Raw genomic sequence first — 144,179 nt, 5'->3', positions numbered from 1 at the left:
CTGATCCAAAAATTGAAATATATCTGGCTCATCACACGTTGAACCATACACAGAAACCAGAGTAAATCTAGCTCCTCTAAACACTACTTCAACAATGACCCACCTTCCCCATGTGTCTACTTTACTCCTGATCACCGTGCAATCTCTCCCCCTACCCAAAATTGCAACCCCACGTGTTTTTGAGGCTTGTTTAGTATATGCCAATACTTCAAAACCCAATTGCTCCAACAGAAAACCCTTACCTCCCTCAACATGAGTCTCCTGTAGACAAATCAAATCTGGATATAATGCCTTACAAAAAGCAGAGATACGTAATCTCTTCTGAAGGTCATTAAGACCACAAACATTCATTGAAATAATTCGACAAGCCATTAAAAAACATCAAAAGTCGAAACCATCTTCCCTTTCCAGCTTCCTTTTTCTTTCTTTATTTCCTTGTTCCACCTTTTGCTTAAGAACTGAGCTTGTCCCCCACTATATCTCTGTGCGTATGATGTGTGCCATTTTCTCCCCCCCCCCGTTCTGTCCCCCCATCCTCCCCTGACCCGCCCCAAGCTACCCCTCCCCCACCCTCCCCTACAGGCAAATAGGTCACTCATTTTATTTATTTATTTATTTATTTATAATTACATTTGTTAAGCGCGCAGCTACCCGGAGGTTTCCCGGCGCTAAGGCAAACTGAACGGTAAAAGGAAGGGGAGAGCGTTAAATCATAAAATTAAGTATTAAACAGCCAAGTTTTAATTCCTTTACGGAATGTCATGAAGCACACTTCAGATCATAAGAGTTGGGGTAAAGAGTTCCATAAGGATGGGGCCAGCAGGGAGAACGAACGTCCTCCCATTTTGGCTCTGTTGAAGCGGGGAATCTTGAACTTGTTCTGCGTGGAGGACCTAAGTGTACGGGGGGGAATATACTGCTGCACTAGAGCAGAGAGATAGTGAGGGGCTCTACCAGTCATGATCTTATGCATGTAGCAAAGAGCTTTGAATTTCACTCAGCTTTCGATTCGCAACCAATGCAATTTCCGCATATGGTGGGTGACCGAGGATCTGGCAGGAAGGTAACAGATAAGGCGAACTGCCATATTCTGTACCACCTGGTACTTCCTGGTTACCTCCTTAGCGGCACCCAAGAGAAGGATGTTCCCATAGTCCAGGCGTGAGATGACAAGAGCCTGGACTACGGTCCTCAGGGTGTCAACAGGCAGCATCCACGTGATTTTTCTCAGCCACCTGATGATGGTGGTACAGGTGGCGGAGACTTTCACAACGTGTTGCTTGAAGGTTAATTGGTTGTCGAAAAGAACTCCAAGATTGTGGGCAGAAACGGAAGGCGTGGGAAGAGGACCCATCTCCGGTGGCCAATGGTGCGGGCCCCAGAGTGAAGAGTCTGGGCCGAACAGAAGCAGTTCTGTTTTGTCCCCGTTTAATTTTAATTTATGCTTCAGCATCCAATCCGATATTTGTTTCAGCCCGGATTGAATAGAGGAGGAAGGGAGATTTTTATTGGTGGAGAGTGAATAGATGACTTGAGTGTCATCAGCGTAGGAATAAATTGTGAGGCCAGCCTGTTCCGCCAGAAAAGCAAGAGGTCTCACATATAGGTTAAAAAAAAGGGGGCTAAGGATAGATCCTTGGGGAACACCGTGAGTGGAGGGGAGAATGGATGAAACAGATGTGGAAGAAAAGACTTGGAACTCATGACCTATGTGTGATCGCCAGGGAAGCAGCAGTCGCCACTCTTCCCCACCTTCATACCAAATATCAGCACAATCAATTTATTTATCAGTCCTTGTGCCCCAACACTTCTGTCATGTAAGCCTTTGCTTTAATCTCAGAGAAAAAAACTTAACCTGGCTTTTGGTTACTATTTTCAGTTTAGCGGGGTATAGCAAATAAGCTTCTGAGCCCAGGGCCTTGATAAGCGGTATCAATTGCCTCAGCCTCCATCTACGCTCTACTGTAGCATGGCAAAAGTCAGGCCTTGCAAAGAACGTGACATTATTAAATGTACATAGTGAATGAAGTGAGCTACCCAGTAAACCTTTGGGGGCTGGGTGAAAAGTAATAGAATGGGTAAAATGGCCTCCAAAGGAGTTTGTTTTAAGGATTAAATTTGATTGTATAGATGAATTCGGTACAGGTAACTTATTTATCCTGGATGAAATTAATTTCAATAAATTAAATCAAACAACATATATCTCAAACTACCAAGACATGACAATACTTCACATTAAGACAATTGTTAACATAAAAACAAGTAGACATGTGTATAAGCAAAAAAGTTGATTTTATCAAAGTTAAATCTTGTAGGGAAAAATACAATAAACCAAAGTGTGCAACACAGGAATACAAGACAAGTGTCAGAAAATTAATCAAACTCTCTGTATAGCCTGTGCAAAGCTTATCCAGAATACAGATGTAGAAATATTTTCTTTCGGATAAAGCAGAAGGTCGTCGTTTCGGTCTCTATGGGCAACTCAGTAAGACCATCATCAGGACAATACAAATTAATATTGTAACTCCCTATTGAAAATAGAATAAAACAGTTTCAATACAGCATAAAAGGACAAAATCCATCAATTGTTATTGCACTATGCACACAAGAGAACAAACAAATGACATTAGACTTATATTAAGATGACAGAGAATCTGATACATCACTGCAATCATGGAGACAAAACAACATTGAGACGAAATTTACAATTGAAACAAAAATTCAGTAGTTCAACAGTTCAACTCGGCATAAATTTAATTCAAAATTGGGAGCTGCAAGGGAGCTATTTGTATTAGATCGATTTTAGCAAATATAGAGTGTATAGTTTTAGCCACTAAGATAAATCTGGACAGGATTATCATCAGACGTTCACTTGATGACAGTGGTCTTGATTTATACACCTTGCAGGGTTAAGCAGCAGCACATACAAAACCTGAGCTCATTTTTACTTCATGGTTTATATAAAAACCTACCCATAGGCGAGAATCACTACAGGTATCTTTAGGCTTTAGACTTTGATGGCTTCAATGGTGGTAATTATTCAATCTGTAAATATTAGAAAGATTCTAACTAATTTAAATCAACTAAGTTGACATATTTAGTTAGTTATACTAACATCAAAAGTACCTTGGTTCAATAACCACCTGTCGAAGTCTTTAACAGGGACTCAGGTAATGCGTGGAGTTTAATCTGTAAGCTATAGGAAGAGAGGCGTGGAAGTTATTAAAATTCTCCTCATTGGTATTAACACAGTAGTCTCGCATAAGCTATCCTCTATAATTATCTTCAAAATAGTGAAAAGGAAGAGAATAAATGCTCTCCTTGTTCCTAGTGTATGTCAAGGCAATCGGGGTGTAATAACGCGATCGCCAAGTAATGAACGATCTGAAAAATGAGAATTAGAGGTGGTTAAGTGATGATCCATCGCCGAAATAACGGAGTATCGATGGGTCAGCAGACTAGTCTGATCAGTATTCAGCATTTACCTGTTGAGTTTCTACGAGTTCAAGTCGCGTGGAATCTCTACCGTCACTCTGTAGGTAAAACGCTACGAGTGAAAGTCTCGTGTATTTATCCTCACTTATGTTTGGAGATCGAAATAGGACTAGTTTTGAAGCGCCATCTTGTAGTGGCTAGGAGTTGATGAATTCTAACTAAGATTGAATACTTAATGTTTTACTAGAGTTTTTCATGAAAACCTAATCTAAATACAGACATAAAGCCTGAACTTCTGTGCTAATAGACCATTTGTTGAAAAGTATATAGCGGTATAGATAAACTCACCGCAACTCATACATAGATTGAGAGGAGCATAGCGGTATAGATAAACTCACCGCAACTTATACATAGATGAATAAAGAACAATGATTTAGTATCAACAGTCATTTACAACAACATGTAATACAATACATGGAGGCATTAATAAGGAAAACACCACATTGGAACTCCATAAACAGTTAACAATTTGGAAATGGTGATCAGTCCAGACAGTGACCATACATTTTCTCGTGTCAGTTGGAATCAACTCATTTTACATTATACAACATAGCAAAAATCATTGTATACTTTACAGCTTAACTGATCTAAATGTTATTTAGAAACAGTTTGTTTTTGGAATACATAATACAATGAAAAAACCGTTGTGAGTAGCATTTATGATCTAGATTGTGTAGACCCAACTGAACTCATTAAGTTAGGCATGCCAAAGCCTGCCATTCTGTCGATGAATTTAATCCTTTATTAACAGTGTCAGTGATACATATCAATTTGCCCTCTCTTAAAGAGAGTACTCTATCCATATTGTTGTGTCTTTTATTTGGTTTGATAACCTCAAGTACCCACCAAGTCATATCTGTCTCTTTATGACCAAAACGCAAATAATGCTCAACAAGTGGCGCATTTTCTTTTTTGCACCTAATGGGTGATTGGTGCTGTAAGATTCTTTTTTTAACCGGTTGGATTGTTTTTCCAATATAGTGCAGTTGGCACGGGCACTGGATGCAGTAAATTACAGTAGTAGTGTTACAATTTGAAAAACTTTTGGCTATGAATTTGACACCGTTGATTTCGCATGACTTAACTGTTATAGTTGTGGAACAGGCTGTACAGTTATTGCATTTAAAATGCCCTATAACAGGTGTAGTTTGTAGCATGTTGGTCAGAGAATTTTTTACAACGGGTTCTTCATAGGCATGAACTAGTCTGTCTCGAATGTTAGTGCCTCTTTTGAAGGCAAACAGTGTTTTTTTTGATAATTCAGGGATAGATGTCAATAGCTTCCAATTTCTGGTGATTATTGTCTTGATGATATTAGAGTGTGTACCAAAGGTTGATACACATACTATATCATTTTTATTTTGGCGCTCACGGGTGTTTAGTAGAGCTTCACAATTGTAATACCAAGCACGCTTCATCGATTTACGAAGAAGCCGTGAAGGGTAACCGCATGCCATGAGTTTCAATTTTAGCTTATTAGCCTCAGAGAAATAATCATTTTTGAAGGTACAATTTCTCCGCAAGCGGAGAAACTGACCAAATGGGAGGCTGTCTTTGAGAGCCTGGGGATGATGACTTTTGTAACTGAGCAGAGTGTTTCTAGCAGTTTTCTTTGTATACAGAGTAGTGTACAGACGGTTATTATTGCCATTTCTGATGGTGATGTCAAGAAAAGGCATTTCTATCGAACTGTGATCTAGGGTGAATTTTAAGTTGGTGTTTCTTGAATTTAACCATTGATGAAACAGTTCTAGTTCCTCAGTGCTGCCATGCCAGATCATAAAAACATTGTCGATGTAACGAATCCACTTACGTATATGATCAACAAATGGATTGGTTACATCGAGGACATGTTGTTCTTCAAAGGAGGAGACATAAATATTGGCTATGTCAGGGGCATAGACTGCACCCATCGCTACCCCCTTTAATTGCTGGAAGTAGCTGTTCTGAAAAAGGAAAACATTTTCACAGAGAGATATTCTAACACATTCCGTGATGAAAAACGTGGGTACCGAATGTGGTCGGGGTCTTGATTCTAGAAGTTTATCTAGGAGATCCAACACTTCGAGTTGGGGGATATTGGTGTATAAGCTTTCTATATCCATAGAAACTAGGATATCACCAATAGGATCAAAAGTTAGGTTCTCTACTGCATTAATCACTGACATAGTGTCCCTGATGTAATTGGGATTGTCTACTGCAAAGGGTCTAATGAAGAAATCGGCATATTGTGCCGGGGGCTTTAGAATCGAATTACACCCTGAAACAATTGGGCGGCCAGGAGGGTCCAACGGATCTTTTTGTACTTTTGGCAGTAAATATATTACTGGGATGGTCGCATTTTTATTAACAAGAAATGCAGCTCCTTTTTCATTCAGCCATCCTCCTTCTAGACCTTGTTTGCTAAGACTTACGATTTCTTTCATTATGCGTGTGGAAGGGTTTCCACTCAATTTTTTATAGTGAGATGAAACTGTCAATTGTTTCTGCATTTCTTTCTCATATTTTGATTTTTCCCAAAGCACAATTCCTCCTCCCTTATCTGCAGGTTTTAGTAGAGCTGTAGGGAGATTCTGCAAATTATGTAAGGCCTGTTGTTGTGGTTTGGTTAGGTTTGCTTTATAGCCTAAGGGTTTTTTAAAAAGATTCTCAATTTCGATCAATGTTGCATTTTCAAACGTTGGAATCTCTTTGCACACCATCGCATTTGTGGGATAGAAAGTAGATGGGTTTCTTAAGCCTGTAATGCCTTTCTTGGGATCACTGATGTTATTGGCAAAATAATTACGTAAACGGATGGTGCGGAAGAAACGATATAGTTCAAGTTTGGTATTAAAAATATTGTTTCTGTATGTTGGTACATAACTTAAACCCTGTGATAGTACAGATATCTCATGCTCTGACAAAAGATGGGTTGATATATTAAAGATGGGAATGGTTTGATCTGTTTCTACCATTCGTAGTATTGGTTCCGGGTTTGACGGAATCCTGGGGTGTACTGGTTGCGGTACCATCCTCGCTTCGGAGGCTGTGGTCTCCGAGGGGGTCTGGTTGATCTTTGGTCCTGAGCTAAAAAACCTTTATTAGACGTGGATGGCTGTTGATCGTACCGGTGGTAGTTGGCATCATAGGATTTTTCACTACCAGATTCAGAACCTGAATCAGAAACAGTGACCCTTTTGGATGGCTGTTGGTTGGCCCCTTGGTTTGTGTAAAAATATTTTCTAAGGTAGGGATACGTACGTTCTTTATTGTATCGCCTGATGTCGTTTTGTAATTTTTCAGTCTTTTTATGGGAGTTAAATTCTTCAAATTCTTTTACTGTTTGTTTAACCTTGTTAAGGAGGGCTTTACTGTTGGTAATGGTGCTATCTACCGTGATCTTATTTTCAAGGGTTTCGATTTCTTTTGTAAGGATCTTAAATTTGTCTGAGGGCTGTTTCGATGCTTAGAACCATCCAGGTTCTTGAGCAGCGATTCGCAGAGAAGCTGAAACCTATTTTGAACTCCTCATCATCGACAAAGATAATCGGAATATTGCGAATCTGTAAACCCGCAGGTATGATGTTGGAATTTAAACAGTCGGTTAAGAACTTAGCGTGAAGCTCAGTTCGTACCAATTTTTTCTTTAGACGTTCCAGTTGATTGATGTCTGACTCATAGGGAAGCTGTGTGACGGGACCTTTGTTGCCAAGTAGTGAAGGGCCAGAGGCAACTTTCAAGATATATTCATCTGAATAGGCTAGAGTTTCTGCCTCAGACATAGGTATTTAAAACAGGGAAGAGAGCAACCACTTAGTTAAGCGGCTCACAACAGACAGACGTCTGTGCAAGAATATAGTGAATGAAGTGAGCTACCCAGTAAACCTTTGGGGGCTGGGTGAAAAGTAATAGAATGGGTAAAATGGCCTCCAAAGGAGTTTGTTTTAAGGATTAAATTTGATTGTATAGATGAATTCGGTACAGGTAACTTAATTATCCTGGATGAAATTAATTTCAATAAATCAAATCAAACATATATCTCAAACTACCAAGACATGACAATACTTCACATTAAGACAATTGTTAACATGAAAACAAGTAGACATGTGTATAAGCAAAAAAGTAGATTTTTATCAAAGTTAAATCTTGTAGGGAAAAATACAATAAACCAAAGTGTGCAACACAGGAATACAAGACAAGTGTCAGAAAATTAATCAAACTCTCTGTATAGCCTGTGCAAAGCTTATCCAGAATACAGATGTAGAAATATTTTCTTTCGGATAAAGCAGAAGGTCGACGTTTCGGTCTCTATGGGCAACTCAGTAAGACCATCATCAGGACAATACAAATTAATATTGTAACTCCCTATTGAAAATAGAATAAAACAGTTTCAATACAGCATAAAAGGACAAAATCCATCAATTGTTATTGCACTATACACACAAGAGAACAAACAAATGACATTAGACTTATATTAAGATGACAGAGAATCTGATACATCACTGCAATCATGGAGACAAAACAACATTGAGACAAAATTTACAATTGAAACAAAAATTCAGTAGTTCAACAGTTCAACTCGACATAAATTTAATTCAAAATTGGGAGCTGCAAGGGAGCTATTTGTATTAGATCGATTTTAGCAAATATAGAGTGTATAGTTTTAGCCACTAAGATAAATCTGGACAGGATTATCATCAGACGTTCACTTGATGACAGTGGTCTTGATTTATACACCTTGCAGGGTTAAGCAGCAGCACATACAAAACCTGAGCTCATTTGTACTTCATGGTTTATATAAAAACATACCCAAAGGCGAGAATCACTACAGGTATCTTTAGGCTTTAGACTTTGATGGCTTCAATGGTGGTAATTATTCAATCTGTAAATATTAGAAAGATTCTAAGTAATTTAATCAACTAAGTTGACATATTTAGTTAGTTATACTAACATCAAAAGTACCTTGGTTCAATAACCACCTGTCGAAGTCTTTAACAGGGATGTGAGACTACTGTGTTAATACCATGGAGGAGAATTTTAATAACTTCCCCGCCTCTCTTCCTATAGCTTACAGATTAAACTCCACGCATTACCTGAGTCCCTGTTAAAGACTTCGACAGGTGGTTATTGAACCAAGGTACTTTTGATGTTAGTATAACTAACTAAATATGTGAACTTGGTTGATTAAATTACTTGGAATCTTTCTAATATTTACAGATTGAATAATTACCACCATTGTAGCCATCAAAGTCTAAAGCCTAAAGATACCTGTAGTGATTCTCGCCTTTGGGTATGTTTTTATATAAACCATGAAGTACAAATGAGCTCAGGTTTTGTATGTGCTGCTGCTTAACCCTGCAAGGTGTATAAATCAAGACCACTGTCATCAAGTGAACGTCTGATGATAATCCTGTCCAGATTTATCTTAGTGGCTAAAACTATACACTCTATATTTGCTAAAATCGATCTAATACAAATAGCTCCCTTGCAGATCCCAATTTTGAATTAAATTTATGCCGAGTTGAACTGTTGAACTACTGAATTGTTGTTTCAATTGTAAATTTTGTCTCAATGTTGTTTTGTCTCCATGATTGCAGTGATGTATCAGATTCTCTGTCATCTTAATATAAGTCTAATGTCATTTGTTTGTTCTCTTGTGTGTATAGTGCAATAACAATTGATGGATTTTGTCCTTTTATGCTGTATTGAAACTGTTTTATTCTATTTTCAATAGGGAGTTACAATATTAATTTGTATTGTCCTGATGATGGTCTTACTGAGTTGCCCATAGAGGCCGAAACGTCGACCTTCTGCTTTATCCGAAAGAAAATATTTCTACATCTGTATTCTGGATAAGCTTTGCACAGGCTATACAGAGAGTTTGATTAATTTTCTGACACTTGTCTTGTATTCCTGTGTTGCACACTTCGGTTTATTGTATTTTTCCCTACAAGATTTAACTTTGATAAAATCTACTTTTTTGCTTATACACATGTCTACTTGTTTTTATGTTAACAATTGTCTTAATGTGAAGTATTGTCATGTCTTGGTAGTTTGAGATATATGTTGTTTGATTTGATTTATTGAAATTAATTTCATCCAGGATAATTAAGTTACCTGTACCGAATTCATCTATACAATCAAATTTAATCCTTAAAACAAACTCCTTTGGAGGCCATTTTACCTATTATTAAATGTACGTCTGGTCTCAGGTTTAGCCTTATCCAGTATCAGCTGTCGCAGAAGAAAATTCCCTACATAGATCAGAATTGCCCTTGGTTTTCCCCCTTGAGCTCCATCCTGACCCCTTTTGTAGAATGGGAAGCGGTGGGCTCTTTGAATTTCATATTCCCATTGCCATGTTGTTAGTTCTGGGAAAGCACCTTTTAATAAATTCACAACAAACATTCTGGGGTCCCCCCCTTCCAGTCCTTCTTCTATTCATAGCAATCTGATTTTATTACGACGCTGCCTATTCTCAAAGTCCTCCAGTTTCCATCTTCAGCCACCTTCTGATGTTCTTCTTTATACATTTTCAGCCCTCTCAAGTCATCCTCTACCTTCCCAGTTCTTTCCTCCACATGGGCCACCCTTTCAACCATCTCATCTTGTCTTTGACTTATTTTCCTAAGTTTGTTCTGTACCTTCCTTGATTCATGCCTTGCCCTCCTACTTTCCTCTCTAGCCTCAGATTGCATTAGCTTCAAAGTATTAAACAATAAATCCAATGTAACCGGGGGTTGTGAAGGCTGCGAAGATCCTTGATCCCCAATCATTGTAGCAGGGCTATCCTGTTCTAGAAAAGAAAAAGTAGTGGTAGAGTAGTCCCAAGCTAGCTTTTTAGTAGGATCAGTAGTACTACTTGCTGAAGAGGGTTTTCTTTTAGATAATCGTTTTTTCTGTGTGATTTTCTGAGCCGGAGAGCTGCTAACTGAGTCTATCCCAGTTGACTCGTCAGAACTAATCTCTCCTGAAAGTAGTGACTGTGACTGAGAGTCTTCTTCAACTGAGTAGAACTTTTCTGCAGACGCCGCTTCACTAGTGATAGGCAAATCAACAGAGTTAGAGGTAGAGGATTCGCCTCTTGATTTAAATCCCCCACTTTCCATATTTAAATCCATATCCTCTGCCCATGTTAGAGAATCAGGCCTCGTATTTTCCATGCCTTCCACTCCATTATTCACCATTTGCACTCGAAACTCTGACTGAATGTCTAGCTCTGTCTCCAATCCTGAAGCCGAAGCAGTAGCTTGTAGTTCAAAACTCCCCTCGTCTGGCAATTGCGCACTTAGGGCTCGGCTATCTATCAAACCCCCATGGTCTTTACTCACTTTTACTTGTTGTCCCGCTCGGTTAGATTCCGACAACCGCTCTGAGCCAGTAGCTGCCTGAGATCTGTTCTCACCCGGAGCGACACCGTGAATTCCTCTGGTCAGCTTTCCTGCAACGTCAGCGGCATCAGCGGCAGCAGGCATTACCTCAGCCGGCTTCCCTGCATCGGGCCTTTCAGGTTGCCTAGCAACCCCCGCACCAGCGCCGGCTCCCGCTCCCTCTCCCGGTACCGCGTTGTAGACGCCATCCTCAGTCCCTGTTTTTCCTCCAACAACCATGACAGCGGGGGCCGGGAGGCCGTCAGTTTTACACCCCGTCTTGCTGCTGCTGCTGCTAGGATTCACAGGTAGGTTTGAAAAACTCTCTGTGACTGAGGGCTGGCGCATCGCGCTTTCTCTTGTTTTTTGTTTGCTAACATTTCCCGACTCCTTCACTAGAGCCGTGTTGTCCGAGCCCGTTTTTTTGGCAGTAGGTTTCTTAACGCTAGTTACGCTCTTCTGGGCGGCAGCAGTTAGTGATGCCTTTGTATCCATCCTGCTTTTATCTTTGGATGTTTGCCCTCTTGTAACATCTGTCTCTGGAAGCTTTCCGCTTTTGACATCTTTGCCGTCTCTGCTGTCCTTAACCTCGTTGACACGCTGCAGCCGAGGCAGCATTCTAAACCAGGATCTTAAAATCAGCCTGGCAGTCTCCGATAATTTCTTCCAGAAAAACCAAACGGCTCGTTTTGCTGAACTATGCTCTCCGAAGGGGAATGTATTCTTTCTGGCGTAAATGTCACTCTGACACGGCACAAAGTATCCGAAGGCAGTGCTCTTCAATCCAGGCTCCACCATTGATCCATCAATTACGGGCGGTAGGGAGAAGTGAAGAGTGAGACTTACTCACTGCATCCCTCAGCGGCCATCTTGCCACCAAAACACCATCTTTCTTTGTGTATCATTAAAGGCAATGGGGCCAACACCATGTTTAAAATAGAGCTCATAATGGGAGTACCAACCGGAGGAATCGGACATGAGTCCTCGAGCCGGGAATCCCTATTACAACTAAAACAACAAAACGTCCTAAATTTGCTAAGACCAGGCATCTCAAAATCACTGGTCCATTTACCAACTTCAAGGGGTTTAAAACAAATTGCACAGCACAAACGTACTCACCCCTTGGCTTCGGCTATTGCAATGGTCGAATAACACAACCAAAAACAAAAACAAAGAAGTGGGCGCCACCCACGAATACTTAACTAAGTGGTCTCTTACGCCAACAGAGGTCCGTCTAACATCTCGCGATACCAGTCATTACCAGAGGGTCCAAGGCAGGGTGGCAGTAAGGGCAGCAGTCATCAGCAGCAGTCGGAAAGGAGTAGCCACGCTGAAAAAGACCTTCGGTCCACTTCGACTTACAGGGGTCGCTTGACGTGGTTCCCGAATCCTCCAGAACTTTCTTGCGAGGCTTCTCACAACCCTCGGGCTGAACCGCTACCACTGAAGCCACCCCACTATGGGCGCCACTTGGAGAACCAGGCCTTATGGGCCTGGCGGCGCAGGGCACGCCTTAAATCCCCGAGTTCCCCAGCCTTGTCGAACAGAGACACGAGACACTCTGTTGGGTGTAGAAAACCAGGTTTATTAGCTGCAGCCAAGCACAGTTGTCCTAGAAGTACATACAGAGTGTATATTCTAAGGAGACTGCCACTTCAATCCTTGGCGCACAATCTCCTATAGTACACATATTTACGACATATACTCCCAACACACACAAAGCAGACCAATAGGAAAAGTTGGAAAACAAGCTATCAGGTGTCTCAAATACGCCTCTTTCTCAAACCCCGTGTGTTATCCCTCCCCAAAAATTAATCAGTGCTAGTACCGACAATCCAATTTGCAGGTGGCAGGACGTATTTGTGTGCCTCAAAGGATAGTTGTGTACCAAGAGAATACAAGGAGAGAATAGCGAAGGCCAGTCGGATAAGATAATGTAAGGAAAGAATAGGAGAAGCCAAATAGTCAGTTGAGACAGGGATCAATCAACCCAGACATGGTTTAACGAACTCGGCCAGACCCGCACATCGGTTTCTCAAACAAGGGCAGGGAGTTACTCTTTAACAGAAGGGACACGTAGCAGCTGAGAAAAGCAAAAACACTCCGTTCGCCGTGCTGCCTGAGTGAGGGCAACACAAAATGGCAACGAGACACAAAATGGTGGCCAAATACGGGATGAAGTCAGAAACCAAAGAACCTCCCTCTTTTTGTATGTCGATTTAGATTCCGTATGCATTTCCTGATTCATGCCCTTATATAGGTACATTTCACATTGCTCTTATATAGGCATAGATATCCAGTCCTTATTTAGGCATAGTCTATGCTACCCAAATACAGGCATGGCTACTTCCATCCGTTCATTTACGTCAGAATGAGTTCTTGGAAAACTAGACTCTTAAGCCGTTAGGGACTTCCCCTTGCTTGGATATTGATTTCTCCAAGAACTCATTTATTATGCATGACCATCTATTCCTTAGGGGTTCATTCATGACGTTCATATGCCCGACTTTATATCAATGCTGGCATTCCTAAACACCTTCAAGGTATTAATATACCTTCACTTGCTATGGTAAAGCATGGTGTGGTTCGGTGCAGTTCGACTACCTACTTGCACAAGGCAGCTCGCCACAGCAAGTACCCAAGGAAGCCACCTCCCTAGCTGATGCACTGACTAGACGATATCATCCTCCTGCTGAGAATTCAGCTCCAGTGCTTCTGACTCCCCTTGCGGGGTGTTGGGAGATCGAGTCCAGGGAAGGAGATACCAACCTCTCTCATTCTAAGGCAGAGGTCTTCAAACTTTTTGATGCTGGGACCCCCTTGTCAAACCTTTTTTGGCGTAAGGACCCCCTTCTGACAAAAGTTTCTAGAAACTGGTACTCCTCATCAACAACTATCGACAACCATAAATGCGCCTGTTAAACCCGGCATCTTTTGGCATGTTTCCCCTGTTTTTTTCCTTTCTGACATCTAATTTTTGACTCTTTTTTTTTCTGGTTTAGTGTCTCTGCGCTCTTATTCACTGCTGTTCAGTGTTAAAGTGCAAGTGCTCCTATTGTAAATTGTATTATGGAATGGTGTTTCCATGATTGGCATGTTTGACTTACTAGTAAGTCCCTAGTAAAGTGCACTGAGGGTGCCAGGGCCTGTATATTAAACTGTGCTGGTGGGCCTGTAGCACCGATTGTGCCAATCATTAAAGGAGCCCTGAAAAGGGTTTCCAGACCTGCTACTGCAGTGTGTGCATGCAGTTTGTAACTGCAATGTTGATCTGACAAGAGCAACCACTTGTCAGGCCCTATTCTTCACTTTTTTTTTACATGTAAGTAACCCCTAAGGTAGGCCCACGGTACCCCTGTGGGCAGGGTGCCATGTATATTAAAGGTAGGACATTTACTGGTGAGTGTGACATGTCCTGGCAGTGAATTACAGTGTTTTCATGTTTCACTATGGAAAGACTATTTATCCCCTAGGATAGAATGGGAGTTTACTTTTAAGATCTTACAAGCATATCTTCCCATTGGGACATGATAGAGAAATGTGTTTAGTATGCCTGAACTCAGAATATAAAAATGAATCTTTTAGTAAAGATGATTTTTATGTTCTGTGTTTGGAAATACCACTTTTAGAAAGTAGGTATTTTGTTGCTTAGCCACCCTGTGTCTCTCTGCTGGGTTTCTGGATTGACTGTCTTGGCTTTGGAGTGACAGGGGCTGGGGATATGCATTTTCATCAGACAGCCACTGGGGGGTCAAGGTGTGTCCAGCCTTTCCTGGATGAGTCAGGGCTGTGCTAAATAGACCTGGGCTGTATTTATAGTAGTAGGAGGATATTTCCTGGCACCTGAATGGGCCTAGTCTGCCTTGGACAATACTGTCACCACCTCCTGCCAGGAAGCTGGGCCAGAGAGGATGGAACTGATTTGGGTTTGGCACAGACATTCTTTGCTCAAAAGCACAAAGAGAAACAGAGTATAAATATTGGGGCCCATACCCCAGAACTCGCTGGAATCAAGGAACCTGCCAAGAGGAAGAGCTGGAAGAACTGCCAAGAGAAGTACTGCCTCTTTGCTGTGTTGTTGCTTTGTTGGGTTGGCCTGCAGTTGCTGCTTCTGCCTTGGGCAGTGAAAGGACTGGACTAAACTTTCTTTACTTGTTGCTGAGTATCTCCAAGGGCTTGAAGTAGAGCCTGCCTCCTGCTCTGAAGTCAAAGGGACTGCAAAGACTTCACCTACCTCTGGGTACCGCCTCTGGAACCGTGGATTCAGTTGCCACAGAGGGGTGAAAGCAACCGACTCCGTCACCGACTCTGAGATTAGCTCTGTCACTGGCTCCGTGTCCTGAAGGCACCGCAGAGGGCACTGCTGCATCTCACACAGCAACCCTGGCTTGGGGACACTGCTCGCAAGTCTTCGACACACCGTCCCGTCCCACACCACAGTCTGGACCGACCAACACCAGCTCCCCGCAACTGGCACTATCACCTGCACCGTGATCTGTCAGCACAGCAAAGAGCACCGTTTTCACTCTGCACCTCAGCTCTGGTCTCGCCGATGTTGCTGGATGACCCTCACTGAGCCGAACAAATCTTTGTCATCACAAAGAGCCAGACTGCTCCCAAGCATCCTTAACACTTACAGATTACCTGATGAGGCACATGTGCCTTTTTCATTCAGGCAGGCAAAGCAGCTGATAATGATATAAATTAGCCTTCCCAGGGTAGGAGGGCTGTCTTTTTGCAGGGACAAGTGAAGCTGGTGAATCTGCGACCCCCTTCCCTGGACTCCACGACCCCCCTGAGGGTCGCGCCCCACAGATTGAAGACCTCTGCCTAATGGTAATGCAAGTTACAAGCTATAGCAAATGGTTTATCAACCTCCTGCACCAAAAGTAGAAGTAACCTACCCTACTATCAAAACGTGTGGGGTTAGAATAGTAATTACACACTTCATTGTGTTCAATGGGAGAAGAGCGAGAGTCAGGGAATCTGCTTACATGTTTTAAGCAATGGTATTTTAATCATGGGTGCTGGTTTTAACAAAACTTTCCAGGGCTTTAAGTGGGATGAAAAAACTGAAGGGGGGGTCTCTCAAAGGGTTGTGGCCAATGTAATTAAGGGTGTAGCTTAAAAACACAAGCTACAAATCTGTGCTTAGCATAGTGTGCCACCCAATTTGTATGTTGCTGTTTCTGTCATTGCATCCAGATGTATAATACAACAAGTAATATCATACCTACAACAAGTTAGGACTATTGGCTTTGTCAATGGTTGTTAGTTACATAAGATAAATAAGCAGCAACTCTCGCTTGTTGTATTTAATATTGAAAAAGCTTCCACTTAAAGCCCTGTTAACACCACAACAATGTTGCTGCTCCTGAGTCTCGAAAAGAGAAGGGAAATCCAGAGAGAACATGACTCTCTTTAAAGGATTTCCCTTCCCCTACAACGCTCACCTGGCATGACGTCATGCCGTAACTTCTCCACTAGTGAGAAGTGAGTAGTGTGAGCAGCGGACATCCATGTGCTCACCTGGCATGACGTCATGCCGTAACTTCTCCGCTAGTGAGAAGTGAGTAGTGTGAGCAGCTCACATCGATATGCTCACCTGGCATGACGTCATGCCGTAACTTCTCCAATAGTGAGAAGTGAGCAGCGCACATCGGTGTGCTTGCTGTCACTGCAGTCTGGGAAAAAAATGAACTGCCTGTGCCAGGGCACAAAACAGAGTTCGATAGAGACCTGTTTCGAGGCCCTGGTGAGAATGGCCCACTTAAAGCCCTGCTTATCTTACCAAAACCAGGACGCAAGGGGTACATTTCTGAAGTAGGTGAAAGAAAACTGAAGAGATGTATTGACTATAGGAGCGTTGTTTCACTGTGCAAAGTAAATGTTACAAGCAATCTGTGACGCGTTATGAAATGCTTTTATCATGAAGGTTTTACCATAAACTTAAATTTGGCCTCTGCACTGTAGTAATATACTTGTGAATACGCATTTATTAGTACAGTTGTTCTAAATAACCTGTTATTGGGCTACATTTATTTCACAACTATGACAGAAACAAATACATTATACATTTTATAGATAAGATTGCCTTTTATATTTAATTGTAATCCAGAATTGAGAAAACTGGATTATAACACCGACAATAATGTGCATGTGTCTAGCAAACTGCTGCTCTTTTCTGTTTAGGCACTGAATTTTTTTGTAGCCCATTGAGAGGTGCATTAAAAGAAAAGGTGTTTGCAGTTGCACGCTGCTGTGAAATAACTTGGCTTGGTGTGGAGTCAATGTATTACAAACTACACCTTACATCAGATATTAATTTTAATCTTCTAGCACCACTGGTAACTGGCACTAATCTAAAAATACCATAGAAATCACATTCAAATCACTAAACTTGAAATGTTTCTTTAAACATCAATGAACATAACGTATATCTAGGTAAACGTGTTTTCAAAAGTAATTCATTTCCTTTTTTATGAAAAATTACAAGGATCAACATACACTCGATATATATAATGCATTTTAAATTACAGCGTGAAAATGATGGGAATACATTTGTATACTCAAAGAGCTCAACGCATCTCCTTCCTTGATTTCTGTAAACTCTCAAATGTATTCCCCCCCATTTTAACGCTGTACAAAAACAGAACATTCAGCTTTTAATTTCAGGAATCCTAAATTTAAAATGTATTATATATATCCAATTTAAAGGGTTTCGGCCTCCCTCCCCCTCCCCAAGCCTCGTGTGTGTCAGCCCGGGCTGAGAGAGCTTCCCGGGGACACACACAACCGCACCAGAGTACTTCACAGGTGCTTAAAAGACCTTCCCGTGTTAATGAGGCTTTGATGTTTTTCACCCCTCGGTGAACTTATTGGTTAAGGCAAGCCACACTCGGACAGATTCTGCGACCCCCTTCCAAGGACTCCAGGACCCCCCTGGGGGTCGCGCCCCACAGATTGAAGACCTCTGTTCTAAGGTATGGAGCTGATTAGAACCTAGAGAAACCTTTGGCAATTCTTGGCAGAACTAAACTATAGCTAAAACAGCACCTACTACTTCCCTCATACTAGACCTAGATTAAGTACACTGGGGTAGGCGTATTTTAGAAGCACCGGTTGAGTATTTTAGCCTGTGTTATTTATGTTTGTATTTTTATATATGTCAAAGCAACGGACAATGCTATTACAGTATTATTTTATATTACTGTTTACGCTGTATGCATTATTTTTCGTATTCTGTCTAACGATTGTAGCAGTTCATATCTCTTGCATGAGAAACAAGACTGTTCATAAACCCTTTTTATTGAAACACCCGTCTCTCTATTCCTATGCAACTCTGTTGTAACGAAGCATGCACGATTGAATGAGTGAAATAGTTATCTATTGTTTCCACGACTCTGAAGATATTGTTCCGGTTCTTGTGGAAATAAAGTTGTCATGTTTATGCGGTTGTCAGAGACTAATCCCTTCTTGTTTATTCGAGAAAGTTTCTAGTGACCTCTGAGTTAGCCGGCACACACAATTAGGTTTAATATACTCAATAGAGACATACTGACCTCGGTCCTATGTCAAATCTATAGTGAATATTATTCCAATGTGCAGAGCCTATTGGGAATATAGGAACTACACTACATGGCACCCAACAGTTTGGTAAGGCACTAATTTATTGCTAAATACTGGAGTAACTCAGTCGTGCTTTTCTCAAGAGACCCCTTTTCCCTTAATACTCCAATAGACGTCTGGAGTAGGTAAGGGATAATAGCCGCCATAGCTGAGTAGGACGGAAAAGCCTATGTATTAGCTTTTTGGTTTGTTCAACGTTGAACGATGATACAGTGTTCCAAAATATTGTGCACCTTATCTTTGTTCCCTTGAAACTTGCTCTGCGAACTTTCAGTCAACAAAATGGCCAAACAAGGATAATTCCGGGGCCAGCAGAGCTACAGGCGACAACGCAGACAGAGCGTTGAACTATACAGCTTTCCAAGAAATCAATGAGAATGCTGTAATAAATCCTCCAAATTCAAGGAAAGCCATCACTATAAAACATGGCCTATCATCAAGAGGTGGTAGGGCAGTTTTTGTGATAGAGGCACATGAATATCACCAGACAGAGGTATTCTATTCATGGATATTCTTCCCAGAAGCAAATCCAGTAACACGTATGTTTCACTTCTACAAAGAAGATGATCCACCAGAGGAATATATTCATTTCAAGGATATTGGAATTCCACTCACTTACCAAGAGCATGAGCTCTGGTTTAACAGTGCCCTAAAACATTTAAATCATATTACCAGGCTCGGTATACTAGGTAGACCAGGAGCAACATGGCCGGTTTTAGCCGGCTAAACACCACATCCGGACATTAACGACATGTCAGACATAAAATTACTAGCTCAACTCAAAGAGTTAATCAAAACCTACAGACAATTGGTCCAATATGTCATGCAGACTCTTACAGTCCAGCCTACCATAGTTATTGCACAACAGACTTCTCACCAGGGGAATACACTAAACATTACACCACAGACTTTACACGCTGTAATGGGAAAATTACCCACAAAACGTGAACAAATTCCATTTTGGATAGCTCAAAAAATTACTCAGATTAAAGCAGTATTTCCTAATACACAGAATTTTAACAATCTGTCTACCAATGGGGATCACACCACATCTGGAGGACTGCACCACTTGGGGTACAGTCTTCGATGCAATCTATACTAAAACACAATGTGTTCCATCTATGGTGGTAATACCTGATGTACTGACACAGATTCAAAATGAGTACGGGTCAGAGCCTGCTTTAAATTTAGGTATGACACTACTGAAAGATTTCAAACAGGTCTCTACAATAACATTATCTAATATTAGAGGAGAAGCAGCATCAGTGGGTTTCCGCCAGAAATTAAGGGAATTTGATGTAACAGAGCAACCACAAGAACTGGCCAGATTATTTGAGAAATCCTATGAAGAATTAGGCAGAGACAGCTTGGATGGGAAACCAGTAAAACCACAACTGTCTGAAAGTCCTGAAAAGGTCTTTATAAAAACACTCCTATTTCCTTCTAAAAGGAAGTGGGAAAATAGCAAACAAACTTCTAAAGAGAAGCATTCTCATTCCAGAGGTAGGTCTCCTCAAAAGGAGCCCTTTGTAAGGAGGTATAACCTCAGGAATAGGGATAATTTGAAAAAACCTGATCGATATCAAGATACTGATACACGTTCCTCTTGTACCTTTCAGACTTCATCACAGAAATCCGAAAGAAGAGGACGGTCAGAAAACAAGGAAGAACAAGTGAAGTCCAAAGACGATCAACATGTTCAGAAAAACAAGAAACCTCAATTTACCAAAAAGAAGGTAGCAGGTCTCAAAATCAGACATGCCGAGGATCTTGAGGACACAACTCAAGAATAGAGAATGGGCTCAGACAATGTTGGACTGCGCAGCAGAAGTCACAATAGCTCGCCAGAACCTAAAGGGTCTTCTGGAGACAGTGGACTTGAATGAAGACATTCAAGTTGAAACTGCAGATACCAGGGTTAGTTCTCCATATAGCCTATATGAAATAACACTCCGGATGGAGGGAGACATACCAAGAAAAGCAAAAGCCCTCTTTTGGGAGCGACTTTCTAAGGGTTATGACATTCTACTAGCTGAACAAGACTGGCCACCAGAATTTGTCAGGGAGTGGCCACATGGCGAAGACATCATTATGCCAGCCTTCTCTAATCATATTCCTATACATTTAAAATATACCTATGCCAGGAAATGGGTAGTCGCCCAAGCTCCTGCATTATACAAAGATAGATATTTCTAACGGTTTCTTTTGTCAAAACATTGCTCCAGAAAGGAGGTATTTGACCGCTTTTTCAATAATGGGGACACAGCGTCACTTCTGTTGTCTCCCTCAAGGATTCAAGAATAGTCCGGAGTTATTCTCAGCAAGGGTAACAGAGTTACTACAAAATTATGATTACGAGGCATTGTCATATGTCGATGACATCTATCTCACAGATGATAACTTGGATAGGCTCTTGAACAGGGTGAACACCATTATACTGGGCTATGCATCTGAAGGGTACAAATACAATTTTAAGAAATCAAGAATTGCCCACCTCAACGTCCTTTTCCTAGGATATGAGTTATCAAGTGAAGGTAAAAGCCTGGCAGCCAACTTTTTAGAAAAATATGCGCTGCTCCAACCTCCAAAAAACGCAGAAAAACATAGTCAATTCTAGGATTCCTGAATTTCAGAAGAACTTACATTTTAAATTACGCAGAAAGGGTAAAATCTCTCTACCAATTAATCAAACCTGATTTTAAAACCGTAAATTGGACACAAAAACACACAGAAATTTCGCGTTCACTCCAAACAGACATGTTAGCAACAAAACATTTGCAAACACGCGTAAACGTACACAACTTAGTGATCCAAATAATTCCGGGTCAGTGCGGATTCACTTACTTGACTTTTAATAAAGGTGAACAAGTACCAATTGCATACAAATCACATTTGTACACACAAGCAGAATTGAAATTCACTTCTACAGAAAATATTCTGACAGCTGTTCAAACTGCTGTAGCAAAAGAAAGAGCCCTCGCACAGGTCAAACGCATTATGGTCGTAACACCTATACCTGCCTTAGTGGCAGTGACAAAAGTGAGCATTCCGAATGCTTAAGTTTTACATCTGAGAAGCATACAATGGGTTTATTCTCTTGCTGCAACTGATGTTCAATACATTTTTGATCCTTATTTGAAAACACAAGCATTTCTACAATACAAACAAGAATGTCCTCTGCCTACTGAAATTCTGCCTCTAGACGAGTATGAATGTATAATTTATACTGACGGATCAGCACAACCTGCTACGCAGGGTAAACAAGCTTACAGTGCTGCATGCGCGATCGTTAAAGGTCGCATGCGCGATGACAAATTCAGACCCACGGCCACAAAAATGCAATCTCTAAGAGATTGTACAGCGAGCTGAACTACAAGCATTCAAAATGGCACTGGAAAATACAGATCGCGAATTCCCCACACTCATAATTTGCGATTCTTTCTATTGTGTCCAATCCTACAATGAATATTTACAGAATTGGCTTCAAAACGGTTTGAAAGATGCAAAATGTGGCACAATCAGCATAAAACGCTTTGGGAACAAGTAGTTCAGTTATGAGAAGGACTACAAAACCCTCACGTTATACACGTGCTGAGTCATCAACGTGATGGCGTTCAAGTTGAAGAAAATTCATTGGCTGATGAACCGCAAAGGCAGCTGTGCAAGAGGCTTCCATAGCTGTAATCACTCGTTCAAAGACGAAAATAGTGAAATAATGCTAGCTGTCAATGCTACAAGCAAAGGCAGCGGGCAGTGTTACCTAATAAATTTCAAATCAAATACTCATATATAATTGATACAAACAGCGTTCTTTTTGCTCGACTCCCTGGAGTGGGGGATAGAGTAATTCCAAACAGGAAATGTAGAGTAGCTTTGATATATGAGGCACATTTGGTAGAGGGTCTGATACATCAAGGGATCTCGGAAATGATATTAACTATAAAAGAGACGTACTGGTGGCCAGGAATGAAGGCTCACAATTATATGTTTGTCATTGACTGCATAGACTGCAATAGAGATCGCAGCACGGAACACCGCCAGATACCTGACTATAGCATAGCCGGCCCAGTACAGACACCATTGTTAGACAGCATTAGACTATCTACATGCAGATGTCCCTGTGGACAAAAGCAATCTCATAAAAACTAAGACTGGGTTCATTTAGATGTGGCCTCAGCGCTCAGCTGACCCTCGAACTGTTATAAAAGATTTGCGTGTCTTTATCGGCACATACACAATCGGCACGCTACATTCTGACCAGGGTGCTGCGTTTAGCTCCCGAGCTTACAAAGAGGCCAAGGCCAATTTAGGCGCAATTTTGCGGTAATCTAGTCCATTCCATCTTGAGTGAAATTTAGTTGTGTAGAAAAAAACGGGACATAAAGCAATCTATAACAGCTAGGGTATTAGGTTCTGTTGACAGGTGGCTCAAACATCAAATAAGTGTCCAACATAGTCTTAATAACTTGTCAAGAAGTTCTCAAGGGGGTATCACTCCATATGTAGTCATTTTTGGGACACAAACATTAGTACCGGACCTTGATTGTCACACATCAGTGGTGGAACATAAACCATTTGATATCAAAGATCGTTTGGCTGTTTAAAGGACTTAAATGAACTAAGAATGAAGCAAAGCAACGTGTTCCTGAAGCCAACACAACTGGGGAAAAAACAACCGTCCCAGCAAGGCCTGTCTGGATCCCAAAGCTTGGTGATCTAGTCAGATAAAAGATCGTGGACAAGGAGGAATTTGGGCCTTCTTACAGACAACTAGTACCTGTCCTAGCAATCCACGGATCAAGAACAGTATTACTGCTGCACCTTGCTGGTAAAAAGGAGAGCAGATTTGTGTCCATCAACCTGATCAAACCACATTATGTGGCCGATACTAAGCAGTAGACCTAGTGGACTCCGCCAGTGTAGCAGACGCACACCTCTAGCTACAATCTAAGAGGTTCAAACTGAGAGACTCATCACCTTTGAGGAATCTGCAGTGCGAAAAGAAGGACTATGCAACAAATCTATGAAACTTGTACCTCTTGAGACCCAAATAACAGTTTGTCCCCAATAATTCCTGTCTACATCGAAGTAGCACCTGTTTTTTCTTTCAAGGGGCCTCGGGGGATCCTGAAGGCCTCTTGCAGTCCCGGCCGGCACCCTGGGACATTGCTGGAGCTATCTCTGAGTGGTGGCGGTCTCCAGGTCCATGGAGGGCTCCACGAGGGATATAGTGCTGCCTCCTTCAACATATTTAAAGCCCCAGGGAGGTGGTAGTCCCGTAGGGATTTTGAACATAACTATAGCCCGAACCACTGAATGAAATAACACTAAGCATGGGCGGAAAATTCGTTCCGCTCGCGGATTTTCGGTAAATTCGCAATCCGCGAGATGCGCGAATTTCCCGCAAAATCCACGAGCGGAACGGATTGGCTCAAAAGTTCAAGCTGACTTTTTGTAACTATTTTAGAATGGCACCGGCAAGCTGCCAGAGCCTCTAAAATAGTTACAATAGTCGGCTTCAACAGGAAGCACTAATTGATAAAGTAAAGCAGGTGCTAGAGTTGAATTTCAAATTCAGTTACACAATCTTTAATCACCCCAAACTTGGGTTGATTAATGACTGTGTAACTTAATTTGACCTTCAACTCAAGCACCTGCTATACTTTATCTATTAGTGCTTCCTGTTGAAGCTGACTTATGGCTGAGAGCAGAAGGGCACAAAGTGGGACAGAGGGCATGAGTTAGGCAGAGGGCAGAAGGGCACAGAAACCAGTGGGTCAGAGGGCAAAAGGACACAAACAAGAGTGGGGCAGAGGGCAGAAAGGCACAAAAACAAGTGGTACAGAGGGCAGAAGGGCATAGAAAACGAGAGGGTGGCAGTGATGAACCAGGCAAACAAAAATCCCGCGAACACGCAAAGCGCCCCGCGAATACGCAAAGTTCCCCGCGAACACCCGCGAACACGCAAAAATAAAAAATCTGCATATTCACGCGAATTTTGCGGATTGCAAATTCGCAAATCCGCAAATTCGCGGACCGCGAATTTGCAAAATTCGCCCATGCTTATATAACACCAAATTTGACCGAAAGCTTGCTCTTGGTCCAGAAAGAGGGCTTTTTTGTTGTTTGGTGGAAATCCATTCAGTAGTTTGAAAGATATTTATAATAATAAATTAATATATTTTTGTATATAAGAGTATGGAGGGATTGATTTGTGGGGAATGCCCGATTTGAGCCTTTAATTGGCCACTACGCAAATTAAGATAGGTCTGACAGGAGCATTAGTTCATGATATTTACAGGTCCTATTCCCCCCTGGCTCCTGGACTTGGATGCATATGGAGGGGTGATAGTTCCAGAGAGGCTATGACAGGGCAAAAAATCATTTTTTTTTAAATGTTGCCATAAATTGTGGAGGATCCACGACTCAGGCGAACAAAACAAGCACGGGCTCCAGGCCTTGTATACATTATAGCCTAGCGTGGGCCAGGTTCCAGGGGCATGCAGGCATTGAACAAATAAAAGATGAGGGCACAAAGGGTTCCCTTCCTAATTCTGATAGAAGCCCTTTGGACCGCCACCTCCCTGGTTCTTTTATTTTACAATGAAGAGTGCTTTGTTTATAATAATGGAGTAGTGCCGCTTGGACCCTCTTTCTGAACTTCCAAATACCCCAGGGTCCGCCAGTTCCTCTGGGCAATGAAAACAACTTGCTGGGGCAGCATGCACTACTCTGACGAGGCCTAAAAAATAAATGATACTGGAAAGTGGGCCACCCTTCGGGCCATATATGACTCTGGGAACTACCACCTCCAGGGGGCCAGCCCATCAGCATAGAAAGAGGGGGGCACACAGCTGATGGAAATACTTTATTACATGCTTCGAGTTTTCACCCTGTGAAACTGATAAAGAGCATTCCGTATGATGAATGTCTTAGAGCTATGCGAAATTGTAGTACCGGACAGGATTTGGAAAATGAGTTAATGTGTCTCAAGTCACGATTTTTGGCAAGAGGGTATGCAGAATCCTGTATTAACAATGCTATTTCCAAAGTTAAAAAGATATCTAGAGAACAGATTCTCTTTGAAAAAACTACCAAGTCAAAATCAAAAGCTCAGCAAGAAATTAACCAGTGTAGATTTATCACAACGTACAACAATTAGCAGGATGAACTGAGGAAAAATATCTACAGGCATTGGCACATTGTGCGTAATGATCCGGTACTAGGTAAAATGATCCAAAGAAGACCTCAGTTTACTTTTAGAAGAGCTTGTTCACTTCACCAGGCACTGGTCAGCAACATGCTGCCAACCAGTCCTGAAAAAAAAACACTTCCTCCTGGCTAGGTAGGAAAGGTGTGCACTTTTGGCAAGAACACCAGCAGTTTTGCCTTGCATTTCTCACAGAAGTCTGAGCAACGAATAAGAGGACAATTTTTGTGTAAAACTGAATATGCGGTCTACGTGCTTCAGTGCCCTTGTGGCCCGACATTTCTGTGGCACGACATTTCCAACAACATCACACACAAAATGCTGAAGGGTTGTCCTATTTTGTAATCAATGCTGTCCCAAGAAATTCAAGGGGGGGAGATCGAGAGAAGAAATTAAGAAAGCTTGAGTTCAGCTACATCCTTAAGCTTTACACGAAAACCCCAGAAGGCCTCAATATGGAAGAAGATTTATACACATATTTATAGGCTTCCTCTCATTATCTATTGGTTTTAATTTAACTTTTCACATAAGCACTATTCTTGTTACAGATGGCGGGCCACAATTTTGAATTTGATCCAGTATATATTCATACTGTATAGGGGTAATGTTATATTGCCCACTTGGGCTGAACACGGGTGTCAATCAGAATCAAATATACGGTGGTAATCTTGCATAGCTGAGGACCCTTGAAGCAGGACCCTGCTTCAAGGGTCAGAGCAGGGTCAGCAAATAGTTGCAAGTAGGCAACAAACTCTCTGGAGGCGCCGCTCAGGAAGCACTTACAAGGTTACAGCTGGTGCCCAAGTTGAAGTTAATTTCTTTGTAACCATTTTGCAAATGGTTCCAAAGAAATTAGCTTCAACTTGAGCACCTGCTGTAACCCTGTATGTGCTTCATGTACTTCAGTTTAGGAAAATCCGGCCCGCTCGCAGATTTTTCTGCAATTTCGGGAGATTCGCGGATCGCGAACTTGCAGAAAATCCGCGAACTGAACAAATTTTTCACCCACACTTAAGAAGGATCTGCTCTGCCGCCGGAGGTCGTTCATTGGATGCGGGGAACAGCAGCAAGTAAGCAGAGTCTGCTGTTAAGGTAGGATGGCCCGGCGTTGTGGAGTGCTTTGTGTGCTTGGGTGAGGAGCTTGAAGGTGATCCTTCTGTCGACGGGGAGCCAGTGTAGGGCTCTCAGGTGGGGGGTGATGTGGCTGCGGCGGGGACGTTGACGATCAGTCGGGCGGAGGCATTTTGTATGTGTTGTAGTCATCGTAGGTGTTTGGCTGGGATTCCTGCGTAGAGTGCGTTGCCGTAGTCCAGTCTGCTGAGGGCCTATGTCACCGTTCTTCTTGTTTCGGTCGGGATCCACTTGTAGATCCTGCGGAGCATGCGGAGGAAGTTGTAGCAGGAGGAGGAGCCGGCGCTGACCTGCTCAGCCATGGAGAGGGAGGAGTCGAGGATGAATCCTAGGTTGCGTGCATGGTCGGTGGGTGTTGGTGCTGTTCCCAGTGTGGTCGGTCACCAGAAGTCGTCCCAGGCTGGGGGGGTGGGTCCGAGGATGAGTACCTCCGTCTTTTCCGAGTTCAACTTCAGACGGCTGCTCCTCATCCAGTCGGCGACGGCCTTCATTCCCTCGTGGAGGTTGGTTTCGGCAGTGTGAAGGTCCTTGGTGAGGGAGAGGATGAGCTGGGTGTCATCGGCATAGGAGATGATGTTGAGGTCGTGCAGGCGGGCCACTTGTGAGAGGGGGCCATGTAGATGTTGAACAGAGTTGGGCTGAGGGATGAGCCCTGTGGGACGCCGCAGATGATGTCGGTGGCTTCAGATTCTGCCGAAGAGGAAGGAAGTGGTCCAGTCAAGGGCCTTCTCTTGGATTCCGGCTTCTAGTAGGCATGTCTTTAGAATGCGATGGCAGACCGTGTCAAAGGTGGCAAACAGGTCCAGGAGGATGAGGGCTGATGTTTCGCCTTTGTCTAGTTGGTGCCTGATGTCATCAGTGGTGGCGATGAGGGCTGTCTCGGTGCTGTGGTTTTGTCTGAATCCGGACTGGGATCGGTCCAAGATGTTGTTGTCTCCCAGGTGGGGAGGACCGATTGATTGATTCATTGATTTTAGCTTTTGTATAGCGCATACTGTCACCCTACGGGCATCCTGGAGCTTCAGACCAAAGAACTATCCACGACCAGAGTATAAACTGGTTGCCGCAGAGGAAAGGGAACGAGAACTAAATCATGGGATACAGCCAGGTTTTTGCCGTTTGATGTTCTTAGCTGGGAACGGGAGCAGGGAGATGGGCCTGAAGTTCTTGAGGTCCGCCTTGGGCTTCTTGAGGAGGGTGCTGATTTTGGCGTGCTTCCAGCTTTCCGGGAATGTCACTGTTTTGAAGGAGATGTTGATGACCTTCCGTAGTTGGGGTGCGATGGCTGCGTCTGCTTTGTTGAATAAGTGGTGTGGGCACAGGTTTAACGGAGATCCTGAGTGGATGGAGTTTATGACATTGTGTGCCTCGTCGTCGTTTAAGTTGGACCAGGAGATAAGGCGGATGGCGCTGATGGTGTTTGCAGGGGGGGTGGAATTACTGCAAACTTGGAAAAATGGTAGAGCCTGGTAAGCAGAAGTGCCTTTTGTATATTTGATGAAAATCCCTTCAGTAATTCTTGAGAAAACCAACTTTTTTCAAATTATATATCTAGGAGCGGGACACCGTGAGTGCACTGTAAGCTTACTGTACTCTGTACCTTCCCGAGTACGAGCTGCATGCTGATTGGTTGCTACTGTCTGTGCACATTCCAAAACAGAAATTGTTGGCAGCCTTCTTGTGCCTCGGTAGACTGAGGCACAGGAAAGCAGAAAAACAAACGTGTAGAACTCAAAAAGGGGGCAGGGTAGAAGCATCCTGACCCCTAGGCCTGCTCAGGGGGTCCCACAAGGCCCCCCAGGCCCAAAAAATATATTTTTTTTTCAAAAGATTGCGGGGGTACGTGCACCGTACGCGTACCGTCCGTGCATGGTGCGCGTACGGTGCGCGTACCCCCGCGATTTTGAGTTCTACACGTTGGTTTTTCTGCTTTCTTGTGCCTTGGTTCTACCGAGGCACAAGATGGCTGCCAACATTTCCTGGTTTGGAGTGTTGACAGACAGTGGCAGCCAGTCAGTCAAAATTTCTTTATTCGATTAATTAAAATCATAAAAGAAGAACGAGCAATACACGGTAACATTTCATCATGACACATAGTAATACATACACAAAAATTTATAAAATTACAAAAATTTTAAAAAAGTTTTTCTTTTAAAAAACCCTAAAAACACATTATACAAGAGTAAAATTATACCATGATCTAAAATTTCATTTAATTATAAAAAGCAATCATTGATCAAGGACACAGTGCCTGGCGTTGAAGCGATGCTTATTTATACGTGCGCCAGCAACCAAAAAACTAGCAACATGAAATGCCACTTTTAAACTGGATAAAAGTTGCAGAAACAACATAGCAGGTTTAACTTGAGTAAAACCCATATTGCACAGTATAGGCAGGAGGAATTTTTTTCTGCACTCTTTGTAATGACCACAGAACAGGATAAAGTGCGTTGTGTCTTGGATAGAAAATTGATCACAATCACAGGGATCGGCATATTCAGGTCTAGACCACTTTTTAAAATTGCCCAGTATAAAAGGAATTAAATCAAGGCGGAATCTTGTTAGGAGGAAACGATGGTAAGGTTTATGTACCAAACAGAGATATGGTTCCATACCTGGGACTGTTGTTATCATACAGTGTTTCCTAACCATATGTTTGTTCAACTCTGTGGCTTCCCTCTCCATGACATAAAGCTCAGTCAAGAGATTTTTGACTGTCTTTATGTCTTCTAGATTTATCAGATGTGGGGAGGAAAAAAGTTCAGGTCGGCCAACTAGAGTTAACTGTGTCTTGACGTATTTTAACCAAGGAATGTTATGAACATTATCCAAGGCTAAGCAATCTTTAAAAATATGATGGTTTAGAGTGAGCTCCTGATTGAGCCACACTTTCAACCAGCCAATAACTGGGGCTGCCTTCAGGGTGTCGGTAATGTAGCCCAGGCCGAGCTCAGTATGTATTATATAAGTAGAAGTTGACTGGGGGACTGAGAGCAGAGTTCTCAAGAATTTATTTTCAACTTTTTGAATTTTATCATGCTCATTATTAGTGTGCCCCCAGATGACAGAGCCGTATTGGGCAACCGATATACATTTAGATTTGTAGACCTTTATAATGCTCTCCATGGGGCGAGCACCCAGCTTTTTAGCAAATCCAAGCAACCCAGCAGCCGCTCTTGCTACTGCGTTGCTTTTGGCCAAAAGCTGAGGGCCCCACTTGCCTTTATCGTCAAAGATCACACCCAGGTAGGGGAAAGATGGAACTCTCCTCACCTCCTTCCCTGAGCAAAAGAAAGTTTTAGACCTTTTTTTCCTGCCTGCGGCTCCTACTATCATTACGTGGGATTTTTCTACATTGGTTTTCATGTCCAATGAGGACATAAAATCCCCAAAAACTGACAGTAATTTGCTTAGTGCCACTCCTGATCGAGCTAAAAGGACGGCGTCATCCGCGTACAGGAGAACAGGAATCTTTATTTCTCCTGCGCGTGGAATATCCATGTGGGACGCTACCAAAACTGCCTCTAGACCATTTATATAGAGTGTAAAGAGAAGGGGTGCAAGGATACATCCCTGCCTAACCCCTCTCCCTGAATCAAAGTGACAGGTACATCTCCCTTCTCTGGTCACTCTGACAGACGCCTTGAGATCTCTATGTAACTCTGCCAAGTAACGTGCATTTCACAGGAAAGCAGCATGCTCATTGGCTGTCAACACTTCTAACCAGGAAATGTTGGCATTCATCTTGTGCTAGGTAGACCGAGACACAAAAGAAGCAGAGCTCACAGCCCACACAGGTCTCACAGCCCACACAGCTCTCACAGCCCACACAGCTCTCACAGCCCACACAGCTCTCACAGCTCTCACAGCCCACACAGCTCTCACAGCCGACACAGCCCACACAGCCCACACAGCTCTGGCAAAGATAATACCAGCAGCGAACAAGCCCTGGCAAAGACAACAATGGCAGCAAACAAACACTGGTAAAGAAAATAACGGCAGCAAAGAAACACTGGCAAAGACAATAACGGCAGCAAAGAAACACAGGCAAAGGCAATACCAGCAGCGAACAAACACCGGCAAAGATAATACAATCAGGGGGGCAGGGGCCCGAAAAACGGCACAATCAGGGGACAGAAGGCCCGACAAACGGCAAAATCAGGGGGCAGAAGGCAAGACAAAACGGCACAATTAGTGGGCAAAAGGCAAGAAATATGGCACAATCAGGGTGCAGAAGGCAAGACATATGGCACAATCAGGGTGCAGAGGGCAAGAAATACGGCACAATCAGGGGGGCAGAAGCCAAGAAATATGGCAAAATCAGGGGGGCAGAAGCCAAGAAATATGGCACAATCAGGGGGCAGAAGCAAGAAATACGGCACAATCAGGGGGGCAGAAGGCAAGAAATACGGCACAATCAGAGAGCATCTTGCTCCGGTCCAAAAATCGGATCCCTAGGGCTGCTCAGGTGGTCCCACAAGAATATTAACATATTTAAACGTTATCCGCTAATAGAATTAGCATTTAAAAAACCTTGTAAATTCACTGAAAAAAAACCATAGGTTTCAGGCCTTATTAAGTTAGGAATTAGCATTTAAAAAACCTTGCAAATTCACTGAAAAAAACATAGGTTTCAGGCCTTATATAGTTACGAATTAGCATATAAAAAACCATTGAAATTGCTTCTATATAGTTAGTTGTACTAACTATATTTCGCGCACCCGCAATACACTGCTGATGATGTCACATATTACATCATTCATGACATGGTCAGTGACATCACTGATGAAATCACTGATGACATCATCCAGTGACTGTGTGTTTCTGTAAAGTTTAAATATGTTTTACAAATTGAAGAATGAGTGGATGTATAAGTGTCTGGATGAAAGATTTAGTAGGTACATGACTGAATGTATGAGTGAGTGATTATCTGTGTCTTACTGAATGCATGGGTTAGTGACTAAACTTTCTGAATGTGTGCATCAGTATGTCTGTTGTTGTGTAAGCTACTGCATGTGTTGATCAGTAGCTATATGTGTTATTGATTGGTTGCCCGAGTATTTGTATGGGAGACTGAGTGTGTGTGTGTGTGGGTAGCTGGCATATATACATGACTATACATAAGAGCCACTTATTGTGCGAGTGGCTGTATGGATCATTGTGTACTTGTATCAGTAATTATATATCAAAGTCAGTATGTGTTAGTATACGGTTGAATAAGTAAGGTGTTGTGTGTATAACTGTATAGTTGAGGAAATAAAAGTGTGATTGATTCTTTGCATGACTGACTAGATGTGTGAGTAACTCCATGAATGAGTGGCAGAGTGTGAGTGTCTGTATAGGTGTTTGAGTGCAGTTGATAGTGTTGTATGGGTGAATGAGTGAATGTGTGTGTAGACCTAGGAATCAGTGAGTGCGTATGTAGTAACTGGTATTGGTGTGTCAATGGTTTCAAGAATGGTAGTCTGTGTTTAACACTGGGTGTATCAAAGGTTATATTAGAGTGTGAAGAGGTGCATCATATTATCACATGAATGATATCATCAGTGATGTGATCAGTGATGTCAATTGAGATGTCAACAGTGATGTCATCAGTGATGTCATTTGAGATGTCATCAGTGATGTCATCAGTGATGTCACTGACCATGTCATGAAATATGTAATATGTGACATGATCAGCAGTGGATTGCGGGTGCGCAAAATATAGTTAGTACAACTAACTATATAGGAGCAATTTCAATGTTTTTTATATGCTAATTCCTAACTATGTAAGGCCTGAAACCTATGTTTTTTTCAGTGAATATATATATATATATATATATATATATATATATATATTACCTACTGGCGGACGCCAGTAGGTAGTTATAGTTAGGAATATTTTGTATAGGGAATTCGCAACATTCTATTGGGAATAACTTTGGCGCCGGTTGAGGAATCTGCCTGAAAATTTCCTCAAATGTGCCTCACGGTGCTCCGCTTCTGTCCTGCAAGTTTGGGGGGGATTCGTCAAGCGGGGGCCGAGATAGAAGGGGGGTCCCAAAACATGTTTTCCCTATGTTAATTTCCATAGGGCGGTTGAACTCACTTTTAGCCCGAACGGCTGAATGGATTTCCACCAAACTTGACAAACTTGTAGGGACTGGTAGCCCTATGTGCCTTTGCTATGTCTCAAGATATGTGCTCCAGTGGATTTTGAGTAATTTAGGTTCCAAAAAATATATATCCATAAGCGCGCCCCGGTATGCGCACCGGGCGCGCTAATCGACTTCGCGCGCGGAAAGCTGATTGGCTCTCGGGTGTCTGTCAACATTCAAAACAGTCCGGAGCGGCCGCCACCTTGTGTCTCGGTAGGATCGAGACACAAGATGTGGCAAAAACAAAGGGGGAAATGAACAAAAGGGGGCAGGGTAGACCCCCCCTGACCCCCTAGGTTTGATGTGGGGGCCATAAAAAGGGCCCGCGAAGCAAACATTTTTTTTCAATTTCCGCAGGGGGAGCGCCCGGTACGCGCACCGTGGAGCGTACCGGGGAGCGTACCATGGTGAAAACCCAGTGAAACAGTAAAATAATAATTTTAAGTGCTTAGAGGTAGTGATGCATTGCTGGAGTGTGTCACAAATGTGATGCAACTCCAGCAATGCATCCTTTCACATGGGGCCAGCCCCATGTGAAAGGGCCTGCGTCAGTCTTACGCCTGCTGTGAGGCAGGCGCAAGATTTTGACTCAACGGTGTCCTAAAAGTGACGCAGTTAAATCTCATAGATTTCACTGTGTCACTTCTACGACCCTTTCTTGCGTCAATACGCCCCCTTTGCAGACATTATACCTGGCGCAGGTATAATGTGAAAGGGTTTGCGTCAGTCTTTTCTTACCCTTCCACAACACCGTTCTTTTACTACATTTTCTTCACTTATCCACATTCCTCATGTTCACTCTCCTTCTCCTCACTCTCGTTCCCCACACTCACCTTCTTTCAGTCTCCTACTTCACTTTCCTTCCCCTCTCGTCCCTTTCTTTGCTTTCTCACTCATTTTCCTTTCCTCTCCTCTCTCACTGCACTCCACTTCAGTTACTCATTTTGAATTTGATAAGAATATAGCTCTTTTTTGAGAACTGGAGTTAGTTCTAAAAAGAACTGTTTTTTTCTTCTTTTTTTATGTTTTTTCAGAACAAAAACAAAAACAGGGAATGTAAAACTGCTCAACAGGAGCAGAAAAAAGGGGAAAAATTAGGGCTGGGGAAGGCTGCTGTGTTCTTGCCTCTTGCGAGCAATGAGCTTGATGCTCTGCTCACCATAGCAAAGCATTTCATTGCATTGCTTGCACTTTATAGTAATGTCACTTAAACAGGTTGAATGTTCGGAATCATCTCCAATTCCCCTGCATGTCCTCTCCCTGATGTTATGGCTCCTCCTGTAGATGTAAAGGCACCATCCCTTGGGGGATTACTTGCCAGGTCTCGGACACTCTCCCAGGCATAGTTCTGGGGGTGCCTGCGTTGGACGTGGCAAATCATTGTCGAATTGCAAAAACTGTACTTCCTTTTTGGGTCTCCTCGGGAAAGCACAGTTTGGCAGATTTTGCATTCTACTTTGGGAGGATTCAACTTTTTTAATCCTTCAGGTATTGAAAAAAATTTCCAAATAAAATGCTCCTTGATCTTGGGCTGAGGAGGCTCTTCCTCAATGAAGCCATCTGAGTCCTCACTACTGCTGGATGGTCTAGCTGCCATTCTTTGCACAAAATGGTAGGACAGAAAAAAACAGGTTTTGCTGTCTCCAAAGTGAGAGAAGAAATGAAGGAAATGGGTGGGGTTTTCATTAGTTGTAAAAAAAACTGATAACAACCAATGAAAAGAGTTATTTTAAGGTCACATGACCAGGGCTTTCATCATTTGGAAACCAAAACTGTCCTGAACCAATAAAAAGTGTAATTTTCAGGTCACATGACCCGACGCTTACGCTACGCGCCCTGGGGCGCACCCAGGGGCGCGTCGCGTAAGCGCGTCAGATGGTTACCCAGCGCGATCGTATGCGCTCGAGTGCTTCCGGGTGCGCTTACGCCATGCGTATCACGCGGACGCGGCTATGCGATACGTCACAATGTTTTCGTTTGCGGCAATAGCGCTAACGGGACGCTCACCGGGACGCGCCCCGGGGCGCGTCGCAAGACTGCGCTTACCAGTGTGCTCACCGGGACAATATAGGATTCATTATAAAAAATATTACGTTTCATACCTATAGAAATTTGCTATTACAAATCCTTTGAAATTCACTGAAAAAAACATAGGTTTGAGGCCCTATATATAGTTAGGAATTAGCATTTAAAAAACCTATTAAATTCACTGAAAAAAACATAGGTTTCACACCAGTTATAGTTAGGAATTAGCATTTAAAAAACCTATTAAATTCACTGAAAAAAACATAGGTTTGACACCAGTTATAGTTAGCTGGAAATTTTACTGACATAAAACCATTGAAATTCCCACGTTACAGTTAGTTGGACTCACTATAACTTGCGTGCCTGCAATGCACTGCTGATGACGTCACATATTACATCACTCATGACATGGTCAGTGACATCACTCATGACATCACTGATGACACCATCCTTGTGAGAGACTGACAGACCTCCTTTCAGTGTAATGTAACCCTTGAAACACATATTCAAAAATAGAAACTAACATTTTCAAAAAATGGAGATACCCATACCAGTTACAACAACCAATTCAGTAATTCCACCATCTATATACACATCCACTCATTCAGCATCAGTTCTATATAGTCACTCATACATATACTCACTCATCATATGTAGTGATACACATATACATCCTGTTACACACCGATAGTCATCCAAAAGTTACCCACACACATACTCAAACATGCAAATAAACTATTGAACATCCATTTATTTGCATATACAACTATACACACACTAGCACATTACTTCTAAGGAAACTTACACATACTTACTCTCTTAAACAATCACTTATAGAAACACATAATTATTTAAACAGGAACTCTTTCAATCTCTCACTCTCACATATACTCACTTATATACATCAATACTCACATATACTAGATTAAAACATATGTAGTTACTCATAAAGACACTAGTGATGCAGGCCTTCACTCACTAACACACACATATACACACTCATCCACCCATACAGTCCTGCACATATGCTGTCTTCAAAACACATACAAACAGTGAGTCAGTCACCAACCCATGCAGCCACTTATACACAGTGAAACACTGATACATATATTTAAATATTTAAAAATTACTCGCTAATATATGTATTCACTAAGATACACTTAATAAGCAAGTTAACCAATCAATTTTTTTTAAAAAAAACATTCATATAGACACTTATTTAAAAATGTATTCTTCCATCGACCTTTACAAATACATTTGTAAAACATATTTATTTTACAGAAAGACACACATTCACTGGATGGTGTCATGAGTGATGTCATGAGTGATGTCACTGACCATGTCATGAGCGATGTAATATGTGACGTCATCAGCAGTGCATTGCAGGCGCGCAAGTTATAGCGAGTCCAACTAACTATAACGTGGGAATTTCAATGGTTTTATGTCAGTAAAATTTCCAGCTAACTATAACTGGTGTGAAACCTATGGTTTTTTCAGTGAATATATATTTCGAAGTAGTTGAGCAAGATATTGTCTATGTTCATAACTCTTGTAAATAGCATGTGACTATTTTCAACTAATCACAATTTAAATTTAATGGCACTTGCACTTTAAATTCTGCCTTTCCTCTACATGCGTCATGTGACCAAGGCCTCTGTGAAGGCCGAAACGTTATGCTGAGGTGCGCCTTCCAATTGATTGAATAAATCACTGCTCACCTGCACTTGGGTCTCCTCTTCTTCTGCGCCGCTGGTATCTGGAAATTGGGCTTCTGGCGAGAGAAAGCTGAGATCGTGTTTATCTCTACAACCAGTATTGTGCTTCTCCGGTTTTGGATGACCCCTTCCTTCTGAAGTGGCGGAGCAGCAGGAAGCCAAGACCTCTGGTGACCCGGAAGTCGTCTAGTGCCTCCCGTTGGGGAGAAACTGCTCCAGGACCCGGACACTGAGGACTGTGACGGCAAAACGGACCTGGCGAGGAGCGCGGGGACTCCAGCGGCACCTGAAGTCGGGTTTCTAATTGCGGTCGTGATTGCAGAAAGCGCCGGTAAGGACGAACGTGCCGAGTCAACAAGCGGAGTGTATTTCATCAAAACCGCTTCCGTGACTGTGAGTACGCACTAAGGAAGGCAGCATGTCGGCAGACGCGATAAGAGCGAGGGAATTGGCAGCCCTTAATGCATTCAATGACTCCCCGGGTGGGGAGCCAGCTGGGTCCACAATGCATGATACGCCTACAAATGAAATTGCTAGCACTCACGAAAAGTTTAGAAGATTGGAAAAACTAATGAGGCGTGAACAGTCAAAGTGGTGGGAGCACTGCTCCCTGAGCCGCTATCTGGAGGTCAATAGGATACCAAGGGGGCTGCGAGTGATGTTAGCCCCCAGCTATGAAGACCCTGACCCAGATATGCTCAGGGAGTGGGCGGAGTGTAATCTGGATTCCTCTCGCCGGCTAGTACAAATCCTAGTGCGATATGCGGAGAGTGATCGTGAAAAAACCCAGGCTAAAATAGATAAGCTTAACATGGAGATAGAGTCTACATGCAGGGAAGAAACAACTGAATGCACCAAGTTGAGAGGCGAGATGATGGCAAGACTACAAAAGGAAGAGGAATCAATCAGGAAAAGAAAAAACTTTTACATTTCAAAGAGACAAGGCAGACTATGCTGAGGGGCGAATTTTTACATTTTCTAAAAAATATGAAGCAATCAAAGCCAGCAAAAAATTCAAGTCTGCATCTATTCCTGGTCCTCCCATGCATAAACCCATGCTGGGGCAGGCACAACTTGACAATACTTCGGAATCTAATTTAAGCTCCAGTATGAACAGCGACTCAGATTCCCATATCTCACAGGTGGAATCACAGTTGGGGTTTACCAAGCTTACACTGGCCGAGGAGCTGGAGTGTCTACGGAAAGACAGACGCGAGACCTTATGGTCCACAATCCTGGTGCCCACAGAAACAAAATCCGCAAAGCCAAACGCTACCAGCGCCGAAGAGCCAACTCAAGGAAAAAATCTGCCAAAAAAGAAGAAACACACCAGGAGATGGAACAAGAAGTGAGTGACTTGTCAGCTACATCAGGTACTGCCCTCTCTGTTTTAAATCTCACTGATACTGTTTTTTCTCAGTCTGAATTACGTATTCTATCAATGGGACTCACTTTTTGCCCTCCCAGTGATTTCAACTATGTTAATACCAGGATAGATTTATATAAATTTGTCCGCAAGTTGAAACTTCAGAAACATTTCGCAGGGAGTAAAACGCGCACAACATTGGTGCGAGCAGATATAGATAACCAGGGGCTCCTGGCGCGTGAGGCTCCGCTTTTACAAGATATGGAGTCACTCAGATTGGAACAATCAGTGTCACAGGACATACCGGCACAAACGACTACCAACACAGGGGGCCTAACATCCTTTAAACCACGCTCAACATTCACTCCTATGATGTTATATGACAATATTGATATTTTCCATGAGGCGACAATTAAGGAAATTAAGGTGCTTTACTCTAAAATGCTCAGTACTAAACAACAGAAACACCAACAAAATGATCAATATCAGAAACTGATAAAGAAGATTCAGCAGAATGACAACATCATTGTCAGGCAATCGGATAAAGGGGGCAATATAGTGTTATGGCCGAGACAACTATATTTGGAGGAAGCCCTCTCTCAACTGAACAATTCTGATAGTTATAGACATTGTGATGTTAGTTCAGTTAGAAAAGCCCAGACAGATTTCTACTCATTATTGATGGGATGGAGGTCTTATGGACTGATTAGCATGGATGAACTAAAGTTTTTGAAAAATGACAATCCGATCATGCCGGTTCTATATTTGATCCCAAAAGTTCACAAGAATCCAGCTAACCCCCCGGGAAGACCTATTATTGCAGCATGTGGGGGATTACTGGAAAAAACAACTGCTTATGTGGATTCTTTTCTTCAAGAACATGTACAAAGTTTACCATCATTTGTCCAGGATTCCAGTGATTTTCTGCGTAAAATCGAGGACATTGATTGGGATCCTGGATGGCTCTTGGTACCGCTAGACGTTACATCTTTGTACACCAGCATAATCCACCAAGATGGCATAAGAGCCATTGAGTTTTATTTGGGACAGAGACCGGTTATGATGGCAGAACATAATCGCATGCTTCTATCTATGATTGCTTTCTGTTTGAATCACAACTTTTTCATGTTTAACAACAGATACTATCAGCAGGTCAGGGGTGAAGCCATGGGGGCCTGTTTCTCTCCCAGTTATGCCTGTCTGCATATGGGCTATTGGGAGAGACAGGTCCTCTATGGTGAACACTCTGACATTGCAACACGGTCAATTGTGCGCTGGTATCGTTATATTGACGATGTGTTTTTTATTTGGAGTGGTACACGCACAGAAGCAGAGCATTTTATTGAGACGCTTAATTGCAATAATTTAAATCTTGCGTTCACATCAGACATCAGTCAGGAGCAGGTACATTTTCTCGATATGACCATTGAGATCTGCCAGGGTAAGCTAGAGACTAGGTTATACAGGAAGCCCACAGCAGGGAATACGGTACTCCATGCCAGCAGCCATCATCCCGCCCATCTTATAGGCAGCATCCCCTATGGGGAGTTGCGGCCTATAAGACGGCTGAGTAGCCAGGATTTCCAGTGCCAATTGGCACAGGAGGCCAGCAAAATCAGATTCCTTGCTAGAGGGTACAAGCCGGGTCAGATTGATAAAGCTATATCTAAAGCTAATGCTTTACCTCGCAATCAGACCCTAGAACGTAAAGTAAAACCTAGACCCTCAGCCACTCAAGATCAATCAGGTAGACTGATTTGGGCCTATAATAGGCAACATGGCGCGCTTAGAAAGATCATAACTAAGCATTGGGACCTAATCAAATGTGACACCATTAATTAATTAATTGTGTGCTTATATAGCGCTGGAATCACTCCCGAAGGGGTACCTCCGCGCTTCGACAGCTGCGAAACCCTTCCAGGCTTCCCTGAGAGATGGTCCCTTAATGGGTATCTCCAGGGTGAGACCAGGCATCCCCGGCGGTCTGGTGGGGCCGTTAGTGAAGATGAGGCAAGCTAATGCCCAGAGTTGCCAAGTGTGTTCGCTGATCAGAGTGGGCACTGAGGCGAGAGAATTATCGAGTCCGCTGACCCTGGTCCAGAAACCTGCCGCGTCGGGAATCGAACCCTGGTCCCGGGCCGTCCTCTGCTCTCGGGTCTGCCGCCTCTAACCAGTGAGCCACACTACTTCACACTACTTCATTATAGGTGATAAAATTCCGGTTAAACTGTCAATCACCTTTAGGAAAGCCTACTCAATGCAGGATGCTCTGGTTAAGTCCAGTCCTGAGGTGGTGATGCATAAAAACTTGCTGGATAAAAGTAAAGGCTTTACGAAATGTGCTAACTGTAAGGCCTGCCTTCATGGGGTCAACAAATCAGAATATACAGTTCCTTTCGCTGCTACTGCACGCAAGATCAATAAACAACTGACTTGCAAAAGTGAATACGTGGTGTATGTGCTGGAGTGTCCTTGTGGCCTGCGGTATATTGGTAGTACCAAACTGCAGGTTCATAAAAGGATAACTAGGTCAAAGGGAAATCCCTGGGAATGCACTATAGCACTATAGAGACTGTTTACTATATTGCTGTATAGATTTTAACCATTCATACGGCCATTCATTCTAGCATTCTAACACGGGCAGAATTCTCCCACGGCGGGGAACAATAGGTAAAGAGTTCCACACTAAAAAGTGAACGTTCACAATCTGTTTATTTTTTATAAAATAAAAAACTTCTGGTTACACAAAATTACACAAAATGCGATTAAAAATCCAAAGAAAATTATTTGAACAAGTACAGTAAAATTTAAACAAATAAATAACAGTTCATTGCACAAGGAAAACAATATCACAATCAATAAAAATTATGCAACACAGGAGAAGAATAATCACCACAAGTACAATACATAAACAAATAAATCTTATTCACAAACCCCCTAACACTGTGGCCTTAGGATACTCCTGCCACTTTTCTAAATCCACTGGCCCTTTCTTAGATATTGGTGGGATAGTAGACAGTATTAAAGATACATTAACATCTGTTACTCCCTTGGCCTTATTTGGATTTTGGTAACAAATGCGTCGACGCGTTTCGGTGTTACACTACTCGATGTTGTAACACCTTCATCAGAACCTGCCGTCTCTTTGGGGTCACCGGCTTGTAGATGTATATTTAAAAGTCTCTGTGGGGATATACGGAGAAAGAAACAATATCAATCTTCTGGGGGCATGTTGCAGCATACCTATTATTCAGCCTCTTAGTTATTGTCCCCTGTTACAACAATCACACCTAATGCTTACTCTCGTGATAGGTGGGGTTTTATACAGGCTATGCCACCTGTTCAATCAATTTTTGGTTTTGAACAGATAATTTTCATCAGGTACATAGAATGAGAATGCAACTGTCTGATCAGCTATTTGGGCATCTGTTCTTTATAATTAGAGTTCATATTATAACCATTATGTTGGCCCTTTAAAGTTCACGTTACTCTTGTGGTTTTAGGTTGTGCCCTGCGTTTCCTTTTAGTGTGGAAGCAGAAGGGGGCTAGAAGGGGCATGCAGTTACCCTCATACTCATTGTATCATTCACACAACTACCATTTTTTCGGGCTGCCACTCGTCATGATGTCACTCTTACCCCATTCCTCTTGTGGCCAAACCCCTGGGGAGAAGACAGCCGTCCGTGCACCTTCTCCGGACTAAAGCTGTAGATTTTTTGATGTACCTGTGGGGTGAGATTTAAGTCATTGATTTCTCAGGACTACTTTATTACGGTTTAAGGGGTCGTTCCTCCTTGCCTCTATTTACCTAAGGGGTGATGCCACTTCTCCAAGTAAGTGAGTCTTTCTTCTGTGTAATGATCAGGTTGATTTAGATCCCCTCTTTGAATCGGATTCCTTTTAAAATTTGGAAGATATCTGCGTAAGCAAACAAATCTTAATTAGCCATTGTCCCTGTGCAGTTCTCTGCCTGTTTTTATGGACAGGTCTCCTTGCTTCTTACCTTTATATGAGTTAAAAAGTTCTCATGAACGGGCATATGAGGATTATTTTCTCTCGCTTAGGAACTGGATATGTCCTGTAAGTAAAGAACGATACTGTCAATTTATGATCCTCCAAGGTTCCAATTCTAATCTTTTTCTATTTGATGCCATTGAATGGTACTAGTTTTAATCTCTCTTTAATTAATACGAACCTCCAGTCCTGTTTGCTCGTTATATGTCTCTCCTTGATATTACAGACCTTATGGCTGAGCTAGTCCGCACTCTGTTTGCCCATTTCCCTACATTCGATTTGGGCAGACTGTCTAAATGGATCTTTTATGATTTTTGATACTGCATAGCCTGTCTTTGCGAATAATATTTATCTACACGACAGCATCCTAAAGTATCTTATATGACCGCTGCATCATCACTTCTCAGTTTAGATTTTACCATTCAAGATTGTAGCCTTTCAAATTACATTAGTATTACCCAGTACTTTCAGAGTCATTTAAAAGGATTTCCCTGCCTCCAATCCTGGGCTCTCTCCTTCGCTCGAGCTACGGGAACCCTGAATAGAAGCCTCCCGCCTCTGCTTACCTGTTCACCAGTTTTGTAGCGCCTCTGCCACGTTCTTCTCCCTCTATGGACACACGCTGTAAGCGTGTTGTTTATATAATGCGGGCGATTTCACAATTGCGCTAAGCTGTAACTTGCGCATGCCTAGTTCTGTTTGTTATTGAACTCTAATATCGGCGCCATCTTGGTGTGGTGTGTAGTTTTGTTTAGCGACGTGGGAGTCATTTATAGTTGACCCTTTTACCTTCTAGTGTGCGCTCCTATTTTTATTGTTTAATTTGTTGTTATACATATATATATATATTTATATATTTGCGACTGCAAGATGGTTGTTTTTTCTGAAATGACTTTTTTGTGATTTTTGCTCACTTTTTCATTTCCGACCGTATTGAGTGCATACTGCGAGCGGTTTCGCAGTTGCGCTCAGCTGTAACTCGCGCATGTCTAGTTCTGTTTGTTGTTGACCCCCAATGTCGGCGCCATCTTAGTATGGTATATGCTTTTGTTTAGCGAGATTGGAGTCATTTGTGGTCTATCCTTTTACCTTCTAGTGTGCGCTCCTATTTTCATTGTTTTATTATAGTATTTACTACTGTGGGGTGGTTAATATTTCTAAAATAGCTTTTTTATTATTTTTGCTTACCTTTTTATTTCCGGTCATAGAAAACAAACTTATTGGACCCCCAGAGTTCGGTTTATTTTCCATATCGTCTCACTTAGGGTAGAATTCACCTGACAGTATGTAGTTTAGTATGTTTATTTTACATATGTGCTCTACTGTAGGGTTCTATATAGGAGCTCCTATATTTTATGGTCTTTAGTCTTGGTGCTCAGGATGGGCTCGAACTGATCTTCACCGTTCGAGCAGGGAACATACAGTAGGGAAGGTCCCCTTGTGATGTTTTATCCGTCTAGTCCCCTTAGTCAATATCCTACATTGTAACTTTTTATTTTATATAATATTTTGTGAATTCTACAGGTCCACCGTATATGGTCTTCACTCTTATCAATCTATTTTTGTCATGCTCATTTTGTTGGTCATGATATATATTCCTTTGTCCGTTCTTATCCCTGAATTTTCTATACATGACTATATCTTAAATTAAGGTTTCCTAATCTTCCCTAGAATTCAGGCCATGTTTGATAGTATCAAATTTAATCATAAACCACTGCTCCTGTTGTTTTCTTCTTTTTGAGCTGTCTCCTAATCTAGTTTGTTCTTTAATTCTTTCCAAGATTACCCATCTGATGTCTCTTATATTGTGGCCCAGTTCCTTCCAGTGGGCAACCAGGGGGGCATTTTCTTTGTTGTTCTTGATTGACGACTTATGTTCGCCAATTCTTAGCCTGAGTTCCCTGCTTGTTTCTCCAATGTATCCCTGGTTGCAGGGGCAGAGAATTAGATATATCACATTCTTTGTCTTGCAATTGTTCAATGTGGTAATTTTATGTCTGGCTCCATTTAGTTCTACTTCTTTGGTCACTAAACACAATTCACATATGCAGCAGTTGCCGCATTTGTGATTACCCGTTGCCTTTGTTCCTGTCGTAGTTGTTTGTCGCTCTATTGTATCGTCTCTGTACATGTGCACTAGACTGCTCCTGAGGTTTTTGTTCTTCCTGTAAGCATACAAGGGGCGTTCTAGAATAGTCTCAGCACCCTCGTTTAGGATTTTCCAGTTATGGTTTATTATGTTCTTTACCTGGTTTGCTACTACTGAATATTGACTAACCATGACTATTTTTTCATTAATTGGCTTCTTCGCTTTCTTGGTCAAGAGACTGTTCTAGAACGCCCCTTGAACATAAGTCGTCAATCAAGAACAACAAAGAAAATGCCCCTCTGGTTGCCCACTGGAAGGAACTAGGCCACAATATAAGAGACATCAGATGGGTAATCTTGGAAAGAATTAAAGAACAAACTAGATTAGGAGACAGCTCAAAAAGAAGAAAACAACAGGAGCAGTGGTTTATGATTAAATTTGATACTATCAAACATGGCCTGAATTCTAGGGAAGAGTGGGAATCCTTAATTTAAGATATACTCATGTATAGAAAATTCAGAGATAAGAACGGACAAAGGAATATATATCATGACCAACAAAATGAGCATGACAAAAATAGATTGATAAGAGTTAAGACCATATACGGTGGACCTGTAGAATTCACAAAATATTATATAAAATAAAAAGTTACAATGTAGGATATTGACTAAGGGGACTAGACGGATAAAACATCACAAGGGGACCTTCCCTACTGTATGCTCCCTGCTCGAACAGTGAAGATCAGTTCGAGCCCGTCCTAAGCACCAAGACTAAAGACCATAAAATATAGGAGCTCCTATATAGAACCCTACAGTAGAACACATATGTAAAATAAACATACTAAACTACATACTGTCAGGTGAATTCTACTCAAAGTGAGACGATATGGAAAATAAACCGAACTCTGGGGGTCCAATAAGTTAGTTTTCTATGACCAGAAATAAAAAGGTAAGCAAAAATAATAAAAAAGCTATTTTAGAAATATTAACCACCCCCCAGAAGTAAATACTATAATAAAACAATGAAAATAGGAGCGCACACTAGAAGGTAAAAGGATAGACCACAAATGACTCCAATCTCGCTAAACAAAAGCATATACCATACTAAGAAGGCGCCGACATTGGGGGTCAACAACAAACAGAACTAGACATGCGCGAGTTACAGCTGAGCGCAACTGCGAAACCGCTCGCAGTATGCACTCAATACGGTCGGAAATGAAAAAGTGAGCAAAAATCACAAAAAAGTCATTTCAGAAAAAACAACCATCTGGCAGTAGCAAATATATATATATAACAACAAATTAAACAATAAAAATAGGAGCGCACACTAGAAGGTAAAAGGGTCAACTATAAATGACTCCCACGTCACTAAACAAAACTACACACCACACCAAGATGGCGCCGATATTAGAGTTCAATAACAAACAGAACTAGGCATGCGCGAGTTACAGCTGAGCGCAATTGTGAAATCGCCCGCATTATATAAACAACACGCTTACAGCGTGTGTTCATAGACGGAGAAGAACGCGGCAGAGGCGCTACAAAACTGGTGAACAGGTAAGCAGAGGCGGGAGGCTTCTATTCAGGGTTCCCGTAGCTCGAGCGAAGGAGAGAGCCCAGGATCGGAGGCAGGGAAATCCTTTTAAATGACTCTGAAAGTACCGGGTAATACTAATGTAATTTGAAAGGCTACAATCTTGAATGGTAAAATCTAAACTGAGAAGTGATGAGGCAGCGGTAATATAAGATACTTTAGGATGCTGTCGTGTAGATAAATATTATTCGCAAAGACAGGCTATGCAGTATCAAAAATCATAAAAGATCCATTTAGACAGTCTGCCCAAATCGAATGTAGGGAAATGGGCAAACAGAGTGCGGACTAGCTCAGCCATAAGGTCTGTAATATCAAGGAGGGACATAACGAGCAAACAGGACTGGAGGTTCGTATTAATTAAAGAGACATTAAAACTAGTACCATTCAATGGCATCAAATAGAAAAAGATTAGAATTAGAACCTTGGAGGATCATAAATTGACAGTATCCTTCTTTGCTTACAGGACATATCCAGTTCCTAAGCGAGAGAAAATAATCCTCATATGCGCGTTCATGAGAACTTTTTAACTCATATAAAGGTAAGAAGCAAGGAGACCTGTCCATAAAAACAGGCAGAGAACTGCACAGGGACAATGGCTAATTAAGATTCGTTTGCTTACGCAGATATCTTCCAAATTTTAAAAGGAATCCGATTCAAAGAGGGGATCTAAATCAACCTGATCATTACACAGAAGAAAGACTCACTTACTTGGAGAAGTGGCATCACCCCTTAGGTAAATAGAGGCAAGGAGGAACGACCCCTTAAACCGTAATAAAGTAGTCATGAGAAATCAATGAAACTTAACTCTCACCCCACAGGTACATCAAAAAATCTACAGCTTTAGTCCGGAGAAGGTGCACGGACGGCTGTCTTCTCCCCAGGGGTTAGGCCACAAGAGAAATGGGGTAAAAGTGACATCATGACGAGTGGCAGCCCAAAAAAATAGTAGTTGTGTGAATGATACAATGAGTATGAGGGTAACGGCATGCCCCTTCTAGCCCCCTTCTGCTTCCACACTAAAAAGAAACGGAGGGCACAACCTAAAACCACAAGAGTCATGTGCACTTTAAAGGGCCAACAGAATGGTTGTAATATGAACTCTAATTATAAAGAACAGATGCCCAAATAGAATGAGAATGCAACTGTGTGATCAGCTATGTACCTGATGAAAAATATCTGTTCAAAACCACAAATTGATTGAACAGGTGGTATAGCCTGTATAAAACCCCACCTATCACGAGAGTAAGCATTAGGTGTGATTGTTGTAACGGGGGACAATAACTAAGAGGCTGAAAAATAGGTATGCTGCAACATGCCCCCAGAAGATTGATATTGTTTCTTTCTCCGTATATCCCCACAGAGACTTTTAAATATACATCTACAAGCCGGTGACCCCAAAGAGACGGCAGGTTCTGATGAAGGTGTTACAACATCGAGTAGTATAACACCGAAACGCGTTGACGCATTTGTTACCAAAATCCAAACAAGGCCAAGGGAGTAACAGATGTTAATGTATCTTTAATACTGTCTACTATCCCACCTATATCTAAGAAAGGGCCAGTGGATTTAGAAAAGTGGCAGGAGTATCCTAAGGCCACAGTGTTAGGGGGTTTGTGAATAAGATTTATTTGTTTATGTATTGTACTGGTGATGATTATTCTTCTCCTGTGTTGCATAATTTTTATTGATTGTGATATTGTTTTCCTTGTGCAATGAACTGTAATTTATTTGTTTAAATTTTACTGTACTTGTTCAAAGAATTTTCTTTGGATTTGTAATCGAATTTTGTGTAATTTCGTGTAACCAGAGGTTTTTTATTTTATAAAAAATAAACAGACTGTGAACGTTCACTTTTTAGTGTGGAACTCTTTACCTATTGTTCCCCGCCATGGGAGAATTCTGCCCGTGTTAGAATGCTAGAATGAATGGCCGTATGAATGGTTAGAATCTATACAGCAATATAGTAAACAGTCGCTAAAGTGCATTCCCAGGGATTTCCCTTTGACCTAGTTGTCATTGTACCCTGTTCCCTGGTGACAGTGGGGTGCTCTCTCTCTTATTTACTTCATAAAAGGATACTCCAGCACATAAGGGCCATCAACACCAATGATTCCGCGTATCCAGTAGCACGCATTTCAAAGAGTGCCATAACAACAACAGTGCTCTACTGAAATACTATGCCATAGATTGTGTAGGTCCATTGAGAAGAGGAGGTGACAGGTAGGGGACATTGAGAAAACTAGAGACAAGGTATATATTAGAGATGGACAGCAGATCCCCGGGAGGGCTGAACTCCACGGAAGATTTTAATGCCTGCCTCTGAATAGTTAAAGGTCCGATTGATCCCCTTGATTAGCGGTTACATCTTAACTACGACTCCATAGCTTATGGCTTCCCTGTGTCACAAAGATTAAAAATGTCCTGGGTACACTGTTCTAAAATCATAAGCCCCAGTTCTGATGAGCATTGTGGACAACCCAGCTGAGTTGCATAGCCTAGGCTTAGGCTATGCGTTTCAAATAAATGAATGATTGGTCAATATTTAAAAAAAAGTGAAAAAGAAAAAACAATGAGATTCACGCATCAGTGGTTCACCGTCACTAGTGTTGTAATATCACATGCCTGATGGGTAGAGTAGTCTAATACATTCTACCATAGTATTTAGGGGGGAGGCTGCGATAATGTATTCAAACAGATATTATCTCCGCCCCGCAATTGTCCAATAGTAATAATAGACTTTTATCAATGTGCAATATATTTATTTGTAATCAGGGAGCATTTGTCTACTGTTTTATTAATTGCATTTATGCAGTTATAATCGATGCAAACAACTCTGTAGTATAAAAGAAGATTCACAGACGCAGGAAGCTTCTTGTGTTCAAGTTTATTCGGCTCAAGAGCAGCACAGCGACAGGGACATAGTGCAGCAACCAACTGACCAACTGTCAACATTCCAGTCCCCAGCCTCAGAACTCCCAACACTCAGGGTTCCAACTACCAGTGCCATAAGGGCACAAATACAGAATACTACATTATCATCATTACTGCAAACAAAAGGAAGAAAAGAAAGAAGTAAAGAGACACACAAAGAAAACGGAGAAACAAAAGAGAAATGAAAGAAAGAAGGAAAGAAAGAAAGTTAGGCAGTACACAAAACAAAATAAACTCCTAACATACCTAAGCTGGGAAGAAGGAAAGAACTATCTGAACCTGGCAGGAATCCTGGGTACTCTCAAACTCCTGCGAAGAGTGGGCGACAAAACATCTTTACTACAGTTGTTGCCAGAGTTGGTGGTTTCAGTGGGGACATTTTTAACTTTTGACAACCCTACAGACATTCCACCAATGGTTGTTGTTAACACGCACAGCATTGCCACAAACCTTGTTGACAACAACAGGTTCAGAGAATTTACTCCTGCCCTTGGTGACATGAACAGGATTCTTAATGCGAACAACATCACCAACATAGAAGCCATGAGACACCACCCTTTTCCTCTCATCAAATTGACTTTTCTGCCTAGTCTGTGCTTTGTTCACATTTTCCCTCACAAGACCATCAATGCCATCTATCACATTCATCTTGACCCACTTGGACATCCAACCTGGACAAATCTTTGTCGAAGGCTTCCTCCCTCTTAGAAGCTCGAATGGGGAGAAACCAGTGGAAGAATGTGCAGTCGTACGGTAAAACCATAACATGGAGCGAACAGCGTTTTCAATCACACACTTACTGGCAATGGCCCATTGCACACAGTTATTCAACACACGGTTCATCCTCTCGACAAGACCATTAGACTGGGGATGGTACAAAGAACTCTTCTTGTGAGAGACGCCACATTGACTGAGAAAACACTCGAAATCGGAACTAACAAACTGTACCCCATTGTCAGTCATGATACATGAAGGAAAGCCCTCTCTTAGAAAAATATCCTTCAGGAACAAAATGACATTTGCCGAGGAAGGCTCATTGATGAACCGAACCTCAGGCCATTTAGAATAATAATCAATGGCCACGATAGCATATCGTGAGGTGGGTGGGAGGAGGTTAAAAGGTCCGACCAGGTCAACTCCAATTTTTTCCCAAGCTCTTTCTGGAAGTTGAACAGGTTCCAGGGGGGGCGTCCTGACTTTAAGACTTTTGTCAGAACAATTGCATATGACACAACCATCAATCATAGAATCAACACACGCATCCATTTGTGGCCACCAAAATACATCTCACAACCTGCGTTTGGTGAAAGTTTTCCCTAAATGGCCTTCATGCGCACCATCCATAAGCCGTGCCCTCAAACTCTCCGGAGGAATCAGCCTTCCACATCGCAAAAGAATACCATCCTCTACAGTGAGTTCATCGGCGACCTTAACATACGTCTGAAACGGTCCAGAGACATACTTCTCCCTCGGCCATCCAGACTTCAAAAATTCAATGACACGAGCAAGAATAACATCCTTGGCCAATTCTCCTCTCCATTCAGTTTCATTCACAGCACACATGCCTTCCAAATCTAACGCCGCTACAAAACAATCCTCCTGATCATCTTCCCTCTCAACCTCGGAGTCGTTACCAGAGATAGGAAAACGTGAGAAATAGTCTGCCCTGACATTTTTTGCTCCAGGCAAATAGGTTATGTCAAAATCATACTGTAGAAGCTTGGTCGACAACCTTGCAATTCTAGGGGTGTGCTCTTTTATCTTTTCACCAGACAAAATTGAGACCAAAGGACTATGATCTGTGCGTATAGTGAAATGACTGCCCCAGAGAAAGGAATTAAATTTTCTGACTGCCCACCAGCAGGCCAATAACTCTTTCTCGATGACCGAGAAATTCATTTCTGCACCACGCAAAACTCTTGACGCATAAGCTATGGTGTTATCAACCTGACCATTCTTCTGGGTGAGCACAGCCCCTAGACCAAACCCGCTAGCATCAACAGTCACCACACATTCCTTATTGGGGTCAAAAGCTCTGAGAACACTGTCATTCACTAGCTGAGACTTGATCCAACGAAAAATTTCATCACAATTCTCATTCCACACAAAAGGTATATTTTTCTTGAGCATGTTGGTTAAAGGTTGAATTTTTGACGCGTAACCCTTGATGAATCTAGAGTAGAATTCACTCAACCCTATAAAGGATTTTAAACCAGGTTTATCCAGGGGAGGAGAGGCATTGACAATGGCTTTTACTAACCCTGGACGTGGTTCAACCCCCTTGTGAGAGACTACATGCCCAAGGAATTCCATTTTCTCTTTGAGGAAAACACATTTCTCCCTTTTAAGAACAACGCCTTTACTTTGCATAAGGCCTAACACCTGATTCAAAGAAACATCATGTTCCCCTTTGCTTTGCCCAAAAATTAAGACATCGTCGAGACTGCAGGTCCGTTTCATGCTCTTGAGCATCGTCGCCATCAATTCTGTAGTATAAAAGAAGATTCACAGACGCAGGAAGATTCTTGTGTTCAAGTTTATTCGGCTCAAGAGCAGCACAGCGACAGGGACATAGTGCAGCAACCAACTGACCAACTGTCAACATTCCAGTCCCCAGCCTCAGAACTCCCAACACTCAGGGTTCCAACTACCAGTGCCATAAGGGCACAAACACAGAATACTACAAACTCTTTTTATCCAGTCAGTATATAGTGATATGTAATTACTGTAAATATATTTATTGTTGATGGTATTATATATTTTTGTATATGAAATTTAAATCTTTAGTTGAATAATATATGTATTTGAAGAATATATTTATTTAATGATTATACAGTAGTATGTCTGGATGAAATTGCTTATACCCTGTTATTTGCACATGAACAGCTATTTTAATGGGGATTACCCCGCGAATTTCGAAGTAGTTGAGCAAGATATTGTCTATGTTCATCACTCTTGTAAATAGCATGTGACTATTTTCAACCAATCACAATTTAAATTTAATGGCACTTGCACTTTAAATTCTGCCTTTCCTCTACATGCGTCATGTGAACAAGGCCTCTGTGAAGGCCGAAACGTTATGCTGAGGTGCGCCTTCCACTTGATTGAATAAATCACTGCTCACCTGCACTTGGGTCTCCTTCTCTTCTTCTGCGCCGCTGGTATCCGGAAATTGGGCTCCTGGTGAGAGAAAGCTGAGATCGTGTATATATATATATATATATATATATATATATATATATATATATATATATATATATATATATATATATATATATATATATATATATATATATATTCTCGCTCCAAGGTTGTCCACCATTGAGTAGCACGCGAGCAGCAGCTTTATTTATGTGTAGGTGGGGACGGGGATCCGCTTGTAGACGCCGCTCCGTAATGGATCTGCCCGACGCGTTTCGAAGCTCCATCTGCTTCTCTTCAGGGGCTTTAACGGAAGCGGTGTGCGCACCCGCTACACTTCTCCAAATACGTATAACTCACCCGGCGATGGGAGGCTCCAATGAGACTTCTGGGAAGTGTAGTGCGGAAAGCACACAATCAAGTCCTGGATGGACTCCACAAGTGGGCCCGTCCTCGATCCCATGTACGGCTGCTACTTCACTGCCGTGACCCCCAAGTTAACGGGGTGGTGCATACTCTGCGGCTGGACTGCCGCATATAGATTCTCGCTCCAAGGTTGTCCACCATTGAGTAGCACGCGAGCAGCAGCTTTATTTATGTGTAGGTTAGGACGGGGATCCGCTTGTAGACGCCGCTCCATAATGGATCTGCCCGACGCGTTTCGAAGCTCCATCTGCTTCTCTTCAGGGGCTTTAACGGAAGCGGTGTGCGCACCCGCTACACTTCTCCAAATACGTATAACTCACCCGCCGATGGGAGGCTCCAATGAGACTTCTCGGAAGTGTAGTGCGGAAAGCACACAATCAAGTCCTGGATGGACTCCACAAGTGGGCCCGTCCTCGATCCCATGTACGGCTGCTACTTCACTGCCGTGACCCCCAAGTTAACGGGTGGTGCATACTCTGCGGCTGGACTGCCGCATATAGATTCTCGCTCCAAGGTTGTCCACCATTGAGTAGCACACGAGCAGCAGCTTTATTTATATGTAGGTGAGGACGGGGATCCGCTTGTAGACGCCGCTCCGTAATGGATCTGCCCGAAGCGTTTCGAAGCTCCATCTGCTTCTCTTCAGGGGCTTTAACGGAAGCGGTGTGCGCACCCGCTACACTTCTCCAAATACGTATAACTCACCTGCCGATGGGAGGCTCCAATGAGACTTCTGGGAAGTGTAGTGCGGAAAGCACACAATCAAGTCCTGGATGGACTCCACAAGTGGGCCCGTCCTCGATCCCATGTACGGCTGCTACTTCACTGCCGTAACCCCCACGTTAACGGGGTGGTGCATACTCTGCGGCTGGACTGCCGCATATAGATTCTCGCTCCAAGGTTGTCCACCATTGAGTAGCACGCGAGCAGCAGCTTTATTTATGTGTAGGTGAGGATGGGGATCCGCTTGTAGACGCCGCTCCGTAATGGATCTGCCCGACACGTTTCGAAGCTCCATCTGCTTCTCTTCAGGGGCTTTAACGGAAGCAGTGTGCGCACCCGCTACACTTCTCCAAATATGTATAACTCACCCGCCGATGGGAGGCTCCAATGAGACTTCTGGGAAGTGTAGTGCGGAAAGCACACAATCAAGTCCTGGATGGACTCCACAAGTGGGCCCGTCCTCGATCCCATGTACGGCTGCTACTTCACTGCCGTGACCCCCACGTTAACGGGGTGGTGCATACTCTGCGGCTGGACTGCCGCATATAGATTCTCGCTCCAAGGTTGTCCACCATTGAGTAGCACGCGAGCAGCAGCTTTATTTATGTGTAGGTGAGGACGGGGATCCGCTTGTAGACGCCGCTCCGTAATGGATCTGCCCGACGCGTTTCGAAGCTCCATCTGCTTCTCTTCAGGAGCTTTAACGGAAGCGGTGTGCGCACCTGCTACACTTCTCCAAATACGTATAACTCACCCGCCGATGGGAGGCTCCAATGAGACTTCTGGGAAGTGTCAAGTCATAACATAAGTCAAGTCATAACATTTATATAGCGCACTACATACCCAGAGGGTTTCAAGGCGCTTAGGAAGGGGAGTAGGATTATTTGTCAAATATCCACGTTTTAAGCTGTTTTCTGAACGCTAGGTGATTCTGGGTGAGGCGAAGGTAAGCGGGGAGTGAGTTCCATGTTTTGGCAGCCAGGTAAGAGAAGGATCTGCCTCCCATGGTGGTCTTGTTGATGCGAGGTACAGTGGCGAAGGCTTGGCTGGAAGAGCGAAGTTGGCGGGAGGGGGTGTAAAAGGACAGTCGAGAGTTGAGGCACTCTGGTCCGATGTCGTAGAGTGATTTGTGTGCGTGGGTAAGCAGTCGGAAAGTAATCCTCTTATTGACGGGTAGCCAATGGAGGTCTTTAAGGTGACCAGAGATGTGTTCGTTGCGTGGGATGTCTAATATGAGCCTGGCTGAGGCGTTTTGGATTCGTTGTAGTTTCTTCTGGAGTTTTGCGGTAGTACCTGCGTAGAGGGTGTTTCCGTAGTCCAGTCGGCTCGTGACCAGAGCGTGGGTGACTGTTTTCCTTGTTTCGGAGGGGATCCAGCGAAATGTTTTTCTGAGCATGCGGAGAATGTTAAAGCAGGAAGAGGATACGGCGCTGACTTGTCTGTTCATTGAGAGTGAAGAGTCCAGGATGACGCCTAGGTTCCGTGCGTGGTCTGTCGGGATGGGTGCTTTCCCGAGGGCTTCCGGCCACCAGGAGTCGTCCCATGCAGAGGGGGATTTACCTAGGATGAGGACTTCTGTTTTGTCTGAGTTCAGTTTCAGACGGCTTTGTTTCATCCATTCGGCGACTTCTTTCATTCCCTCGTGTAGGTTAGTTTTGGCGGTGCTGGGGTCCTTGGTGAGAGATAGGATCAGTTGAGTGTCATCCGCGTAAGAGATGATGTTGAGGTTGTGTTGGCGGGCGATGGCCGCGAGGGGGCTCATGTATACGTTGAAGAGGGTGGGACTGAGTGAGGATCCTTGTGGTACGCCGCAGATGATTTCTGAGGCCTCGGACTTGAATGGTGGGAGGCGGACTCTCTGGGTTCTTCCGGTGAGGAACGAGGTGATCCATTCCAGTGCCTTTCCTTGGATTCCGATGTTTCTGAGGCGTTGTAAAAGGGTGCTGTGGCAGACTGTGTCGAAGGCTGCAGAGAGGTCGAGGAGGATGAGGGCGACTGTGTCTCCATTGTCCAGTAGAGTTCGAATGTCGTCTGTTGCTGCGATGAGGGCGGTCTCAGTGCTGTGTTTGGCTCGGAAGCCAGATTGTGAGGGGTCGAGTGATTTGTTGGCTTCGAGGAAGGCGGCGAGCTGGTTGTTGACAGCTTTCTCGATGACTTTGGCCGGGAATGGAAGAAGCGAGATGGGGCGGTAGTTTTTGAGTTCGGTGGGGTCTGCTGTTGGTTTTTTCAGAAGGGCGGTGAGTTCAGCGTGTTTCCAGTCTTCTGGGAAGGTAGCGGAGTTGAGGGAGCAGTTGATGACGTCTCGGAGGTGCGGAGCTATGACGGAGTCTGCTTTGTTGAAGATGTGGCGAGGGCATGGGTCAGTGGGGGATCCAGAGTGGATGGAATTCATCAGGCGGATGGTGTCCTCAGTGGAGATTGGGTTCCAGGCGTTAAGGGTGTTAACGGGGGGAAGAAGGTCAGCTGATGGTAGGGTGGGTAGGTTTCCGGGTTGGTTGTCAAAGCTGTTGTGGATGTCAGCAATCTTGTTGTGGAAAAAAGAGGCTAGGGAATCGCAGAGGGTTTGAGAGGGGGTGATGTCGTTGGAGTTGGCCGAGGGGTTGGAGAATTCCTTGACGATGTTGAAAAGTTCCTTGCTGTTGTGGGCGTTGTTGTCAAGTCGATCTTTGAATGCTGTTTTCTTGGCTTTTCGGGTCAGTTGGTGGTGAGTACGGATGGCGCTTTTGAAGGCGTCCTTGTTGTAGGTGGATGGGTCTTTTTTCCAGGCCTTTTCAAGGGAGCGGCACAGTTTCTTGGACTTCTTGAGGTCGTCGTTGAACCATGAGGCCTTCTTGATGCCAAGTTTGTGTTGACGTTTTTTCAGTGGTGCTAAGTTGTCGGCGGTGTTGGATAACCAGAGGGTGAGGTTGGAGGCGGCTTCGTTGGCGTTAGAAGAGAGGGCTGGGGAGGTTTGAAGGAGCGATGTGGAGATCTGTTCTGTGGTGATTTTGTTCCAGTTTCTTTGTAGAGTTGGTTGGAGGAGGATGGTGGGTTTCGGCTTGTTGTAGGTGAAGTGAACGCAGCTGTGGTCAGTCCAGAGGAGATCCGTAGTGTGGCTGAAGGAGACATGGTTGCTGGAGGTGAAGATGGGGTCGAGAGTGTGACCTGCGATGTGGGTGGGGGAAGTGACCAGTTGTTTAAGTCCGAGGTTGGCGAGGTTGTCCAAAAGGGTGGCGGTGTTGCGGTCGTTGATCTTTTCAAGGTGGAAGTTGAGGTCTCCCAGAAGGATGTAGTCTTTGGAGGGGAATGCGTGTGGGGTGATGAAGTCCGTGATGTCTTCACTGAATTTTGCGCGGGGTCCTGGTGGTCTGTAGAGGAGAGTGCCTCGGAGTGTGGATTTGGGGTCGATGTGGATCTGGAAGTGAAGGTGTTCGGAGTTAGCGAGGTTGGCGTCAGAGCTGGTTGAGATGCGGATTGATTTCTTATGGACGATAGCGATTCCTCCTCCTGTATGGTCGGTGCGGTCCTTGCGTGTGATCTTATAGTCATCAGGGATAGCGATGGCGATGTCAGGGGCGGAGGAAGCGTTCATCCATGTTTCCGTTAGGAAGGCGACGTCCGGAGAGATGGTGTCTAGTAGGTTCCAAAGGTCAATGGCGTGCCTGTGGACCGAGCGGGTGTTGAGAAGGATGCATTCTAGGTGGTTGGGGTCGGTAATCTGTGTTGTGGTCGCAGCGGAGATGTTGTCGGTGCCGCTAAATTTGCAGGAGAGGCAGGCGAACGGTCCATGGGTGCGTCCAGGAGCGGCTTGGACGCAGTTGGGGGCGCGACCGGGGTTAAGGGCTAGGAGGGTGGCGGCATCGTAGGTAATGCGGGGGGCTGGGAGGGACGGGGGCCAGGGTGTCTGGCGCTGGGCGCGGTCCAGGCGCGGACGGGCGTAGACGGGCTTACCTTTGGCGCACCTTCGGCGCGAATGGGGCGCGAACGCTGCGCGTGGACGCTGCGCGCGGGAACTACTGTCATATATGGACAGAGGAGGGGGAGGGGCGAGGGCGGTTCAGCTGGGAGGCGGGTCGGGTTAGGGAGGAGGTCAATAACAATCAACAAAATGGAGGCTGAGGGGTCAGGACGGAGAGAGCGCTAGGGGGAAAACACACAAATGCTGAAAAGCGCTATAAGATGAGAATGCTAATAGCAAAGCGGCGATTTCCAAACATAAGCACCAAATCTGCAAATCAATTCACGCTGGCAGTGTCACAATGCGGAAGGCAAATCAGCTAATTCAGTATGCAATAGGGAAAAAGCGTTAGACAGAGCACGCAGCGGCAGTCAGCGCACAATGCAGGCTAAAGTTATAAATGGCACTCCAAATAATGCAATAAGCGTTCTGCAACGATACCGCAGCAGCAGCAGGGGAGCGACCACTCAGCTTGGAAGCGAAGCACACAATCAAGTCCTGGATGGACTCCACAAGTGGGCCCGTCCTCGATCCCATGTACGGCTGCTACTTCACTGCCGTGACCCCCACGTTAACGGGGTGGTGCATACTCTGCGGCTGGACTGCCGCATATAGATGCTCGCTCCAAGGTTGTCCACCATTGAGTAGCACGCGAGCAGCAGCTTTATTTATGTGTAGGTGAGGACGGGGATCCGCTTGTAGACGCCGCTCCGTAATGGATCTGCCCGACGCGTTTCAAAGCTCCATCTGCTTCTCTTCAGGGCTTTAACGGAAGCGGTGTGCGCACCCGCTACACTTCTCCAAATACGTATAACTCACCCGCCGATGGGAGGCTCCAATGAGACTTCTGGGAAGTGTAGTGCGGAAAGCACAAAATCAAGTCCTGGATGGACTCCACAAGTGGGCCCGTCCTCGATCCCATGTACGGCTGCTACTTCACTGCCGTGACCCCCACGTTAACGGGGTGGTGCATACTCTGCGGCTGGACTGCCGCATATAGATTCTCGCTCCAAGGTTGTCCACCATTGAGTAGCACGCGAGCAGCAGCTTTATTTATGTGTAGGTGAGGACGGGGATCCGCTTGTAGACGCCGCTCCGTAATGGATCGGCCCGACGCATTTCGAAGCTCCATCTGCTTCTCTTCAGGGGCTTTAACGGAAGCGGTGTGCGCACCCGCTACACTTCTCCAAATACGTATAACTCACCCGCCGATGGGAGGCTCCAATGAGACTTCTGGGAAGTGTAGTGCGGAAAGCACACAATCAAGTCCTGGATGGACTCCACAAGTGGGCCCGTCCTCGATCCCATGTACGGCTGCTACTTCACTGCCGTGACCCCCACGTTAACGGGGTGGTGCATACTCTGCGGTTGGACGGCCGCATATAGATTCTCGCTCCAAGGTTGTCCACCGTTGAGTAGCACGCGAGCAGCAGCTTTATTTATGTGTAGGTGAGGACGGGGATCCGCTTGTAGACGCCGCTCCGTAATGGATCTGCCCGACGCGTTTCGAAGCTCCATCTGCTTCTCTTCAGGGGCTTTAACGGAAGCGGTGTGCGCACCCGCTACACTTCTCCAAATACGTATAACTCACCCGCCGATGGGAGGCTCCAATGAGACTTCTGGGAAGTGTAGTGCGGAAAGCACACAATCAAGTCCTGGATGGACTCCACAAGTGGGCCCGTCCTCGATCCCATGTACGGCTGCTACTTCACTGCCGTGACCCCCACGTTAACTGGGTGGTGCACACTCTGCGGCTGGACTGCCGCATATAGATTCTCGCTCCAAGGTTGTCCACCATTGAGTAGCACGCGAGCAGCAGCTTTATTTATGTGTAGGTGAGGACGGGGATCCGCTTGTAGACGCCGCTCCGTAATGGATCTGCCCGACGCGTTTCGAAGCTCCATCTGCTTCTCTTCAGGGGCTTTAACGGAAGCGGTGTGCGCACCCGCTACACTTCTCCAAATACGTATAACTCACCCGCCGATGGGAGGCTCCAATGAGACTTCTGGGAAGTGTAGTGCGGAAAGCACACAATCAAGTCCTGGATGGACTCCACAAGTGGGCCCGTCCTCGATCCCATGTACGGCTGCTACTTCACTGCCGTGACCCACACGTTAACGGGGTGGCGCTTACTCTGCGGCTGGACTTCCGCATATAGATTCTCGCTCGTTCGCTCGACGCGTTAGTCGGGCAGATCCATTACGGAGCGGCGTCTACAAGCGGATCCCCGTCCTCACCTACACATAAATAAAGCTGCTGCTCGCGTGCTACTCAATGGTGGACAACCTTGGAGCGAGAATCTATATGCGGCAGTCCAGCCGCAGAGTATGCACCACCCCGTTAACGTGGGGGTCACAGCAGTGAAGTAGCAGCCGTACATGGGATCGAGGACGGGCCCACTTGTGAAGTCCATCCAGGACTTGATTGTGTGCTTTCGGCACTACACTTCCCAGAAGTCTCATTGGAGCCTCCCATCGGCGGGTGAGTTATACGTATTTGAAGAAGTGTAGCAGGTGCGCACACCGCTTCCGTTAAAGCCCCTGAAGAGAAGCAGATGGAGCTTTGAAACGCGTCGGGCAGATCCATTACGGAGCGGCGTCTACAAGCGGATCCCCGTCCTCACCTACACATAAATAAAGCTGCTGCTCGCGTGCTACTCAATGGTGGACAACCTTGGAGCGAGAATCTATATGCGGCAGTCCAGCCGCAGAGTATGCACCACCCCGTTAACGTGGGGGTCACGGCAGTGAAGTAGCAGCCGTACATGGGATCGAGGACGGTCCCACTTGTGGAGTCCATCCAGGACTTGATTGTGTGCTTTCCGCACTACACTTCCCAGAAGTCTCATTGGAGCCTCCCATCGGCGGGTGAGTTATACGTATTTGGAGAAGTGTAGCGGGTGCGCACACCGCTTCCGTTAAAGCCCCTGAAGAGAAGCAGATGGAGCTTCGAAACGCGTCGGGCAGATCCATTACGGAGGGGCTTCTACAAGCGGATCCCCGTCCTCACCTACACATAAATAAAGCTGCTGCTCACGTGCTACTCAATGGTGGACAACCTTGGAGCGAGAATATATATATATATATATTACCTACTGGCGATAGCCAGTAGGTATATATAGTTAGGATTAATTCTCTATGGAACTTTTGAAAATTCTATGTCTAATAACTTTGGCGTTTGTGGACGGAATCGGCTGAAATTTTCAGGAAAATGGCACATTTTGTTTCTGAGCAGCCCTTGAAAATTTGGGGGGGGGTTCGTCAAGGGGGGGCCGAGAAAAAAGGGGGGTCCCAAAACGCGTTTTTCCCATGTTAATTTCCATAGGGCGTTTGGCCTCACTTTTAGCTTGAACGGCTGAATGGATTTGCACGAAACTTGGCAAAATTGTAGGGACTGTTAGCCCGATGTGCCTTTGCTGGGTCTCAATATATGTGCTCCAGTGGATTTTGAGAATTTAACGTTTTAAAAAATGTATGCATCTGTGACAGCGTCCCAGATAGCGCTCCAGATCGCGTACTTTTTGCGTCACGGAGCTTTGTGAAGCGATGCTGATTGGCTCTCCGGTGTCTGTCAACATTCTAAACAGTCCGGTGAGGCCGCCATCTTGTCTGTCGGTAGGATCGAGAGACAAGAAGAGGTGAAAAACGAAGGGGGAATTTAATGAAAGGGGGCAAGGTAGACCCCTCTTGACCCTCTAGGAATGATGTTGGGGTTATTAAAGGGTCCCGTGGGGAAAATAAAAAAAAATTGATTTTTCATGGTAGAAGCGCTTCCCGGATCGCGAACCGGGCCGCAAACTGGTAGCGAAACGGGAATTCGCCATTTTGTGTTTTGGTTTAATTAAATTACAGGGTATAAGGGGGTACGGGAGACGTATCCTGATCCCTTATGTTTTTTGAGGGTGGCTGAGGAGGCTCATATATGTTGATACATGTCTTCCAGCGGCTGTGCGTGAGCGTTTTATTTTTTTTGCTGCGTGACGTCTGTTAACGTTCGATTCGATGGAAATCAGGAAGTGTTGACCGCCATTTTGTCACTGCGAGTAAATATTTTATTTGTAATAAATAAATCATTATTGATAAACATTGTCTGCGCCATCTTGCCTTTTTTGCAATGCCACACTTTTGTCGAGCACAGCAGCCATTTTAGATGCCTTGACCAGACCCACTGTCTGCACCCTCGCAAGCATCTCCCCCACGCACTGGTCACTCCCGCTCTCTTTCTCATGTATGGGCTAGAAACCTCCTCCCATCTGCGCTGTTCTTCTCTGAGAATCAAACCCTGTGCCCGCCCGACACCTGCCTTTCACCCTATTCACTACCGCACCCTCTGACACTCCTCTTCCTCTGTGTCCGATTGTCCAGGCCCGTCCCAGGCTATCACCTAGCCCTGCAGATGTAGTTTATGGCCCCAACTGTAAAGAATCACTCCTCTTCAAAGAAGTTACAGTAGATCAAGGCCCCCACCCGATGAGATCCGTCACACTACACGCGTTCCTGTAATCTGATAACCATCCTGTATTGTGATTGGAGAGGGGATTCTCACTGTGAGGGTGTGTGGGACCGAGCCTGAAGCGGAAGATTCCAGGGATGCCTTTTTGTACATCAAAGTCTTCACAATTATGTGTCACATTAAAAGTATATAGCACTCCAACAAAGTAGAAGGAAAATAACACTTTAATAACTTATAAATATATACATCGCAACAAAAACAGTAAACACCTTAAAACATTTTTTATTAAAACAGAAGCAACAATGGTTTATGACATGGGGAACAGTAGTGATATCCTGGGCGGGTGATGGAACTGGGTTTGTTAATGGAAAAACATCTACAGAGAAAACTATTGGTAAATTATACTTCTCCGGAAATTTTAAACTCACAAATGTTTCATTTGTGTAATCGTTTTATGAACATGTACATTAAAAAACAAAAAGAAATGCCAAGAACGTCCCATGTGAAAGTGAATTTAAAGCAGAGCAGGCTGGAACTGTAAATGGGGGGGGGTATTTATTTGTGGAAAACATAACAGAGTAAGTGGTCGTTGATTTCATAGTAAAAAGTGCGACAAGTGCAACAAAATCTTATTGATAATTCATTGTGAGCAAGTACCAAAAGTGTCGACAATTCTAACCTTCAATAAATACAGTAATCAATGATGCATTAGAACTTAATATCAATTCATTGTCCGAATGTGTAATCAGTACAAGTCCCATATCAATTTATTGTTCGAACGTATAATCAATACCCATCCCGGATCAATTCATTGTCCGAACATATAATCAGTCTTATCCCATATCAATTCATGTGCTAAAAACTGCATACATATCTCATGATATCAAGGCTGAGCAATCGGGGCACAATAGTTTCATTTGTACCGGCGCCATTTTGGGTGAGGTCAGGAAGGTCCAAGTATAGTCAAAATGTCTCCACCAACTCGTGGTTGGACCGGGACTTCTTTCGGCAGTCCAAAAGTTTTCGTTGAAGGGTAGTAGAGGGGGCTGGTGACATGAACCATCAGTCAAAGAGAGGTGGGAGGCAAAAATCTCTCCTACCGGGTCATACTGGTGTCCCACCGGAACTGATCAAGTTGGTAGTCTTGCAGGATTTTGGTGATTTCAAGACTGAGGCCGGCACCGGCATGAGCGCGCCGACGTCCCGCGGCTACGTTGTGGTCGTTCCGTTGGTGATCATGGCAGTCATTCCCCATCGGGGGTCGGGGGCCCCCGTGGCTCTCATAGAATCTTCAAAGTTGAGGAGAACGTTTCTGGATGCAGGACTCATTTTGTAGTTGAACTCAGAAGCGCCGTTGCACCGCAACAGTGGACGAGACCCCCGCTGGGTGAGCGGAGCATCATTGCCTCGCAATAGTGGACGAGACCTTTTGTCGGGTGAGTGCAGCGTCGCTGCATCGCAAGAGTGGAGGAACCCTTTTGTTGGGTGAGTGGAGCGTCACTGCATCACAAGAGTGGACGAACCGTTTGTTGGGCGAGTGGAGCGTCGCTGTATCGCAAGAGTGGACAAACCCTTTTGTTGGGTGAGTGGAGCGTTGGGGGTGCAGCTGAGGGGCCCCCACCTGGGGGGGTGGGAGAGGCTCGTTCACGCCGCCTCTCCCTCCCAGCGCACCCCACGCCGACACCTGGCGTTGATATCCGTGATGTCCGGACCAGGCGATAAGGGGGGGGGGTCGGAGGCAGAGGCAAGACATCCCCCCCGTGGCCTGCAGGGCGCCGCTTCAGGCCCGAACGGGGAGCTCATATCAAGCCGGGCCAGACCAGGAGATAAAAGGGGGGGGGGGGGGGGAGTCGGTGGCATGTGCAAGACATCCCCCCCCGTTGTCGCAGTCATTATCTAATCCCGTCGGCCTCGGCTCCTCTCCTGGCCCACCTTACGGGATGACCTCCCCGGCCGACGGCTGCCAGCAGGACTCGCCCTACACGTGCCGAAGGCCTCGTCTTCCGGATGGGCGTAGCCACGAACCTGTTGCACTTCTGGAGTATCCGGAATGGGGTAGGTATCTGCTGATTTGTATTTATTTCATGTTATCATTATTGGGCGTGGCGGGCGGTGGGACAGACATGCTTGGAGCAGTGGGGGGGTGGCGGAGCCTAGCTACCTTGTGGCTGCCGTAACGTCAAGCTTGGCTTCTTTCACCACTTTCATGTTTCTTATTTCTAGCGAAGTCAAAAACTCATCAGAGGCCTACTGATTTTGATCGATTTCTTTCCCTTCCTTTTCAAGTGTGTTTCATGCTAAAGTTTCCGTTTAACAGGATACAGGGATTACTTTGTATTTTACATATGTCTTCTTTATTAGGGGTTCTCTCCGGTTGAGTCAGATGATGTGCCTCTAATAAATGGTCCGGGTGGAAGTAGTTTCTCAATCAGTGGGGAGTGACAGATTACAACGGGGGACAAAGGTCCGCATTACCCACCCTTCACTACTTGCAAAGACTAGACAGAATATTTCTATTCCACGTTATTTGCAAACAGAGAGTACCTCGAAAGAACTATTCCTTGAACAATAAATGTCCAGCCAATCAATCAGGCATGACGGATTACAACGGGGGACAAAAGTCCGCATTATCTATCCTTCACTTTCTGCAAAGGGAGACAGAATATTCCTATTCTTCTCTGTTTGTAGACAGGGAATATCTCAAACAGCAATAATCGATAAAAAAAATAGTAGGATTATAACACTAATAACTTATAAATATATACATCGCAACAAAAACAGTAAACACCTTAAAACATTTTTTATTAAAACAGAAGCAACAATGACAACTAACAGTAGTGATATCCTGGGCGGGTGATGGAACTGGGATTGTTAATGGAAAAAGATTTACAGAGAAAACTATTGGTGAATTATACTTCTCCGGAAATGTAAAACTCACAAATGTTTTATTTGTGTAATCGTTTCAGGTCAAATGGATTGTGGGACAATGTTCACAATGGAAGAGTCACCAAAAGGCATTTGGATCGATGTTGCAGCAGGCTGCCATGTATATAGTTATTTAATAAAACGTTTTACCCTGTTACTTTGCTGGTGTGTTGTATATATTTATAATATTTGCATAGGGTTTGTCGTTATTTTGGGTGGGGTGGGGTGGGGTGGGCGGCGGAGTCGAGCTGTCTTGCAGCCATCATGGTGTGGAGCTAAGTTCATCTTACTAGTTTCGCATTTCTCATGAGGGATTGTTCTTAATGTTTCTATTTTAGCGAGGTCAAAAACAGATCCCATTAGTGGCCTACTGATTTTGCTCGATTCCTTTTGTTTTTTTAAACTATTTTTCACTATCTGCAAAGACTAAACAGAGTATTGCGACTCTGTGCTTGTTTGTAAATACAGAATGAACCAAAGAGAACCAATTCTAAAACAGTAAATGCTTGGATAGCAATCAATCAAATAGAGAAAAGCAGGCACGACGGATTACAACGGGGGCAAAGGCCTGCGTTAACTACCCTTCACTATCTGCAAAGAGAGAGTACTGCTAAGAGAAAAGAGGGGGGGAGGGGGGGGCAGCGTTCAAAGCACATCAGCGTGCATAAACACGAAAATGTTTTTACCTATCATGTACTTGACATTTGACAGCATTTGATATTTGCTATTAAAAAACCATTGTAATTCACTGAAAAACCATAGGTTATAGACCATATATAGTTAGGGATTTGCATTTACAAAACCTTATTTTACTCGCACAAAACCATTGAAATTCGCATATATAGTTAGATGCGCTAACTATATATCGCGCACCCGCAATCCACTGCTGATGATGTCACATATTACATCATTCATGACATGGTCAGTGACATCACTGATGACATCACTGATGACAACTCAAATGACATCACTGATGACAACTCAAATGACATCACTGACAACATCACTGATGACATCAATCATGTGATAATACGATCAACCTCTTCAGACTCTAATATAACCTTAGATACAATCAGTGTAAACAGACACTCACAGACTGTCACTCATCCATGGAGTTACTCACACACCTAGTCAGTCATGCACTGAATCAATCACACCTCCATATCCTCAACTATACAGTTATACACACCTTACTTATTCAAACATATACTAACACATATTTACTCTCTTATACAATTCCTGATACAAGTTTTCAATGAACCATTCAGCCACTCACACATTCACTGGCTCTTATACACAGTAATTTATATATGTGAACTCTCACATGTACTGTGTTTTACATATGTACTTACTTTGACATGTAGCACTGAGATATCCATTCACTCACCAATACACTCGTACACAGTCAACCACCCATACAGCTGTTTCCACATGCAGTTTTGAACCCATAGATCTAGTGAATCAACTGTTCACACATGTATGCACAGAGTCACACACCTCCCAGCCACCCACACACACACACACTCTCTCCCATACAAATACTTGGGCAACCAATCAATAACCCATATAGTTACTCATATAGCTACTGATCAACACATGCAGAAGTTCATAGAACAACAGATATAATGATGCACAAATTAAGACAGTTTAGTCACTAACCCATGCACTCAGTGAGACACATTTAATCACTCTCTCATACAGTCAGTCATGCACCTACTAAATCCTTCATCCAGACACTTATACATCCACTCATTCTTCAATATGTAAGGCATATTTTAACTTTACAGAAACAGACAGCCACTGGATGATGTCATCAGTGATGTCATCAGTGATGTCATCAGTGATGTCACTGACCATGTCATGAATGATGTAATATGTGACATCAGCAGCAGTGGATTGCGGGTGCGCGATATATAGTTAGCGCATCTAACTATATATGCGAATTTCAATGGTTTTGTGCGAGTAAAATAAGGTTTTGTAAATGCAAATCCCTAACTATATATGGTCTATAACCTATGTTTTTTTCAGTGAATATATATATATATATATATATGTGTGTGTGTGTGTGTGTGTGTGTGTATGAACTCACATGTATGCACTCATATGTACACACATTTCTTTATATTTATATACAAATGTGAAAGGTGTCAATCATTCAAGTTTTTTCTGTTTTGATATTCATTAGTTTAAGAGGAATTATTTCAGAGCAATGTGTTCAGAACGTGAACAGAAGCACCCTAAATAATGCACAAAGTACTAAATATTAATGTCACAATATAAGAATACAGTAGTTGATGGACTTGTGATTGTTATGTCATTGATATGGGAGTTGTCTGAGCCACAAAGAAATTTGCGTGAATGTCACTAGAGAGCAATTAAGATAGCCACTTCTGATAATGAAAAAAACGATAGGATTTGGAAAGACAACAAAAAAAAATCAATGTTCCTATGGGAGCAATCATAAATGTTAGCAGTAAAGCAATCTCCCCAATCTGTGGGTTCAGATAAGGACCACATAGCGGCAATTTCTAAATCCCCGAAGTGGAAGATTAATCCATCCGTGAATAGAGGGAGATTGACACGTGGGCTCGGTTGGTAACTCGCAACAGGGTATCTGGTAAAAGCACGCGCAGCCCCTTGAAAATATTACACATCATCAAAACGAGCAGAATGAGAAATAGCAAACGAGGATTTACAAAAGGAAGCAAACACTCTGAAAATGGCTGAAAAAACTTGCACTACACTTGGGGTACAATTTACATTTTTCTACGCTCTTTTCTCACAGTGCCGATCCGGGACACATGCTGAAGAGACGCGCTGGCCCTTTCCAGAGCGAACTTTTCAGACAGGTCAGCTCAGAAAATTATCCGACCCCTACTCACTGTTTCCGGGCTGTGCAGTCCGAAAGGTCCTGCTCTAGCTCGGATAAATTCCGTAATAAGTGTACGTGCTTTCTACAGTGCAAACACATAAAACAAGCGCGCAGACCTGTACTGAGCCAGTGCCCTGTTCATAATATGTCACCTGACCTACCTAATGCGGCCTGCACGAAGCACTAATAGCTGGTCTACGGCCACTCAGGCTTCCATCCATTAGCCGCTGTGAGGCCTCGTGCCGTCAAAGCGCTTTCTGCTTGTCCTTCCCTTTTAGCAGACAGCTCTTTGCGTGCTGGGATTTTCAACCCATACTTAAAAAAATATAAAAAATAAATGTATGCGTCTCAAATTGTAATATACCATTGGGCAACCTGCCTGGTCCGTCTGATTAAAACTGTCACACATAACATGGGACATCTTGGGAGTTTTATGAGATAGAGGAAAACACAATGTGCGAACAATCCAATCCAAAATTATTTATAAAGATCCCAGCTGCTTCCGAAGCAGCGCTAGCATCTTGTGACTGCTAATGGACAGCCCAGTAGGTCCTCCTTAGATTCCCTCACTACCACCCTGCATTTAAGTGCCCCTCACCTCTCCATAGCCCCTATCACATACCTTTCATTCGTTTTAAAGCACTGGTAAAGACCGACTTTATTAATTCTCTCAACTATCCACTTTAAATACACATCTGTTCTTTGCACCTGGCATATTAACCCTCTGCAAAACGTTTTGGCGAGTCAAAACTGCCACTAGACAAAACTCCGATCTCTCTCTAGCAAGTACAGTAATCACAAGAGTTATCTTGACATTTTTATTGCTGCCTGAAATCTGGACGCACAAGGGGCCTCATTTATGAAGCTCTGCGTCACTTTTACGCCGCCGGTGCAGCACTTTGTGACGCACCAGTGGCGTAAAAAATGCACCTTTTTACGCCATATTTACAAAGTGATGCATCTAGGTAGATGCGTCACTTTGTACACCCCGCGCCACATTATACCTGCGCCAGGTATAATGTATGCAAGGGGGGCGTATTGACGCAAGAAAGGGTCATGGAAGTGACGCAGTGAAATCTATAAGATTTCACTGCGCCACTTCTAGGACTCAAATGCGTCAAAATCTTACGCCTGCCTCACAGGAGGCGTAAGACTGACGCAGGCCATTTCACATGGGACTTGCCCCATGTGAAAGGACACATTGCTGGAGTTGCGTCACTTTTGTGACACACTCCAGCAATGCGTCACTTTTGCGCCTACAGATACGTCAGAAATACTGACGTATCTGTAACTCCTTGCAACATGATGCGTCATACTGTAAATATGACACATCATTGGTGTCGCAATGAGGGCGCAATGAAAAGTGACACATCGTTGTTTTCACGCAGCGATGCGTGACTTTTCATAAATGAAGCCCAAGGAACTTTCCAACAGCTGCTCTTAAATGTTAAGTTATTGCTAAACACAGCCCCCCTCTTCCAGGTCAGCCCCCAGTGCCCTAAAGCTGGCCCTGCCTAACATGATTATTAGTCAAAATTAAAAAGAAAGTTCTTCAATTTTTTCCTTAAAATAGCTTTGGATGAAGCTAACAGAGCTCTGGCAGAAGAGAATTCCAAAGCTTAACAGTGAGATACATAAAGGATCCCTCACGTCTCCTAACTTTGCAAAAACAATGAGGGTGAAGTAGGTTTACACTATTAGAGCTAAAGGGGACCTTTGTGTTGGAAACTCTGTAGGCAAAGGTTAGGGCCTTAAACTGAATCAGTTTAATAATGGGCAGCCAATGATGTCATCATAAATATGATGAAACTGATAGGAGTGCAGGAATTAGCAGCGTAGGCGATGTCCAAATGCCTAATTGAAATATATGGCTAAATGAACCTGAAAAAACCTTATCCATTACAAATTTCACTTGTTATGGTTTTTAAAGGTTTTAAAGTTTGTAGTGTGTTCGTTGGCCGAAGTGGCGGATGTGGTGCACAACAACGTATTTCAATACAACTTCATTCAGTTGAATGAGTGCACTTTGCAACAAAACATTATTCTTCAGATGGAGAATGGAGATTGGTATGCTGGTCTACTGTTGTGTTAACAGTTTATCATGTGTTAACAATTTAAAGCTTGGTTTGCATATATATCAATCCAATAGAAGGACACAGCCAAAACGCGTCAGCCATGTTATTGTATGTGACGCAAATATAATTTGATGTAATCAACAATAATAGTGCGAAGATTTTGATTCTCTGGAGTTCCACAGAGGTTCTTGTAACCGCTCTGATCGTAATCGGTGTATATGCTGGTTCTGTTTTAATCTGCAATAAAATTACCATCTTGCTGAATTGCTGGTCCGTCCCTCTTCCTTGCTGGCGTGGAGGCAGTGTCTGCGAGCGCAGAGCAGGCTGGGGAGGAGCCTTTCTTCACGTATATATACATATATATATATATATATCTACGTAAACTCCAAACAACAGCCACTACTGGTTCTAGTAGGAATCAGAACCCTCCAGGCAATGAGGAGACGGACCACGGACTGGAAACACAGAAGATTTTATTTTCCAAGGGTTGAAGATAGCGAGGGCAAGACGCGTTTCGGGCTTCCAAAGCCCTTGTTCACATGCATCGATTCAAAATTATTTTTTCATTTTTATAATGCAGTGCAAGCCCGTATATATATACACACACACACACATATATATAAAATATGTCGGGAAAGTGTTCCTAGATTAGGGTTATGGAGGTTACTAGCAGAGCATAACAGGCTCACACACAACATTTTTTAGAGCAATAAGTAAAGTGATATTTTGAGGCTAGGAGACCCCTTTCAAAAATAAAATGGCTATTTTGGATGTCACTTATTCCAATTTAATGCCCTCATCTTCTCATTTAGCATTGGCCTGGATAACGGGTGACAATTGACATCGAGACCATTGTCTCATCTTAAAAAAGGTGTGTTTCATTTTGTTTCAAATATGTTGAAATTTGTACATGAGGGCCAATATGTCTAATGACAAAACGTAGATTTGAGAAAAAATATCAGTCCCTCATATAATCCAATGGATGCAGAAGGTTGCACATAGTCAATAGAATGAAGGCGAGGCTTAATAATCTTGTTGGCTGAAAGAAAATGCATTTGCCAACATCTCAAGTCAAAGGCCGAATAAAGGCCCTGAACCACAAGGGCCAATGGTTTAAAGACGGATAAACCAAGCACAATTACACGTCAAATCTAAAAGTTTGACCAGAGAGAGTCCTGTGTTAAAACATGGAGGGAAGCCACTGTATATGTTTCTTATTCTTATGAGAAAACCTTTCAAATTCATTTTAAACCAAATTGAGTTCAACATTTAAAAGAGGAGAACATATTTTTAATTATTTGATAATTTTAAACGCAGCAAAATCCAATATCGACCCTTTTTTCCATGTTACAATATATTACTCTACTGCTTTCTGATGAATAACCATGCGTTTCATATACAAGTTTATGGAAGTTACAGAACAAAAGAAGAATTGCACACCATTTGCACCACTGCAAATAAAGTTTATGCAGTCTGGCCCCCAATGTCTCTGTCCAATGTAGAGCTATGCCAATTTGAACCGAGATGCTAGTTAAAACCCAAATTACACTTTCATTTTAAGTGCTACATCTCTTCATTTCTGTCAGTGATGGACAGTAATGTTTTTAGGAAATACAACTCACTCATATTTTCATTTATCATTATCTTTTCTTATTTCAAAAAGCACAACAAGACATGTAGTATCACAGCACCTCAACATATGTAATGTACTGCTAATTTGCAGTTAGGGACATCTTAGCACAGAACAAAAGATAGCACTGACTTATGATATGATCACCCTCAGCAAAGGTATTATTTCAAGAATATGATATTTTCCAGAGGTAGTATTGAAATACCTGATTAGCGCATAAGTGCTACAAATCACATCCCTGTGAGCATAAGACAAGAGTACCAAGAACACTGCTCCCACCTTGAGACCGATCCCGTCTCTAGCAGCCGCCTGAAATCATTGGCTCCCACTGGCAGCTCACATGGCTTCCATTGTGTTTGCCAATACCCTTAAAATAATGTGCAGTGAAGTCAAGGTAGAGCCATCTTTTATAGCGAGGCCACGCTCAAGGTGGCCACCTAGATAAGATTTGTGGGAATTGCAGTCTCTTGAACACAACGGTGAGCAGAGGGTCCAAGGGGATATTTAGCGACCTGGCACAGCTACAGCCCCCAATAAAGACAGTATAAGCAAACAAAGAGTAATTGTGGGTCGAAAAACAATCTGTCGACTAACTATGCATCTAACACAAAAACAGGAAAAGAGAGAATGTATGTAAAGATGTGATACATGTCAACAAGATACTTTCCATATGTGAAAAATACCCATCATTTATCGACCGGTACCACCCTTGTCATCATCTGGGACCCTTCACACCGGGAAGAGTAGACGTTGCAACCACTTGTGAGTTTGGTCAGAATGTGGGTGCCCCGGTGGGCTATGGGTATGTTAGCGTGTACTGATAACTGAAAAGCAGTGCGTAGATTAAAGTGAGGGTGATAAAGGGTGCAAACAAAGCTAAAATTGGAGAGATAAGAGGAAAATGAGTTTAATGAGTACCTCTCAGCTTCCAAATGAATAAAACCAGTGTGAAAATATAGTAGTTTCAACAAATAGCTACTATATGTAACAATAGGTCAACATGTTTCTGCAGTGTTATGGACCCAAGTAGGTGTCCGCTGCTTTCATCAGGACCGGAGTTCGCTACTGCGTAAAAAGTGGTGAATAACAAATATAATGGTAAAAGATATCACCTGGGTATCCTAGGTGTGATCATTCTCCTAGCTGCTATTTGGTAAGAGAGATATGCTCTGCCTCACCTGGCTGCGGCGTAGGTAAACAGAGCAGGCGCTCTGACCATAGGTACTCCTGGCATCCCTCTGGGCCGTCTCGGGGAGGTCAAACCTAATTTTCCTCTGAAAATGAGGTTTGACCTCATTTTCACCATGATCTTCATTTTCAATGAAGATCATGGTGATCTTCATTGATTACAATGAAGATCACCATGGTGGTACCAAGGAACAACATAGCTTTAGCTCCTTAGTTCTTTGAGCTATTGAAGACCTTGAAGACACCCCATGAAAATGCATCACATCAAAGCCTGACATAAGATAAGGGCTGGGGCTGTAATTTGTTTTTAAAAGTGCAAGCGGTTGAATGTGATCGCCAGCAACAGGCCATGGTTTCTTATATTCGTCTAATGGCATTAGTGGAAGATCTCTAGAAGACATATTAGCAACGATTTTTTCAAACTTCACCAGAAAGCAGGTTTGTCCTTTTGCAGCAGTTGATGAAATTGCTGACCGGTTATTCCCTTTGTTCGCTGCTCAATTTTGAATTCAAAACAGCAGGCGTCCGCAGAATTTTTTCCAGGGGGGGGGGCGGGAATGTTAACGTCATTACCATCCTACGTCATGATTTGTGCCAGGTGGAGCACAAGAAAAACTGGGACGCAGGAGGAGCAGGAAGCAGGCTGCATATGATCTCATACACCATAGGGTTATTGTGCCACAGCCATCTCTTTCTTTTGTGGCCTTTGATAGATATCATTCCCACCTTCTAGAAGCTGGCAAAAGAAAAAAGCAGAGCTCAACTACAGACAGGAGCAGCTCTTGGCCAAAAGTGAAAAAGCATAGGCATGCAAAGGGTTTAGAAACCTGATGTGATGCATAGGCTTAACGGAAGGATCAAGCTGCCATTGTCTGATTAGCAATTTCTAATCGGTTTTTATGTCACCACTATTGAAATCACCACATTATTCATATACGCATGACCAAGGCAGTGAAGACACTAACTGCATTATAAAAAAAAAAAAACATGTAGAGGCAGTCAGCATTTACTGTTAACGTGCACAAACGAATGAGAATTAAAATGTATGACAAATGTATTTATTTTGGAAATGTATTACCTTAAATAACTTAAAATAAATAAAATCAAATATATTACCATAAATAAAATAACAGCTCTGTTCTCTTCCAAAATTGGAAAATATAACATATAAACTTAACCTGGATAACTGTTGCAGGAATTGCAAACATGTACAGTCTTGCAGAAATTTAACAGTCACATTTTTCACTGAGCAGTAGTTTTCTAGAGTTTTTGTTCACTGGTTAGTTTACTGATCTCGAAAAAGGAACTGTAAACGTCTGTAGTCTTGTGCAAATTTATCAATTACTTTGTCAATCAGCTGTTGTTTGGTTTTATCAATTTTTGCTCGATGTATGCTCATCATGCACAAACCCGATAAGCGATCATCTGCCATTGTCGACCTCAACCAGGTTTTCACCCTTCTCATTGTGCTGAAAGACCTTTCCACTGTGCAAGTGGTCACTGGTAATGTGAGAGAAATGAGATTTGCTTGCTGGACTGATGGAAATAAATCTGTGTGGTTTAGCAAATCCAGAAATCCATTGCCAAACTGCTCATCCTTCGTTGAACAGATCTGAAACCATGTGACTGCTTCGGCTTCCAGGTTTTCAATGTCGTAAATTTCTCTGATATTCGCAATATGACATTTGTATTGCTCGAGTAATTTTTGCCATATGTTTTGGGTACAGTGAAAATAAACTCACATTTTTCTTGTTTTCATTGCCAAACCGGCTTTCTAATGATGCGATGATAGAGTCCATGTATGGCACATAGATAGACTGGCGATAGTATTCTTCCACAGAAGAGGAACCAAAATTAGAACAAAATACTTGCCGGCCACACTGTCTAGGAACACAGAGTTCGATGTTCAGTTTTTCTGCAAGTGTTTGAACTTTTGTAAAAATTTCCTTAAATTGCTCTTCTGCTTTTTGTCTGTGATCATGGAACACAGTCAGAAGGTCTTACACGTGATTACACACCTGGAGGATATCAAGCTGAACAGCTTGGAGAGCCTGGCTTACAGATTCCAATCTTGATGAGTAATCTGATATTATGGATAAGCTAAAGAGAAAACTCACTGTGCTGGAGGAACATTGCAATTGATATGCATCCTGGTGTGTTTTCCCTGATGCTGTAGTGCCCAATGAGCTTAATTGCTTAAAAATGTCTTCAAAGTGTGAGCTAAAATTTCGAATGCTCTTGTATTTTGCTGTCCATCGTGTTTCACTCAGCAATGGCAGATTAGGAATAAGAGATCTTCTTCATGGACTCTCACGGAAAAACTTGATGATGGCTTTCACTGTGCCTATAGAATTCCGTTTATCAGGAACAGCATTCAGGTCATTAACAACCAAATTAAGTTTATGTGCAGCGCAGTGAGCAAAAGCAGCTTTAGGATATTTTCTCTTTATTATGGCTTGAACGCCACCTTCTTTTCCTGCCATTGTAGAGCAACCATCATATCCTTGGCCATGGAGTTTTTCTAAGTTTATTCCAAATTTAGAACATATATTGATAATCATATATGCAATTGAGATAGCATCCATTTTTTTTAAGGTTGCAAATCCAAGGAATTCTTCTCTGATGACAGCTACGGTGCTACTTGTCGTGTCTACAAAACGTACTACAAGTGACGTCTGTTCTTTTCCGGATATGTCAGCACTTTCATCAGCAATGATTGAAAATCCATTTGACCTATTGACTAAGGATACTAGATCTTCTCTTAATGTTTCTTCACATAATGTAATCAGTTCATGTTCAACTCGAACAGATGTATAACATGCATTAACTGGTGCATTTTCCTGATGGTTCTTTAGGAGGACATCTCCTACTTCAATGCGAAATTGGTACAGACTTTGCACGTTTCCACATGTACTTTTTTCCCCAAGTAAAGCAATGTCATGTGTGCCACAAAATAAGATAGTAGACAAAATTGGAAATAACTTTTTCCGATTTTCTTCAACATGCCTTTTCAAAGCGTTGTCTATTTGACAAACAATACTTGTTTCTGGTTTCTTTCTGATCTCCAAAAAGTGAGTTGCATCCACTTGTGCGTTTTTATGCAAAGACGTTAAGACTTGCTTGCGTGCACTTTCATGGAAGTCTTTATATTTAGTGAAAGGCATAGTTATGAATGCTCCGTGTACGCCACGATGAACTGGCTGTGGAAAAACTGTGCAGAACTTGCAAATTGCACCTTTCAGTTGGGGAGAGTAGCTAAGCCATGGTGAATATTGATTAATCCACAAATGACGGAAACAGCGTGTTCAATCTGAATCTTTCTTGAAGTCATTCATTTCTGGTGGAGTATACGTATTTATCAGAAGATTGTATTTTACATCGTCTGTTACTTTTTTTGCTAAAACAAAATACAATCCAATATTATTCACAGGAGCATCAACATCATGGCTACATTCTGATGGAGCTGAAAGTAGACCTGCAGAACTGCTTGTGCTTGGCTCTTCTGCCTCCTCCTATTCATCATGTCTAGATTCATTTCTTGCTTCCGTAATATCAGATTCTTCATCATCCAATTTTCGATTTGAAAAGAATTTTCGGATGTCCATTTCTAAAAAAGAAATGAGGATCATTAAATACTCTGCTCATCACCAGGCTGGCTGTATTGAATAAACCGAGTTGTAGATGAGGTACAGGGAGTTGAAAATTCCCTTTGAATTTCTCCGGCAAGGAGAACCACGTTGCCTTGCATAATTATATAGGTAAGATGAGATTTGTGAACGTTTAATAACTCACCTCAAATGCGCTATTTATTGAATACATACAGCCCTGTATGCTGAAACAAAGTTGAAAAACGAAAGTGTGTGTAGATATATGTACACACACTGATGCACATAGACAATGGCAGCAGATTTTAAGAAACGCACACACAAAAATGCTGGGGTTTTTACAGAAATCTGACATTTGCGATGCACACAAATATATGTCCATACATGCTTGGACATGTATGGTTATGTATGCTGGCCTCCTTCTGCACACGCTCACACACAGACACACACACACACAACCCAAATGCATGTATTAACTTATTTATGCAAACTTATAAAAGCCACTTCTAAATTCTACATATATTTCCCATCTTCCTAGACTCAGCCAGGTCCGACTTCTTTGTTGATATTGCTAGCTGTGTGCCACTGAAAAAGAATGTTGCACAAGGCACACTAAAGTAGATTCTAATGAACCAAGTTAAAAAATGGAAGCTTGAGGGAGGTGGGAGGAAACACACAATGCGTGTCTACCCCCCCACCCCAAGGCGGGCAGGCACTCCCATACCGCAATGAGCATTTTGTTTTGTGCTGTACAACGTACTCAGAGACTGAGAATACGAGTGTCAGAGGGTATGATCTGTTACTCCTCGTCCATAGAGTCTTTCCTATTCCAACACACTCATGCCCACCCCTCTTTATTAGATCAGAATCGTTACACACACGATGGGACAGGCCTTATCATCCTCAAAAGGATTAATGCAAGTGGTGAGTGTGACCCACTGGAGTTTGAATGCTATATGTAACTGGCACTAATGTCTTTATGGTATGAACATTAATACACTTAGTTCTATATATTAGAGACAGAAACTGCTAGACTGCATTGCACGCACACACAAAATGTGGTTGCGCAAACCTAAATCACAGCATAAGCTCAACGCTTACCCCAAAAATATCCCATAGAAGTTTGCATTTGAACCAAAGCTTCACTTAGTTTCACAAAGCACAGAAAGCAGCCTGCAGGATTCTGTACCCCGGCAGCAGACAACCTCCAGTTCTATCAGTCCAACACCTTCTGCAAGCATGAGTGACCTAGCTCCTAGAGGCGATCCACATTAAAAGTGTATGACACACGAAAGTGCACCCTGCCACTTTGTGCAGCTGCATCCCTGCATGGAGAACCACTAGCTGCTATATAACCAAACATATAATAAAAAATAATAACCCTTGAAGTTCTCTTGGCGGAAGGACACTGCATCCCACACTGCATTGGGAAGTAAGACTTTCAGGACATGTATGTCACTGCAGCAGTGTCCAGATGATTACCCAGTATCTACTACGGATGACATACCTCTGGCTATCTGATACCCAGTACCTACTGCAGATGACGTACCTACATCTGGCTGCCTGTGGAGCACTGCACCTCCCTGACACTAGCTGCTGAAAGAACAGAAACACAGTACGATCAGGCTCTACACTCTGTCGGACCGAAGATAGTTCTCAGTGGTCACAGTGGGGGAAATAAAATGTAGGGGAACTGTGGGCGCAGAATCAGAGTGCATGAATAAGCAGAGGATTGGGTCAGTGAGCATAGTCAGAAGTGTGGCTGGAAAAAGCAATACATCCCAATTATTAGTATTTGTTTGGCATTTCGCTGACCAGTTACAGTTTATTACGTTATTTGACTCAAGTTCTTGACATTATAATACATTCACAGTGATATGTTCTCATTGACAGAATGTTCAAAATACGCTTAAAAGTGGAATCACAAGCCATTTGTCATCAGCACTTCTCCCTTTTTCCACAAGAACAGTTCAAACAGGAATGGCAAAATATTGTAGTTTGCAAATGTTTTCCACGTAATTATGGTTCTGCCATACTTGCCCCATAAGACATCATCTGTTGCATAATCTGATAATTCCCTAACTAAAAATTTTTAGTAGCTCAAATGCATCAGAAATTTAAAAAAAAGTGACTTCTGGAAAGGGGCGACCACTCGGTCCCCCCCGAACGTATGGTAGGGGGCCCGGATTCCCCCGGGAAACCATTTTGGGCGGGGGGTGTGTCACGGCTGGTATGCCCGAAGCGGCGTAGCCGGGGCGCGCCTTTTTCCCGCCCAAGAGGGGTTGTCCTAGACACCTACACAGTTGGCCACGCCTAGTAGGCGTACCGGAGGAGGGTACACGCCCTCCCGAAGAGGAATACAGAGAGAAGGAATCCGAAGAAGCATCCTCTTGTTCCTGTGCTTGGAAGCTGCACCCACTCGTTGCACGTGAGCCCTCGACGGAACAAGGAGCAATTTTGACCCACCCACCAGCCCCTGATGGCAGCGTTAGTACTGCAATAAAGTGATTTGCTTGGTAATGTCTTCGTCCCTCGGTTTAGCAAATGATAACGATCTAGTTTAGTGATGTGATGAATATCTGGTAGTATTGACAAATATTGCAATGTACAGTATAATTTGCTTCCTTAGTAGGTAAACAAATGTCGTATTTATTTTTTGGTCGGGCGGTAAGGTCATGATCGGTGAGCAGTAATTTCAAGGTCCCTAGAGGGGGGGCGCCACCCACTATGGATGGGAGCACCCGGGGGGAGGCGGCCATTGGCCCCTCCCACGGGGAGGCAGCACCCACTAAGTATGGGTCGCCTAAGGGAAGACGGCCATAGGCCCCTTCCAGGGGAGGAGGCGGCTAGATGCCCCTCCTACGAATTTCCCGGGGCCCGGATATCCGCGACGGAGGATGTGATAGACAGTGTGGGGTGGGAGGGGGGTCCACGCTGCCTTCTTACAGACACCCCACACGGGTCCTCGGACGACCTTTAAAATGGCGTCGAGTTAAAATGGGGGCCCCCGCAAGACAAGGGAAATTGGAGTTGGCACAGAGGGCACAGTCCTCTGCGCGGCGCCCTCACACCGTGAGGGGGAGAGTTCTTGTAGTAGGGATCTGACACCGGTTGCGACCTTGCCGTTGGCCCGTAATGCTAGGATGTACAATTTTAATTTAGAAAGTATGCATTTGCAGGATGTTAGACTCGGCTAGGAAAACCTTTGTACTAGAGATTTGTTAAGGTTAGCCAAAGAACATGTCTTCATCAAAATGTAATAAATGAAAATTGTACATGATATGAAACTGTTAATTTAATGTTTTAATTTTGTTTCATATTTTAATAAATACGGCCGGGAGGGTCACTCCCTCCCGCCTTCCAAAAGTTCAGAACTGCGTCCGTCTTCCCATCCTTGGGGATTGTGTTGGGAGGGGGTAACAGGCATCCCGGCCATATGCTGCTGCAAAGTGAAGACCCTTTGCAAAGGTTGACTGAGCACCTTTCTCACTGCTGCATTTGTATGTTACACTCGTACTGAGGCTAAATCTTTGCAAAGAGGGTTAGTATGTGTAAGAATGTCAAACTAATAAAGCATCAGAAAATGTACTGCATTAAGCTGCAGCCCTTTTTTGGCTGCATAATTTAGTTAACACTGGAACATAATTTTGTCCTCCATTGCTGCATAATTGTGTGGCCCCAAAGCAGAAAGCGCATGTTAAAGGTGCTTGTGCATGAAGCAGAAAGGCCCTAAAGCTTGCAAACTTACTTTGGTGTGTGTGCAAATCCTTCATTGCCGATCCCTGGTTGAGCTGCACTACTTCTGCAGAAATAAGGCCAAAGAAGGTACAAATGGGTGAGGCGGACTAGCCTCAGGGTCCTGTGACCTCTGGGACAGATTTACTATTGCACTAGGGTATGCTGCTTCGTAGGCCTGCCCATAAGACTGAAGGTGAACTTCGGTATGGATTATGGTGCACAGGCCTTCAAGATTAACCCACATTTGACACTGCTACGGTCCACCTGCTTGTGCTAACACACCAGGGCTTCTAAGGTCTAGCAGGGCCTTCTAAGGTCTAGCATGGGAATGTGCTCCCTTAGGAGAGATGGCTGAACTGGCTGGCTCCCCAGTTTCAAATTCGGCAGCTCTGGCCATAGTGCCACATCTACTCCCCCACTGAACACCATACTCTTCCACTAAAAGAAACTCGCACTGCCTTTAGATGCAATCCACTTCTGTCCTGCTATAAACGCCTGGAAGCAACTCAATTTAAATTATGCACTAGACAAGATATTCTGTCTGAAAAAACAGTAAGAACCTCCTACGAAAAGCAAACACTCACAGTGAAAAATCATTTTCTTGGCTGGAAGTGAATAATTTTCGAAATGCATAATAAATAAAAATTTAATTACAAAGTACATGTAACAATACGTTGCACATGGCTATGTAGCACACAATGGATCGAGGGGCCCAGGATTATATAATGTACACACTACCACATACATGTCTACAATCATGCATGCAATTTAACTGTACAACACAGTGGTTTACAACACAGGACAGAGCTGTACAGCATAGGAAGGCAAGAAATGCACAGATGCTGCAGTGCACACCACAGTCCTAACCCTGAGTCCTAAAAACGACCCCCCAACCCTTGAAAATGACTCCCCAAAACCCGCCACTATCCCCACCAACCCCACTGCGTCCTCTCGCAATCCTTCTTGTTCCTGGGCCCACCCATATCAGCATCTAGACCATGTATGGCCTTAACCACATTTGTTTACGGCATATACGTGGTATTGCCTACATTGGAGGGCACACGTGGCTCTGCCCATGTTGGTCAGACCGTTTCCTGTTTTAGAGAGATTTTACAGAGCCCACTGAGGTATTTCGCTAGTGGCCAACAGGCTACACAATTCAGAAAAGGGGGTAGTGATGGACAGAGTATCTGAATTAAACAGAACACTCATACCCAGTCAACAGATCAGGGCTTGATCCATCACCGTTTTTTTAGCTCACTACACCATCCCAGCTCAGAACCTGGCTTTATGCAAATTAGTCTGTCCCTGGCCCAGTGCATCATGGGAACAGGGCAGACCAAACTACCAAGCCAATTCTTATACTGGGAAGGAAACAAGCTTCCGGGCAGGCATTACAGCCGTCTTCGGCCCGGCTTGCTTGAATCCTGATGGTGCAATGAGCAAGGGACTCACATCTGAGTATACCCTTCCACGAATCGTTTTTGGCCACTATAGGTGTGGCAGGGTATACTCAGACATGAGTCCCTTTCTCACTGCACCATCAGGATTCAAGCAAGCCGGGCCGACGACGGCTGAAATGCCAGAAACCGGTCCCTGATAGCTAGTCTCCTTTCTGGTGAAGAATTGGCTTGGTAGTTTAGTCTGCCCTGTTCCCATGATGCACTGGGCCAGGGACAGACTAATTTGCATATAGCCAGGTTCTGAGCCGGGATGGTGCAGTGAGCTAAATAACGGTGATGGATCAAGCCCTGATCTTTGGACTGGGTAAGAGTGATCTGCTTAATTGAGACACTCTGTTCATCACCACCCCCTTTTCTGAATCAACAGGCTACACAGATAGCTCCGCATAATAGTGACAGTAAGTACCCATCAAGCTAGCTGCCCATGCCAGGACTGGCAACTGATCTGCACGTTATACCTCGATGTCTGCAGAAAAAAGTTAAACACCCTAATCTCTTACTAGGAGTTAAACCTGTTACGTCCCGGTTACAGACTGACATCCGCAGCAGGTAGCGTAACATACAGAGCAATCTTTTTCAAGTAATAAGCAGAACTTTCCAGCAGGTGCATTAACCCACTGTACTATCTCCAGAAGGTTACAAACAGATCTGTACATTAGTCTAGTGAGCTACCTTGGAAAATGCATAGGAGGGCGTGGATAGCTCCACGGGGCTTGTACAAGGATATCTCTTGTGCAGTTTAGGACATGCTATGACTCACTTACTTTCAACTTCAAGCTGTGGGTGGGACCAGGCAAGCCCGTGCCTTCAATCGCTGTAATCTAGCTGGCCGTTTTCCCGAATTCCTGCTCCTATGGTGTCACAGCCCTGGCCAGGAAACAAACACCACTGCACTCCACTTTGGGGGTGGGGGCTGTGTGACCTTACGCGCAGGCACGGTACTTTGCAGTGTAAGATAGGTGGCGCATGCAGCGTAAGATAGGTGGCGCAGCACTCTCCGTCTGCCGCCATGATGTCACAGGGATTTCCATGGTGCTGCTGCCTGCTGGCCTAAAATTCTACAAAAAAAAAAGAGGCCTGCCTGCTCACAAAATTAAAAGTTACGATCAACGCTCATTATCCATTCCAATATATAACAAACAATGCATGGAAATAAAAATGGAAAATAAAAATGCCACTGACTCAGCACCAGACCGGGTGATCCAGAAGGGGAAAGTGCCCCCCCCCTTGACCTCCCCTGCAGACGCCCATGCACCCAGATTCTTTGAAATAAGGAAAGCAGACATCTCAATATTTGCTGTCTTTCCACGACACATGGGTAATGTAGGAGAGTATGAATTATTCGAGCAGATGTTCTTCATATCACATCTTCAATAATTATATATATTCTGGAATATAATCACTTTAGGATTTGGGTGACAACAACTCATAACTTAATGTCATACAAATAAGGGAATTTATGGCTGGATGATTCAAGGTCTTCTGCTTCTCTACTGTTCGTGGAATATCTTCACTTAGATAATAATTAGTGTTGTATATAAGACACATGACATGGTGGAAGGGTCAGCTATAACATCATTTTAATATCATTAGCATTTGATATATAGTTTCCAATCTGCATGTGAATACATCACTGAGCTTATTTTACACAGTCTAATTTTTTGACTCTGAAGCAAACTACTTGTGAGACTCACCTCACCCAGTTCCTATGTCCCTATTCAAGAAGTTTCCACATTGTCTATCACCCCAAACAAATTGCTCACGTTTCACGATGGCCTGAGTGATTGAAACGCCTCTTCTTCATCCCCCATTCCAATCTAAGCTTTGTGAAGATGTTCAACATCTGGGTAGACCCAGCCTATCTGCCCCACCCCAGATTCTTCTATTGCATTCCTAAAATGCCAGGCATACTTCAAGTTGTCCCTACTTCCACACACAAAAGAAGAATGTTTGTGCTATGTCCTAGTCTTTAGCGGTCACACCAAAACCTTCTCTCTTATCCCGGCTATTGGTTTAAACCGTCAACCTTTTTCTTACTGAATTTTCTCGCCCCATAATCCCTCAGCCATTTACCCCTCTTTTGTAAAATTGTCCTGCAATATCATAGAAGAAAGACGTATTTTCCACATTCAATCTCCCCATTCAGCTGGCACTTAGAATGTTTGCAGTTTGGTAGGATACAGGGATGTGCAATAAAACATGGTGGTGTTATTCATGGAGTGATAACATCAATATGAAAAAGATAACATACATATGTTACAATTTTAGTGGAAGACTACACAAATTGAAGGATGGTAACAGAATATTTGGCATGAGACAGCATACAGCTAAATGTCATTATTAGGATTTGGGCAATTGTAAAAGCTTCATCCGCATAGTAATCAAAACAGGTGTCCTACACCAATGAGAGGGTTTGCTGTGAAATTCGACATAGACAATTGCACATTGCAGACATATATTACATACTCTACATATATTACATATTCTACAGGGATGTGTCCCCCTGGGACCCCCGTCTTGCGCTATTCCCCTAGCGAACTTCGCTCTTTCTATCCTCATGGCTCTGGCTGTCGCACTGTTTTTCCTGGTCGTTACCACGGGAAATCCCGTTGCCCGGGCTGTGGCTGGCGCCCGACCCGCTCGCTCTTTGTACGGCCGAGCAACAACATCTCTAGTATGGGCTTCGGGTGCATGCTATTGAACACCAGGTCAGCTTGCAAACATGCGCAGGACATCTATGAGCTTCTCGATATAGATAAACCACTATGCCTCATGCTTACTGAGACATGGTGGGGTGACTCTTCTAACCCTGACGTCGCTTTGGCAATCCCGCCTGATTACAACATCTTCAGAAAGGATAGAGCCAAGGGAAGGGGAGGTGGAGTAGCGCTAGTGGTCCGGAAAGGAACCCCCTGTGAGATCCTGCCAGCTATTGACATCCGAGGCTCGGAGACCCTAGCCTTCTCTATCACTCTTTCGCCCCACCAATCCTTCAAGGGATTGCTCGTATATAGGCCACCTGGTACTCCCGGCACCTTCTTTGAAGATCTGGATATGGTGCTGGTGGAGTTGGCCCTGAAAGCCGAACACTTCATCGTGGCTGGCGATTTCAACTTCCGGATGGATGATTCATCCGACCCGGCTGCCGCCAAACTCTCGGAGGCGCTGACCCCGCTGGGGCTCATCCCCTACTTTCAGGAGCCTACGCATGAGAAGGGGCATACCCTTGACCAGGTCTTCTCGTCTGTCCCTCTCGAGGGTATAGAGATCACTCCTGTCCTATGGTCTGACCACTTTCTCACCAAATTTGTGATCAAGGGCATAGTTAAATCAGTGCCTATCCCGGCACATCAACAGGGTCGTGTCCATAGGGCTTTCCATCGAGTAACCCCGGAGATGCTGGCCCAGGCAGCTGAGGCCCACCCCTGCCTTCTTTCAGGTGATCTAGACAGGGATCTGCAGACCATGCAAGACTGGTTATTGGACAGGCTAAACGATCTTGCCCCGGAAGTAACATCTCGCCCGACACCGAAACGGGTCTCTGCGCCTTGGTTTACCGCTGCACTGTCGGCTACGCGGCAGCAGTGCAAGGTAGCCGAAAGAGCCTGGCGGGCACAATATGACACTGTTGCCAAGTTGACATACAAAACGGTGGTTAAGGCTTATCACCGGGACATCCGCCTGGAAAAAAAAGCTTATCTAGCCAGGAGAATTGATGCTGCTTCCAACTCCTGCAAGGAGATTTTCTCCATTGTGAGAGAATTCACCTCACCTTGGTCTAACACCTCGGACCAAAAACCATCTGGTACCTGGGCCACGGACCTTGCTGACTTCTTCACGAGCAAGATCCAACGCATTCAGGAGTCATTCCTGGTACCAGTGTCTGCGGGCCAGACTGAACCTGACATCACCACACTGCCACAGGCCGGGCCAGGGGCGACGTTGAGTGTGTTTCCTCCAATCTCTGCTCCGGACTCCCTGGCTCTTATGGGCAATTTAAAATCGGGTTCTCCCCTTGACCCATGCCCTGCTAAATTTCTAGCGAAAGTCGCGGAGGTGATCAACCCGTTGGCTAATCCGCTCTTAAATCTTTCGCTGAGGCTCGGTGTGGTCCCGCAAACCTGGAAGCAGGCGATGGTGATTCCCTTGCTCAAAAAACCTGGTCTAGATCCGAAGGCCCCGGTTAATTATAGGCCCATCTCTCTGCTGCCGGCCCTCACGAAGATTCTGGAAAAGCACGTCCAAGGCGTGCTCTCCAACTTTCTTGAATCTAATGAGATCCTGCACGCCACCCAATCGGGCTTTCGTCCCCATCTCAGTACTGAGACAGCGCTCCTGGAGGTCTCGGAAACCATTAAAGGGGTTCTGGACTCTGGGGGCAAAGTCAAGCTGGTGATGTTAGACCTGTCGGCGGCGTTCGACACCGTTCCCCATGATGGTCTTCTCGCTAGACTTTTCGAGATAGGCTTACGGGGGACGGTGTTCGACTGGTTTTCCTCTTTCCTAGCCAGCCGCCGGCAATCGATCTGGGCCCCGCCTGATTCCGCCGTGATGCCGCCTCTGGGAGGCGGGGTCCCTCAGGGCTCTATTTTGAGCCCGACCCTCTTTAACATCATTATGACCCCATTGGCGGCGTTGGTGGAGTCGCATGGTGCCCAGATCGTATCCTACGCGGACGACACCCAGCTCCTCTTCTCTTGTAAGAGAGGAGGCGACTTTGATGGGGAGAGTATTCGGGATTGCCTTGGGGCTGTTTTTCACTGGTTCCATCTAAACAGCCTTAAGTGCAATTCCGACAAGTCCGAAGTACTCTTCTTTGGGTGCGACACAGAGCCAGATTGGCAGACCTGGTGGCCACTGGATATGTTCCCTCCGTCCTGCTCCTCTCAGGTTGCTAAGAATCTGGGGGGTGAAGATGGACAACAGGCTTACCTTCAAATCCCAGATCCTGGGGGTGTCGGGCATTTGCTTTGGCATCCTGAGGATGCTGCGGAGGTTCCTTCCTTTGTTATCCGTGGAACATAGGACGCTGACAGTCCAGGCTCTGATTGGGTCCAGGTTGGATTATTCCAACGTTCTTTACCTGGGCCTTCCAGAGTACTTGCTGCAGCGGCTTCAAGTGGTACAGAACGCCGCTGCCAGGGCAATCTTTGGCCTTAGTAGGCGCTCCAGGGCCTCGGGCTTGCTGACAACTTTACATTGGCTTCCTATCCGCAAGAGGATCGCCTTTAAGGCGCTGACCTTGGCCTACAAAGCTCTTCACAAGGAGGGAGCCAAGTACCTCCAAAAGAGACTGGTCTTTTATCATCCGACCAGGTCTCTGAGGTCGGAAGCCCTGCACCTTGCTGTTGTCCCCCGGGTAAAGAAAGCGCGCCTCGGAGGCCGCTCATTTGGACTGCTGGCATCTCAGCTGTGGAACTCTTTACCACTGGCCCTGCGGGGAGCCACCAGCCTACTGGCTTTTAGGAAAGGCCTTAAAACTTGGCTGTTCACTCAGTAGCCGGTCTTCCGTGTATTTCTGGCCCACTCTTCTGTCAGTTTTTTATCTGGTGTTATGTTTGTATGTTGCAGTTTTGTCTCTTTCTCCAATAAAGCGCCGGGACACTCTTTTTGAGTAGCCGTGCGCTATAGAAATAAACAATTAACATAACATAACATAACATATATGAAGACAGTTTTCATAAAATATTTGTTGAAAAGAAAATCATTTCCTCTGGTCAAAGTTCTTTAGTTTCTTGGGTCTTTATAATTTTATGCAAAAAAAAGTACAAAATATATTGTGCATCTTTCATTATCCTACATCAGCCGTAGAAACAATGGCAAGCATGATGATAGTGTCCATGAGTCGCACTCGAGGATTGTCAAAGATTTCAACTGTCTGTATGTAATTTCAAAGAAAATATTATATACGTGGTTGCAGGTGTATGATCTTATTAGAAATACAAGATGCACTTTAAAGGATAGAAAAATACAGAAACAAATTAGAAAGCATGCACTTCCACAATAGTAAACAAATCCCTCTTTGTGCCGACCTTGAGCGTGAGCCGCAGCTGGCTGGCTGCTGCTAGTGGGCGGACAAGTGAGAGGAAGACGCAGATACCACAGCTCGTGTTTTTGGAGTTCTGAGCTGATCTCCGGCCGCTTTCCACGTTTTTCAAGTGGGAAGGGGTACTGTAAGTCCTGACGAGCCGCGGGATGCCGGGCTGCCAGGGTACCAAGTGCGGGAATGCTCGATCCTGTGCTGGCCCCGTGCAGGTAGAGCACGCACCCTGCATTTGCACCCTGCATTTGCATCCTGCATCCGGCAACTCCCTACCCTGAACGCGGGGGAGCATCGCAGAGCTTACAGACACCGAGGACACCGAGGCCAGGAGGTGATAGGCAAGTCTCACAAAAGACATTTTGGTGGCACAACACAACAGCAGGCTTCTGGTAGTCCTACCCCCGGCTGCAATACAGTGGTGAGAAGCAAGCAGCGGGTGGCAGTGGCTGGCAGCGGTGAGCATGTGGCATGCGGCAGTGGTGAGCATGTAGCAGTGTGGCTCACCTTCAGAGTGCGTCCTAGCACCCAGCACGCAGCTAAGACCCAGCGAGATAAAAAAACATTGTCTAGCCAAGCCTAGCCTTGTATGCAAACAGAGGGATGGAGCTGCAACTGTTTCAACCACCACAATTGTCTTAAAATTCTTTTCAATTCTTCACTGCTCACCTGACTGAACAGTGAACTTGCACCACTAAAAAACTAATACCCAGGCTGAGGAGGATCTGTGGGGGAAGCCTCTGCAGACAGGAACTCCTAGAATCCAAAGAAAAGACACATAAAGACACGGCACGCAGGTCGGTAGTGTTGCCAGCAGCAGAACTAGCAAACTAATAAACTGACCACTACAGGACACAGTTGCAGCTCTGGTGAAGTTGCCTTCCACCCCTGCAGACCTCCAGCAGACCTCTAACAGACCTCCACTAACCTATACCAACCGCCAGCATCTCTCCACCAGCTTCCACCAGCCTGAGGCATATTAAGGGTCGACTAAGGACTAAAGAACAAGGAATAAGATTGGACTTGAAACACAAGACAGACTCCTCACTAGAGCCCATACATCTGGGGGAATGAGATCAGGGCGGGTTTGCGGGGTACTCAAATCTGCAACCAAAGCTGGAAACGTCAGCAGCAACTTGGGTAACACAGCCAAGCAGAAAAGGAAGTGGAACTCTCTTGAATCCATAGAGGGAGAGCCTCAGGTCAAGACCAGACTGGCAATGCAGGAATGAAGCCAGAAGGCACCACAACTGAACTAACAACAGATACAAGGGGGCTCAGGAACACAACGCCAGAGTCTAAAACCCCCCAAAATCCCCTTCTTCAGCATAAAATCGACACCAAATTTTGCTTTATAAAAAACGCAGGTGACACTCTGCTCTCACACCCCGCTGCACCCGTGTGACTTCAAACACCACTCCTCCCCTGCCCGGATGATAAAGAGAAGGCAGAAAGGATTAAAGGACGTACAGCCCAAACAGGAAGGGGGGACAAAACAGTGTCATGTTCACACAGCCCAGCACCTGTTGCAAGCAGGTTTCTCAAAACGCCAGAGACATCCCCGGGGGTAAAGTCAAATGTTCGGCATCCAGAGTCAACAACAGAGTCAACACCAAATTCGCCCCAAAATGAGGGGCCTACATTACAGTACAACATAAGTGAACAATCGGCAACTGACACTCGCAGAAGTACTGCCGTCAGCCCTGTCAGTCCTGCATGTACCCATAACATCCATGCGTATACTTTGCCCAGATCCCTCATTCAACATAAAAACGATGGAGGCAACTGCGTATCATTATAGCCACTAACCATTCTTGAGCTAGGAAATACGACAGATATCCTCCGGCTGGGATCCAAGATCGATCCCCTTGAGGACAAATTGTAAAAGAGCACAAGAAGAACACAGGCTGAAGGGGGACAAACACCAGAAAATCTGAAAGACAACCTGGTCTTAGAAGATAAAATATGCCTTGCTCCTTAAGGACCCCAAGACAAGCTGGTGCTCTCGCAATAAAGCTTGCTGCGGGACAAACCAAAAGAACCAGGCCAACAGTCATATTTAGATAAGGATGAGTGGGAAGCTCTCCTGTCAGCCTATCGGGGGGACACACCCTGAAGCGAATTATCAGGATCAGCAGGAAACTCAAAAATAGACGGATGGGAGCTACCCATTTGCACATCCAGTGAAATTAGAGCCCACCAGTGGAAAATGCAAAAAACGGGCCCAGGAAACAAAAACCTGCAGTGGGGCTGCCAGCCCTACAGAGGAGGGACAACAATCTGCCAGAGGGGACCCATGGGCAAGCCTGCTCAAAACAGTGCAGCTCCTGGTCGAGACCTTGCAATTCCAGACTGACAAAATGGATATACAATTATCCTTACTGAACACCCTGGCAGTATATGTGGTATCGTTCGATGGCAGACTGGGAAATCTGAACACAAGGTTGGAAAGCTCTCAGTACCATACCCTAGATAAACAACAAACTTGTTGGTGCAGCCCAATTGTGGATAAGCTGGCAACCCTGCCAGTGATGCTGAGGGACCTATGCGAACAACTGAAAAAGGCAACAAACAACAAAATCAAACAGCCTCCAAACTGACAAATTTTGGCAGGCCATGGCATTGATGAAATAACTCCTCTGTATGGGCCAGTGAACGTGGAGGAAAAATCAACACCAACAGAATAACTAGAGGAAACCCTCAACAGCGACTCCAGAAAGCAAATAATAGCATTGTCATTCATCCACAGCTATACGGCAGACCAAACAGAACAAGCAGAGGCAGCTAAAGGGGAAGTAAAACTAAACGCAAAATTAAGACGTGCACAAAGAAGGAAAGGCCGGAATAAGAAACAAAATCTCTCCAGGTTGGGATTTCAACAACTCTTTGGAACAGCATTGGAGCAAGAAGGGACTCCACTAGTGCCAAGTGGGACTATGCAACAGAATATCTCTTCACTAGAAAGTATTAACAGCATCACAAATATGCCTAATTGTGCTCAACCTCTATCGAGTAGAAAGCAAGAAATCAGTGCTCCTGACGACGCACACGAGACTGCGGGAGTTGACCCTCTCCAATTGAGTCTAATGGGAAATCCCACTGTAAACCACGCTCAATCAAGAACAGTCAGAGAAAAAGGCACTAGAATAAGAACCTCAGAGACCTTTCAGGATCCCAGACACCGCAAAATCTCTGGGGTCTCAACCACAATTGGAAATGTCAGCACTAGGTGGAACGTAAAACAGGGGAATCATGATACTCCTTCCAGCGAACATGCAGCTAAAAAGGATGTAGAAATAACACAAAATAATCATCCATTTACCCTAGGCATTTTGACCTCACAAATAACAAATAGGAAAACTATGGCAACCCAAACACAAAACCACCCCAGTCCCGGCCCAAAATGACAAGGAAAGCCTAGGCCACTCAGCAAAAATTCAAACAGAGCTGAGATGTTCACAAAACGAGCCTTTCTAGCCATCCCCAGAAATTCACAACAATATCCACAACTGGGTAGGAGTGAGCGGAACAAACAAAATATTTAAACCCGAATACAGCTCTTAAGGAAGGCACAACATATTGAACAGAGGCAACATACTACGGCTACTATCTCATATACCCTCACTGGCAGACATGACGACGAGTGATTTGGAGTTCACTGAGTTTATAAATGGTGGGGACCCAAAGGCAGATGAAAAAACAAGACCAAAATGGGTCACTCCGATAACAGCACACAAAATACTCAAAGAAAGCGACATCCTAAAGTCCTGGGGGATAACTATCACCCTGTACTTCAAGCCAGGACATCCCGATCTGCTAATTCCTGAACCCCAGAGGGCGTCAGATATGGCCGCTGGCAGACCAACCATATCAGTGCTGTGAGGAGCCATAGGGCTATGTAACAGCAAAAAAATGAATCAACCTCGGAAGAAAGACAAAAGATGGTCCGCGAGAACCATAAACATAAGAGATTGACAAAACACGAGCCCACAAACACAGCTAATACATTAGGGACAGTGTGGTTCTGCTCCTGGAATGTAAACAGGCTTGCCAATAAATTAGCAAACTTGGATTTTGTCACCTATGTCAGGGCCTTTGACATAGTGGCACTACAAGAAACATGGATGACTAACCCCCCCTCATCTCCAAGGATTTCTGCGCTTCTTCACAAATGCCATCAGGGGAGCAAAATATGGGCATCTCAAAGGAGGTTTGGTCACATATGTCGCAAATGCAGTTGCCCACTCTGCACGTACTTTTGATTCCACAACACAATCAACCTTAGCAGTTACTATTTTCTTCTCAATGCCTACACTAAACAAAAGGGACTGTAATAATATGTTGTTAAATGCGTGTATCCAACTGAAAAATAAAATCAAACAAGCTAAGGAAATGTGCAACGTAGAAACATGCATAAGTGAGGGAGCAACAACTGATCTGATCTTAACTGGGGACTTAAACAACAATTTGATGGGACCCTCCGTGGACAAAGAAGTGTTAACCCAAAATGCAGTCTGGAACATCCCGCAGCAAGGCAAACATCATGCGGGCATACAAACTAAAACTGGACAAATGATCTTAGAGGTCCTGGAACATCTCAATTTAAGGGCACTAAATGGAAGATCACCAAAAGACAACCCTCCCGTGACGACATATAGTTCAACAAAAACAAGCTCAATATTGGACTATACTTTTGCCGCCCTATCAGCCTGATTCATCAAGCATAATTGTGCTCGCAAAGGGCCAGATTCTGAGAATCTGGCCCTTTCCAAGTGCAATTTTTGCTTTTGGGATTCATTATCCCGAAAGCAAAAGTCTCTATTTAAGAACTCGCAAACTTGCGAGGAATAGCATTTAAGCAATCTCTATTAGTGATTCTTTAAATGCTATTCTTGAAACATTTAAAAATTGCGATTACGCAATTTAGGGCCGCTATTTACCGCGAGGTCAAACCTCGTGGTAAATAGAGAAAACTTTGAAAAATGCTTTTAAAAGCATTTTTCTAAGTTGCATGTTACACACACACATGTCCTTTGGACATGTGTGCGTGTAACATCTGTGTAATTTAACATTTCAGGGGTGTTACAGGGTGTCCTTTGGACACCCCTGCCACCCTTGAAATCGCTATCTTATTTGCGATTAGCGAATTGCTAATCGCAAATAAGGAATAACTCCCCATTCATTCCTATGGGCCTAAAGGCCTGGCAGTTCGGGCTGGACTGTTCCCATGAGGCACAGAGTCGAGGCTGATTTGCATATGGCCCTGTCTGAACTGGGGTGGTGTGGAGTGCAAAAAAACAATAGATTTAGGCCATATCTCTGTACTGGGGTGAATGTATGACATTGTTCTGCATTCTGTCCATCAACTGTTCTTTCTGCATTGGTCACCTCGAGTGGGATGGGTATGCTCAGACGTGAGTCCCATGCTCTCCACACCACTGGAGTCAAGCTATCCTGGCTGATGACTGATAACCAGAAACCGGTCCTAGAATGCTGGATTCCGGTCCAGGAAAGACATGGCTTGGCAGTTCGGGCTGGACTGTTCCCATGAGGCACAGGGTAAAGTCTGATTTGCATATGGCCATGTCTGAACTGGGGTGGTGTGGAGTGCAAAAAAACGATGGATTTAGGCCCAGATCTCTGTACTGGGGCGAATGTATGATATGGTTCTGCATTCTGTCCATCAACTGTTTTTTCTGCGTTAAACATAAGAACAGCACCAGATTCTGGGGTACCATAAACCAATTCATTTACCACAATCATGACGACATTAACACAAACATCACAGAGGAAGCCTGGGCACAATAACTCAAGTCCCACTTTCAATCAGGCACCGAATACAGCAAGAAGTGCAAAGCCTGCCAAAATGAACTTGATCTTCAATCGAATCTCAAGGCCTGTGTTAAAACTGATCCTGCCGATTTTGGTAAAAGAGAACAAGATCTACCAAATGAAGAGCATCAAATGGCTCAAATTGATGCCATCAATAGGCATATAAGAAAGGGGAGAAAAGAGGGTGCACCTGGCCCAAATGGAATCCCGCCAGCACTTTATAAGCAGGAGACAACTTTCTGGGCAGAAGCACTGGACCCACTCTTCAGAGAAATCAGATCAGTGAATATCATGCCCCGCTCATGGAAAGGCTCAATTATTTCCCCAATCCATAAATCAGACAACAAGATGAAACCTCAAAATTACTGTTTAGTTGCTATTCCAGACATTGAAGCAAAATGTTTCGCAGGCTTGATATTGGAGGACCTGCAGGCCTGGGTGAAAGAAAAATCAGCAATTCCTCTCCAACAGACAGGTTTTACAAAATCCTTTGGGACAACAACTAATATAGTAAGCATGGCAATGCTCATGGGCAAGGTAGCAGCGACAAGATCATTATACCTATGTTTTATTGACTACAAGGCTGCATTTGATCAGGTCAATTGCATAAGACTGTGGTCCAAATTACATCATTGGGGACTTCCTCAGCCCCTACTCAACTTGATCATAAACCTGCACAGGGACACTTGGCTACAGGTAAAGTTGGGAAATTGGACTTTCCTGTCAAAACGCATCCCCACGGAAAATGGTCTGAAACAAAGCTGTGGTTTGGCACCCACCCTCTTCAATCTGTATACAGCCGATCTAGTTAATCTTCTAACAGCTTGCAACTCACACGCCCCGAAATTAGGAGACATGGCCCTTCCCTGTCTTCTTTACACTGACAACATAGTCCTGATTATCAAAATCAAAGTAGGGCTGCAACATTTCCTAAATACAACGCGGGATTCATCACAAGCAAAGGATCTCATGATCAATTTGGACAAAACAAGAAACGTTGATAATCGGAAAAAAAACTGACAAACTGCAACCTGGCTTTGGGGGGAGACCAGAATAGGAGGAACAACAGAATATAAATACCTTGGTGTGAAGCTGGACTCCGGAGGACAATTCCGGGCACAGAGGGATAGCACAAGGCAAAAAGGCTTAATATTAGCAATGTCCCTAAAAATCCTAAACTCCAAATTATCTGGCCCTTTTATCCTGCCACTCACAGAGGTGGTTCGTTCAAAACTTTTACCATCAATCACCTATGGCAGCGAGGCACAGAAAGGCAAGGACGCGGAAATACTCGACGCCACTGTAACTACTGCATACAGGGTTATCTATGGGCTCCCAAAATACACCTCACCTGCTCAAATAAGACTTGAGTTTGGTATCTCGAAGCAAACAATTGCCAGACAAGGAGTCTTCGTCATCGCATGGGACAAGGTGCGAAAAACTCCTCTGGAACGTTAAACGACCATGCTGTGGAAAGAGCTACAAACACACACAACATTACCAGCTGCAAAATATCTTCATTGCGGCCTATCTAAATTAGGGCTAAATCAACTTTGAAGAAACATCGACAACCACTGTAATTTTTTTAAAAAACAGTGTGGAAGACGGTAAAACTACTGTCATGGTTGAAGGACAAGGCCGCACTTCACAGAGAGCTCATGGATGGATGACTCTGAATACATACTCGAAGATAGAAATGCAAGCCTACTTTAATCTGGGATATGACAAAAAAAATTAAATTGCATTTATGAAATACAGATTCGGCCTGTTTCCTTGTATCCAGCACCTTCCCCATGGCTACGGAAAAAAGCAGGTCTTGTGTGCCGATTATGCTGAACAGCTCAGTAAGATCTGCTGCATCTACTATGCACTTGTAAAGAACTTCTCAAAGAAAGAACTTGTTGAAACAACTATTTAATCAACGAGGAATTCAAACAAGGAGGCAAGCCCTGATTGCATGCTTTGCATCTAGCGATCTGCAACTGAACCGCAGAGTAGTAACATTTTTGAGACTGTGCGAAAGCCAAATGCCAGAAATAGAAACATCAGGAACCCCGTCAGAAATTACAAGCTAACATTAAGACGGCCCTGCTTTGACATTTTTTGTTTTTATATCTGAAGACAAAAGAAACCGATAAATGTTTTGCTGCTAAAGCCCAAAACCAGCACACTTATTAAACACGGTTTTAGGATTTTAAAAGTATTCTGAAGGAACAAGTTTTATGCATGTATGTGTCAGTTTTATTAAAAATATGTGACATCATCAGCAGTGGATTGCGGGTGCGTGATATATAGTTAGTGCAACTAACTATATATGCGAATTTCAATGGTTTTGTGTGAGTAAAATAAGGTTTTGTAAATGCTAATCCCTAACTGTATATGGTCTATAACCTATGGTTTTTTCAGTGAATTTTCAAGGTTTTGTAAATGCTAATTCCTAACTATATATGGTCTATAACCTATGGTTTTTTCAGTGAATTTCAATGGTTTTTTAATAGCAAATATCAAAAGTTGTAAAATGTATTCTTCTTTTAAAGGAAAAATATATTTTATATCTTTTTAATATAATTTTTGTATGCATCTGCCAAACCCTGACCTCTTAATAGTGCAGTGTGGTGGAAATGATTTGGGCACTTCGACTGGGGTTGGTCTGGAAATGCTTTTAAAGGACACCTTTCATCAATTGATGACACTTTTTCCCCAAACTACCATGGTATATTCCAATATATGCCAAAGACAGAAATGGAACTGGTCCAACCAATTTTGTCCACAATTTGAGAAAGCACGGAAACATGTGAATAAATCTGTTTCTGCTTACATGAGAGACTTTAGAATGGGTTTAATATACAACAATAACTTGTGTTACAACATGCAAGACATCTACAGAGGAGATGGTGTGCACTTCTCCAATGAGGGGAATAGAATATTCCTCCTGAATTTAAAACTGTGCATTGGAACCTACTTGTAGGTACCTAAATTAGCCACAGAACCCAATAGCGGTTCGTCCATACGACGCGCACAAATGGTTCTCCACTGAGCTCAAGGCACTAAAACTTGATCTCAGGCGGGCGGAACGCCTCTGGAGACGTCAGTATTCCCCTCCTCTGCGCGTTCAGTATAGACAACTTCTTACCAACTACAAAAAAGCAGTCCTTAATGCCAAAACCTCTTATTTCACGGAGAGAGTATCACTCTCCGTGAATAAACCCCGCAAAATCTTTTCTTTGGTCCGCAATCTTGCCACTTCCGATCGCTCTTCCCCCGGCTTGGTTCCTTCTCAATCCCTCTGTCTTTCACTCAATAACTTTTTTATTGACAAGATTGCGAAAATTAAAGCTAACATTCCTACTGTGCCTCAGCCTATCCTCACCAGCCCTGTCACTCCCTCTTCCTCTTCCCTCGACATTTTTCCCCCTATCTCTTCTGATTTGTTTCACACCTACCTGATTAAAGTCAAATCTGGCTCTCCTTTGGACGGCGCTCCTGCGCGTATCCTCAAAACCCTTTTCACCAATTGTCCTGGTCCTCCCCTCACTCTTCTCAACTCCTCATTGGCCTCCGGTGCTGTTCCCTCTTCCTTTAAATCTGCTGTCGTCCTCCCTATTCTAAAAAAATCTGGCCTAGATCCCTCCCTCCACGCTAACTTCCGTCCCATTTCCCTTCTCCCCTACCTGGGTAAGATCCTAGAGACCCACGTTACCTCCTGCCTCTCCTCATACATCGAGGACAATGGCCTCTTAGCTTCCCACCAGGCAGGCTTCCGCCCTGGCCATTCTACAGAAGCGGTGGTTCTCGCGGTTTTGGATGAACTTAAGGGCAAGGCAGATGTTAACCTTCCCCAAGCCTTGGTGCTTCTCGACTTGTCCGCTGCGTTTGACACGGTCGACCACTCTATTCTTCTCGACCGTGTCAGCGCAGCGGGCATTCGGGGCGCGGCCTTCTCCTGGCTAGCATCCTTTCTTCAGGATAGGCATCAGGCCGTTCATCTCTCTGGTTTCTCTGCCCCCTCCCGTCCGGTCACCTGTGGTGTTCCTCAGGGCTCCTCTCTTTCCCCTCTCCTCTTTAATCTGTATATTTGTCCCCTTGTTTCTTCCCTTCTCAAGCTGGGGGTCTCTGTATATAACTACGCAGATGACCTCCAGCTTGTCTTTGATCTGTCTTCTTCTCCCGACTCTATTCCCAAGTTCAGTTCCACTCTTATTTTTATCTCTGAGTGGATGAGCGCTAACCATCTCAAGCTCAACCCTGATAAAACGAAACTTGTCCTCACGGGTGGCCCTTCTAACCCTTGGTCCCCTGCTCACTGGCCCCCTTCTTTTGGTCCCCCCCCCCACGCCCTCTTCCTCCGTTCGTACCCTTGGTATTAAAGTCAGCTCTGACTTAACCATGCACAGCCAGATTAGCTCGGTTGTGTCTTCATGTTTCCTTTCCCTCCGCCTGATCCGCAAAATCTCTCGCTTTTTTACCATCGACGCGCTTAAATCCATAGTCCTGGCTTTAGTCATCTCTCGCCTCGACTATGGCAATGGCCTGTACGTGGGTATCCCTTCCCACAAATCCCGACGTTTACAGGCCATTCAAAACCAAGCTGCTCGTCTCATTCTCTCCCTCCCCAAATCCTCTCGCATCACTCCGGCTTTGAAATCCCTTCACTGGCTCCCCATCCGCTTCAGATCCCTTTTCAAACTAGCCTGCTTTGCCTTTCGTGCCCACTCTCGCTCTGCCCCTGCTTACATCACTTCCCTCATTTCTTCCTACGTTCCCAGTCGTACCCTCCGGTCTTCTTCTCTCTCCCTTCTTCACATTACCCGTTTTCGCAAATCCAGATCCGGGGGCACTCGTCTTTCTGTCTTGGCTCCCCAGTTCTGGAATAGTCTCCCACTTCATCTTCGCTCCATCCCGATCTTTAGTCATTTCCGTAAAGCCCTAAAAACTTTTCTTTTTTCTTTGGCTTTTCCTTCTTAGGTTCCCTTTGTCCCCCTCTGTGAGTTCTGACCCAGGTCTCCCAGCGCCAGGAAGCCGCTTGGCAGCAGTGCGCTTTATCAAATATTGTTTTCATTTCATTTCATTTCATTTCAGCTCTTTTCAGAGCTACCCTACCTCTGATCATTCAAAACGTTTTTCTTTTTCTAAATTTTTTCTCTATTTTTCACCAAAGTACGCTCCCCGGTTCGCTTACCGGTGCGCGTACTGGGCGCTCCCCACGCGAATTTTTTTTTTCATTTTTTTTTTGCCTATATGAGCGTCCTAAGCCCCCCTCAGAAAACCTAGAGGGTCAGGAAGTGTCTGCCCTGACCCCGTCTACCCATTCCGAACATTGTTTGCCCTCCATCTTGTGTCACAATACTACCGAAACACAAAATGGAGGACTCCCGTAACGCTGCTGGTTTGCGTAGCGGGGCGCGCACTCGCTAAAAAAAGGTGGGAAAGTAACTTACAGAAAAACCACTGGAGACACTTTCATCAAATATAGAATAGGCCCTACTACATAGCAGTCCCTACCATTTACCCAAATTTGATGGAATTCCATTTAGAAAATTATGCTGTAGGCCTGACTAAATATCCTGAGGTAAATTACATGACAAAACCACATATGAAGTGTTAGAATTGACAACCAATTAAAATGTTACTTTCATTTTCTACTATTATTTCAAGACATTTGATTGGTTAAGTACCTGAATATATATATATATATATATATATATATATATATATATATATATATATATATATATATATATATATATATAAAGAGAGAGAAACACAGCCATTTTGACTACTACTTCCTGAAGTACATTTCAAGAGCATTTTGACTGTCAACTTTAACTTCTTTTTCAAAGGTAAGATATAATTTTAAAAAATTGAAAGGAGAACTATGTTATGCACTTTAAATTAATTTAGGAAAACATTTTCAGATAATTACATACTGTCCCTCTATAAGAGTTAGTCATTGAGAAAGACCTAATTATTTAAATTATTGATTGAGTTAGGCTTCTGTGGTATAATTATGAATTTACTTAGGCTTAATCACAGGCACTTTTTAAGAGTTCTACTTCCTGCCTGAAACCATGCACTGCCCAAAGATAACTTCACTGTTAAAAACTCACAAGTACCTGTCTGAACTTAAACCCAACAGTGCCCTATCTCCACTAATATATTTATTTTTTATGCAATTTACAGCAAGAAAATGAAAGCACAGCAAAAAGAAAATACAATTTCATTTCAAATTAAGATTGAAAACAATCCTAACGAAGAAAAAGAAGAAGTAGACTTTATGGATGAAACACTAGACCAAGAATTAATAAAATGTGCTGAAGAATGTGATTCTTGGAATGAAAAGGAGGACATACCTGATGATTTAATGTTACCAATTCTCTTAGATTTTGAAAAATCAGAACATTACATTTTAAAAGTTAAAATTGTTTGAGACATTATTCTTTTTAATATGAAAATTATGAAATAGTACCCAAAAAGATAAAATATAAAGTGAGACTTAAAATATATTGTGCAACATTTTTGTGGTACATAGTAAGTTTGCACATAGTTACTTCCTTTCTCCCACTATATTATCTCCAATGTGTATTTAACATCTCTTTATCATCTCCTGCCTCCATGTTTTTTCTGCTTTCCTGACAGACTATGCTATGAGTTCCATATACCACAATAACTTCTGAAACAACATGCAAGATATCTACAAAGGAGACGGTGTATATTTATTTTTAGACTCTGCATTGGTACCTACATGTTGGTACTTAAACAAAAAATTAAAAAAAACACAACAAAAAGAACAATCAATAAACATACAATATTTGAAAATTCTTTCATTCTTTTTTCCCTATATTACGCTCCCCAGACCGCTTCCCGGTGCGCGTACCGGGCGCTCCCCCCGCAAAAAAACGATAATAAAAATTATTTTTTTTGCCCCGCGGGGCCCTTTTAAAGCCTCCTCATCAAACCTAGGGGGTCAGGGAGGATGTACTCTGCCCCCTTATGCTCATTTCCCCCTTTGTTTTTGCCACCTCTTGTGTCTCGATCCTACCGACACAAGATGGCGGCCGCTCTGGACTGTTTAGAATGTTCACAGTCACCGGGGAGCCAATCCGCTTCTCCTCGCGAAGTTCCGTTACGCGTCAGGTACGCGAGCCGGGACGCTGTCACAGATATATATATTTTTTTGAACATTAATTTCTCCAAATCCACTGGAGCACATATCTTGAGACCTAGCAAAGGCACATCGGGCTACCAGTCCCTACAATTTTGTCAAGTTTCATAGAAATCCATTCATCCGTTCGAGCTAAAAGTGAGTCCAACCGCCCTATGGAAAACTCACTGTTAAAAACACGTTTTGGGACCCCCCTTTTTTCTCGGCCCCCACTTCACGAAACCCCCCCAAACTTTCAGGGGACGCTCAGAAACAACATGTGCCATTTTCCTGAAAATTTCAGCCAATTCCGTCCTTCAACGCCAAAGTTATTCAACATAGGATTTTTTTGAATAGGGATTTCTGAAAATTCTAACTATATATACCTACTGGCGACCGCCAGTAGGATGTAGGATATATATATATATATATATATATATATATATATATATATATATGTTTGTATTGCAATGGTTTGAATTAACTATGCAAATAAAGATTTACTCACTTACAAATCTCTCTTCATTTAATAAAAGAATACGTCCAGTTCATCAGACCCCATCCATCAGTGGTCAGGGCTACATTGTGTCTAAGTTCCGTCATTCCACTTACTTCAAAACATAGCATCCCTATCTTGAGCATTGCCTACATTCTAATTCTAAGCACATAGCAAAATAAGCACATAGCAACATATCAACGAGTACAGCATACCACATACCTTCCACCACATTTTAATAAAACAAACATGTTACCTACATTGCTTGACTACAGAAAGAAAATTAAGCCACACTAGTAACAGTAAATGTATACAGATTTATACATATTGAAGAGAGACTATGTGTTTACAAAAAATCCTTAAATCTAACAGGTCTGCAGCTTAAACGCAAGCTCTTCCATTTTCATATTCTGCATTTCATTACCCCTCCCAGATCCCCCAGCGCATGTTTTCTGATCATCTATCCTATTCCTGGTAACAGGTACATAATGTTCAGGCTCCCTATCCACCCCAGAATATACATGATCAGCATGTTTCAGCAAGGCAAACCTAGATGAATTCCAATACGATGATACTCAGTTTTAATCAAATTTTTGAAAACGTATGCATCAGCACTCTTTTTTTTTTTTTATCTGCACCCAAACACAACATTGACACTGTTCAATCTCAGACTGCTTTGTGACTTCAACAAGCCGGCGTTGAGAGTGCTGTGCCAAAGGAGTGTAGTGTTTCAGTCCAACCATACTCTCAAAGAAAGAAGGCTGCCAAGTGATGTCACTGCACGCCTGTTAGCACCACCACACAGCCTCCATTGGATGCCCAAAGAAAGATGGCCACCAAGCGATGTCACTGCATGCTCTTCAACATTGTCATGCAGTCTCCTTCTTCCCAGTCGTTGTGCAGCAGAATGTAGAACTTCTCAACACTAGACAATGCACTCTAAGGCTACCTCACAACAATGGGCACACAGCTCCTGCGCACACAAAAGGCTTGAGGGGAAGAGCTGTTACGCTCTTGAGGTGAGATGCACGGTATGATGCGCTTGAGCCCCCAAATGCCTAAAACATGTCAATGCCCCTGTACAACTGCAAGTGCTGCACTCACCCACATTGCCTTGATGAAACAGTAAGCAAGCGCTGAGCAGCGTACTGAAGTTTCTGATCACGTACTGAAAGGCAAAGAAATTCAACTATCTCAAAATGTCAATGGCCAGACACTACATCATAACTCAGAAAAATGTACTCCTTTGTATCATGGTACAATTTGCTCTCACCTCAGTGTTGACTGTAGTGTCAACATCACAGTCAACACTAAGGGCACTCCCCTTAGTGATGACTGTAGTGTTGACAACACAGTCAACACTGAGGGGAGCGCACATTTTGCACTGCATGTACCATGATGCAAAGGGCAAACTTTTCTGGGTTGTGATGTAGTGTCTGGCCATACCCCTTCCCAGCCCAAACTATTTTTCATGACCTCCTCTACCATTTATCACACATTCCTAATGTTCCTTTTTGTAAAAATTGAATTACAGCCCATTGATTACACTTTATCCGGCCCGAGCCGGAGATTGCGGCTTGAGCCAAAGAGTACAGCCCTAGCCTGAGAGTATGGTCCAGGTGCGGAGAGTATGGTCCGGGTGTGAAGAATACGGTCCGGGTGCGGAGATTCCAGCCCGACTGCAGACTTAAAGATAGGAGTCGTAAATGATTTTTGTGAATACCAAAAATCGTAAGTGCCTTCTGTGAATACCAAAAGTCGTAAATTTAGACTTTTGTCTCAGATAACGTTTGCGAATCGGGGTCTGGGACCTTATTGAACACCAGTGTCTCTACAAAAAGTGTATTTGTTTCCACTAGTATTGCAAATCAGGAGCATATTTAGCCTCATGCAGTCTGCTGATAGCATATTATATTGTATTGTAATTGCATTAATATAGCGCTTACTACCTCTGACGAGGCGTTGATTCGCTTTTTCGGCAGGTAGCACTCTACTCCTGGACCCATAGAGGATTAGTGTTGAATTAGTATAGTGAAACATGCTAGTACATTTTAAGTGGTGGATAGGTTAGTCAGTTATTTGGATTTGGAATGATAGCAGATGGATAGAGGAGGACAAAGGTTTGTATTTATTTATCGCTTGTTGATGCACGTTATTCAGGAAGCCTATAAAGAATTAGTGGTGAATTAATATGGTGAAAAATGAGGTAATTTCAGTGGTGGATATTAGTCTGTTACTTGGAGTGAGAAGGATAGCGGAGGGATAAAAGGGGAAGAAAGATTTGCATTCATCTAGCACTTGTTACCCTTGATGGGTGTTGAAGCGCTTTTCTGGCGAGTAACACGCCACTCCGGAACCCATAAAGGATTACTGTTGAAAATTAGTATAGTAAAAAATATGAAGTATTTTGAGTAGTGGATATGTTTTTCAGTTATTTGGGTAGTATATTAGTATAGTTTATTATGGAATTTGAGAAGTGAACATGTCAGTCTGTTAATTTCTATTGAAAAGGATAGTGGAGGGATAAGAGTAAGAGATTTTTTTTTTTTAGGTCTTAGCAATCGGAGGAGGCTTTTGGATGATTAAAAAGGAGTTTGAGGGGAGGACTCAGAGGAAAGTGTTTAGAAAGGTTTGTTTTAGGGAATCGGTATAGTAAAAGAGGTGCCAGATGATGCAAGGAGGGGTAGAGTAGGAGATAAAAGGTGACATGTTAGGTGTAATTACAGCAGGGAGAGTGTGTCTGAATGGGATGTAGTTGTGAATGGTGTTGATTTGCATTGTGTTTGTGATTAGTGTATTGGTTAGTGGTATAGGATAGAGTTGTGTCTGTTTGTGGGTGATGGTGGATATGTGTGGTATTTGGGATAGTAGGGTGTGTAGATGTGGTTTGGTTGGGTTGGTGGTGCATGCTGGTACATTAATGTGTGCATAGTGTTGTGCGTGGTGTACACCCGGTGCGAGTGTGCCGCTCTGTTTGTGGATGTGGATGGTGTAGGCTGGGCATTGCCAAATGAGAAAAAGGGCAGCATCTCCGGCCCTGGTCCCAGTCAGCCTCAAACAGGCTCAAAACAGGCAACAACCCCTGTCCTCTCCACCCTCAACAGGTTCAAACAGGCAACTACCCTTGTCCTCTCCACCCCTAGCCTCGACGCCCAGGCCGAGACACCCCAAGCCTGGGCCTCCATAGCCCCAGTTATCAGGTGACCCCCTCAGCCAATGGGAACCCCAGCCCCAACACTATCCAATCAAAACACTAGCCCCAAAATCTAGGAACCAATTGGAGACCAGGACCTCACAGCCAATCTTAGCCCTAGTCCAAGCACCCAATCAGTTCAAACACCCTGATCTCTACATCCAACAAAGGCCTCATCCTCGCCAGTAGTCCCAAGTCCAAGCAGCCAATGGCACAGGTAACCCTAGTCCCTACTTCCAATAGAAAGCCCAACCCCACTCTTAGTCCCACAACCAGTCCAAAAACCAATCACACCAGAAGCCCCAAATAGCTACTTCCAATTAAAGTTCCAACCCTAGCCCTAGTCCCACCCTACTCCCAACAACCAACAACATAGGAAGCCCGAGTCCCCACTTCCAACAGAAATCACAACCCCAGCCCTAGTTCCAACACTACATGATTGAATCACAGACCCAGAAACCAACAAGAACCCTCAAATACCCAACCAATGAGGACACCAACCCCAACCTAATAAAAACACCAGACACAACCACCAATCAGTGCACATGTACCAACCACCAACAGACAAGGTTTGCTGGCCAGGGAGTTGGAAGCGGCTTCTCCTGTTCAGAATCTCCTAGGAGACAGGCTCACCCACACTTTGGACTTCTGCAGGTAAAGGCTTCACTAACTCGAAATCTAACAATACTGTTTGAATAAAACTTTACTCCCCCTGCTGGCCAAAAAACGAAGTGCACAGGCCCCAGTAAATACAGTTTAAACAGCTCACAGAAGCACCCTCTGATGTAGATATCCCTGTTGCTGGGGGGGTGGGGCAGGGGGGCTGGCCTCACTGGCTTGTGAACACAAAATGGTGGCTGGGGGTGCACTGTTTTAACACACAGGTCTTAGCACAGAGCAAAGGAGATATTTGGAGGGAGAACAGATTTGTCACCAAGGAATGAGAGGGACAAACTACAGAGGTTGGACTGCAAATCCCACAATTCAATATGTTAAATGCAAGCAATCATGGGCAGGGAAACCACAAGTTTAAAACACAAAACAGGTGATAAAATATGCAATCACAGGCAGGTCAAAACTGCAATTTTAAACTGTAACAACCACATGCAAAGACAGTAACCACAGAAAGGGAAAATAGTTTTTTAAACAACTTTTGTTTTGGGAAGAGACAGCACTAGTCGGTCTCCTTACCACTTCCTGGACTCTGCTCACTGCAATCTGGGGCACAGGTAGGCTGCAATTCACAAGATGGAGGAGAATGATTTGGGGTGCACCCAGAAAGGCTTTAAGGGGCCTGGGCAGGTGTGAGAGGAGGGCTCAGACTTGCCTGGTAGCTGAATAGCCAATGGTCTGCTGGCTTGGGGGTGGGGGCTGGGGAGCTGCTTTTCCTGTTCAGAATCTCCCAGGAGACCGACAGGCTCAATCCACACCCCGGACCTCCACAGGCAAAGGCCTCACCAACTCGAAATCCAAAAACACTGTTTGAAGAAAACACTACTCCCCCTACTGGCCCAAAAACAAAGTGCACAGTCCCCAGCAAATACAGTCTAGGCAGCTCACAGAAGCAACCCCTGATGCAGAGCATCCCTGTTTTGGGGGGGGGGGGGGGGTTAAGGGGGTGGTGGGGAAGGCAGAGGGGCTGGCCCCACTGGCCCATGAACACAAAATGGTGGCTGGGGGTGCACTGCTTCAACACACAGGTCCCAGCACAGAGCAAAGGAGAAACCTGGAGGGAAAACAGACTGTTGGTCTAGAGAACAACAAAATCACACAGTAACAGACTGAGAAGTTTTGGTCAAAGAGGTCCCTTACTAAGGACTGAATGCCATCAACCCACTGCGGTGGTGAAGCTCATCATCTGGGATCTCCTCTTGACTACAGATAATTGTGCAGCCAGGGGCTACATCCTTCTCAACATAGAAAACGGAGCTAGCAATAAGTCTTCAACAGTGGCCTAAAATAGTATCCACTGTGGTCCCAGAAGTCAGTAAGATCAAAATACATTTTTAAAGGGTTGATGGTGATGATTGCAGTGCATCTAAGTGAATGTGTAAAGTGGTGAAGCTTAAAATTAGCTACCAGGATACTGAATAATTTTAATTGGTGCTATCCTGGTGTCAAACATAAAAACAGTGCATCTACAGTTTGAAAAAATGACTGCTGGAAGTCCGGTCTAAACGTTTCAGCCTATGGATTCTTTACTCCGAGGCCACGCCCACCCGCCCTCCACAGTATAAATACGCTGCGCTCAGCGCTACGAATTCAGACTTTGCAAATCTCCTGAGGCGGAAGCCGGGAGACCTCTTGACTTTTAAAAATTGTATTTTTTCTTGCTTTCACCTTGCTCATTCCTTGTATTTTAAAATTCACTCACCCCCTGCCTTCACGGAAAACAGGCGATAGAAGCGCCGAACAGCGACTCCTTCGCTGCAACGTAGAACCGGCATACAAACAATTGTGCCGCCATTGACGGCGAGGTAGACAGGCCACGCCTACTCCGAGGCCACGCCCACCCGCCCTCCACAGTATAAATACGCTGCCCTCAGCGCTACGAATTCAGACCTTGCAAATCTCCTGAGGCGGAAGCCGGGAGACCTCTTGACTTTTAAAAATTGTATTTTTTCTTGCTTTCACCTTGCTCATTCCTTGTATTTTAAAATTCACTCACCCCCTACCATCACGGAAAACAGGCGATAGAAGCGCCGAACAGCGACCCCTTTGCTGCAACGTAGAACCGGCATACAAACAATTGTGCCGCCATTGACGGCGAGGTAGACAGGCCACGCCTACTCCGAGGCCACGCTACCCGCCCCTTTTCCACCCATAAAAAATGTGCAATCACCGGACGCGCAGCGGACGGGCGCAGCGGGCGCGCCGTCAGCGCGCCGAAGGCGCGCCAAAGGCAAGCCCGTCAAGCCCGTCTATGCCCAAATCACTGCCCCACCTATCCTATTCCCCGGATACCCTCCGTCTTTGGAACACAAAGAAAAACCCTCAGTGCGATTTCATCCTCAAGGATGACACCCCGTTCACAGGATGTCCCCTTTGCGACACCCCCGAAGCTACGGAACCTAGCCATATGCTTCGACTGGGCCTTTTGAATTGCAGGTCGCTAGTAAAACACTCGCACGAGATCAACCTCCTCACTCAAACCCTCTCACTAGACGCCCTATTTCTGACCGAAACATGGCGGACCCCCGGCAACGGCTCGGACTTGGTCAATGCAACCCCCCCCGGCTATCAAATCTGTTGCCTTGACAGACCAGTCGGAAGAGGTGGCGGGCTCGCCATTCTCTATAAAAGCAATTTCAGCTGCAGGATCAACGACGGTACGGTCAAGGACTGTGAAAACTAACTTCACCCTCCAGATCTCCCCCACCACCTCACTATCGGGTCTGCTGGTATACCGACCACCAGGCGCGACAGGTGATTTCTCAAGCACTCTGATGGGTCACATCCTTCTAAAAACATTAGAAACGCCCAACTTTCTCCTTCTAGGGGACTTAAACCTACACTTTCTAGACCTGGCAGACAACACAGCCGCTAATCTCCTAGCAGACCTCATGTCAGCTGACCTCCTGCTCCTGAACTCGAAACCCACTCACGAGAAAGGACATCTCCTAGACCCAGTTTTCACCAACATTAAAAGTCTCCAAACCCAAGACCCTATCCCCCTTCCATGGACTGACCACTTCCTGGTCCTATCAGCCCGTCGTGGTCCCTAAACAGAAAACAAGGATACTAACCAGACGTTGGCACAAGCTAAGACCAGAAGAATGGGAAATGAAGCTTAGGGAATCCGACGGCCCCTTCTCTACTGACCCTAACACCGCCGATAGAGAATTTAACAGCTGGCTCACCAACCCCCTAGACAGCCTCATCCCATTAACACGCTCCCTCAAGCATGTAAAAAGGATTAACCATGCTCCTTGGTACACTCCGCCCCTGAACATCCTTAGGAAGGAGTGCAAAAAGACGGAGCGGACTTGGAGAAAAAATAAATCGGCGATGGACAAAAACGCCTATCAAACAGCCATGAAGGCATACAAACAAGCCCTCCACAGCGCTAAAAGCTCCTTCTTTGAGGAAAGAATAAAGAACTCCTTGTGCTCTACCAAAGAGACTTTTTCCATCCTTAAAGAGCTTCTCCATGTCCCAGCCCCCCCGCAGATATCCTTGGATCCCAAAGCAGCCGAGGAGAAATGCGTCAACCTGGCTAATTTCTTTGATAATAAAATTAAGAAAATCCTTTCCTCCCTACCTACCACCAATCAGGCCACCCCTGGAACAGCCAAGGAACGTGCCTCCACGTCAAGAAATCCCACGGTCAAATCCCAACCCCCTCGTTTAGCCTCATTCGGACCATTCACGGAAGAAGAAGTGGCAACCACTCTAGCAGCCACGAAAAGTGGCGCTCCCAGCGACTCAGTTCCCGTACGGTTCGCAAAAAACATCGCTCGGACCATTACAGCGAGACTCACGGCCCTCATTAACACCTCGTTTGCCCAAGGAGAAGTCCCACAAAGCTGGAAGGAGGCCGTGGTCAAAGGTCTACTGAAAAAGCCATCGCTAGACCCCACGGACTTGTCCAACTATAGACCCCATTCGGAGTCACGATCGTCAGCTACACTGACGACACTCAGCTGGTGGTGACCCTCTCACACCCCAAGCTAAAGCCCTCCAACCTGCGAGACTGCCTTTCCACCGTCCATCAATGGATGAGCGACTCTGACCTAAAGCTCAATGGGTCAAAAACAGAGATCCTACTCCTCGGACACAAAACCTCGAGTCTCCCCCCTAACATCTGCCCCGCCTGTATGGGTGACCCCCCCTCCCCTAAAACAGAGGTTAAGAGTCTAGGAGTGTGGTTGGAGACAGATCTCACCTTTAGGACTCAGGCTAGGAAAACAGCCGGCATCTGCTATGGGCTTCTCAGATCATGCAGAAAGGTGCTTCCCCTACTACCATTTCAGTCTCGTCTCCTGCTAATTCAAGGTCTAGTGCTAGCAAGGCTAGACTACAGCAACGCTATTTACCTCGGAGCGCCGGAAGCCACCTTCCAGATTCTACAAAAAACCCAAAATGCCGCAGCCCGCCTGCTCACAAACACCCCATCAAGAACATCGGCCAAACCGGCTCTGAGAAAACTTCACTGGCTCCCCGTGAGGGAAAGAGTCGCATTCAAGGCCCTCTGCCTGGCACACAAGACCCTGCACAACGCGGGTCCCCCTATTCTGAGCACTTGGATCACCCCATACAGACCACCGAGAGCGCTCCGGTCTGAACAGGGAAACCTCATCGTTGTCCCTAGGGTGAAGAAAACCCGCTTTGGCGGTCGCAGATTTTCGGTAAATACGGCCAGAAAATGGAACGCTCTTCCCCCGAACCTCAGAGCGGAACCAAACCTCCTACGATTTAGGAAGCCCCTCAAAACCCTCCTTTTCCCCTGATTTACTCGAAGCTTCCCTTGCCCCCCCCCTTAGGAGTCCGAGGTTTCAGCGCTGGGATACTCGAGGGTGACTACGCGCTCTATAAAAACCTAAAATAAAATAAAAAAATTAATCAGGGCTTTCGTTAGGACCTAAACGGATGGAATCGCCTCTGCAATATTGTGCTTTGATGGTGTGAAAAGCTACAAATAAAATCTCAATAAAAGTGTTTTTTACAATATAATCTACGATCACCTGTGTATCCTGAAACCCGTTGAGTATCACAGGAAAGTGGAAATCATTCCAAAAGAAACAGAAAAATACAAAAGACCAACCACAATGTCAATTGCCGTCGAAATTGGTTTCACCTTGACATTACTAATATCATGATGTTGCTATACTGTATTATATATATCAAATACCACTTAGTGTACATATCTTATGAGGTATATTACAAATATTGTTGCACTTACCCGTCTTTATGGGGGAATACTCCTCACCTCACCTGGCATCCTGCTCAGCGAATGAGGCACCGCTCTGGATTATAAGTGAAAAAATAAAAATCCACAATCAGAGTAAAAAATCTCTGAAAAATGGCTACCTAGCATATTTACAAGAGATTGTTACGTATAATTCTGACCAATGGCAAAAAAAACAGGAGCCCCTGATTACTCAATGGAGCGATGTATGTCTGAGTGTCTTCAAAAAAGACAAGTATACATGATACACTACTACATCTAAAACGTTCAGTTTTGCCCTCAGACAGGTGTTAATACTAAATAGAGAGTGTAAGCGTGCCGGAAAACGACTCCTATATAACCACTTTTTCACGTTGTCAAACAGAAGTTAATAAAAAAGCATATAGATATATTTAAGAGGAAAAAACATATTCCTAAATTATATCGTGACTCGAAGATAGAGGGACTAAAAAGCTATGCAGCTCGGATAAATATTACCTCATAGCAACAATCTCGTTGAACACATGCGCCGGTTACTTTTACACATCAAAAGCTAGGAAACAATGTGGAATATAACCTGTCCGTCTGTGCCCCTGGCCAAACTGAACCAGAAGGGGAGGTAACCAGATGGACAGGTAAGGTGATTTAAATACCGTAAATTCCCGCCGTATTCGACTTCAGATCACAGCTTCGGCGCTCCTTGTTTACGTCAGCAGCTCACTTATACCGCGCTCCCCTGAGGAGTTGTTAATCTATGGGAAGTTACTCAGCAAACACCACAGTTGCTATGTTGATGCTTCCCGTTCACGTACTTGCCATGCTCGTGCATGCTCAGTAAAGATGTTGCCAAACCGGACTGGGGGTATCTGGATAATGTAGTTTAGCCCATAGAAATGCCAAATAAAAAGTGGAAATTCAACCCACAGCACGCCCATTTCCAAGGCGAATTTAAATATCAAAACAGTCCTAATGAATATCGCACGGTAGTCGCCATTATGCATATTTAGAGGTGGTATTCCCAAGGTCAACCAGAGCTACCCTGGGAAATGTAGTTTTAGCCCTAATTCAAAAGCAAACATGCTTTATGTAGATGGACACATGCTCATGGCCCATAAAAGGAACATACCTGTATAGATAGCAAACTATGTAATATACAGATCACTACGTGAATCAGCCTGTATAAAAAGATATGTATAAAAAGATGGTATTCCCAAAGTCACCCAGAGCTTTTTTTCTCGAAGATGGAATTTGAGCCCTGATTCAAAAGTAGACCTTCTTTATGTAGATGGACACATACTAATGTGAATCTGTCAATTGAGGCAAAAATCAATCATAACAGGTATACTATTGACCTATCGTTGCATGCAACCAACCATAATCTTCTCTAATGATGACAAAAATTATTTCTTATTTCATGGGGGTGGAGAGAGGGAAAGATCGGGAAAGGAGGGAAGGATCAGGAAATGTTCAACCTCAGAGCTTAATCCGAATAAATTCGAATAAATTCAGAAGGCTCATTTGGAACCTGGGTTAAACCCATGAACTAATGGAACATAACCATGATGTCTACAGTGTGACCCAAAGTATATCAGGGTTCAGCTGTCAGACTTGAGTTTAAAAATCCATTTTTGTTCCTTGATAAGCAAGAATCTTGAAACATCGCTAACATGAAATGGAATAAAGGGTTTCTCTACAACCATTCACCTTTGATTCTCTGCTTTGTGTTTGAGTGTGAGGAAGTGGTTTGTAAATCTCGTGGCCTGTTTATTGCACCTTTTGTGCTCATTAATGCATAATTTCACTTTGCGCGTTGTCATCCCTATATAACGAAGGGAGCAAGGGCATGTAATCATATGATTACTTTCTCGGTATTGCAATTAGTGTGTCTAAGTGCCCAAGGTCTCCCAGTTCCAATATCAACAGTCTTGGTATGTTGGGTGTGAGGACACACACTGCATGAGCCGAATGGGAAATGTCCCTGCACCAGAGAAAGACCCCAGAGTGTATTGTTGAGATCTGGAATTTTGTTCTTTGGCCTAGTGTGAACCAGACTGTCCCGAATACTTGCACCTCTCTTAAATGAAAAGAGCTGGGCAGGTATTGTGTCATTAGCTATGTTTAGAATCCGCCAGTGCTTGCGCACGCATCTTTGTACCTGATTAGACATCACGCTAAATGTGTTTACAAAAGTCAACCTACCCAAGCGTGGTTTCACTGTCAGAGGTTCCAAAAGAGAGGCTCCACTGGGCTCACCTTTGCCCTTTTTTAATCTCACTCACACCATAGTCCCTCCTGTGCCCTGCTTCCTCCAGCGCACAGGGCACACCCAGCCTCACCTACTTTTGGTCCCAGTATTCATAACGAGACCACCCATTGCTGCTCCCTGATCACGACCGTCGCCAGGTGTCCTCACCACAGTTTGCGTGCAGCTTACCGTTGCTCGCACCACCCAGCCAGTTAGTCCCTGCGATCCCTGAGATCCTTCTTTCCTTCAAAATTAGCGCAAACCAGTCCTTACCAAGGTGGCCCGTGCAGCTCGGACTACTACCTCTACTTCCATTTCCTCGGTTGGAAATGTGGATTCATGGTACGTACTTTTTCATGCATTTTAGATGCTTATCTTCCAGTTTCCGCCTCATGCAACTTTTGCGATAGGGCCTACTTATGTGCCGGCATACTAATATACAGGATGGGGTGTCCACAACCCCCCTACAACTGACTAGTCATTTGCAACCTAACTTACCCATGCACTTCTCACATTGCATATTGTACATACAAGGCAATCGCCTAGTAGTTAGATATATTTAATGACAGCTCCAAATGGTGTCTCGGCACCTGCATAAACACAGTGGCTTCACAACACTGTGTTTGTTTAAAAAAAAATATTTGATTGCTTGACCCCTCGGACTTGTTTATCTCCAGCTTTTCACCAGTTGTAGAATCTTATGTTTTGCGCTCATGTGATTTCATTCCAGATATTTTTCATTTGGGCATCATGATGCACATGGTGAATTGTTACACGGTTTTCAGATGTCTTCCGAACAGGTTTTAGACATTCTGATTTTATAACAGTACACTTTTCCTTCTACTCCTCTACCCCTTCCATCCCCCCCCCCCACCCCGCTCACTCGCTTTCAGGAATTCCTGCTATTTATCATTTTTACATAATCATGTTTCCCCCCTTAACCCATCTGCCCCACTTCTCCCCCCCTTCGTCACTGTTCCGTTTCCGTAACCACTTCTGTGTCACAAAAATCCTGTGTCATACACATTTATATGTACATTTGTGCACATTTTTATGTTTTTTCATTGTAACTTACAGCCCTGAAGAAGTTCATTTTCATGAAGGAAACGCTTTGGCTGGCAATTTTATGAAAATAAAGGATTATTCAAGACTTTAATACCATATGACTTATTGATTCATTGATTACCATTCCTCCCAATATCGAGCTGTGCACCACTCTAAAAGTTTGGCTTCTTCATTTGTCTGCGCAGCAGTTGGCACTCAACAACGGCAAGTGATGGAGTAGTTTGTGCATACTCAACCAGATTGACTATAGTAACACACAACAAGGGAACTTCACAGGGAAGTGCGGCCGCCGTGTCCGCCGTTGTTTGGAACTGTATCTTGCTGCTGTGAAATATAGTTTAACCATGGGATTTACATGGCTTCATCCAAACTCATACAATCTTCGAAAATGGTCTGGTTTAGATTTGGTTAATCTTTCAACCAAATATTTAACCACCATATAAGGGGTGCTGCAGCAGTTTTGTCTGTCAAGTAGCACTGTCTTAGTTCCTCATGGATGATAAAAGGTGGAATGCTAGGGAGATTAGCTAAGAGTTTTCTTAAATAGTTATTTTCTACCCCCTGGAGTTTGCTGCAAACCTTAAAACCCCACACCACACTGCCATATGCTGTCATTGCGACACATTTCTCATTATATATTTTGAGCAGTGGTTGTATTAGTTTGCTACCTCAGCTTCTAGCGAAATCCAGTGAGGCTCCAGTCCCTCTTGCCAAAATGTTTTTCTTTAGAGCACGCTGTGCTATCCAGGAGCCCCTGTCGTCAAATCATACTCCCAAGTATGGATAAGTGGGCACATTGGTTAGCACTCCACCTTTACAGGGAAAAGATTTATTCCCCCTTTTGGAGTAACCAATTGACATAATGTGTGATTTTTAAAAAATGAACTGCAAGATCCAGGGCTACATTAAATGAATAAAAGAGTTAACTAAAGATTTCAATGCATTTGGGGGTCCTGGCAATTAAAACTGTGTCATCCGCATATAAAAGTGCTGGAATAGATTTAGAACCTACTCTAGGAATGTCTAGGCAAGAGTTGGACAATACTACCCCCAGATTATTAATATACAAAGTAAATAAGTCAGGGGCAAGGATGCAGCCCTGCCGTACTCCTCTTTGGACCTTCCAAGCATTAGATAGGGAGCCATCTTCGTTATATGTCACTGAGGCAGTTAGATTGAGATGGGACCAATGCAGGAAACTTACTAAGTTCATGTCCATCTAGTATCTATTAATAAGTGCCATAACCTAGACCTATTTACCCTGTCAAAGGCGGATGTTAAGTCCATAAAAGCCAATGACATATGTCCTTTTTTAGCTAGGGTGTATTTACTGGTAATCATGAGTAGGTTCATGCATTGCTCTACTTTGCCTCTCCCTTTAAGAAAACCAAATAGCAGTTCTGATAACAAATCCCTCTCTTTCAGCCAGGTCACTAAGCGGTCTAAAATTATTCTTCCCATGATCTTTGCTGCGGAGTCTAATAAAGAAATTGGGCAATAACATCCCCGGTCTTCCCTGGCTCCTTTTTTAAAATTAGCAATATCACGCTGTTGACCATGAATGAGGTTGACCGGCCCTTACGGCTGCATTAAACACTCCAGTTAAAATTTTTGCCCATATACTCACATCGGACTTCTAAAGGTCCACCGGTATCCCATCAGGACCGTGGGCTTTCCTGGCGGACATTTCCTCAGTAGCTTTCTGAACTTTTATGTCCACAGTCACGTCTAGGGGTAAAGGGCTAGGTGCCCAGGAGGGACCTATAGGTTCTGCAACAACCTCTGAGTAGATGTGTTCAAAGTGGCCACCCCACCTGTCAGCTGGAATTACGGATTCTACTTTTGTTGTTTTGTTGTCTTTAAAAAATGAGCTTTTCTATCGATAGTAGTAAATACTTTATTTGTTGATTAATTAAAATCATTACAAAAATAAAAATACATAACAAGCACAAAGTCTGATTGAACATATATGAATACAATGCCAAAATATAACATGCCCGACATCTGATCAACCGTTTACCAGTTTTGGAGGTAAAGTGCATAAGTGCATGTGATAGCATCTTAAAGTGCAATGGTCTCACATGATAAAAAATTAACATGCAATGTACAAGCAGCCAATTTAACTTAATTTCTAAAATAACTATAACTATTAGCAACAGAGATACAATAGTATGCCAACATCAATACTAAAGTGACCTTTGCTTATAGCAGCAAACTAAGAAATGCATTACATTTATCACCGTTAAAACTAAAGTGCCGCGTGCTAACAGCGGCAAGTTACTGATTAATTTTAAAACTGATCTGTACAACATAGCACCATACAGAGTTGGAATACAGATACTCAAGTCTTTAAAATCATTGAATCGATCGTTACTACAAAAATTGCCAAACAACATTGAAGTAGCGCAATGTATTAAAATGATTTAAAAGTGCCTTAAAGTTGCCCACATACTCCCTAAAAACAGTAAAATCATTACTTTACAGCCGTAGCAGGTTTATCAATTACTTTAGGTATCAGCCTTACATAATTTCTTTTCAGCTTTAAAGATAAATTGTACAAATTGCTGTATATCATAGACATTGATGCCACTTAAACAGGATATTAATTCAGATCTACAAGCTCTAACTCCTATTTCTTTGAAGATAGGTTTTAAAATTGACTTCCTTTCCTGAAACATTTTTGGGCATAGTGTAACAATGTGCAACAAAGTTTCCTCATACAGTCCGCAAAGCCTACAAACGTTCGAAGACCATTTATAATCCCACTTAGGGATTCCATCTTTAGTTCGATAAATGCAGAGCCTTAAGAGCATACATTTCTTTTTAAGCAAGGGTTTTAAATGAAAAAGTAAATATGGTTGGGCATACAATTTCTCAAAAGAATTTTCTATAGTCCAGAAGTGGGTTCTTTTTCTCAGTTCATCTTTATCCATAATTTCTGACAGTAGAGCAACAGTTGAATTCAACATCTTTTTATATACCAAGTTGCTCCTCACTTCATCGACCAGATTTGGGCATTCGAAACATAAAAGACACTCAGATAGGTAATCCTGCCAGCTTCTCAAACATTGGCCTTTCGAGATCTCGCACCAGCACAGATTTGCTAACGTGCCCTCATCTGCTCGAGATAATACCAATAATGTTTTTAAAAACGCAGCTTGGCGGACCAAGATCTGGTTCCTTAAGCCGTATTCCAGTCTTAAATTAGCATGCGGGATCTGTCTGGGTATCCTAAAAACTGTTTTATAAGTCCTTATAACTGTGTCCTCTAACAATTACGCATCCCTACCCTTAACAATTATTGATCCATAGTCCAGTGAGGGAATGAGCTTTGCTCTCATAACTTTAAGTAAATGATCATAATTAGGACACAATAACTTATCTAGCAGTTTTCGAAAGGCAAAGACAAGAGAGGTTCCTTTAGCCTCTAAGTTATTAAAATGCTGTCTAAATGACAGTCCACCGTCAAATGTAATACCCAAGTACTTTTAGGATTTTACACAGTCTATAGTTAGACCATTAATATTCAAATCCTTTACCCCTAATTTACCCTTCCCTATTAACATTATTTTTGTTTTTTTTGCATCAATTGTTAAACCATTTTGGGTAACGTGTATGTTAAATGAATTTATTAGTCTCTTCAAGCCTATTATAGTATGACTGAATAAAATAGTGTCATCTGCATACTGTAAATATTTAATTTCTTTACCCATCACAGTGGGCGAGTGCGAAATTACATCATTAAAATGGGCTGGGAGATCGGCCATAAATAAATTAAAAAGGCAAGGAGCGAGCACACACCCATGTTTCAAGATGATATTTGTATCAAGTCGACGGGTAGTGTGTCTGCCGTCGCCAATTCTAATCTGAACCCAGGTATTGGAGTACAATAAATTAATCATTTTTAGAAGAGTTTTTGATATACCCCAATTAAGTAGCTTCTTCCAGAGAATATTCCTGGGAACGGAATCAAAGGCGGCTTTTAAGTCTATAAAAACATATGTACAATATTTGTTTCCTACTTTTTGCTCTTTCGCCTAATAATGTTAATAAAATCAAATTTGTCAGAGTCGATTCACCCTTCCTAAATCGCGTTTGAAAAATGGGAATCAATTCTTCTCTTAACACCCAGGATTCCAACTCATCTAACAGACAACTTGCAAATATTTTCGCCTCAACATCTGTGAGGGTTATTAGTCGATAATTTGCGAGTTGTCCTCGGGGCCGATTTTATAAATCGGCTGTATAATGCTTCCCCGCCATGAATCCGGGATATGACTGTTTTTGAGAACCTCATTAAAAAGGAGTTTTAATAACTCTCGCCAATTTGTACGTTTATCTTTAAAAATACCATTCGGCAGACCATTGGAGCCAGGAGCTCCATTAGACCTAATCTTAAGTAAGACTTTTTTGACTGTGTCTACTGACCAAGGCTCAATATTGTTGGAGGTTAATGAGTCACTGACACTTGGGGGGTCACACCCACCTACTGGCTCCAAAGAATGGTCTAAGCATACTCCGTCCACGATCGCTAGTCCAGTTTTTGATTTATTAAAGAAACTTATCCAACTTAATTCATCTATATTGGCACTATTACTTCTAAAATTACCATTTTCTAGATTGTTAATAATGCCCCAGAACAGTCGTAAATCCCTAGATTTGCAAGCATAATGAAGTTTAGCCCAAGTTTCTTCATATTATGATTGTTTAGCTCTCCAGATTTCTTTCTTATAACCCCTCTTTAGGTCTCTGATTTTAAGTGATAATAAGAAGTAGGAGGTCCCTTTTGCTTTTCTATATAAAGATCTTATTGTCTTACTATAAAAAAAATGAGCTGTTTACCACTTTACAAAATTTTGCGCTATCCGCTTGTGAGCACACCTGTGTTAGATCATCCCAAGCCTGATCCCTCAGTGATGCCTTTCTAGATTTTAAAGCTAAATCATAAGCTTTTCTACAAGATTTAATCAGTTTGTGGTCTTTAGGTATGCATTTTAAGGCAACCATGAGGGCTTTATGAGTTTTGGAACAGTCAACATCAAACCACTTTGCCTCATATGCTCCTGCCTTAGACTTTTTGCTTGTTAGCTTATTACCAATTAGGTTACTTAGTCAATCATAAGCCTCTAATACTTCTATTGGCTCACTGTGTGTATTGATACAACACTCAATTTCTGCTTTGCCCTCAGTATATAGCTTACGTAAAAAGAGTTCCGGGACAATTTTCTCCCATCTTATCTTTCGGTCCTCGGCCATCGGTCGAAAAACTCCTTTAGCCAAAGCTTTAGGCTCTCCACCCCTAAGGACCAAATAACCTTTAGTTACCACAATAATAGGATTTGGTCACTTAAACTGGTTTGAACCACCCTAACTTCCCGAATATGTTTGTATATGGGGGCTGAAATGACAACATAGTCTATAGTGAAACTGTAACCTCTGCCAAAGTAAGATTGTATCGCCTCTTTTTCTTCCCCCGGCTCTAGACAGTATAAATTATTATTATTAACAATCACCAATGTTTCCCCATTTGAAAAGGTCAGTTCTACTGCTAGAATGTGAGACGATGAGCTGGGGAGACTCTTAATGGTACGGGATAATTTAAGAGAAATTAGGGTGAGTAAACCACCCTTCACTCCACCAGCAATAGAGGGTGAGGCAGCTTTGAAAAAAGGGGCAAAGCCGTCCATTATAAAAGAATCAGAAGTATCCTAGGTCTCTTGAAGTGCAATGATGTGGGCCTCCCTTATTACCATTGACCACTGATCATCATCTTTTTTTGCCTTCAAACCAGCAATATTCTATGTCATAAGCATACATGCCAAGGGATCGGTCACTTTGTCACAGTGATTCTAGCGGACCAATTGGTTGTACTCTTCCTGAATGACTTGTACCAACTATGGTCGCTGAAGAAATTTGCTGTCAATCTACACTGTCCAGGTCCCTTAATGGAGCAAATCTATTTGAAAGCTGAATTAATGTGGACCTGACAGGGCTGACATTGTTGGTTTGCGGTACCCTCCCTTGGGCCTGAGTGTATCTATTGCCCTCAAACCTGGGTTGTAATGACCCTTCTGGATAGAAATAGCAGATTGGGAGTATCTGTATACCCGTGGATACAGTAGCTCCTATTTGGCCTTGTAACATTGTACTTGCATAGGCAGGATGAGTTACATTTACCACAATGCAATCCCCATTCTTATCTTTTCTTATGGTTTTCCCTACCCAGCCCCCTCTTCTAGCCATGATGATATGAGGGGAAAAAGTACGACTATATGGTTGGGTTTACCCCATCCAATGTGTTACCATATGAATTAGGTCCCTTGTTGTCTCTTTGCTATTTTCCAATAAGGGTGGGACTCCTACCAGGACAGTCACGAGCGGAGCTGACTCAGGGGGTAAATGTAGGACATCATTTTCCAGATTCACCTGGCTACTGGGCTTAGACACTCTCGGCTCGGTGATTTCAGTACCATGCATCTGTCTTTTCTTTGCAGGTGCCTCCCTAAGTGAATTACATATGGTTAGGGCTGTATTTGGGGCCCTTCCTTGGGCCAAGCTATTTATTGGTTGACCAGTCATTCCTTGGGGATCTCTACAACTTAGGTTCTGCCTATCATCTCTAGAGGACTGCTGTGAATCCTCTGGCACCCTTGGATTACCACCAATAGTTATCCCCCCGGTATTTTGTTGTTGACTGTTACATCCATTTACATTGGCTTGCCCATTTTGTGTTATACCTAGACCTAGACCTAGAAGTAAAACCTTCATTTGCCTGGAGTATAAGTAATTCAAGTTTATCCAGCCTGGTGAGAATAGGGCCAAGGTGCAGTTTCATAAGTTCTTTGATTTTCAAAGAGAGACTGTTGACAATTTGACCCAGACCCACATTCACACGGTCTGTTTTTTTGCCTGGAGAGCCGTTTTCCTGCCTCCACCTCTTTTCTTTTTTACTGGTGGTTCAAATAAAGAGGGTCCCTCCTCTTGGTTGCCTTCTGTCTCCTCAGTCAGAGGGGAGTCAACCATTGTTAGTGGCGTAGACCCACTTTGCACTGTATGTAATAAAGTCGTTGATGTTGACGGGCTTACCGGCCGACTAGTCAGTTCCAGGGAGAGTCTGAGTTCTGTTATGGTGATTTCATTGGACAGGGCATTGACAGCTCTGAACAGATATGAATCTAAGGTAGTGGTTGCTAGACCCCCTTTAAGGCCTTTCATTGGTTGCTTCCTCTTAGCCATACTTTCCCATGATAATAATCAAAATGGGTTATTTATAGCTAAATACAAAGGCTAAAATAATATAAAATAATGTGGCTATAACCTAATAATATTCAATATCAGGTGTTCAGGTGTCAAAGACCTGTGAGAGAGGGTCAGCCAGTTCTCAGTAACAACAATGTATACAGCAAACAATGCAAACTTATTTGTCTTTTAACGGGCACTATAAAAACCAAAACCCATATCTCTCACAGACTATATATTAACCCCACAGTCTCAAACTCACTTATTTTATTTATTTTATTTTAATCCATGGAGGGAGTTCAATAGCATAAGTCAATACTCGTCCATTTAGCCCTTACATCGAAGCAAAGAGGGCTGGCCCAGCCCTGCCACCTTCTGGCAGTGATGTGCAAGGACCGGCCAGCCCTTGGCCCGGGCTTTGCCTGGGCGTGTCCTAAGAAGCGGGTGCCGCGACCGAAGAAATAGAGCCCCTTGGGCGCTTGCAAACAGCGCCAGTGCCTCCGGGCGCGTGGGATTCCTGGGACCTAGAGTTCCTACAGCAGGCTCAGTGTCTGTCAAAGTGGCTCCCGTGAAGCAGGTGCAGCGAGCGAAGAGATAGGCCCCCCTGGGTTCTTGCAAACAGCATCAGTGCCTATCTTTCTGGTGACAGATTAAGATTAAAAATGGCCCTTGAGCTTTAGAGGAATGTTGTATAGTTATTCATTGTTGAACCTTATGGAGTGTGTGTAGGGAGTCAAAGGGTCTTCTTTTCTATGCATTTGAATACAAGGCTCATATTTCAGCAAGCTTTTGGCTCTCTGTGGCATCATTTCCTGCCCTGGTTTACTATTTATATTTTTTTGAACAGCATGCCATGCACAACAGCTGTAGTCTCTTGTCAGTAGAAACCCTGAATGACTAGACAAGAATGTAACTAAATAACAGAAATGTAAGAAACTAGTAACAAGACTATAATCTAAAGAAACAGAAATATTCTTAGGAGGCATTGGTTGTCTGATAAAAAACTATCACAAATATAGCCAGTTTTAAATCATGTTACACGGGGACACAACATGCTGTTGTTAAAAGGTAATCTAATGGTGTAATCTTAGGAAAAGAAGAGGGGTTTTGAGGGGCAAAGGCAGTGAGAAAAGCAAGCAGAAATTAAGTTGGATTGTTTAACTGAAAGGAAGCAAATAGAGAGAGACAGTTCTATAAAGCGAAATGCCATTTTGTATGGAACTATGGGAACGTTGCAAGGTATAGATACAGGTTTTTACCGTACTGTAGGAAAAAAAGCATTGGCTATGGTGACCTTATTAGTAAGCAGAGGATCAAATGTAATATTTAAATAACATTAGCAATGGTGTTATTTAAATTAGTATTTCGGGTATCATTGAATGTGGTATTAATATTATTATTACTATTATTATGTAATGTTAAGATTTTTTATTAATGATAATAATAACAACAATGATAATAACAATAATAATAATAACAATAGTAATAATAATCCTAACAAGAATAATCATGATAATAATAATAAGAAGAAGAACAAAAGTTCGCAACATTGCACACTTGCACACTTTCATCCTTAAGGTATGGTATGTTTGGTATCATTTTGTGTGTTATTATTATTATTGTTATCATTATTAACATTAGTATGAGTATTATTATTATTATGTAATATTAATGTTTATTAGTAATAATACTAACAACAATAACAATAACAACAGTAATAATGATAACAACAACAATACTAATAATAATAATAATAATAATAATAATAATGATTGTAATAATAATAATAATAATAATAATAATAATAATAATAATAATAAGAAGAAGAAGAACACTTTGCAACATTGCAACTTTTTCTCCTTAAGGTCAATGGCAACAAGACTGTAAATGACTGCACAGACAGATGAATTCAATATTAGGGTCTTTTTTCCTGGGTTCTGTCTTCTCCACTCTCTGCGGTTTAAAGCACAGGCGTGTTCCTCAATGCTAACGATACTTTGTTGTATTATTATAATTTGTATTACCATTGTTATTATAAAATAATAATAATATATCATTAATACACAATTATTCTAAAATATATAATTATTATAAGAATATTTTCATTATTATAATAACAATAATTATTAAATAAATTGCCCTTTCATTTGTAGCAAGGAACAAAACTACATTGCATTCAAAACATTCAAAGTCATAAAAAAATAGTTTAAAATGTACTCATGAGAAAAGGGAACATCCATTACCAGTACCAATTAACACCTGCAAGGAAATATTGTCGCTCATTTTGAAATATTATCAGTTTGTGTTGGCAAAACAGGTGAGTGCGTTGACGTAGGCAAAGAAGGAAAATCTGCAAATTAAGGCAGAGCAATATTTTGAATCTGTGGGAGATTTGATACCTCTACCTATGAGATCAGAAGAAATGTCTCCCCATCTCAACTAGATTGCATTATCCACATGGTTTCTTGTAGCTAGAAGAGCCTCATGGAAAACAACGTCTGTGTTGAATAAATCTTACAATCTACTTAACCTGAGCACGACTTTCTGTAAGCACCATGCTCAGTAGAGGTTTCTCATAAACCTATACTTTCTCCAAGAGTTTCCTCTTTATATTTTCAAACAATTTACACAAACATCAAAGTCCACATTGTCCTGGTTGTAGAATATTTAATTTTTTTTATACAATATTAAACAGAGCTACGCAAAATACAATAAAATGTTGTGTAGTTTCTACCAATCTGTAGCATTGTTTGGACAACATAAACTAAGGGCTTGGTAGCTAGACTGATTCCTGATACACCTGCAGAATATGTTGGCCTAGAGACCGGCTAGCTCACAGTGCCACTGTAAGCCCCCCTAACCTATTGTGGAGCAAATGGTTTCTGGCAACCACTGAACAGGACAACCCTTACCCCTCGTTGATTGTGGAAACAGTACAGAACCTTTCGCTAAGTCACTCATGCTCACTTATTCTCAGAGAAATATACGGAGAATACACTGTGGGATGTTTTCAATAATAATTATTGAACCAACATTATTTTTGCATAAAATACCTGTGCTGTAATGATTAGTAGACAGAAGCAAGTAAACGTGATAACAAGCACCAAAAACGTAACTCAATAGTAGATATAGTTCTACCATGGCGCTGAAACAATGTATATGTGCAGGCATGTAAAATCAAGGCAGTAATCTAGCATACTCCTAGTGAAGGACCCCATCTTGGCCATGAACCGGCCAATCCTCATGAGATACTGAAGGACTGGGTTATTTAGAACCCAGCGGTGCCAGGGCACAACACCTGAAACCTTCGTGGGTAACCTGCTCCGGCGTACTAATCACAGAGACACGGGACACTTCCTTCGGCGTCAAAGATTCAAGGTTTATTTACTGCAGGGAACACAGAAGTCACGACAAGCAACACACGTGCAACTTGGGGAGACTGCTTCAAATTGGTTCTGTGAATCGCTCCTTTTATACACGATCCTCCCATAGGTTTGCATAGCAGACAAAAGTTTACAACCCGGTTCCCACAATTATCCCCCAGAGGGGTCACTTTGGTCACTTTGATACACATAAGGTCCTGAATATAAGTGCGGAAACATTTGGCGGTTCTCAACTGTAAAAACCCATCTTCCCAACATTAGTGCATTCCAATCAGCAATAAAACAGATCAAAATAGGAACAAGAACAGGTGTAGAGGAAGACGGAGACAGTGGGGAAATCGGAAAGGGTGTAAAAGGGAGGTATCGAGAGACACGAGATACAGGCATCAAAGGGACGTGCCTAATGAGATGCACGGCTAAGACAATAAACCGGCACGGCGAGATGAGCCTCGAGCGGGGCCATCTGCCTTACAGTATCATCCCCCTGGTCATAAAGACACTTACAAAGGACATGTGTCTTCCACAAATATCTTGGGAGTCCCAGGGTCGCGAAGCGGACAGCTTCCGTTCGCTGGCTACTTGAGGGCAAGAGACAAAATGGATGCCATATCTAAGATGGAACCCGTGGGTACAGATAGAAATACCCACATAACAAACGAACGGTTTAGTTTAGCGTAGCGAAACTGTGTACACCCACTAAACTCGTCATTTGCGGTTCATAGATACCAGACTCGACCATATTCGTGCGAGTCGAAAACACCCCTTACAATTGTCACGGAACCTCAGACGCTCCTTTTGCCCTCATGTAGGCAAGCACTAGTCTGAATCATACTCAATATTCATCAGACCATCTAGATGTTGTTGTAGCATAGCTCTGTCCAGCCGAGTCCCCTTGGTACCAGGAGGCTGTCTCATACACGTTGTAGCACAGAGGCCACATAAGGCAGGACCGCACTGCACACAAAGGCAACACGTGAACAGGAATGCCACAACGACTCCGATGATCATCAGAATCTTCCAACCCCAAGTCGACATCAGGCCCCAAAACCACCCAAGTAGCGTCCAATCCCCTACATCCACGTGTATGGATTCGGAGATCTTATGCAACTTCGAGATGGCTTGATAAACGGTCGGAGCGTTATCAGGAATGAAAATGCAGCAGCTCGAATGGATCACCTTACATACCCCACCACGATCTGCTAAGATCACGTCTAAAACCATACGGTTTTGTAACGTCATAAGTCTATCCGCCTGAAGTTCTGTGGTGATATTACCAAGGGCACTGGCAGTAATATTAGCTGTCGATTCTACCACTCGAGTCAACTGTCTCAGGTTCCTACTATTAACCATAGGCCCCCAAAACGGGAGGAAACCCTTGAAAAAGTCTCCTGCCTCTTGACCGGCAGTGTCCTCTTCGCTAATTACGCCTCTCACAACTCTGGTCTTGTGATAATCTGCATCTACGGTAAACGTCGGAGGCAACAAATTTGCGATGAAGCAGGAGCCCATGAAGTCAGCGGGCAACCATGCGTGCGCACGATCATGGCAGATAAAGTATGTACCCTTGGCAGCCAGAAACACAGGGGACGAGACCATCGGCAGAATGTAATTTTCGGTGCAAGCACTCTCTCCCAGTCGGGCTTTCGATCTTCGGCCACGACCCATTAGACAAAAATTACCAATGTGGGGTACGACCCATATCGGAGGTGAGCTTTTAAGCTGTTATTCACTAGTGAACACACTATACTCGCCTCTACTCAGGACCCTATAGGCTTGTACCTCTTCTTCAGGAATAAGCGAAGGATCATAGATATCACTATCTAAATCCTCTATTGCTATAGACAAAGGTTTTTGATACGAAGTAGGACCAGAGTAGGGAGAGCGTGGTTCTCGAATGGGGTGGAAACCTAGTGCGCTTCGAAACATTGTTTGAAATGCTCGAGCGGACCCTTGGGAACTGTACGGTAACACCAGATATGGAATTCCCTTATCCGTAGTATGTGGCATCAACCCACACACCCAACAATTAGTAGTGTTAACCACTAACTGATGCTGGTGAAGGAGCTGAATAAAGGAATTATTGCGGAATTCTGCACGTCTAGCCTGCTCGTGTTCGGCTAAGACATGAAAAGAATGAGGAGAAGCAGTGGAGGTGAGTTTAGGATCAGAGGTAGGAGTAGGTACGACAGGAGGTAAGAAGTAAGATATCATGTAATACACCCCACCCGCCAATAATGCAGAAACAGTCAAAAATAATACAAATACTTGGAATATAAAACATTTCGTACGGCTAAGTTGCTGCACTTTGAATCTTCGAGCTTGAGCTTCTTCCAAGTCCATCAACTTCGAAAATGCCATTCCCTATGACCGTCCGCAACGTTTCTTGACGCACTTCGTTCTGTGTAGCAATAGTCAATCCCTAGGAGTTCCCAGGAACCGACGGTCTTTAACCTAGCGTCAAGACCTACTAACCAGAAGGAAGTACGCGCGCGGCCCTACGGTCTTTATTGCACAAATATATATATATATATGCACAAAAAAAAACAATGTTTCTCAGCTGTGGAAGCAAAAGGTATAAGGAACGAAGCTCAATGAATATATACAAAAAAATAATCACAATAATACAAATGTTCAAACTGATCACGGAAAACGGGATTAGAGCAGTTGTCAAAAAGCAAAGCAGGATCTTTTATTAGTCTTTAGTGCTAGATCGCAAAAAGTATCGGGTTTTCCCAGGACGTGTCTGCTCGTCAAACAAAGGATCCGTTGGAGAGACGACGTCCTGCTGATCAGTTGAGTGTTCGGTTCTTGAGTCTTTAGATGACAATTGTTCAACAGTGTCTTTCTGCTGCACTGAGGATTCTCCGACAGGCTGTGCGTCGCTAAAAGGTACAAATGCCGACAATCCTTCGGTTTCAGTTGATGCAATGCCTCTCCTCACCCACGGGTCTGCCGGCAAAGGGATAGGGACCTTTTTGGTGTGGGTGGCGTGCACCCAGTTTTTCCGTCCCTCAAGACGAACAGCAGTCCTCGTGGCAAGGAGAACCTGGTAGGGTCCAGTGAACCTCGGATCCAAATTGTTCTTGCGCGAAAAGTTGCGCGTCACCACCCAATCTCCGGGCTGGAGCTGGTGGCCTGGACCCTCCGTCTGCGTCGGCAGTGCGTCGTAAACCTGTTGGTGAATTAACCTCAGTTTAGCAGTCAAGTCATGAAGATAATCGATCAGCATTGGATACTCAAGATCACAGAACATACCTGGCCTAGGAACCCCCCAAACATTCGCAGGGCGACCAAACACTATTTCATAGGGACTAAGCCCTACTCGGGAGTGTACAGTCGCCCTAGTTGACAGTAATGGTAAAGGTAAAGCGTCAGGCCACGAAAGACCAGTCGTAGCCTGAATCTTTGCTAGTTTCAGTTTAAGGGTGCCGTTATACCCTTCAACCAAACCAGCTGACTGGGGATGATTGGCACTATGAAATTTCTGATTAATTCCAAGGCCCTTACACACACTCTTCATCACACTTCCCACAAACTCACTTCCGTTATCTGACCACACGACTCTAGGCATTCCGTACCGAGGAAAGTATTCCTTCAGTAGGATTTTCGCAGTAGACAAAGCAGTATTGTCTTTGAGAGGATAGGCCTCGATCCATCGGGAGAATGCGCAAACCACTACTAAAACGTACTTCAGGTTATTGCATCGCTCCATATGGATGAAGTCCAATTGAATCACCTCAAAGGGACATGAAGGGGGAGCAAAACTGCCAGGAGGAGTTGGGGTTCCTTTGCCAGGATTGTACATCATACACACCATACAATTTTTGACCAGACGTTCAGCACATTTCGTGATACCGTCATTCTTCCACACAGGAGACAGCAACTTACAAATACCTTTCGCGCTAATATGTGCTAACCCATGCGCCATTGTCACAACGGCCAGCACATATGCATCAGGCAACAACCATCTTTTCTGATCCGACAAATCAATCCAACAACCATTCACATCCAACTTTCCCGTACTTTCTTTCCACTTCGTCTTTTCAGTCTCGGTGGCCTCTTTCTGAATTTCTTTCACACTTTCAATAGTGTCTTCACACATGCTCGACTCTGTAGGCCACCTAACCGAACTCGTCACATACATTCGAGTGCTAAGGTTCCGGGCAGTCTCCTTAGCAATCTCATCTGCAAACGCATTACCACGACCAACATCATCCGTCACCTTACGATGCGCGCTACATTTAACAATCGCTACCTGCTTAGGCAACGTCAGTGCATCCAAAAGATCATTCACAAGCTGGCCATGCTGAATCTTCGTACCATGCGATGTCAAAAAACCTCTCTCTCTCCACAATCGTCCAAAGCTATGTGCAACACCAAACGCGTATTGGCTATCGGTAAACACATTCACACGTTTCCCTTTTGCTAATACGCACGCTCTAGTAAGAGCGATCAGCTCTGCAGCTTGGGCAGAATTCTGATTCGAACGTGGAGGATACGCCTGCTGTAGCAACACTTTAGTTTTAAGCTCTTTCGTCTTTTTATCAGCGCGGTCGTTCTCTTCTTTCTCTCTGTTCTCATAATATTGTGCTGTGGCCAATATCTGAGCTGAAGTAGAAACGGCCCACGCACTCTCTGAATTCTTTAATTTATTGCTCAAATCGGGCAATAAGTTGGTGACAAATTTGTCCACGAACAACCTTTGACCACCCTCAGTGCTCATATCCTGACCACTATGATCAATGAATGCCTCCTCAAACCTCGTAAAGAAGTCGGAGACACTCTCATCCTTCTTTTGTTTACAAGCTGATAATTTGTCCCAATTTACCCTCATAGCTGGCATAAGAGTTTTCATTAACGTTATTATTCTTTGAGGAAGATCAGCAATCAGCTGCTCGGGTTTAGCACCACCAATTTGTCGGGTATCCGCCGCTACTATGGCAGCCCAAGCACCACCTAATTCATTCGGATGGTTTTCCTGACGAATCTTAGCCCACACCGGTTGCGGCACAACATTGCCAAACAACATATCAATATCGGCAAGATTCATTATCGTAGCATCTACGAGCTGCGATAATTCCTTGTAGTAGCCTGCAGGATTTTTGCGAGGGTCAGGCAAAGATTGCTTCACCTGCAACACTTCGGAGCGTTTCCATGGGAGATGTATCCACACTCTCTGAAAGAATGGCGGAATCGGGGGGTTTGCCCCAGGATTACCAGGCATCCACACTGGTGGAACCTCTCGCATAGGAAACTGACCGGACTCATCCGGTTGTCTTTCAATATCCTCAACAAACAAGGCTTGGGGTATAGGAGTGGGACGGAAAGAAAGCAACCGCTCAACAGCACGTCGAACGTTGGTATCCACTATCAGTCCGTTCGAGAACTGAAGCTGAAGATCAGACAGGGCGGTCAGCACCTCGTCAGGTGCATCGGCCGATATCTGATCGCGTAGGACCCTACACATTTCCTCGAACACAAACCTTTGAGTTGGTATATTGAATTGACAAAATGTGTCGAGCACAACACATGGTGGATTTCGAAGAGGATGCATCATCCAACCCATCGCCATATTATATAGCGAAGCATGTTCTCTGTTACCAGGAAGCTGACTACGTCTCTGTGGACCATCCGAACCAGCGGACCCAAGAACAGGTCCGAGCGAATGAAAGAAACTAGCCGCAAGAGGAGAATTACGACTACGAGTAGAGGGAGAAGTATAGGTCACAGGACTAACAAGTGAGGGGGTAGAAACAGTAGCAACAGCAGGAGTTAACAAAACAGGTGCAGTAGCGGGAGCAGGAGTATGTGGAAGCGGAGGAGCAGTAGGGATAGCAGTAGGTAAAGGAGCAGGAACAGTCGGAAGAGCGGGTGCAGGTTGAGGAACAGGCACAGGAAGAATAGGCGGAGAAATAGGTACAGCAGGAACCACGGGAGCTGCGGTACCCTGTACATATGGAGGTGGCGACTTCATAAGATAAGACATTAAAGGATCCTCAACCACCTCTTCCTTCTTTTCCGACTCCGTAGGCAAAGCGGGATAACATTTATCTACGGTCATACGCTGTAGTCTATCAAACACTTCCTTATCCTTAACCTCCTTGTCGCGCTGAAATTGCTCTGCTTTCTTCACTATGGTAGCAACATTATCTCGCTGATTTCGTTTAGTCTGTCTGATTTCTTTCTGTTTGGCTTCTTTACGCCACAACCGAAAGGCATCAAACATGGCCGGCCTTGACTTTCTTTCGAACAATTTAACCTCTAGATTATCTAAAATCGGGGCCTCGAAGCTACCATGAGGTGGCCAACGAAGGTCACCGTCCTTCTTCGTATATTTAATCCAGTATTCATTAAAAGTAATCGGGCCTAGCCCATGTTTACTGTACAGTTCATAAGTCGGAGTTCCAACCGGAGGTATCGGACACGAGTCCTCCAGTCGGGAATCCATACCACAAGGTCTGAAACAACTAAACAAAGTACTGTGACCAGGCATCTTGCACACTAGCCGAGTTTCACAAACTTCAAGGGTTACGGGATTTACCAAGTCCCAGCAAAGAACAAAACCCTCGGTTTTTGGCGGCTGCAGTCGTCAAACAACACAACAAAATACGCTAGCAAAGTGTCATCAACAAAAACACTCTCACAGCGTCAACAACAAAAACACTCGCTAAAGTGTCAACAACCAAGGACTCTGGGAGCGACCCACAAATACTTAACTCAAAGATCGATGGCGTCACCAGGAAGGCCCGTCAATCGTCTCGCTCTACCAAGGTCTACGCCAGGCGCCAAAACAGGTCTACAGTCAGGGCAGCAGTCCGTCGCAGCCGTCAGGAGGCGGGAATCTTCGCGGGAAAAGTCTTCGGGCCACTTATTTCGACAACAGGATCGATGAAGCGGGGTGCACCTTCCCTCGGAGATTTCACACGAAGTTCCTCACGATCGTCGGGCTTGGGCCGGTACCACTGATGCAGCCCCACGTTGGGCGCCAACTGAAGGACTGGGTTATTTAGAACCCAGCGGTGCCAGGGCACAACACCTGAAACCTTCGTGGGTAACCTGCTCCGGCGTACTAATCACAGAGACACGGGACACTTCCTTCGGCGTCAAATATTCAAGGTTTATTTACTGCAGGGAACACAGAAGTCACGACAAGCAACACACGTGCAACTTGGGGAGACTGCTTCAAATTGGTTCTGTGAATCGCTCCTTTTATACACGATCCTCCCATAGGTTTGCATAGCAGACAAAAGTTTACAACCCGGTTCCCACAATTATCCCCCAGAGGGGTCACTTTGGTCACTTTGATACACATAAGGTCCTGAATATAAGTGCGGAAACATTTGGCGGTTCTCAACTGTAAAAACCCATCTTCCCAACATTAGTGCATTCCAATCAGCAATAAAACAGATCAAAATAGGAACAAGAACAGGTGTAGAGGAAGACGGAGACAGTGGGGAAATCGGAAAGGGTGTAAAAGGGAGGTATTGAGAGACACGAGATACAGGCATCAAAGGGACGTGCCTAATGAGATGCACGGCTAAGACAATAAACCGGCACGGCGAGATGAGCCTCGAGCGGGGCCATCTGCCTTACAGTATCATCCCCCTCGTCATAAAGACACTTACAAAGGACATGTGTCTTCCACAAATATCTTGGGAGTCCCAGGGTCGCGAAGCGGACAGCGTCCGTTCGCTGGCTACTTGAGGGCAAGAGACAAAATGGATGCCATATCTAAGATGGAACCCGTGGGTACAGATAGAAATACCCACATAACAAACGAACGGTTTAGTTTAGCGTAGCGAAACTGTGTACACCCACTAAACTCGTCATTTGCGGTTCATAGATACCAGACTCGACCATATTCGTGCGAGTCGAAAACACCCCTTACAATTGTCACGGAACCTCAATGTCAAACCGCTGCATGGTGATTTCTCAGCATGCAAGGACCTCGGTGTCAGCAGGAGTGCCTCTTCTGCTAATCTAATGGGGATGCTCATCTTTTACAATAGAAAGCAGCCTTGCGACGTACGTATAGATTAGTGATATTATGGATATGTAAATAGCCCTCTCGCCCCGTTGATGTAGATAGTGATGACATTTGTACAAAGTGTGAAACAAGACCTTGTACATGATGTTCAGGGCGTTTGGGATAATGTGTGAAGTTAGATGTGAAAACAAGTTTAGTCTCAGTGAAACTAATCCAACAATGTTGTGCACGCAAATATGTGCAAAAGGTCACAGCTGAAAATTTTATTTGTGAGTACAATGTAAGGAATAGGTTGCTCTCAGACGTGGGCCTAACTTGGGAATATAACAAAACATATTTTTAAAGTTCGGTCCCTGCTGGTTAAATGAACACAAAATTTATTTTGTTGTCAGCAACATATTTAGGATTGTGCCATTGAGACATTCCATTTTCTGTCCAGTCAAGGGGGTGGTGGGCACAGCTGCATTACCCATGTACATGACTGTTGCTTTTAACATGATGCAGCAAAAACCACTTTCGGACAGATTTATCAAACTTTGTTGCAGCACAATGCAGCAAGACAACTTGCTGCGCTATGTCAAATGGAGAGGACAAGAATGTGCCATATCCACCAAGAGATGGCACATTCCTGCTCTTTCTTTGTGCCTGCGCACTCAGCCTAGCGCCAATGCTGGCCCCTTAGCGCCATGGTGATAGTTTCCTGCACAAAACAAACCTTAGAGGCATTTTCATTTTTCTAAGTGTACTGCAGAATGCACGGACATAAATAACTCCATTTCTCCTCATTGCCGCTCTATTGGGAATGCATAGCTTTTTGACAGATTCCTAGGTTTACCAGTCATGGTTAATCTGGGAATGTGCTAAAATCCAAGGGTGGATATATGGAGGTACCCACAAAACACACACAAAACACCTTCCCAGGGCAGAGTACCGTAAGGCAGTGACCTGTGCTGGCTTGCGTTATTCCAGATTTACCAGCAACACAGGGCCATGCACGGTGGCCTTGCATTGCTTGTTAAATCAGATTTAACCACATCCATGCTGCCCAGATTTACCGCCGGTGCTGGGGCCCAATGTTAATGGGTGTGGTCATGACGGAACGGTTCCGTCATGAGCACAGCTCAACCGATGCACATGACGGAACCGTTCCGTCATGAGCATCGAAGGGGCTAAGCATTGGGTTGCCCTTGGGACACCATGCATGACTCAAGGGCAAAATAATCCAGTGATAGATCTGGCACTGCATTTATATCCATTGTTTTGACAATTATGCAGGTGTATGGATCCTTTTATTTGTTGGTTCATTCACTTTGGCAAATTGTAAAGACATCAAATCATATGTACAATTAGTTTCGGTCTGTCATGAGCACTGTATAAAATAAAGTATACACAATATTTCCATGCATATTTTCTTTCCAGTTAATTCCAACATTTATGTTAAATGTCCTAGTAATATCTGATCCTTTCCCAGCCTTTCAACCTTTCAATGTACCTTTGTTGTTATATTAACACATCCAACCTTACCACTAACAAACACAGAAAATTTAATTTCAAGGTTTTAAAACTCATGTTAAAATTACAGTGCTGAGGAAGACGGGCAAAATATTCACTTAATTAAGACTGTTAACGAATTCATGAAGTGCTTGAAGATGGATAATGACTTGAAGATGTCAGCAAAATAATCATCTGTCCCCAATTAATATTGATGCATTGTGGTTGTGAGAGCTTTTAATGATCCCATTACAGGGAAATTATTTCTGCTCAGATAATCTGTCATTGTAATCATGTATTTATCATAGATACAATAGACATCGCTCCTCCGGGCCCTGTTAAAATCTAGATTCACTGATTTTTAATACATGCAGAAGAAGCTCTGCAGATGCTTTTAAAGACACTTTTTTCAGAGGCCTCTTTAACAGTAAATTAGATTTCTCTGACTGCATTTGAAATTTGACATCAGATATCATATTAATCTGTGCAGTAATTATTCGTTATGAAATGTATTGCCTTTAAGATGTAGCTTTATATAATTATAGGTTTCATATTCAAAGATTTTTTCTGCTTGTAGATGGGAGAATCATCAGTGATCTGTATATAGTGACATAAATGTGACTCGATAAATCATGTTATTTGCAGCAAGTGTAGTAATAAATGCAGATTCAAATATTATTACACCAGTTCGAAAGTCAAATTCCCTATTATGTCCAAAGAAACACTCAATATTCTGGCCCTTCTATGCAAATATGTTGTTGAATTTTCACTACTCACACTACTGCCTTTTGCTCTGGTTCTGGTTAAATCTCTGTTTTATAACTATTGAACCATAGGAACAAGTAAAAAATAAATCGTACAAGGGCAATATCTTGAAGAGCCCTGTTGACTCAGCGAAAGGCATTTTTGTTTTCCTAATAACTTTGGCGCCATTTGAAAAATTTGCATGAAACCTTTGAAAGTAAAGCAAATTCAACTTGGCTCATTTGTAGAACATTTTGTGCTAATCTGTTACTATGGGCCAAGAAAAAAGAGGGATCCCAAAAGTGCAAATTCCTATTTCACTACAAATTAAAAGGTGGGATCTCCTATGCAGAAAGAAAACGATGAGCTTAATCAAACCAAATTTGTCACATGACTAGAGCTGTTTATGATTTGGTGTCAATTGGTTTGGGGGATTTTGAGAAATTAGCATTTAAAGAAGGGCTGGGGTTGGGCATGAAGGTGTTATTCCTCATAAAAAGTTATAGAAATCTAGATTGTGTGAGTACTGCAGTTCTTCCACAGTAGAAAAAAGTAAAAAAAAAACTGTTTTATTATTTGCGGCAGGAGGTTTTTCTCCTACAGCCAATTTACGTTGCGGGGTCTGGAGAAGCACCTATGAAACTCCAAAGTACTAATTGACTGAACTCAACATTGGAGAAAATGTTGCAACCACTATTACTGGAGTCATGGACATGGTCACTGAGTCCTGAAAAAAAGTGAGAACTGGCACATGTGTGACATATGCATATCCTGAACCCCAAGTCCATGTAAGGGGGTCTCATAGAGACCATTCCATTGTTAAAATGAAAAAATAAAAATCCATTTTCGATTACAAGAACTGCGGTTTCAACAGTTGAAGCAACAGTACCCAGTGAAGCTGTATGGCACAAACCTCATATCACAGGACCAAAAAAACATTAAAACATAAAAATAATTATTGACTACTCTGGTCTGGCCAACCACCATTGTGTATGCCGTAGGCCATATGCAGTGGCAGTTTTCTGCCTGCAGTTGGTTGGATGCAGAGCAAATGCCCTGGTGTGCAGGGCTAAAAGCTTTATCCATTGGGCAGTTGGCCATCCGCTAGGGAGGTGGTTAGCTATGGCCAAGTGGAGTGGGGGTTGGCTGCCCACAAGGAGTTGGAAGCCTGCATTGAGCTTGGAACACTCTGGCTAGGGCCTGTGCCAACCATCCACACTGTGTGTGGCCTAAGGGCATGCACAGGGAAAAGTCATCGTTTCCACTGTGCATGACTACAGCCTTCTCCTACATCTATTAAGCACAGTGTCACCCAGGACTCTTTGTTGAGTCATGATGTTTTAAGCATTTATGTCGCTCTTGTTCACTCTGTTGTACATGCTTATGGCTGTGAGTTTTATTCCTATGCTGAAGACACACAAAATACTGTCTCTACATCTACCAAAATCAAGCCAACTGCAAAAATCTCATTAAGGATGTATCTAAATGGACGAGTTCAAATTGTTTGAAAAGGAGATAATAGGTTTTTGTATTCAGCAGGGATTCTCCGTCTTCTCTGCTGCTTGGTGGCTTCAACACTCATCCATCGTCCTATTCGTATAGCTTTGGTAAAAAACATAGCAGTATTTCCCCATGACAAGCTGTCATTTGGCACTCAAATCAAACACATGGTTGCTGTATGCTTTAACTTTTGAAGAATGGTGTGAAAGGTGCAACATCTGCTCTGCATACCATCACAGAAATGGTAACTGATGAATCAATAACCTCTCAAATATAGAGACTCTTTCTATTTAGGTGATCAACAATATCTTCTGCACCATTTTCAAATTGTACTGCAGAAATTGCATGACAGATGTCTCTAGTTGGATGAGCTCAAATTGTTTAAAAACTCTATGGCGAAAGGTATTTGTATTCAACAGTGATTCTCTGACTAGTCCGCTGCTTGGTGGCCTGCAATACTTTACCTTATGCTCTCATCTCTTCTCAGTTTATAAATACTAATTGGATTCCCATCATAAACATATTTTCTTCACAGCATTATGTTTCACCTACCATGCAGTCAACAACATTGGCTTGTGTATGTTAAGGAAAAAATCAGCTTTTACCATCACCCTTGTCTACTTCTTTTGGCCTCTCACAATATACTGACTATTCCACAGATCACACTCAGCAAGCAAGGAGAACGCTCATTTTCCTACCTTCTGCCCAGTACTGACATTGCATTTCCCCTCACCAGTTTTAGTTCTCCTACCCTTGATCTGTAAAACATTAAAAAACTAGTGTTAGAAATTGCGTTGGTGGTTGACTGGGGTATGGACCTTAGGTAAGCAACAACCACAATCCTAACAAGGGTAAGAGGCATGCAAACTGTAAAATAACCTGTGCCCAACCTCAGGTAACTTGGCACAGAGTAGTCAAGCTTAACTTTGGATGCAATGTGTAAAGTATTTGTGCAACACTTCAAACAGTAAAACTGTGAAAACACCACACAAAACGATTAAACTACAGGTTAGAAAAATAGAGCTTAATTTAATAAATGAAACAAGATGAAAACAACAGAAATCTCAACGTATTTTAGAATGAAAAACCAGTGCAAGAAGCAAAAAATCACTAATAGGGATATCAGGTCATGCCGGACCAAGACAAAGTCAAAGGTTCAGGTTGATCAGGATGGTGTGCAGGTCGGCTGTAGGGACCCAGTTATCTCTGCTAAACCAAAGTATCTTAATCCTCATTGCGGAAGACATTAATGGATCCACGTCGAACGGGTTATGGTTTAGGCTCTCCACCAGAGTGGCTGCCTGATTGTAGCAGAGCTTAATGACTTCTTATTGGCCTCAAGATTACTCTCCACCTTTTTACAGAAGAGATGCATCTGGTTATGGAGGGACAGCATGTAGCTGACCATATCATGGGGGTTTTCCTGGGACCTTGTTCCCACCACTCACTGATTAAGGCTCAGAAATCCTCGAAAGGATGGCTTTAGAGGAGTGCAAAGGGGCTGAACCCTAATACTTTCTACAGTACATCCTGTAGGCAAAGAGTAGACTTTGAAGGTGGACGTTCCATTTGCTCCTCATCGGCTAAATTAAGCCCATAATCATGCCATTTAAGGGTGTGTCAAATCTTTCCACAAGACCATTTGTTTGGAAGTGGTAGGATGTGGTGAACTTGCAGGTTACTCCACACTCATAACACATGGACTTCATGCATGTGGACATGAAGATAGTGCCTTTGTCAGACACTACCTCCTTGATGAACCCCATATTGTTAAAGAGCACCATCAGAGCTCGAGCCACCATGAGTCCAAACACTGTTGTCAGAATGATGGCCCTTTGGTTAGCAAGAGGCATGGTCCATTAGGAACAGGACAAACCTGTTGCCTAAGGCTGTCTTGGGGTCCAAAGGTCCAAGGGAGTTGATGCCCTTGGTTTCAAAGGTGATGCCAATGACTGGTCATGGGATCATGGGAGCTTTTTGCATTTTCCTTGATTTCTCACTGGCCTGGCAGGTGTGACAGGACCTACAGAAGGCATCTGAAGCTGCCTTCATTCTGGGCCAATAAAAGTAGGAGACAAGCCAGGTGAAATTCTTGTTTTTCCTTAAATGTTCTGCTAGGGCTATATCATGAGCCAAACCCAGTAGGAAGATCCTGTAACACTGTTGGACCACTAGCACATGGGCTGCCCCAGAACCCTTTCATTCAATCCTAACATTTCCAAGTGTGACCAGGTTGTTGCCTAACAGACAATCTACAGGCATAGCAAGGCTCACAGCTAATTTCAGAGAACCTGATATCACCCCCCACTCAAATTAAACCAGAGCCACTGGTAGATGGCTCTGACGATTGTCAGCTGCAGGCACAAGCTGAATCTAGACAGTGTCCTGCGGGCTCCTTTGTCTCACAGAGCTTTCACCTATTGCCCATTGATGGCGATCTAATTCCTATAGGCAAAAAGGGGGTTGCTGAACTGTTTCTATGGAAAGAGAGGAATTAGGTATTACTGGCGTGACCGGAGGTGTAGATGTAACACCTTTGGGCATCCATTTTGTTGGATGTATTTGCCTCACACACCCATAAGGGTGTCATGCTTCATCATAGGCGTTGCTCCTCGTCGGGGAGGCGGTGCAATCCCCGACGGGCTCACCTCTAAGAGGGGCTCTTTGGCAGAGATCTTTTGTATCCAACTGCCTTATGGTGAAGTGCGGGTGTGTGGGTGGGGTAGCAAGTTGCCTGGAGGAGTGATTTAAAATGTAGCAGGGGGTGCCGGAAACCACTTTATTCTGGGGGTCCCCCTACTGCAATTAAAAACGTGAATCTAGCTCGCTAGGTGTCAACAAGTTAGGTATAGTGACCCTAGATGAGACTAGAAGAAAGATTGGTCGACATGTTTCTCGCGTGTGGCTGTTTGCCCGCGATTCATCAGGACCTATTAATGGTGAAAACTACATATAATAAACAACATGCTGGTGTCATGTGTGTAGTGTGGGTGTAGTTTACCTCTGTGGTTCAATCCTATGCCTAAAGGGGGGAGAAAAGGGATACAGAATTAATAGCATTACATTTCTCCAGAAGGCATACATGGTCAGAGCCAGGGCATGAACACAGTGTAACATGCTAGTGGTGGTGAATTACAACTAGCATCACTAGAACATGCCTGTGTCGTTGCAGCGTGCAGTGTAAACATCACACACACACTGTGTACGTGAAAATTAAAAACAGTGTTTTAAAAACAGCAGCAGTCTCACAGGAGACACCATGCATATCAATGTGTGAGGCCAAACGATAGTGTTATTATTGACATTCTAGACTAACTCCTGACTCACCTAATGGTCAGGGATTAAATGCCACATGAGTGTTCGGCGGGTCGGTACATCGGGGTTGGACCTTTGGATATGGCTAAGGGGCAAGATGTATATATTGTCACCAAGGAATCTACAAAAGTATTCAAAGCCCTCAAGGAGGGTCAGGGTTGGTTATAGCTGGACGTAGATGTCAGGGGACATCTAGTATTGTGTTGGAAGGATGTACCTTACCTCAAACTTCCCGTGTCCACGCGGATTCACCTACCCATCACCGCCGAGCTCGAATAGGTAAAGGAGCTCGGTGGCGTTCACTATTTATAGTTAGGAGCGTCATGGAATTGCGCCCGTATCCGCCCCTTGCAAAAGGTCACGTGGTATGCTTGGTTAGTGTGTCGGCCATTATGTAATGGGTAAAATAGGGCTCGAGTAATGTCAAATTAGAAGTTTGGTATACGATTCTGACCTGTGATAAGAATCGGAAACACATAATAGTTAATAGGTTAGTGGAAGGTACAAGAATTGTAAAATTGTGGAGCTTACAGAATTAGAAAAGAGTTGGCAAAAACAGAGAGCAAGTTTAGTAAATGATCTAGAGTTCCATTATCAGAGTAGTCGGTGGCTGGTCTAAAGAGAGTGCCAAGGGATGTCCTCATTGAGGCCTCGGCTGTCAGAAGAGAGGCGGTGGACCCACCTTTGTTCTTTCCGGAACAAGGCATTTTTGGGGCAGTTAGGAGTGGATTCTAGCACTACCCACTTCAATGAGTCTGCATTGTGATTGGATTCCACATAGTGTTTAAACATTTTGGTGTGAGTTTTTTTACAGTGGAAATTGCTGCGGTGTTCGATAATGCGGGTTTTAATTGGGCGAGTTGTCATCCCAATATATTGTAAACCGCACGGGCATGTCAGCATGTAAATACAATGGGAGGTGTTGCAGTTAGTGTGGCCCCTGAGTTACCACTTGAACGTCTCAGAGAGTTGTATGGTTTTTTGGATCATTGTGTATCTGCAGACCCCACAGGAGCCACATGTATAATGGCCCATGACGGGCGGCAGATGCCATAAGGTTTGTTGAGTACCTTTCTTTGTTGTTTTTGGTCTGGTACTAATCAGGATGTCTTTTACGTTCTGCGATCTTTTAAACGCAAACCTAGGTTGTTCTAGTCTCATGTTGCCTGTATTGAGAATGCCCCAGTGGCGTTTGATTGTACTTTTGATTTTGTTGGACAAGGGGGTGAAAGTGGTAACACAGGTGATCGGCTGGTTCTCGACCGGTGTTTCTTCCCTTCGTTCTAATAGAGCTTCTCTGTGATTATTCCTGGCCCGTTTTTTTGCTTTTGAGACCTCACTCTTCGGGTAGCCCCTATCTAGTAGATTCCTGGATAGGATTGCTGATTCTTTCTTGTAATCGGCCAGGTTACTGCAATTTCGCCGGATGTGGAGAAATTGTCCGAATGGTAGGTTGGAACGTAGGGCCCTTGGGTGATGGCTCTTGTAATGGAGTAGGCTGTTGCGGTCTGTAGGTTTCCTATACATGGTAGTGCTGAGTGACCCCTCTTGTAATTTTATTGTTAGGTCAAGGAAGGCAATCTCCGTAGCTGAAGAAGACATAGTGAAGTGTAAATAAGGGTTGAGTGTATTTACCCATTCAAAGAAAGCCTCATGTGAGTTCGGTGGGCCTGTCCACAGGATCAGAATGTCGTCTATGAATCGCCTCCACATTTTGATGTTGGCTAGGAAGGGGTTGGACTGATGGTGTATATGTCTGTCTTCGAATTCTGCCATGTACAGACATGCCACTGAAGGAGCAAAAGTGCTGCCCATCGAAGTCCCTTGGGTCTGATGATAGTAGTGCCCCTTGAACTCGAAGTAATTCTCCGTGAGTGCTAAGGTGGCACATTCCATGATAAATGCTGGTGGAGTGTTCGAGTTCCAAACTTCCAGTCCGAGCCTTTCCTCTATTACTTCTAGTCTGGCCCTCTGAGGAATGTTGGTATAGAGGGCCTCCACATCGAGAGTAATCAAGAGGTCGATTGGTCCTATGTCCTGGATAGAGTTCAGTAAGCGTAAGACATCTGTTGTGTCTTGGATGTATGAAGGGATGCGTTTCACAAGAGGTTGCAGAAAATGCTCACAAAATTGTGAGAGTGGTTCCAAGGCCGAGTCAATCCCTGAGACGGTCGGTCTCCCTGGTACCGGTCTGGTTCCTTTGTGGATGTTTGGTAATATGTCGTAATATGGCACCCTAGGGTCTTTTTTCGTGAGGAATTCAGCCTCTTTTTTAGTGATCCATTGTTCGCATTCTGCACTCACCACCAAGCCTGTAATTATGGTTTGTAAGCGAAGTGTTGGGTAACTAGGGATGGGTGTGTAGTATCGTCTATCATTTAGTTGCCTCGTACATTCCAGATCGTAGTCCACAGTGTTCATAAGGACTGTCGCACCACCCTTGTCCGCCTGTTTGATGGTAATCAGGGGATCTTCCGCCAGTGATTTCAGCACATTCATCTCATTCCGAGAGATGTTAGAATGTTTTGTCTGCCGGTCCAGTGTTTTGATTTCTTTGAGTACAGCTTGTTCGTAGGTCAGGACTTCATTTGGGATCATCCCATTATGGGGTGTGAAGGTTGAAGGGTTGTGTAGGCCAGAGTCTTCTGTTGGATCACAAGGCTTGCCCTCAAAGAAGGCCTTCAATCTGATTTTCCTGAAGAATGATTGAATTTCCCTGGTTGTTGGAAAAGGTCAATTCTGGCGGTAGGTACAAAGCCCAGTCCTTTTTGGAGAACTTGTTCCTCTCTCTCTGTTAGAAGACGGTCTGACAAGTTAACCACTAGGCTTATTTTGGTCCTGATCGGTTCGTGCTCCTCGTGTCCATTCCCTGGGGGCGTGTGTCCTCCCATTGTACTTTCTTCTCTGGAGCGTTGCCTCGCTTTCGCCCTCGCCCTCTGCCCCAGCCTCTGCCTAAAAAAGGGGGCGTGAAGTGCCTTGGGGGGCATAAAAAGGTGGATATTGAGGGGCAAAGGGTGGTTGAAAATAGGGGAATTGTGGGTATTGCCAGATAGGGGGGCCCATAGGGTGCCCTTGGTGTGGAAAATTCTGGAAGTTATGTTGTCCACGTCCCCTGCCTCTTTTAGCCCTTGGTGGCATCTGGGGAAGACCATTGTCCCCGCTGCTATCAGATCCACTGCTTGATCCCCTTCTGGAGGAGGTGGCACTTGAGTCCGAGTTATAGTTTGTTCCCGGGGGAACGTAGTCATCCTTTAAGTAAGGGTAGACCTTTACTTTTGAAAACCTTTTGATATCCTTTTGCAGTTTTGCTACTTTTTGGTTCATCAGGTATTCTTTATGTTCCGCCATTTCTTTATTTAATTCTGCCAGTTTAGTTTTAAAGCCTGGGTTTGGAGCCGCTGTCTTCAGAGCAGCCTCGGCTGCTTGGATGCGGACTAGGAGTGCATCTGCTAGACGTTTCGCAGTGTTAACGATGAGGATGAGGAGGTCATGTGTGCACTTCCATGAGACCTGTGACCATTCAATCTTAAATTGTCCATCTTCCCAGAAAATTCTAGGAAAGTTCTTAACAATCAAGCCATTGGGAGCAATTTTAGCTTTGAAGTATTCAGCCATCATGGTCCCATGTATGGTTATTCTGATCCACTCTCGTTTAAGATCTGACAAGGATTGCCATTCTGTTGTATTGCTCCCTGTAGCCGGTTCTATGTCTATGCCAAAGAGCGATGGTGTTCTCATGATTGCTGCTGCATCTTCTTCACCAAAACTTAATCCCTGACCTTCCATATTGGTTAGGTCAAAGGGGACGTGTTCCTGGTGGAAGGGGGTCCTCCAAAGGAGGGCAAGAAAGAAGGGGTGAAAAGGATAGTTTCAATACCCAGTACGGGGTATGGATCGTGACCAACCAATGTGGTATAGGGGTCACTGGGTGGGGGATATGACTAATCTAACCCGCCAAAAAGGTACTCCCACGGTTTGCACCGTGCAAAAGTAATTGTCAACAAGGAGGGAGGGTGATCAATTGATCAATGGGACACCATTTACCACTCAAGAGAGTGGAGTGTCCAGTATCAGCTTGTGCCCGTGTCAAGTACAGGTAAGGCAAAAAGGGGGTTGCTGAACTGTTCCTATAGAAAGAGAGGATTTAGGTATAACTGGGTTGACCGGAGGTGTAGATGTAATACCTTTGGGCATCCATTTTGTTGGATGTATTTGCCTCACACACCCATAAGGGTGTCATGCTTCACTCCTCCAGGCAACTTGCTACCCCACCCACACACCCGCACTTCACCATAAGGCAGTTGGATACAAAAGATCTCCGCCAAAGAGCCCCTCTTAGAGGTGAGCCCATCGGGGATTGCACCGCCTCCCCGACGAGGAGCAACGCCTATGATGAAGCATGACACCCTTATGGGTGTGTGAGGCAAATACATCCAACAAAATGGATGCCCAAAGGTGTTACATCTACACCTCCGGTCACGCCAGTTATACCTAATTCCTCTCTTTCCATAGGAACAGTTCAGCAACCCCCTTTTTGCCTTACCTGTACTTGACACGGGCACAAGCTGATACTAGACCTTCCACTCTCTTGAGTGGTAAATGGTGTCCGATTGATCAATTGATCACCCTCCCTCCTTGTTGACGATCTAATTCCTATGCTATGAAATATTAGCTGCAAAACACACTAGGGTCTTGACTCATTACTCAGCAAGGCTGAGCCGAACTAAACTAGAAAGCAACACAAGCGCCACTGCTGGAGCTATTGACCACATAAGCTTATCACATATGGATGTTTAGAATGAAGCATAAACAACCTGCATATTTAGCAACTGGGAATTTTATTCCTCTTTCGAAATTTTTCTCTTTTGTTTGTAACATAATATTTTCAGTGCATGGAAGAAACAGACATTTTTTATATACAATGAGCAATATTGACATTAAGAAAAATATTTACACACTTACAGCATACATGGCCTTCCAGTCGTACAAAACACATTCATACACAATAGCCAGTGAAATGATCAAAATACAACAAACAGAAAATTTACAAAGAAAACCACGTATCGGTCATAAATCAGTGGGGGGAATCCCTTGCAGTTTTTGAATTTTCTAAAGTCTCTTTGACTTGATCTCTGAACGAGAGTCCACTTCTCTTAAAGATGGTAAACAGGCTTGATTTAGCGCAAAAAATATATAGACCAGATACGGGGATGGTCGACGCGTTTCGAACCCTTATGATTAATAGGGTACTCCTCAGGACCTAGGCTGGTTCTGTGGGAATAATCAAAAGAATGGGGTGCTTAGTATGGCAAAGAATCGAAAAAAGAGAGACGCTCACTCCGAGCTCAACCAAAGCCTACCTTCAGCCAAAGAACCAGAAGGGTAAGTACTTCAAGAATGGAAATGTCAAAGCAGAAGGTTTCACCGTGAGGTGTGTTCACGGGCTGTGAGTAAAAGAAAAATAGGTCAAATAAATAAGCGTGCTTTGATGCAACCCTACGATACGCTTCTCTGGGTTCGGGTGTGCACTGGGGATCAGGGGAATTGTTTACCTGCATAGACGTCGGCTGCTAGCTGGACGTTTAAACCATGCTTCTCATCAGTCGCGGTGCAAGCAGGCTCCTTCGCATATTTGCCGCTGAAACGGAGGAACAGGTGATTAGATAATGCTCTGGATATTCCACAACGTAGCGCTTCTCACGTCAAAGGCGTACCGGTCAAATAATGGGTCCTTCGTCCCTGGAAGCGTTCTACGGAGT

The sequence above is a fragment of the Lissotriton vulgaris genome, chromosome 8 (genome assembly GCF_964263255.1).
Source record: "Lissotriton vulgaris chromosome 8, aLisVul1.2, whole genome shotgun sequence".
In the NCBI taxonomy this organism is placed as follows: domain Eukaryota; kingdom Metazoa; phylum Chordata; class Amphibia; order Caudata; family Salamandridae; genus Lissotriton; species Lissotriton vulgaris.
This window is presented reverse-complemented; position numbering follows the sequence as displayed.